The following is a 123,814-nucleotide window of genomic DNA, read 5'->3' as shown; positions in this document are numbered from 1 at the left end:
TCTTCTAAATGATGAATGATAAGCAGAATCTTCAGCACAAACTTATATACACAGTGTACGTTATCATTTTATGTACAAATGTATTTTATTTTATCTACATAACTGTATACCTGAAAGGCCAGAGTTGCATCTTTGCAACACTATTCAAAATATCGTTCTAACAAAAATGTTGTTTTGGTAAAATTAAAACAACTATAATGGATGATGTCTAGAGAGGTTGTTTTAGCTTGATATATTCACTTTTACTTGGTTTCTTACCTTGAAGTATGTTATTTGGGTGTCTCAAATGGCGAGAGAGGGTGAGCACATGCTTGACATAAAGGAAGCCATGTTGAAATCTGCAGTTACAACATCAGGTGACAGATAGAAACACTTCCTTTGCGTATTCGCAACTATGGGATATACAGGTAATGAGATGTACAAAAAAATTTGTGGAAGCCATTTTACTTTTTTGGCCCTGCCCCTCAAAAAAGCGTGTTGCATACCTGCGACTGTAATGTTTCATGTAATAAATTAATGCTTATGTGTGTGACTTAACCTTAACAAACAAATCATAATATTACATTGGAATGTGATCCACTTACATTGTATTTACAGAATTTTTACAAATTACAATTTGTGACCCAGTGTGTGAAAACCAGGCCAAATCTAATTCTGAGATAAAGTTTGATTTTAGCCATTCATTTCACTGTGATTTCAGTTGTTGACATGATTTTACTCAGTTAATATTAAATACATATATTTTTATTATTTTCACAGACTGTTATTTATTTCATGTAGAAAACAGTCAAATAATAATTAAAAAAAGACTCCAGCTAGGTTTTCACAGACTGGGTCACATTTTTAACATTATTTAGCAATTAATTAATTAATTAATTAATTAATTAATTTTGTTGATAATAATTATACTGTCATTATCATGTCTGCTTCGGGAGAGACTTGGGGTACGAAGAACTGTCTGACTGTGCTTTGATTTTTGTGAGCTCTGTCATTGCGGGAATGCTGCTCTCCGGAGGCATGTTGTCACGTCTGACAGACCACCATGAGCCACAGAGAATGCTCTCCGACAAATTGTGCAGTTGGCTTGATAACAATTTCCGCTAACACTCTGCAGCCAAGTATTTGTTTCCTCCCACTCTCTGCGGTATGTTTGCAGCCGCTTGCGTTTAAGCTCTGAAACTTTAAGACGCGGGGGGCTACCTGGAGAAGCATCTGCCATTTTTTTTTATATTACTCTCTGCCAACACTTTGCAGACTCTACTTAAAAGACCTGCCCTCCTCACTGGACAGTTTTACCCAATCAAAAGTAGGAAAGGAGGCATCTTCATAAAATGCGTGTGGGATGATTTGCATGAGACGCTGCTTTAAAAAAATGATAAAAAAAATACGGGACAAAACCCGTCCCGTATTGATTCAAAACGGGACGCGCAATTTCATTCTCAAATACGGGACGATTCCGTATTTTAAAGGACGGGTGGCAACCCTACCCTCACCTCACATGTAATGAAGACCCTTGAGTGGCAGCTGCTCCACCTCCTTCTAAGACCCCAGTTCACAATGCACTTGACCACCTACAGTTTGCTTACCAAGAGAATGTGGGAATGGAGGATGCCATTCTTTATCTGCTACACAGGGTGTACTCTCACTTGGACAATGGAGGCAGTGCTGTGAGAATCATGTTTTTTGATTTCTCCAGCGCTTTCAACACTTTCCAGCCCCTTCTGTTGAGAGACAAACTGCTACAGATGAGAGTGGACCCAAGCCTGGTGACCTGGATTACCGATTACCTCACTGAGCGGCCCCAGTTTGTTAGACTGGGGGACATCACATCTGGGGCTGTGGTCAGCAGCACTGGGGTGCCACAGGGAACTGTTCTTTCTCCTGTACTGTTCACCTTGTACACCACGGACTTCATGTACAACTCTGCCATATGCAGAAGTTCTCTGATGACACTGCAATTGTAGGCTGTATCAAGGATGGGCAGGAGGCTGAGTATAGGAGCCTTGTGGAGGACTTTGTGGGATGGTGTAGAACCAACCAGCTGCAGCTGAAAATCACCAAAACGAAGGAAATGGTAGTGGACTTCAGGAGGTCTGCCCCTCCATTGCTGTCTGTCACCATCGATGGCGTGAATGTGGAGACTATTAGTACATACAAGTACCTGGGGATCCACCTTGACAATAAACTGGACTGGTCTGCCAATGCTGAAGCACTTTACAAGAAAGGGCAGAGCAGGCTCTACTTCCTTAGGAGGCTGGGGTCCTTCAATGTCTGCAGCAAACTCCTGCTTATGTTCTACCAGTCTGTCATGGCCAGTGTCCTTTTGTATGCTGTGGTTGTTGGGGACGCAGCACTAGGAAGAGGGATGCTGGACGACTGGACAGGTTGGTGAGAAAAGCTATCTCTGTGGTGGGCATGGAGCTGGAGTCACTGACATCAGTTGCAGATAGGAGGACCCTGAGCAGACTGCTTTCAATATTGGACAATGACCGTCACCCTCTGCACACCACTTTCTCCAAACAGAAGAGCATGTTCAGTGATAGGCCCCTGTCTCTGTCATGCAGAACAGACAGGCTCAGAAGGTCCTTTGTCCCTAGGGCCATACAGCTGTTCAACGTCACATGGAAGGGGAGGAGTGTGATGGACTTAAGTGTTTAGGCCTGTATAGCACACTGCCCTCCTGTTATTTTCCTTTGTATTGTTGCAGTATGTATGTGTGCGTGAATGTCATAGGTCTGTGCCTATGTGTATATACACTATGTATAAACTACAGGACACCTAAATATCCTGCTGGATAAATAAAGTATATCTATCTATCTATCCATCCATCCATCCATCCATCCATCTATCTATGTTTGCAGTTGACCAGGGCACCTCAAGCAAGACAGAAATTTGGCAGACTGACCTGTTGGAAAGGTGGCATTCGGTGGTGGTCTGACCACCCATTCTGCTGCCAGTGTCTATTGCTCAGCACAGCAATACACACCTGCTTTGATTGGTTGTGCACAAGGATTGCTGGGATTGCTGCGAGAGAGTGGTGCGAGAGAGTGGTGTTGAGCTGCAGCGATTGTTTTGGGATTGTTTTTTTGGAGTGTTTTGAACGTATTTTGAACGTATATTTTGAGTGTTTGTGTGCTTTATCTGTTTACGTGGGTGGCTGTTTTATTTCTATTTATTGTTCTTATTTTGGTCGGCGTGAGTGCTTGTCTGTCCTGTCTGTTAATTAACAGCACAATTATTACCGACAGTGAGCTGCGGGTGTCGCGTGAGCGGCGTTTTCTGTCCGCGTTTAACTCCGTAACAAACACCCGTGGGGCGATAATAACTTATATCTAATAATATCTAACGTCAGTATCGTTACCCAGCGCCGGAAAAGGACAGTTGCTCCTGAGCTTTGCTCGGTCGCCAGTCGGGGCCGGGAGGACATTTTCCACTTTTTTCCCGCTCCGGCAGTAGCCTGCTGTAAGGGGGTTTTTGTGGTTTTTCGACCTCCCAAGAGCAACTTCGATTTCGCTTTGTTTTTAGTTCATACTTGGTTCAGGCAGAAGTTCTTCTGGTAAGTAGTAGTAAATTTATCAGGTTTAAAATTTTAAATAAAAATAATAATTAAGTTCCATTTTAACACAAGTAATAACTTGTTATTTTAGTGTACTCGGCACTTAACTGCATTTATCGTTACGCAAATTAATCTTTATAGTTAAATACACTATATAAATTTACTGGGCTGGAAGTACGAGGTCATAGTGACTTAGTTAATTATGGGGCCGGCTCATTGTTGCGTTTGCAAGATGTTTGCCCTTCTGGACGTTAGTGTCCAGTCGGACTTCATCTGCGAGCGATGTAGGCTAGTGGACTCACTCATGATCAAGGCAACTGGCTCTCATCCAATGCAACAGTGAGTTAGAGGAGCTAGCTAATACGCCGTTTAGGGAGATGGTGTGTGCGCCACTAGCGGGGAGGAGGGAGAATGAAGAGCAGAAAGGTTGAGAGAGCTGGGTGACCGTAGGTCGTAGACGCAGGAAAAGGCGTACACATGTTACAGAGGCGGCATCACCTGCGGTGACTGTGCTTCCAACTTTAGAGCCGGAAGGGACTGGGGAGGCAGGTGGGCCCTTGGGCACTGAGGAGCCCCCTCCCCACAGGAGGAGGGAGGTTGTGGTATGCCTGTGTGATATATCGAGTGGCACGATATGAACAATATTTTTTAATGCATCGTTTGAAAACAAACCTATCGCGATATATTAATGTTAAACAGTACAAGTGTGTAGTGCGTTATTTCTGCTAATTGGAGCACATCCTGAATGCAGTCATTGCGATTAAACCCCGCCTCCTGATTATCTTAAACAGTAACAACAATGGCTGAGATGGAGGCAGAAACGAGTACGGCTATCAGCGATGATTTAGTGCCAAAAAAAGGTACAAATGTGACCTCCGTTGTTTGGAAATGGTTTGGCTTTAGACAAAATGATACAGAACAAAAGACTATTATATGTACATTTTGTAAGAGAGAAGTAGGAATGAAGTTCCTAATAATCCTTTAGGTGAGTGTATTTTGGTTTATGCCTATGATGTAAAGTCGTAAGTTTCCAATTACATGTAAATAACAATATACACTCACCTAAAGGATTATTAGGAACACCTGTTCAATTTCTCATTAATGCAATTATCTAATCAACCAATCACATGGCAGTTGCTTCAATGTATTTAGGGGTGTGGTCCTGGTCAAGACAATCTCCTGAACTCCAAACTGAATGTCATAATGGGAAAGAAAGGTGATTTAAGCAATTTTGAGCGTGGCATGGTTGTTGGTGCCAGACGGGCCAGTCTGAGTATTTCACAATCTGCTCAGTTACTGGGATTTTCACGCACAACCATTTCTAGGGTTTACAAAGAATGGTGTGCAAAGGGAAAAACATCCAGTATGCGGCAGTCCTGTGGGCGAAAATGCCTTGTTGATGCTAGAGGTCAGAGGAGAATGGGCCGACTGATTCAAGCTGATAGAAGAGCAACTTTGACTGAAATAACCACTCGTTGCAACCGAGGTATGCAACAAAGCATTTGTGAAGCCACAACACGCACAACCTTGAGACGGATGGGCTACAACAGCAGAAGACCCCACCAGGTACCACTCATCTCCACTACAAATAGGAAAAAGAGGTTACAATTTGCATGAGCTCACCAAAATTGGACAGTTGAAGACTGGAAAAATGTTGCCTGGTCTGATGAGTCTCGATTTCTGTTGAGACATTCAAATGGTAGAGTCAGAATTTGGCGTAAACAGAATGAGAACATGGATCCATCATGCCTTGTTACCACTGTGCAGGCTGGTGGTGGTGGTGTAATGGTGTGGGGGATGTTTTCTTGGCACACTTTAGGCCCCTTAGTGCCAATTGGGCATCGTTTAAATGCCACGGCCTACCTGAGCATTGTTTCTGACCATGTCCATCCCTTTATGACCACCATGTACCCATCCTCTGATGGCTACTTCCAGCAGGATAATGCACCATGTCACAAAGCTCGAATCATTTCAAATTGGTTTCTTGAACATGACAATGAGTTCACTGTACTAAAATGGCCCCCATAATCACCAGATCTCAACCCAATAGAGCATCTTTGGGATGTGGTGGAACGGGAGCTTCGTGCCCTGGATGTGCATCCCACAAATCTCCATCAACTGCAAGATGCTATCCTATCAATATGGGCCAACATTTCTAAAGAATGCTTTCAGCACCTTGTTGAATCAATGCCACATAGAATTAAGGCAGTTCTGAAGGCGAAAGGGGGTCAAACACCGTATTAGTATGGTGTTCCTAATAATCCTTTAGGTGAGTGTAAATGTGTGGTTTCTTTTTTAAAGTAATAATAGATAGGAAAAAAATATCGTTGCATATCGTATATTGACTTTTGGTCCAAAAATATCGCAATTTGAATTTTGAGCCATATCGCCCAGCCCAAGGTTGTGGTAGTGGGGGATTCAATTATTAGTGGAGTAGACAGTTATGTGTGCACACGTTATAGAGGGTCCCGTATGGTGTTTTGCCTGCCTGGTGCCCAGGTAGGAGACCTTCCAGATCATGTGGACAAGCTTTTGGCCCCAGCTAGGGTGGATCCAGTTGTCGTGCTGCATGTTGGCACCAACGACATAGGCAAGGATAGGAGGGCTGTTCTGCAGGAAAAATTTATAGAAGTTCCCAATAAGCTTAGAAGCAGAACGTCCATGGTGGTATTCTCTGAAATACTCCCCGTGCCACGCGCAAGTCAGGCTAGGTTAGCTGAGATAAGGAGATTAAATGCGTGACTAAAAGGATGGTGTAGGAAAGAGGGGTTTAGGTTTATGGGGCACTGGAGGACCTTCAGGAACAGGTGGGACCTGTTCAAGCCGGATGGGTTACATCTGAACCGGAGGGGAACCAGTGTACTGGGAAGGCGTATGTGTAGAGTAGTTGAGGAATGTTTAAACTAGGGACTGGGGGGCTGGGAGGTTAGTTAAGTATGTAAATGGGGGGAAACAGAAAGCCCCAGAAAATCATATTATAAGTGGGCAATGTAATAGGCCTACCCTTTGTTGTCTATATTTAAACGTGGTTGAGAGAAAAGGATGGACAAGAATATAATATGGATGGTTACACGTTGTTCCGTAAAGACCGTATAGGTAAGAAGGGAGGTGGTGTTGCAGTATATGTAAAGGAAAACTTGCAGGCAAGGGGGCTTACTGATATAAGTAAAACTTCGGAAGCTATATGGGTAAAATTAGATGCTAAAAACTCAAATAGCCTAATTGTCGGTGTTTGTTACAGAGCACCTAATGTAGCTGCTGAGGAAAGCAGATTGTTATACAGTGATATTAGGATTATGAGCAATAAAAATGATGTGGTAGTTATGGGTGATTTTAATCTACCGGGGATGCAGTGGAACATTGTCACTGGCTCTTCTGAAAATGAACTGGAGATGGTGGAATTAGTACAGGATTGTTTTTTTACTCAGTTTGTTAACACCCCTACCAGGGGAGATGCCATTCTTGATCTTGTTTTCTCTAATAACCAGGACAGGATTGGTAAATTAGACGTTTTAGAACCACTTGACAGTAGCGATCATAACATGGTTAAATTTGAGGTTAAGTTTAGTGCCCGAAGAGCAAAGTCCAAATCAAAAATATATAATGTTAGGAAGGCTAACTTCAATTGTATGAGATTAAAACTAGAAAATGTGAACTGGATGTATTAAATAACAAAACTGTTGAAGAGGCATGGGAATTTTTTAAAAGCACATTATTGCAAGTGCAAGAGGACTTCATTTATTTTATTTTTTTTTCAACATTGTTTTTATTTATTTTGTTACAACGCCCACATGAACCTTACAGAATATCAAGTTATATATCATTACAGAGCATATTCCCCACCCCTACATTTATCAAAAAGGAAACTGCATTTGAACAATAATGAATTCTAAATAATATACACAAATATAAGAGATTAAATTGAGAAAAAAATAATAATAATAATAATAAATAATAATAATAATAATAATAAATAAATAAAATACATATATGTATAAGAGAAGTCAAATTACAGTCATTACATACCATTCCACCTTATCTGTTTACATATTGCTTAAAAGGGGACCACACCTTATTAAAAATCTCCGCTTTACCTCTGATTTTATATGTTAATTTTTCAAGAGCAAGGTTGTCAGACATTTCTTTAGTCCACTGTGAAAGAAGAGGCCTTTGGACGTTTTTCCATACTAAAGCAATCACGCGTTTAGATTGTATCAAGCTAAAATCTATCAGCTACTTTTTGCTTGCATTTACAGACACATTTTCAGGATATATATGCAATAAACACAGCTTTGGTTCTATTGGAATATTGTCACCGGTCATTTCACAAACCACACCAAGAACCTCCTTCCAGAACATTTGCAGCTCTCTACACTCCCACATACAATGAAACAATGTACCAACTTCATCCTTGCATTTTGTACACGTATCCGGAATGCTTGAATTAATCCTATGTAGTATGGCAGGGGTAATATATGTCCTCATCATCCATTTGTATTGTAGTATTCTACACCTAGTATTGATGGATTGAGTTTGAGTCAAAAGGCAGGCACGCTCCCATTCCTCAACAGTGATATTCACCTGTAAATCTCTCTTCCATGCTGAAAGACATGATTGGAAGCCTTCTACTAGTCCAGCCAGTAATGTCTTATAGAACAAGGACACCATTCCTCTATCGTTCATGTGATTTATAGTAATTTGTTCTAATATAGAGAGTTGGGGTTCCAAATAGGTTTTAATTCTTGAGTATATATAACTTCTAATTTGAAGGTATTTAAAAAAATGCTTTTGTGGAAGATCATATTTCACAACCAACTGCTGGAAGGTCATGAGTGTACCTCCTTCATATAAGTTTTTTTTACCATACATATTCCTTTCATCTGCCAGTTTTTAAACCCCATGTCATTTCTTCCAGGTATAAAATAGTCATTGCCCCATATTGGTGAGAAGGAAGAGATAGATATTGTCTCTTTCAAAAAAGAATGGGCCTCATGCCAAACTGATAGGGTATTCCTAAGAAAGGGATTAAGAGTGGACTTCCTAAGTATTTAAACTTCTGCAGAGTATATATATGATTGTAAGGGGAGTGGCAATTCTTCTTTCTCAATATCAACCCAGGATGGTTGGTCTGTGGAGAAGTAAAACATAGCTGTTCGGAGCTGTGCCGCCCAGTAGTATAGTTTTATGCTTGGCACTTGAAGTCCTCCTCGATCGTATGGTAAGTAGAGGAGAGAAAGATGTAGCCGAGGTCGTTTATTATTCCATATAAACCTGGTAAAGGCTTTTTTAAGGGTAGAAATTAAAGTATTGGGTAGTGGAAGAGGAATAGATTGAAAGAGGTATAGAAATTTAGGCAAAATTGACATTTTAATTATACTTATACGTCCCGCTATGGAAATGGGCATTGTGCTCCATTTATCTAAAGATTCTAAAACTCCCTTCAATAAAGGGTCATAATTAAAGGGGACTATATCATCTATATTAGGTGTTATTTTAATTCCTAAACATGTGAAACCACCCGAATCACTGATGAACTGTGTATAACTCAAGGGGGCTTTTCTCTCTTGATCATTTAGTAAAAGTAGAATTCTTTTACTATTATTGACTTTATAACCTGAAAATCTTCCAATTTTTTCCATAATATTTATAAGTGTGGGAATGGAGTTCTTCAGATTAGTTAGAAATAGAACAATGTCATCCGCAAACAGAGATATGCGATGATCCCTCTCTCCTATCTTCATACCCTTTATATCTGGGTTTCGTCTAATAGTCATGGCCAAGGGTTCAATTGCAAATAAAAACAATAAAGGTGATAATGGGCACCCCTGCTTTGTACCTCTAGCCAGATTAAATAGTTTGGAAACATTATTATTTGTTATGACTTGAGCTATTGGTTCATTGTATAAAAGTTTAAGCCAATTTAAATAATTTGTTCCTAATCCAAAACGTTTAAGCGTCTCAAACAAGTAATTCCACTCAGTCCTGTCAAACGCTTTCTCAGCATCTAAAGACAAAATTGCATGATCCTTAGCATTTTGCTTTTTATATAAAACGTTTAAAACTCTACGAGTATTATTAAAGGCCTGTCTGCCGAGAACAAATCCATTCTGATCGTCCCTTATTACTTTTGGTATATGAATGTCAATCCTTTTAGCTAAAGCTCGACATATTATTTTAGTATCACAGGACATGAGTGAGATAGGCCGATAAGATGATCTATCTGTTGGAGATTTGCCCGGTTTTAACACAAGAGTAATTAGTGCTGATCTTAATGAAGGGGGCAAGATTCCTGTTTCATATGATTCAGTAAACATTTCAAGAAGATGGGGCATAAATTTTTTAGAAAATGTTTTATAAATCTCTATTGGCAAGCCATCAGGCCCCAGCGCCCTTCCACTACTCATACTTTGTACCGCATCTGTCAGTTCTTCGATGCTCAAATTATTTTCCAGGTCTAGTTTTGTTTCTTTTGTCAATTGGGGAAATTCAAGCTCATCAAGAAAATTATTCTGATCTACCAATGTATCCAAACATTCAGAATTATACAACTTTAATATAATTTAAAAGACTCATTAATTTCCAATGGATCCATCGATAGACGTCCGTCATCTAGCAAAATAGAATTTATAGCCCTACTTGTTTGTATATTTTTTATTCTCCAAGCCAATAATTTTCCAGGTTTCTCACCTTGATCATAATAGGACTGTTTCAACCACATCAAGTTTGTAGCTATTTTATTACTAGTCAGCTCGTTGTACTGTGCCTTCAATGAAAGATATTTTTTTTTGTTCTCGGGATCATCATTATCAAAAAGTTGTAATTCCAATTCTTTAATTTGTTGATCAAGGTCTCCCAATTTTTTATAATATTCTTTAGATTTACTTCTTGTGTAGCTCAGTATTTCACCTCGTATATAGGCCTTAAAGGCTTCCCACTTCATTGAAGCACTTGTCTGATCTGTGTTAATACTAAAATATTCCTCTATTCTTTTGTCCATGAAATCCACAAATTTGGAACTTTGGAGCCAGCTCGTTTGGAATCGAAATCTAAATGGAGTAGGATTTAAACTACTAAACTGTATTGTAAGTGAAATTGGAGCATGGTCAGACAGTAAAATACTATCGTACCAGCATCTGTCTATTTTAGACAACAGAGTACTAGAGACCAGAAAATAATCAATCCTTGAGTAAGTTTTGTGGGTATTTGAAAAACATGAGTATTCCCTTTTACTAGGATTTAAATGTCTCCAGACCTCTGTTAAATTTAAATCCTTTATACAGTTTTTAATTATATTCCTTGATTTCTGATGGGAGCTGTCTATGCCTGTAGAACGATCAAGCTGCAGATCCAATACACAATTAAAATCCCCTGCAATTACATATTGTCCAGAGTACGTTGATATTGCATAGAAAAGGTTTTGATAGAAAGAGGGATCATCCTCTTTAGGAGCATATATACCTATTAGGGTTACTTGCGTGTTCATAATCAAACCATTAAGGATTATAAATCTACCCCGTGGATCGATATGTTATTTGTGCAACTGAAAGGGAACCGATTTGTGGATAAGTATCATAACCCCCCGAGCATGAGAAGTAAATGGAGCCGAGAAAACTTGTCCAGGCCATCTTTTCGAAACCCGACTTGTATCTTCTTTCAACAGATGGGTTTCTTGTAAAAATACTATGTTAATCTTCAGTTGCTTAATCCTTCCTAATATCTGTTTCAATTTGACCATGTTATTCAGTCCCCTTACATTCCAACTACTAAGTTTTACCTCTAACATACAAATTTAAGATTCAAGTATGTGGAATAAGGAATCTCTGTATCCAATAATATGACTGTTTGTTTGAAGAAGGAAGTATACACACACGCAAAAAAAAAAAAAAAACCCCAACATAATACCCATATAGACAACTGTGCATTTCCCCGAACAAACTGCACCAATAGAACCTCCATTCCAAACTTTGGTTATGGAAAACAGTAGATCCACGATTTGTGGAGCAACCCTATATGAACTTGTAACCAACTTGAACACGCTACAAATAATACGAATTAACCAAAAATCTATACCCTTATTAAGGCAAAACGAAGTAAAGAAATGTGAAATTTCCAGGTCTACATCAGTATGATGTTCCGACAATCCTAACAGCCAGGTTCAGTTTTCAGCGCTTTTGGCAGTGATTCATTTTCTTTTTGGAAATAAAGCAAAACACCCAGTATGTTAGTTCAAATCTTCATAAACTTAGCTTCATTTACGTGGTAGTTTTCAGTCCTTCAGCTTCTCAAGTCCTTTAAATCAGAGCTAGATAAGATTTTAACAACTCTGAGCTATTAGTTAAGTTCTCCCCAAGCGAGCTCGATGGGCCGAATGGCCTCCTCTCGTTTGTATAGTTCTTATGTTCTTACAGTTTTGTTTAAAATGAAAAGAACGTCAACGTCAACGTGCAATAATGTTTCTGTCCTGGGGGGTATTCCAGAAAGCAGGTTATGTGACATACCCGGGTAAGTTTAAGGGTAAGTTAGTGGATAACCTCATCTTTCGGTTCCAAAAACGGAGGTTAACTTTCTGGGTATGTGCGTAACCATAGCAGCTTACTCTCTGAAGATAACCTGCTACTAAGCAGGTTATGTTCCAGGGTCAGTTTGTTGCAGAAGGTTACTGAGCATGGCGTGCCCTTTTGATGACGATCCTGTGGACGTGGAGGCACAAATTATACAAGGTTGTAGGGGAACCGTCCACTGGCCCAATGGCGGAATCCAATAGGACAGCCGAAGGCTTGAAATGCGTGTGGATCCTTCCGAGCGCTTCTGTAAAGTTACTTACCTGTTGTAGGTAAAGACCAAATTACATCTGACTCCATTTTAAGTAAAGATCTTTATTGGCAAGTTTAGTCATGACATGTCTGTTATTTAGATTACTTCTGGGCTGTGCCTTCTATTGCTGAACTCCCACTAATCCCGGACGATGGGGTGCATCGGATTCGCCTCGGCCGATAAGGCGGTTAAGCCGATGTCTGCCGTAACTCAGCGTGTGCACGCCTCAGAGGCTGGGCCGGATTTGGTGCCGTAACTCAACGTGTGTACGCCTCAGAGGCTGGGCCGGTCTATTACCGTAACCCAGCGTGTGCGCACCTCAGAGGCTGAGCCGGACTTTGTGTCGGAACTCAGCGTGTGCACGCCTCAGAGGCTGGGACGATCTACCGTAACCCAGCGTGTGCGTACCTCAGAGGCTGAGCCGGACTTTGTGCTGTAACTCAGCTTGTGCGCGCCTCAGAGGCTGGGCCGGACCAGCCGTAACCCAGCTTGTGCGCGCCTCAGAGGCTGAGCCGGTCTTTTACCGTAACCCAGCGTGTGCGCACCTCAGAGGCTGAGCCGGCATACACCGTAACTCAACTTGGGCAGCCGCATCGGGTCTCGTAGAACGGGGTCGATTCAGAGGCTGCAAGAGAGTGTTAGAATATCCCCAGTCTCCGAGGAACATGCAGAGGTTCAGCAAAGTCAGACAGCCAAGAAGTAATCAAAACACAGGTTATTCACAATTAATATACATTACACCAATTTAACCAAATATAGTGTTGCAATCATTTTAACATGTGGCCACAATTCCTATATATATATATATAATATATAATATAAGGTAATATACAGTATATAATCCAATTAAAAGTATATAACAATTCCATATCTCAGCTGAGTGGACACATACAGTAGTAACTGCAGAAAATATCTGATTACAGATGAAGATTCATACAGCACTATGTGGGAGCTCTGATTACAGAGTGACTCCCCGTGCTGCTCTGGAGCTCTTCCTTAAGTATTCCAAACCAGGTGACAGGCTGTATCAAAGGTTGTGATTGATTATTTTAGGGCCTGCCCTGATCTTGTGTGTGTGTCTTGGAGAACTGTTGATCTTATCAATTCTCAGACCCTCAGCCAATCAAATTGCTTTAGGGGGAATGTGACAACTCCTTTGTTCTACCAGGTGATAAGATCCTCCACTTTGGTGGGTTTAGTCTTACTTTCTATATTTCTCTTATGTGAAAACATGCCGCTTTAAGGTTGAGAGTATTGTGCCCGTCGTACTGTGACCATTCAAACGAGACCCAACATGGGTGTATGTGTCTCTAATGTATACCTCCTGTGTTAGTGTGAGTTAGTGAATGTAGGATGCATCTGTGTCTTGACGCGGCCAGGCCTTATCACTGGAATTTGGCTGCGGGGTTCTGGCTGCCCAGTGGGGGTGAGGTGTCCCTTTTGATGTGGTGATCAGGTGATTTGGGTCCAGTCTGGGGGACACTGGGTGGAGCATTACAGGCTTGCCAGAGCTCAGACCGACGGGGCCTGCAAGGCCTCCAGCCTTACAAGGTTTTTTTCGCCGGGAGAGAGTTATAAGACCACGTATTGATATCTTTTCATTTCCTAATGATTATTTGAAAAAACGTTATCAGTTTTCAAAAGAATCGTTAATTTACTTAACATCTCTTGAAACCGCATATTGCAAATGTCACAAACCCAAACCGCGGGTCTGCGCTTAGCACAGAAAACATTCTGTACATAGCACTTCGGTTTTTTGCGTCAGGGCATTTTTTTACAATATGGGCAACGCAGAGCATGTGGGAAAGGCAACTGTGTGTAGAGCCGTTCGCACAGTATGTCTGGTACTTAACGCTTCTTACACACGTTTGTACAGTTCCCTGTCCATAAAGCTCTGCGTGTTATTAAAGAGGAATTCCACAGAGTGGTAGGTTTGTCCTTTGTAGTAAAATCTATGATGCATATTTAATATGTAGTCATACTATTTATATCTATACATGTATTCATCCTGCACACACACACACTTGATACTTCCATATATGACTTTCTATTTCAGGGTTTCCAAATGTAATTTGGAATACATGTAATACATGTATAGTGACAATAAAAGGCATTCATTCATTCATTCATAATTGGGTGCATTGATGGCACCTACATTCCTATTAAAGCTCCTTCAATAAATGAGGGAGACTATGTTAATAGGAAATCTATTCATAGTATCAATGTGCAGGTAACTTGATTTTGTATCCTTAATTTTTTGCCTTGTTAAAATCATCAAATTCATTACTTTTTTCCACTAACTATAGGTAATCATTACAGGACAGTACAATGCTGGTTACCACTGGTTGCCCTCAGATGGGGTGAGGGGAGGTGGTGGTGGGCCCCCGCCAGTTAGATGGGCTTCAGCCTTTTTTCTATTAGCTACATGACAGAAAGAATATACTAAATCGTGTTTAATAAATAGTTCAGTGATCGTGTAATCAAATATTACCTTTTTGTGGAATGTTTTTGTGTTTCATTTTGACTTGGCTCAAAGTTCTTCTGGCTCCAGAAGGATTACACCTTATTAAATAAGAAACCATATATTCCTAGTCGATACACATTGTTATTTTAACCTAAAGAAATGAATGGCAGGAAAAGTAAATGCTTTCATAGTGATTTAACAGTCAAAAGGATGCGGAAGGGGTACGTGTTTAATTATTTTGCATTATAATAAAAGGGGATCCGATGTCAAATTTGCAATTTAATACACACGCATTTACTCTGTCCGTTATTTTTTGCCAAGCCAACTCTCTTTCTTTAGCTGATGCAGCCGTATTGCTTTTATTCATTATTATTGGCTTGAATTCCTCATATGCGTGCATTAAAACGTCCAACTCCGCCTCTGTGATGTATGCCGCTCTCTTTTTTTCACTTTGATTTTCCATTTTGACTCGTGAAATCGGCGATCAATTGAAAACGTCTTTATGTATGCACGATGCACGCGCATTAACTCTGGGTAACCAATAGGAGGTTGATTGAACTTACTCTTCTCAGGTGTTTTGGAACCGGCATACTCATGGTATGCGGGTTTGGGGTTTTATCAACCCAGAGGTTAAGATTTACCAAATGGTAAGTTAACCAAGCTTTCTGGAATACCCCCCTGGGGTAAGAGGGGACTGCCTCATGACCCACACCTATGCATGTCACAGGGTTGGAGACTTCGACCATCCCCCAATAAGCTCAATTCCTCCTGCCTCCTCCCTTTTCTCTATTCCTTCCATCTGACAACTGCTCTCCTGCGCACAAAGGAGGAAATGCCCTGGACCTGGTCTTCAGCTGTCTTTCTCTAGCTTCTGACATTATCACTACCCCTCTTCACATCTCTAATCATCACTTTGTATCCTTTACCATCACCTACCTATCCTGTCTAAACTCAGCTATGAATATTTCTCCCCCACTCTTTAAAACCTCTATTCTGTCTCCCCTTCATATGTTGTATCCTGCACTCTATCATACCTTCCGGACCATGAATCCTTTATGTCCCACTGTAGTCAACAACCAGCACTCTTCTCTGCTCACTTCCTCATCCATGGACCGCCTCTACCCACTATCTTCCAAGTCCAGGAAGATAACTTGCTTTGCTTCTTGGCTATTGGATTTGTTGCGTATCAATCGAAGAGAATTAAGAGCAGTTGAGAGGCAGTAGAAGAAATCACTACTCGACATAGATCTGTGTTCACCGCCCGTAACCTTGGGGTTAACCATGGACAATCATCTGTCCTTTTCCTCTCACATTGCTAATCTTTCCCGCTCATGTTGATTTCTCCTCTTCAACATTACAAAGGTTCATCCATTTCTTTCCACACAGGCCACTCAATCTCTTGTCATCTCAAGACTAGACTACTGTAACTCACTCCTAGCTGATCTGCCTCTGGCACCATTCGACCACTGCAACTGATCCAGAACCTTCCCAAGTTCTCCTACACCACACCAGTGTTACACTCCCTCAACTGGCTTCCTGTAACTGTCTGCATCAGATTCAAAACACTGATGCTCGCCAAAAATAGACCAGCACCCTCCTATCTAAAAGTACTTATCTCACCCCGCAATGCGCCATGCTCTCTCTGATCCTCCAGCACTGCTCAATTAGTCCCACCATCTCTCAAGGCACAAGGAAGACATGCATCTAGACTCTTCTCTGTTTTGGCACCCATGTGGTGGAATGAAGTACCCTAAGATGTCTGAACAGCTGAGTCATTAGGTGCCTTCAAGCGATGACTAAAGACTTGCCTTTTTCGGAAGTACTTGAATTAACACTTCCAGGATTATACTCTTATTATTAAAAAAATCTATTACTTACCAACTGAGTTTTTTAGAGTTACAGTATACTTAACCAGATTCTGTTGAACCAGTATCAGAATGTATTCACTGTTGAGACTTCTAAGCACTTACACACATGGACAAAATTGTTGGTACCCTTTGGTCAATGAAAGAAAAACTCACAATGGTCACAGAAATAACTTTAATCTGACAAAAGTAATAATAAATAAAAATTCTATGAAATTTAACCAATGAAAGTCAGATATTGCTTTTCAACCATGCTTCAACAGAATTATTAAAAAAAATAAACTCATGAAACAGGCCTGGACAAAAATGATGGTACCCCTAGAAAAGATAATGTGACCAAAGGGACATGTTAATTCAAGGTGTGTCCACTAATTAGCATAACAATCTTGTAATCAGTCAGTGGGCTCCAGGTAGTCACTGTGTTATTTGGTGACATGGTGTGTACCACACTCAACATGGACCAGAAGAAGCGAAGGAAAGAATTGTCTCAGGAGATTAGAAAGAAAATTATAGACAAGCATGTTAAAGGTAAAGGCTATAAGGCAGTGTTTCTCAACCCAGTCCTCAGCGAACCCCAGCCAGTCCACGTTTTTGCTCCCTCCCAGCTCCCAGCCAATCAGGAACACCGAATAGCTGGTACAGGTGCGCTGGGAGCTGGGAGGGAGCAAAAACGTGGACTGGCTGGGGTTCGCTGAGGACTGGGTTGAGAAACACTGCTATAAGGCCATCTCGAAGCAGCTTGATGTTCCTGTGACTACAGTTGCACATATTATTCAGAAATTTAAGATCCATGGGACTGTAGCCAACCTCCCTGGACGTGGCCACAGGAGGAAAATTGATGACAAATCAAAGAGACGGATAATACGAATGGTAACAAAAGAGCCCAGATAAACTTCTAAAGAGATCCAAGGTGAACTTCAAGCTCAAGGAACATCAGTGTCAGATCGCACCATCCGTTGTTGTTTGAGCCAAAGTGGACTTCATGGGAGACAACCAAGGAGGACACCATTGTTGAAAACAAATCATAAAAAAGCCAATCTGGAATTTGCCAAACTATGTTGACAAGCCACAAAGCTTCTGGGAGAATGTCCTATGGACAGATGAGACAAAAATGGAACTTTTTGCCAAGGCACATCAGCTCTATGTTCACAGATGGAAAAATGAAGCATATCAAGAAAAGAACGCTGTCCCTAGTGTGAAACATAGAGGAGGCTCTGTTATGTTCTGGGGCTGCTTTGCTGCATCTGGCACAGGGTGTCTTGAATCTGTGCAGAGTACAATGAAATCTCAAGACTATCAAGGGATTCTAGAGAGAAATATGCTGGCCAGTGTCAGAAAGCTTGGTCTCAGTCGCAGGTCATGGGTCTTGCAACAGGACAGTGACCCAAAACACACAGCTAAAAACACCCAATGTCTAAGAGGAAAACATTGGACTATTCTAAAGTGGCCTTCTATGAGCCCTGACCTCAATCCTATTGAGCATCTTTGGAAGGAGCTGAAACATGCCGTCTGGAAAAGGCACCCTTCAAACCTGAGACAACTGGAGCAGTTTGCTCATGAGGAGTGGGCCAAAATACCTGCTGAGAGGTACAGAAGTCTCATTGACAGTTACAGGAATCATTTGATTGCAGTGATTGCCTCAAAAGGTTGTGCAACAAAATATTAAGTTAGGGGTACCATCATTTTTGTCCAGGCCTGTTCCATGAGTTTATTTTTTTAAATAATTCTTGAAGCATGGTTGAAAAGCTATGTCTGACTTTCATTGGTTAAAGTTCCTTGAATTTTTATTTATTGTTACTTTTGTCAGATTAAAGTTATTTCTGTGACCATTGTGAGTTTTTCTTTCATTGACCGAAGGGTACCAACAATTTTGTCCACGTGTGTATGTAAAATGCTCAGGCTAAGGCGGTCTACCAGATGCTGTAAATGTAAGATATATTTGTCAGGGTCTGCACCCATCTGTCCGAGTCTTTCATGTCTTCTCCTCATTTGTCCAGCAGGTGTCGCTGGCCATCCTGTCATCCCCTTTGTCAGTCTTTTTTGCTTCCCCTGCTCCCTAGACAGTCACATAGCTCAATAGCTCATTATCAGTTATCAATAACTCATTATCAATAGTGCATGCAGCAACTTGTAATCCCCTCTGTCATGTATTCAAATCCTACCTCCTCTGATTTTGTATCCCTAGTGTTTCATTTATCAGTTTCTAGTTCCCTTGAGTTTGTGGTTTGTTTTGGTTTTTGCTTTATGTTTTGGGTGTGAATCACCTGTCTTTGTTTTTCCCCATTAGATTCTGTTTCCTTGTGTTTCTGCCAGTTTCTTTGGTTCCCTGTATGATCTCCCAGTTCCTTGAGTTAATTGCTAGTTTTACTTGTTGCCTGTTCTTGTGCCGATCCTTGTGTGTTTCCTGATTGCTCGTTGTCCTGCACCTTCCCTGATTGGCTAATTGTCTCATGTCTCACTCCTGCTGCATCGTTACCCGGTTCAGTTTCTGTATTTAAGTTCCTGCCTTAGTTCAGTTCCATAATGGGTCATTGTTTGGCTGCAAAGCTTTCTCTTATAGAGCTCCTCAGCTGTGGAATTTGTCTTCCACCGGATGTGCGGGATTCAGGCTCACTCTTAATATTCAAGTCTAGACTAAAAACACACCTGTTTAGTTTAGCCTATAGGCACTCTAGCTCTAGCTAATTGCTCACGCCCCAGTTAGACCTATAGTGTGAGGTGTAGAACTGGGTGGGGATCGGTGCCATTGGCTTTGGATAAACTGAACTGCCAGTGCTGTTACTCTAGCTTCACAATCCCTTGTAGAATTGGAGTGCTGACATTTCAGGGACTCCTCATGCCTGTATTCTCACTTGCCTCTCCCTCCTATGCTGCCATAGCCATATCTGCCGGAGCTTACATACTGCATTCACCTAACTGTTAGCACTGTCTCTAGTCTCCCCTACTTTGGCTAATTGCACATTTTATTTCCCTTACTTCTCCTAGAGTGTGCTGCCTGGAGACCTCAATTTATCAAGATATCCTGCACACCCTGCTACATGTGACGTCACCACTACCCATGATGTCCTTGCATCCTGCTCGCCGTTCTGCCTGTGTCATCCTCCATGTATGCCCTTACTACTGCTGCCTTACTACTGGTTGCCTGGCGATCTGAAGGAGCACCAACACCGGCTTGACATCACCTCCCTGCTGGATAATATGGATAACAGACTCATTGATGGACTTTGTCTTCATTCTTAATCACAGCTTATACCTACCTTTTGCAAACATGTCCACTCTTTTCTGTTTTCAGTAATGTTAGTACCCCCACGGACTTCAGGTTTTTTTTTCTCCTTACTTGAGTGTTTTTGGTTCCTCTCTTCTGTTGTCTTCTGGGTTTCTTTAATTTCTTTCCTTCCTTTTTCCCAATTCTGTATCTCTCTATAGTGATGTTTTATGTATCACAACACATCCTTGTAAAGCGCTTTGGGACAACTTTGTTTGAAAGGTGCTATATAAAAAAATTATTGAATTGTGCTTCCTGTGATCAGTCCAGGCTCATTTTGCATTGAATAAACAGCATAGAAGATGGTCAGATGGATAGATGTTGATTTATCTTCTAAATCGATATGATAAACATTTTATTAATTCACTTTTTAAACTATAAAAAAATACAAAAAAGACATTAGGCAAATAATATTTATTTGTCGTCCAACAGGGGAAACATGATAGTTCACATGTAAAAAAGACATTTTATTGCTTTTTACTTGTCCTTGTTTGCATACATTTACTTACTGGAAATGTGGAATTGTGCAGATATCAGGTTATGGTATACGAAGCTGAACATTTATTAAGTCTATTGCATACAGGGAGTGAAGTTATATTTTAAACATATACAGTAATGCTACATCCACAATAATCTACCTAAGTCAAAAATTCCAGATGTTTAACATCTGGTTTGTATTTATGCATTTTTTTGGTATTTTACTACAGGATGCTATATTCTTTTTTTATTATTATTATTAAATGTCCAGCCTTACAAAGAAAACAGTAAAAAATGCCGAGTTGAATAATGGACAATGCTGAGAGCCAAGTCATGATAATGCAGTTTTAAAAATATTTATTTTTATAAAACGTAAAATAAAAGCATCAGAATAAAAAAGGGCAAATTGCAATATGACACATCTTAATACTGTCGTCTACATTGTAATACTGGCAAATAAAAACAATATGTTTATAACCATACAATATGATTCGATGAAAAAATATTGTATTAAATAATAATGTATTAAAAACATAAACAAGTAACAACTTCCAATTATATTTCTTGCATAAACATGTTCTGTAATTTACAATAAACTCAACAAGAATCTTAAATGTTTTACCAGCTTTATCTGTCTTGTTGATATATGCTTTTGGTTTTGTTCATTGCTCTGTTTTTGGCATCTGATTTAAAGTATCATGCAACATGTAAGAACATATAGTCCTCAAGGGACATACAAAACCTACTGAACTAGTTTGAAAAGCAGCTAATCGTGCAATTTTTTGGATATGAACCAAGGACAGATTCATAACATATTAAGTATAATAATATAATTATAAAATTGCCTGCCCTTTCATAGTCATTGCACTCATTGAAATAGTAGTAGTAATTAAATTATTGGAATAATTTCTGTTTCTTGCTTATTTTCAGTTAAATAGGTTGTGATTGTCAAGGCAAGTATGTTTTAAAAGGCACAAAATGCTTTTGAGTAAGTTCATTCTTACAGGATTTCTCTTCCTGCAAACAAAACCATACATTTCAGTAAAAGTAGGCCTATGCAAAGCTGTCAAATTACACTGCAATGATAGGGGAGAATATTAGTCAGTCAAATGACAGGTTACAAAAAAAAAGTGGAAACCATCCATCAAATCATCAAAATGTACACAAAACACATTCTCATTAGCCTGTGCAATTTGAAGAGTATGACATTGCGCTTGTGCATGCTGCATAGTTATGGAGGTTTCACAGGGATTTAGTATGCCTTCAAATTTTATAAGGTTTTAATTAAAATGTTCTGAAGTTTATTTTCACAAAGCAGATTCAGAAAAGTCTGTGTTTGGTTTTTAGCTCACCCAGGTCTTGGATAATAGATGACTCTCCTTTTTCATTGCATATGTGAAATTGGTTGTGGCATCCATTGTTGATCACATGATGACAAGCAAGAAGCTTCATGCTTGTGTTCCTACTGCTAAAAGTAGACAAGAGTGCTGTTTGTTTTTTAGCAGCCTTGCAGAGCTGCAAATGTATCACATTAGATGCTATCTAAGGCAGGAAATGCTTTTGGCCACTGTCACTGTTAATAGTTCTATCAGGAACCTAGCTATAAGACGGTATAACAGTGTTTATAGTAACATACTGTAAGCCATGAAGGAAATTTCCATATTTTTTTAAATGATGCTGGCAATATATCTACTGTATGCATTTCAACAGCAGCCGTGTCAAAAATATCATTCATGTTGTGTGCTCATCATGTACATGAACCACAAACCTGGCTTATGACTCATGGACACATGGTGGAAATTAGACATGACCCTAATCTTCTCTTGTTTGGTTTAATTTTTTAGGAAGAGTATGACCTGCTCTATCCCAGCCTCTATCACTCTGCATGCTCCACCTTCTTGCATCCCTTTCTGCATCTGGTGAGCCAGCTCAGTCATTATACTACAAACTCTGGCACTTCATCACAGGTGAGATCCAAGGAGAAGTACTTGCTGGTCCTTTTAATTGGAATGACGTGATCATCACGTGCACCAGGGCCCTGCTCTGCAAGCCCATGGTATCCACCATCACAAAGGTCCTGGTCACAACCAAATGTGTAACTCTGTGCCGTGTCCTGGCATGATTCTGCCCACTGCTGGCAGCCCTTGTGATACAGCCGCACATCATCCAGCGATTGACTGTGGCGGTCAGTTGATGACTGTGATTTTCTACCCACTGTCTAAAAACACAATAAGATGCAGATAAGAAAATCAGAACAGGTGCAATGAGAAGGCATACTACACACTTTTCTTATTATTCTCCCTAAGACAAAATGTGACACAGTATAAAAAACTACCATAAGGATATGGACTGCATGAATATCAGTTACAACTTATTATGTGAATAGATATATAGTTAATAAAAAAAAACTCACTTTCTCAATAGGATTATAAATTTGGCTCACCAGAGGAAGGGACTCAATGCTCTGCCCACGTAGCTTGACTACTGTCTCTGAGGAGCTGGATGTAGAAGAATTAATATCCTTCACAATGAGACCTGGTATAAAAAGGACAAAATTTTAGTTCTGTGGCTTAATTCAACAAACTTCAAAAACAAGTGTCCACTATAAATTAAGCAAAAGATTAAATAAATTATTGTACAAAATAATTCAATCTGGTGTGGTTACTATTTAGTATCCATTCTGTTCTCAAGAATTACTAAATAATAATACTAAATATGTCTAAACAGATCTACACACCTGAGTAACCAGGCAATAGCATTTCCTCTGTAATGTGTATGACCATGTCTTGGGTGAGCTTCAGAGATAATTCATGGAGTCCTTCATAATCCATGGGGTCATCAACCAGCATTTCAACTTCTTAATTTGGAATAAGAGAAAAATAAATAAATAGCAGTTTGGTATATCTAAAATCCACCTAATGACCAAATATCCAGTAAAGGGCTGCGATGAACCTGGTGCCTATCCAAGGGATCCACTGCACACACTCACACACATGACGGGCAATTTAGAGACCATATTCATCTTAACTGGAAGTTTTTGGGAGAAAGCTGTCACCCAGAGGAAACCCACATGGCCATGGAGACAACATGCAGTGTCCATACACAAAGGACCAGGGGCAGAAATCAATCCCGCACAACCATGGACAGAATATGCAGTGTCCATTCACAGAGGACCAGGAGCAAGAATCAAACCCACACGACCTTGGAGAGAACAAGCAGGGTCTATACAAAGAGGACCAGGGGCAGGAATTAAACCCACATCCTGAAGGTGTGAAGTAATGGTTCTACGACACCATCCCATACAAAGAGCACCACATTTTCAAATCTCTTTTGTGAAGATGCAGAAAAAATATATCAATAATATTAATAATACTAATACTAAAATAATAAAAAGGAAAATAAATCAGTAATACTTTACTTGAAGCTGTCATCTAAAACACATTTTAATTACCTACATAATGCATTGTAATAGTTGAAAAGAAGAATAAGATGTTCTGCATTATGAAGGTTTCTATAGTGCATTGTAAATGAGAGCTTCATAAAGCATTCAAAATACATTAAAGTTATGTTCATTATGTTATGCCTTTTTGTAAATATGTATAGCCATGTTCCTAATAGTGATATGAATGTGTTCATAGGTTCTTATAGACACAGCATTCATAAAAAGAGTTTCCAAAAACTCTTGAAATAAATCTAAAGCATCAGCAGATGTGGCTGCAGTGTATCTGTGAGTGTGTTTTGGATGTAATAGCTCACCATCATCATCGAGGGCCTGCTCTTTACCCCCACTGTCTATCCCGGAGGTGTGCGAGCTCTCATGGCTGTTGATGGAGCTGCCGCAGGTCTGCAGCGGGTGGCGCAGAGGCTGCCCAAGCTTGCGGAAACTGTCTGTGTCAATGCCTGACGTGTGAGAGCTGCCGTGGCTAACCATGGAGTGGCGGGAAAGGCACATGTGCCGTGAAATGCTTCCAGTGCTGCTGCCGCTGGCCCGGGAGCGCTTGTCTAGGTGGTCCATGTCCAGCTCTAGGGCATCGCTGATGTATGACTCACGGTACTGCTTCTTTTCTGCCAGAAGAGTCACACACTTATTCCTACATTAAATATACAGCTGAGGCAGCCATTAGTTTATACACATGTGATGAACACCAAGTTATTCAATAGACATCCTCTCATCATATATGGACTATTATCCAGTGGCAGATTATAATTCTGTACTTCAATACACAGTACATGTACTCTCCATAACTCCTACATAAGGGGGACACTCAACGGTACACTTTGGTCTACAGTGGGCTCTATTTTCTATCGGCATAAAGTGCAATGCTAAAGGCATAAAGTGGTTTGGCTAGATTTGTACCAGCACATTTCTAATTTTCACGCAATACACGCACGTCGTCAAAATTGTGCCTGCTTTCCGCTCGCAGAAGTGGCATTTTTTGAATGAGGTGTGGTCTGGAGGTGTGTTGCTCTTTTAAGGCAGCGAAGTGACATTGCGCGTTTGACCAACAAAAACTCCATACTCAAACTACACGCTGTGTAAAGAAGTGTTTTCTCAAATTCAGTTTAAAATGTTCTCCCGCTAATTTCCACCTATGGCCACGAGTTCTAGTATTTAAAGTAATATTAAAGCAGCCATTTGGCTGAACAGCACAGAGACCTGTTAGAATCTTATATACCTGGATCATGTCCCCCTTAATCTCCTTTGTGCGAGGCTGAACAGATTCAGCTCAGCTAACCTCCCCTCATAAGACATTCCTCTAAGACCAGGAATCATTCTTGTAGCCCTACGTTGAACCTTTTCCAAGGCAGCAAGGTCCTTTTTAAGGTATGGTGACCAAACCTGTACACAATATTCTAGGTGGGGTCTTACCAAGGAATTGTAATCATAGCATCACCTCCCTTGACTTAAACTCCACACACCTAGAGATGTAACCCAACATCCTATTGGCCTTTTTTATTGCTTCCCCGCACTGGCGAGAATGAGACATGGAAGCATCAACATACACACTGTCAAGTGATCACGATTCTTGCTGTGCTTTACCCCTCACTTGATAGGGATGTACCAAAGCTGAACATATAACTGGGTTTCACTCGGAATAACCAGGCCTTTTTTGGGCTCTTTATCCCTTTTTTATTTTGTCTTCACTTTTCTTAAGTCAGGCATTTACAGGTGAAAAACCTTAAAACAAAAAACACCAACTTTCACCAATCTATTCCAATCTTATGAGCAAGCACAAAGGTTTACTTTAAATGCATATATATATATATATATATATATATATATATATATATATATATATATATATATAAAACACAAAATATACAATAAATAACCAATCTCAGCTTTAAATTTCCACAAAATTTTACATAACTTGTTCTGAATGAAATTCATCCAAACATCAAAGTTTAAAATTAAACTACTGGAGAAATGCATGAATAAGTTACACAGCACAATGAATTACAATAAAAAAAGCTAATCAATTAAACAATAGATGTAACGCTTCTACCCATATGAATTATTAAAAGGAAAGTTCACCCTTAATACTTTTTTAGCAATTAAATGTTAAATTTTTTAGATAACTACATATAAAATAGAAAACCTCCCTTTTAAACCATATTAATGCAAACATCTGATAATCAATGAAACAGTATTCCACATATTGAAATTGGGACACTTAAAGCACACCATTAAGCAAATTGGATCACCACTTCAAAAAATACCAAACAAATCAATACTACGCTCCATGAATGAATCATCACAATGCTATTTCTAATGCAGTCAAACACTACAAATCATATAATGCTACGAGCCAGCACCAGCACCTCAATACCTCATTAGCGCATACCATTTAAGAAATGAAACCACTCGTAACAGGTAGCGCTCGCTACAAATAGCATTTGCAGCAAAGTCTGCAACAAGCGTGGTTCTCGGTCTTACCGGCTGTCTGTTCAGAGTCTGATTTTCAGTACACAATCATAGCACAGTTCCAGGAATACTTGATGTAGATCTGACCCTTTGCTTATCGCGCTACGATGGCGTTTTGCCGGCTTTATCCAAAATGAAGAACAGGTGCGTCCGTTACTGTCTTCCTCTCGGGTGCACACAGGTGAGTAATTATTGGTTCCACATGACCGCTTGCGTGAATGACGTGACCACTTGTGGGAATAACGTTCACCGCAACACACACCGAGGTCTTTCTCATAATCAGTTACCTTTATTTCAGTGGAACCCATACAATATCCCATACAATATCTGTACTTTATATTTCTGCTCCCTGCATGGATTACCTTACATTTATCTATGTTAAATTTCATGTGTGGGGCCCAGCCGGGCATAGCCCGAAAGAGGCACGCGGGACTGTCCCCAGGTTGGCCCACCATCCGCAGGGGGAATGTCAGGGGTTCGGTGCTTTGTGGATCGGGTGGCGGCCAAGGGAGGCCCTGGCGGTCCGATCCCCGGCTGACAAAACTGGCTTTTGGGACATGGAATGTCACCTCTCTGGTGGGGAAGGAGCCTGAGCTTGTGCGGGAGGTTGAGAGGTATCGACTAGATATAGTTGGGCTCACCTCAACACATGGCTTGGGTTCTGGAACCAATCTCCTGGAGAGGGGCTGGACGCTCTTTTACTCTGGAGTTGCGGCGGGTGAGCGACGCCGGGCTGGGGTGGGGCTATTGGTGGCCCCACAGCTCGGTGCATTAACAATGGAGTTTACCCCGGTGAACGAGAGGGCTGTCTCTCTGCGCCTTCGGGTCGGGGATAGGTCTCTGACTGTCATCTGCGCTTATGCGCCGAATGTCAGTTCGGAGTACCCGGCCTTCTTGGATTCCCTTAGCGGTATGCTATTTGGCGTGCCGCGGGGGGATTACATCGTTTTGCTGATGGGAGGAACGGTCTCCCTGATCTGAACCCGAGTGGTGTTCTGTTATTAGACTTCTGTGCAATGCATGGTTTGTCCATAACGAACACCATGTTCGAGCATAAGGGTGTCCATAAGTGGACATGGTACGAACATGCCCGGGGCTACAGGTCGATGATCGATTTTATAATCGTATCGTCTGATCTGCGGCCTTCCATCTTGGACACTCGGGTAAAGAGAGGGGCAGAGCTGTCAACTGATCACCACCTGGTGATGAGTTGGCTCAGGTGGCAGGGGAGGAAGCCGGTCAGACCTGGTAGACCCAAGCGCATAGTGAGGGTATGCTGGGAACGTCTGGCAGAGGCTCCTGTTCGCTGGAGCTTTAACTCATGCCTCCGGCAGAATTCCAACTGCATGCCGGGGGAGGTTGGGGACATTGAGTCTGAATGGACCCTGTTCCGGACCTCCATTGTGGAAGCGGCCGGTCGGAGCTGTGGCTGCAGGGTGGTCGGTGCCAGTCGTGGCGGTAACCCCCGTACCCGATGGTGGACATCAGAGGTGAGGGGGGCCGTGAAGCTGAAGAAGGAGGCTTACCGGGAATTATTAGCCCAGGGGTCTCCGGAGGCAGCTGACGGGTACCGACGGGCCAGGCGGAACGCGGATCGGGCGGTCGCAGATGGAAAAACCCGGGCGTGGGAGGAATTCGGTGAGGCCATGGAAAGTGACTTTCAGTCGGCCTCAAAAAGGTTCTGGCAAACCATCCGGAGTATCAGGAGGGGGAAGCAGCTCCTGGTTCCTACTATTTATAGTGGGGGGGCTGTTGACCTCACCTGGGGACATCACCCGGAGGTGGAAGGAGTACTTTGAGGACCTCCTCAACCCTGCCTCAAATACATCTACGCACACTGCCTTTGAGACATCTGAGGGCACAGAGCCCGAGCGTGCTGGGGGGGGCTTGCCTATCACTGAGGCTGAGGTGGCCAGGGTGGTTAAACAACTCCGTGGTGGCCGGGCCCCGGGGGTGGACGAGATCCGCCCGGAGTACCTGAAGGCTCTGGATGTTGTGGGGCTGTCGTGGCTGACACGCCTTCTCAACAGTGCGTGGAGGTCAGGGACAGTGCCGCTGGATTGGCAGACCGGGGTGGTGGTCCCCTTATTTAAAAAAGGGGATCGGAGGGTGTGTTCCAACTACAGGGGGATCACACTGCTCAGCCTCCCTGGGAAAGTCTATTCCGGGATACTGGAGAGGAGGGTGAGATCGATAGTCGAATCTCGGATTCAGGAGGAACAATGCGGTTTTCGTCCTGGTCGTGGAACACTGGACCAGCTTTATACCCTTGCAAGGGTACTGGAGGGGGCCTGGGAGTTTGCCTATCCAGTCTACATGTGTTTTGTGGATTTGGAAAAGGCTTACGACCGGGTTCCCCGAGGTGCTCTGTGGGGGGTGCTTCGAGAGTATGGGGTCCGGGGTCCGCTGTTGTGTGCGATCTGGTCCCTGTACGAACGGAGCAGAAGCTTGGTCCACATTGCCGGCAATAAGTCGGACGTGTTCCCGGTGCGTGTTGGGCTCCGCCAGGGCTGCCCTTTGTCATCGGTCCTGTTTATAATATTTATGGACAGGATTTCTAGGCGCAGCCAAGGTGTCGAGGGTGTCCAGTTTGGTGACTTCAGGATTGCCTCGCTGCTTTTTGCAGATGATGTCGTCCTGTTGGCTGCATCTGCTGGGGATCTCCAGCATGCACTGGGGCGGTTTGCAGCTGAGTGCGAAGCGGCAGGGATGAGGATTAGCACCTCCAAGTCCGAGACCATGGTTCTCAGCCGGAAACGGGTGGATTGCCCTCTTCGGGTTGGGGAAGACATACTGCCTCAAGTGGAGGAGTTTAAGTATCTCGGGGTCTTGTTCACGAGTGAGGGTGGGCGAGATCGGGAGCTGGATAGACGGATCTGCAGTTCTGCAGGCGCTTAACCGGTCCGTCGTGGCTAAGAAAGAACTGAGCCAAAAAGCCAAGCTCTCGATCTATTGGTCCATCTTTGTCCCTACCCTCACCTATGATCATGAGCTATGGGTAATGACCGAAAGACCGAGATCGCGAATACAAGCGGCCAAAATGAGGTTTCTCCACAGGGTGTCTGGGCTCTCCCTTAGGGATAGGGTGAGAAGTTCGGATATCCGGGAGGGCCTCAGAGTAGAACCGCTGCTTCTTCACGTCGAAAGGAGCCAGTTGAGGTGGTTTGGACATCTGGTGCGGATGCCTCCTGGGCGGCTACCCGGAGAGGTTTTCCGTGCATGTCCTACAGGGAGGAGGCCCCAGGGCAGGCCCAGGACTCGCTGGAGGGATTATATCTCTCGGCTGGCCTGGGAACGCCTCGGTGTCCCCCCCGAGGAGCTGGTGGGGTTAGCTGGGGAGAGGGAGGTCTGGGTGCCTCTACTGAAGCTGCTGCCCCCGCGACCCGAACCCCGGACAAGCGGCAGATGATGGATGGATGGATGGAAATTTCATTTGCCAGGTAACAGCCCAGTCGCTAATTAAATCAAGATCCTGTTGTAACCTCTGTGCTGCTAATTTAGTATCTGCTACACCACCCACCTTGGTGTCGCAAATTTAACCAGTTTAATGTACGTATTGGTGTCAATATTATTAATGTAAATTAGGACCAATAATGGGCAGTGGTGGCTTGATGGTTAGGGTAGTGCACTTGTAATTGAAAGATTGCAGGTTCAAATCCCCCACCAGCAAGTCACCACTGAGGTACGCTGAGCAAGGTACCGTCCCCAAGCACTGCTCCCCGGGCGCTGAATTAGCTGCCCCCTGCTATGTCATGAAAGTCACATATGGGTCAAATGCAGAGGACACATTTCGTTGTTGCGCACTGTGTGCTGTGGTGTGTTGACACTGATCACTTAATTCTAAATTCTAAAATTGAACCCTGTGGTACCCCACTATGAACGCAGGCCCACTGTGACATTGTACCTCTAATAACTACCCGCTGCTTCCTGTCTGTTAACCAGTTTTCGATCCAAGCTGCTACAATTCCTAAAATCCCTGCAGCTTTGAGCTTAAGCAAGAGCTGTTTGTGGGGGAGAACATCAAAGGCCTTCTGGAAATCTAAGTAGATCACATCATAGGCTTTTTTGTGATCAATTTCTCTTGTAGCTTCCTCAAAGAACTCAAGTAGATTAGTTAAACAAGACATACCTCTCCTAAATCCATGTTGGCTATCCCTCAGAATGTTATTTGAATCCAGGCAATCTACCATTTTCACTTGGATTATAGCTTCCATTCCCTTTCCAGTTATGCAAATGCCAGGACATGAGGGCACATTGCTGCTGCCTCATCCCACACTTGCTTCACCGTGAAAGGCTAGGGTGCAACAGTGGTGCTCCTGTAGATGATCGCATACGAACACTTACGCTTGCTCAGTTGAAAAGCTTGCGCTTTTGCCTTTTAAAGGTGAGGTGACATGCCATTCTGATTGGTTTATTGCTTGTTCAAAACACGATTTTGAATATTTAAGAGAGTTAGGACAATCTTTTTGCTCCTTACGCTGGTGCACCACCAAAATAGCTAAATGGATTTGGACATGTCCATGTTGGTTGTGGTTTTGCGCTTTACGATTTGCGTTAGATTGTGAAAATAGAGCCCAGTATGTTTACTGCCCATAACTCCCACATAAGAAGTTCACTCAGGAAGAGAAATAGTTTAAACATGATGATGTATTCCCAACAAAAGTGATATATTCTACACCCCTTTATCTCCATGAAAAATGAATTAATGTAAAACATGTTGGACCCTACAAGCTGTTAAGTAGCTTTTGTCTGCCTTTGATTTTTTTCCCCCACAGGTCACAACACATTCATGACCATAGAGTAACAAACACAGGGCTCTTTTACCTTCATTCTCCTCCAGTCGTCGAACCTGCTTTAGAATAGGCTGCAGGTTCATATACAAACGGTGACTGTTACTCAAGAGCTGCAGAAGGTGTCGCGACCTCATGGAGCAGCCAGTATAATAGATCAGTTTTCGAGCTGATGGTAGCCCATCTGGGAGTATCTCAAACTTCTTTCCCTATCATAGGGAATTGCACAATAAAGACAGATCTATACACAGTACATTCACAGATCCTCAAGTCACCAAGATCTCATAAATTGCTAATTAATGTGTATATTAACTTTAGTGGAAAAACAAAATGTAGTTATTTAAAAATGTTGGCCGCAAGATGATTCTTTAAATATTCTATAATAAAGTTTGTATAGATTTTTCATTACTAGCCTTCCTGTTCAGCTAGTTTTTTATTTTATTTATCCAGTACTTCTAGAAACTGTGTAGGTTGGTTAGGGACTGTTCAGGGAATTCAATGCTGCCATTCCAGCATCTTTTCTAGTTATATTACTTAAATTCAGACAATAATATTTCTGCATTTAATTGCAGTATCATTCCGCTTTTCCCTGAGAGTATATGTATTATGTGTGATACAAATGATTTTTGCAGCATATCCCATTCCTGTTCATCTCATTTTTTGCAAGGCATGGCATTATGAAAACTGATGCATTTATGCATTTTTTAATATATACGGCAGTTTCTCTTAACTTCAGGTACAATAAAAGATATGTGAATGAGATTTTAACTCACCACAAACACCAGTTTCCCCACATTTGTCCAAGGGAAATCATACAGAAGTTGTCTCACAGCTCCCACATTCTGAGATTAAAATAGATTTGAAATCACATTTATTTCAAACACATGACACAAACAAATCACACTAGAAAAAAAATGCAACATGCAACTTTTGCATAATCATAGAGAAAATTATAAGTTGTGTGTTAATGCAGCTGGCAAGGGACCTGGAAGATTTGAATTCCTCGCAAGGTCAATCCAAGAGTCATGGAGGCCTCAACTTCTTTTTTATCCTGTTTAAAGATAGAATAGAATTAAACTGACGTTCAAAAGAACCATTTTGCAGTTTTAAATCCTATTGGATTCAAATCACTACTCTTGGAAATAACTGTCACAAAACATAAGGCACTCAAGATTTGGCTTCTAAATCACTAAAACCACTGATGTGCAAATGTGATCTACATTCGAGCTGGCCACTGTGTGGCCACTAACATATTAACTCCATAATGAACCATAACACACAGACTAACGGTGGCAGGAATATTTAAACATCAGTATGTTCATGTAATATACTGTAGAGCAGGATAAGTGGGTAGAAGATGAACTGACAGATCGAAGTGCAGGCATCTTCAAACCCTGTCTCTCACTTTGTAGAGTCTGTAGTAGTGCACAGTGACATCATCCAGCTGAGCTGATTCTTTGATGTACTTCAGGTGGGCTTCAGAGGCAGTGAGGGCAAACTGATCCTTGTGCATGTTGGGGATGTGCCTCAGGATGTAATCACTTCCTCTCTTTGCAATCACCTGGAAAAAAAGTGTATCAAATGAGTCAAAGTTCACTTACTCATTCTTGCAGCAGTCAGGACACCAAGAGTACTCACTGAGAGTTGTAACCCACATAGAACGTCTAATTAATTTATCATACAAGAAAGGGGTTACAGTAATTTTGGTAACAATGCCGTATGAATCCAATTTTAATCCACAGAAATGCTACATCAAAACTTTTATTTTGTAAAATTAAAGCATGGTGAGGAAGCCTACAACATCTATATGATATTTAATAATGAATCAATATACTTAAGTTTTCTAAACCTGGGGTGCAAAGCAGCAGCAATTAGGATTGTGTTTGGAGAGTCATTCTCGATCATTCTTCAGAAAAATCAAGTTCAGGGTATGACGTGCACATTGCACCAATGTTCATCCATGCTATTCTACCAAAATCTTCTCTGCTGCTACGACATTTGCACCATTGTCACGGACAACAAATTTTTCTTTCAGTGGTGTAATGTCAAATTTGGCAATAACATCATCAAGCCACTCTGCAACATTTGCAGCCATGTGTCTCCCATCAAGGGGCATTGTTGTCAGGTTATGGGGCAGAGCGATGCTGTCAGTATCCTTAATGGTGTTCTTCAACTTGCATTTGATGTCTTCATACTTCATACATCATTTTCATGAAGTAGGTTCTTGAAGGAAGTGTGTACCCGGGATTTGAAAGTGGAAATCATCTTCTGAAAGCCTTCATCCTCCACCATTGACAGTCAGCACATAACTGTGACAATCATGTTGAAAATTATGTCTGTCAATTGTTTTTAATATTTTTCAATGTTAATGTACTTTAATGATTATGTAATTATTAAAATTTTCTTTCACTCCACCTGAGTTCACCATCTCGGTAATGGAACCGCCTCTTTGAATGTAAGTTTTTATTGTAATGAAGCTTCATCATTCAAATTGCACTGCCTTTGAAAACAGCACTTAATCCATTATTATTTCATTTGTTATGTCCTATATTTATTCATTAATCTGCGTTTGTGGGATGTTGCGCATACATCTTCACTAGCACATATTGGCCTCTCCCCAACCAATCCCCGTGGTTATTGCAGCCAAGCTTGAGCATGAGGACTAACATCAGCCATAGCAATGGAATCTTACTCTTACACGTAGGAGTTCTCGCTTTGCCTTAGTAAAAGTTGGTCTAAGCCACTTTGTGAACAGCATTTAGGAGAATACTTTTACCTAGAAACTTTTAGTCTGACATAGGAGGGCTCCTAGTGATAAGACAAAACGTTTTGTGAAAATGGGCCCAGGTTAATGTCAAAACGTCTGTTTGAAATCTAAGTACCATTTCATAAACCAATGATTACTCATACAATATTCTGAGGTTGAACGTATTTTACTGTACATTTTTTTTAAATAATGCGCTCTAAAATTGGTATTTTCCATTAGGACTTTTTGACAGCAATTTATCTTGTCAATGTCAAAATGTCTGTTAGAAAGCTCAATACCATGTGATAGACTAGTTATTACCTTTACTATACTTTGAGTTTGAAGACATTGTGCTGTATAGATTTTAATAGTGTGTCATCTGAATATCCTACTTTAACCATTAAATCCCACTGAAAAACAATGCATGTTCTGCCATGTTCTGTGGCACCTCATCAGGGACCGTAACACAGCATTCAGGTCAGGAGACAGGGCACTGTACAGTGCATCCAGAGCTAACCTGAAGAAAGGCATCAGGGCTGCTAAGGTCGCATACAAAAGGAAAATAGAGGGATACATCACAGACAAGAACCCACGTCAAGTGTGGCACGGATTACAAAACATCACCAACTACAAGGGCCACCAGATCACACCCCCTTCCGCCGATGCTACAATGGCAGAGGAGTTAAATAACTTCTTTGCCCGGTTCGAGGCAAATGGTCATTCAGCACCCCCCCCAGCCTTCACCAACACCCCGCTACTCCTCCAGGAACATCAGGTGAGGAGGGTCCTGAGGGAGGTTAATCCAAGGAAAACAGCTGGACCGGATGGAGTGCCTGGCAAGGTACTCAAGGCGTGCTCAGACCAACTGGCAGGAATTTTCACCAAGATTTTCAACATCTCCCTGTCCCGAGCCATCGTCCCATACTGCTGGAAATCCTCTACCATCATTCCAGTTCCAAAAACATCTGCCTGCAAAAACCTGAACAACTTTAGGCCTGTGGCATTAACATCTGTGGCAATGAAGTGCCTGGAAAAGCTGGTTGCCAAGCACATCAAAGACTACCTCCCTCCATCATTTGACCCCCACCAGTTAGCCTACAGGGCAAACCGTTCCACTGAGGACGCCATTGCCATCGCCCTCCATGCAACGCTGAAACACCTTGACCACCCGGGTAACTATGCAAGACTGCTCTTCATAGATTTCAGCTCAGCCTTCAATACAATAAACCCGGACATTCTGATTAAAAAACTCCTGGACTTACGCCTCCCTCCCTCCACCTGCGCTTGGATTAAAGACTTCCTCTCCAATAGGCCACAACAAGTGAGACTCGGTCGCCATCTTTCCCCTTCGCTCACACTCAGCACTGGCTCCCCCCAAGGCTGTGTGTTGAGCCCACTCCTGTACACACTCTATACATCAGATTGTTCCCCCATCCACCCCTCCAACCTCATCATAAAGTTCGCAGATGATACCACAGTGGTCGGTCTCATTTCAGGGGGCGATGAGACAGCATACAGAGATGAGGTGCAGTCACTTGCAACTTGGTGCACATCAAACAACTTACTTCTCAACACACTAAAAACCAAGGAAATCATCATAGACTTCAGACGCAAACGCACTGCCCATGCTCCACTGAATCTTAACGGGGAATGCATTGAGCAGGTGGCGTCAGTTAAATTCCTAGGGGTACACATCACCGAAGATCTCACTTGGTCCACCAACACTAAAGCAATAACTAAGAAGGCCCAGCAGCGTATGCACTTCCTGAGAATTCTCAGGAAAAACCATCTGGAACAGAAGCTGCTGGTGTCCTTCTACCGGACAGTCATCGAAAGCATACTCACCTTCAGCATCACAGTATGGTATGCGGGATGTACAGCAGCAGACAGGAAGGCCATGCAGAGGGTCATTTACACAGCCCAAAAGATCATAGGCCACCCTCTGCCCTCCCTGGAAAAGCTCGCCGAATCCCGCTGCCTCTCCAGGTCCAGGTCCATTCTCAAAGACTCTGCCCACCCAGCCCACCACCTGTTCAACCCGCTTCCCTCCGGCAGGCGGTTCAGGTCACTAAACGCCCGCACTACAAGACTTTCCAACAGTTTTTTTCCCTGGGCCATACGTTCACTTAACAAAAGCAATATCCCTCTGCAGACATTGGTCACCCACCACCCCAATCCCCCCCCCCCCCTCCCTCCACCGTCTGCAATGATTAACTATGTCTCTGGAAATTGTATTTGATCACTTTATCCTCATCACCTTCGCACTTTAACAACAGGCATTTGATAGTCTGATGCTGTTACGTTTACTATGATGTTATACCTTTGTGCAGGGGAGTGTCTTGTTTTGGTTGGAAGGTGGGGACTAATGTTTTGGGTGAGAGGAGTGAATAGGTTTGGGGGGAGTGTATGAATGAGTGTGGGTAGGCTGCCTTGGGGCAGATTTGTTAATTCTTAACTATATTGGTTTTAAAACACTGACTAAGAGTGGCAACTCTAAATTTCGTTGTGTTTAATACTACGTATTTTATGCAATGACAAATAAAGCTTCTAATTCTAATTCTAATATAAGAACATAAGAATTATACAAACGAGAGGAGGCCATTCGGCCCATCGAGCTCGCTTGGGGAGAACTTAACTAATAGCTCAGAGTTGTTAAAATCTTACCTAGCCCTGATTTAAAGGAACCCAAGGATTCAGCTTGCACTACGTTATCAGGAAGACTATTCCATACTCTGACTACACGCTGTGTAAAGAAGTGCTTCCTTAAATCCAGTTTGAAATGTTCTCCCGCTAATTTCCACCTATGGCCACGAGTTCTTGTATTTGAACTAATGCTGAAGTAACTATTTTGTTGAACAGCATCCAAACCTATTAGAATCTTATACACCTGGATCATGTCCCCCCTCAGTCTCCTTTGCTTGATTTAGATTTAGCTCAACTAACCTTTCCTCATATGACATTCCTCTAAGACCAGGAATCATTCTTGTGGCCCTACGCTGCACCTTTTCTAAGGCCGCAATGTCTTTTAAGATATGGTGACCAAACCTGCACACAATATTCTAGGTGAGGTCTCACCAAGGAATTGTATAATCTTAGCATTAACTCCCTTGACTTAAACTCCACACACCTGGAGATATACCCCAACATTCTATTGACCTTTTTTATTGCTTCCCCGCCCTGGCGAGAATGAGACATGGAAGCATCAACATACACACCAAGGTCTTTCTCATAATCAGCTACCTTTATTTCAGTAGGTCCCATAAAATACCTGTACTTTATATTTCTGCTCCCTACATGGAGTACCTTACATTTGTCTATGTTAAATTTCATCTGCCAGGTATCGGCCCAGTCACTAATTAAATCAAGATCCCGCTGTAGCTGCTGAGCCGCTAGTTCAGTATCTGCTACACCACCCACCTTGGTGTCATCTACAAATGTTACCAGTTTACTGTATATATTGGTGTCTATATCATTTATGTAAATTAGGGACAATAGTGGTCCTAAAATTGAACCCTGCGGTACCCCACTATCAACGCAGGCCCACTGTGACATTGTGCCTCTTATAACTACTCGCTGCTTCCTATCTGTTAACCAGTCATCAATCCAGGTTGCTACAGTTCCTAAAATACCTGTCGCTTTGAGTTTAAGTAAGAGCCTCTTGTGGGGGACAACATCAAAAGCCTTTTGGAAATCTAAGTAGATGACATCATAGGCCTTCTTATCATCAACTTCCTGAGTAGCTTCCTCAAAAAACTCCAACGGATTTGTTAAACAGGATGTACCTCTCCTAAATCCATGTTGGCTATCCCTCAAAATGTTATTTGAGTCCAGGTAATCTACCATTTTCTCTTTGATTATAGCCTCCATAACTTTACCAGTTATACAAGTTAGACTGATTGGCCTATAGTTTGACAAATTACTTCTATCCCCTTTTTTGAAAATGGGCGTTATGTTGGCATGCTTCCAATCAGAAGGTACCACACCTTCAGATAAGGATTTTTGAAACAGTAAAGTTAAGGGTCGCCAAATAATATCCCTCATCTCTTTTAACACTATAGGTAAGATGCCATCAGGACCCTGAGATTTATTTATTTTGAGCTTAGCTAGGCTTTCCAAAACATCAGCTTCAGTTATATATTAGTTATAGACGATGCTGGATTAGTAATAAGAACTGGTAAGTTACTAGTGTCCTCAACAGTGAATACCCATGCACAACTATCATCGATCTCATTTAGAGTTAAAATACTGGAAGAAACTTTTAACATCATCCTTAGCCTCCAATGCGATCTTCCTTTCGACATTCGTTTTAGCTCGTCTAATGTCATTTTTTAAGTCAGCCTGTAGATTTAGATACTCTTGCTTTATTCTGTCATCATCAGTTATTTTCCATTTCTGGAACAAAGCCCTTTTCCTCCTTACTTTATACTTTTTTTCCCTAGTAAACCACCTAGGTTGCAATTTCCGACATTTATTCTTGCTGGAAACAGGTATGAAGTCCTCTTGCACTTGCAATAATGTGCTTTTTAAAAATTCCCATGCCTCTTCAACAGTTTTGTTATTTAACTCCATCCAGTTCACAGTTTCTAGTTTTAATCTCATACAATTGAAGTTAGCCTTCCTAACATTATATATTTTTGATTTGGACTTTGCTCTTTGGACACTAAACTTAACCTCAAATTTAACCATGTTATGATCGCTACTGTCAAGTGGTTCTATATTACAATACATTTGTAATAACGGCACATAATGAAATAAAAAAAAACATGTGACAATCTGCCAATAATATAATAAGAATGGTGAGTGCATAACATATTATATGTAATGTTATTATCCATCTAATCCATACTCATCTCACGCTGACAAACTTTTACTATTTCTTGATGCACTGAATGGATGACCTGCCTAAGGTACAGACTGAACATGAAGCATTTGGTTATTACGCTGCTCTAAAATTGAACCCGTTGACTAAGAGCATTAGAAAACCCTATTTTCTCTTCTATTTTAATCAGTAGACTAGACAATTGTACAGTACTGTTTCGCTCTATTACCATTTAGGCCCGAATGTTAGACAACCCTGATTTCTAAGATTGCCATTTTTACTTTTTCAGCAACTCTTTTTGGAATACCAAATGTTATTTTTATAAAGAAAAAAAATGACAAAAAAATATAAGTTAACCATCTCACTGCTAAAAACTAACCACAGGCAATCGCTTTACAATAAGTGTATTAATCACCAAGCATTCAAGTAAACAAATGTATTATTTAGAGGTGAAAGGACAGATACTCAATATTATAATCTCTATCTCTTGATGAAGCAGACCCAGATAAATAGCACAAAAGAACGTACTGTGGTGAGTGGTTGAGTCATTTTAATAAAAGATACAGTTCTTTTAAAAGAACAGCTGCTCTCTTTATTAACAGATACTATTGGTGCAACACTAGCAGCAACACAAGCAGAAAAGCCAACAATTTACATGACATTCACAATTACAAGCTAACAAAATGCATGCATTGCATGGCAAAGCATTACACAGTTGCCACTGAATAATTAGTCCTACTGACCAACTCTGCATTGTCAAATTATGTCAGCCAGTTGCAGACAGTGAGTGGAATCACTTCTCATTAGGGATGAGCGAGTACAGCATTATCTGTATCTGTATCCGTATCTGTTAACCATATGAATTATCTGTATCTGTATCTGTACTCGGAATGGGCGGGGCCTAACCCGGAAGTTGGCGGGGTTTGACCTGGAAGTGGGTCGGGTTGTCTTTAAATGGGTGGGGCTTTAACCGGTATGTTATTTTAAGCATGCAATTGATATGGGTTGATCAGAAATTGTTATATTTATTGCTGATTAGAAAACTATTTACATGACAGCATCAGCATTGAGCTTCAGATCAGTGGTTTTGATCACGATAACAAACGAACTATATACAGAACAAGTTTTGCAACAATGAATACAACACATGCGGTTGCAATTATGAAGTAAAATGTAATGAACAAGAGTTTTCATCTCAACATAACTTTCTTTTTTTAACTTTTAATTTTTTTATGATCAGTGTGATTTCTTTTTTTTGGTTCTTTTTTATTTTTTTTATTTCCACACCAGGTATGTGTGAGTGAGTGAGTGAGTGAGTAAGAGAGAGACAGAGAGAGAGAGAAAGAGAGAGGGGGGGGGGAGTGTGTGTGTGTGTGTGTTTGTGTGTGTAGCTTAATTTGTAATATTAATTATACCATATTTTTTTTTATAAAATACAGCAAGAAAGTGTCAGACACTCAGTGCGTGAAGTAAAAAAAAAACTGGCTACAGCCAGCTGACGGTTTAAAAAAGAAAAAAAAAACTCCGACAGGCAGAGACGCGAGTCGCATTCTACAAACAAACCTGAAGCTGAAGAAACCCTAAACGTTAACGGAAAAAAAACCCGCGATCCTGAGTGACTGAGGGAGCGACAGAGAGAGAGAGAGCGCTGTTCTCTTCTCTTCTCAGTGTTCTGTGTGTGAGTGAGCAGAGCGGGACACAGCAACACAATAAATCTGTATGTGTGTAGGGGAGGGGCGCTGTGACTAGTCTATCACAGAACGCAGACACAGTCAGCTACCCAATGAGAATTTTTATTCAATCCGAGCACAGATATTGACTTGTATTACTCGTATGATACTCGTACTCGTCAAAAGTGCTTTATCCGTACCGGATACTCGTTTCAGCCGAGTATCCGGCTCAACTCTACTTCTCATACAACGTTGTATTACTAAAACAATGTTGATTATACGTTTGATGTGATCACCTTATAGCCCGAAGGCGGATCATTTCCGCCATCTACTGCTGTGTGTGTGTGTGTGTTATGACATTTAAATTCTAGTACTCAAACGTAAGATCACCTCTAATTTTTAGATGTGAAAAACAGCATTTTATATTTGGGCCAAAACGGTAACAACAGAATCTAAAATATCATAGTAAGGAGAAAGCACATCTATAGTTTCCTTTGCTGACAGAGTTTTCACCCTCATTGTGTTCTTATTTAGTTTAACATGTTTTCCTCTGGGTACTCCGGTTTCCAAAGACATGCTGAGGCTAATTGGAATTACTATATTGCCCACAGGTGTGAGTCAATGGTGTGTGAGTGTGCCCTGCGATGGGCTGACCCCCCCGTCCTGGGTTGTTCCCCACCTCGTGCCCGTAGCTTCCGGGATAGGCTCTGGACCTCCCGCGACCCAGAAGGATAAGTGGGTTGGAAAATGGATGGATGGATGGACAAGACATGTTCATTTAGAACAATAAAAAACTGAAAAGTTAACAGTTTTATTTAAAATATATTTAGGCGGAATTAGACACAATCAACAACAACAATATTTACAATTCAAGAGAAATCCTAATCCCAATCACAACACCCTTAACTCCCACCCAGCCCTAACTTAAGCTATAAGTAACTAAGCAAAATAGATTACTTTTCTCATTTTTACCAATTTTGATCGCATTCACAGATATAGAGGTTGTCCAAATGGCGACCTGAAAAATGTCCTCAAAAGTAAGGAAGTTTCAGGTTTTAGCACACTTTGGAGACATTTTAGTCCCCAAATGTGATCTATGCAAACCCACACAAAATTGTGTGTGTGTGTGTATGTATGTTTGTGCATATAAGTGCATGGTACAGCCATTTTTCCAGAGACCATGGAGAACTTTGTCAAACTAAAATATTATTACAAGCCTACCTTACACACTCTTTCCAACTCTCCAAAAACAACACAATTCAATTCTTCCACAATACATTTCGCCAATTGGTTACTGCCATGGATGAAATTTGCCAAACAGGGAGGCTAGTGACCAAGAATCAATACTAATTTTATTATAGAATATTCATAAAATCATTTTGAGATCAACAGTTTTAGAATCACAGACCTATACAATGTTCCTGAGAAGTCTGCAAAAGGATGCAAGAAATAAGTTTAGATGTCAGATGGCTGTGTTCACAAGACAGCGGCTACAGACTGCCCTCTGTCGTTGCTGTTCCTATTTTCTGGTGTAGACTTTCATCCATATAATGATTTTGTGAAGTGGTAATATGACCCACCAAAAATCAAATACAGTAAATAGAGTAAATAATAATCCATCCATCCATCCATTTTCCAAACCGCTTATCCTTCTGGGTCGCGGGGGATCCGGAGCTTATCGTGGAACCTACAGGCACAATAAATAATAATAGACTGAGTAAATAAAGGATAATAGATTAAATAATAGATTGATCTTGTTCAGAAGGATAAGCACTTAATCTTCTCAGCCTTCTCATCTATTTCCTGTCACACCCATACAAATGTACCTACAAAGTTTGAAAAAGATCTGTCAAATACTTTTTGAGTTATCGCACTAACAGGATCAAATTCAAGGGCAGTGTGTGACTCTGTGGCTGTGATCAGAAGGTTGTCGGTTCAAGCATGGGTTTGGCACTTATGTGGGTCTTTGAGTAAGGCCCTTAACCCATGCTCTCTGGGTACTACAAAAGGCAGCTGTTGGGGGAGGCATAAGGAGAATATATTGCAGGGCTTGTCCTTTAAGGTGCACAATTGCGCGTGCACGCCATCACGCGCCTAAAATGGTGAAGAGCTGCGCAAAGAAATGTGTGCCTATCAATAAAAAAGAATTAAATTGTACGCGCCTCATAATTTGTCACGTGACCACTCGACGCTCCACGGAATTATTCATGACAACAATGGCGTCGAAAAAAAGCATGGATAGCAAGGGTCATCCGTGTCAGAATGCAACGTTTTTGGGGAGGGGAGGGATGGTTGTTCTTAAATAATTAATTCATAACGAATTAATTAATTGTAGCCTACCGTTTCCACTACCTGACCCGCATGGTCTTTGTTTTACCCATAACCAAACCATAAATAAATAAAGATAAGTTACACACAAATTACCACCTGTCAATCACTTTTTCCGCGGGACTCTGGCATGAATAGGCACAGTGATCTGTGTCGTTATAATGGCGTTGACAAACTTGATTGGTAAAAAAGGTGCAAATTCACCTTTCTGGCAATACTTTGGCTTTAGACCGAATGAAACAGGACAGCCACGAGATATGTCTGAAGTGGTGTGTAGGATTTGCGGTCAAGTTATCCGCGCAAAAGATGCGCAGACGTTCTGTTCGTTATGGTAAAACCATGAAAAAGGCATATTTGGTGTAGTTTATTTAATCTAATTTAATTAAAATTATTTTGATTTTTTTTCTGCTGTTTCTGTATGCCTCATTTAATGTAAACGAACTAGTTAGTGTAATTAGTTTGGAGTTCACTGTAATTTATATTGTGATCGCTAACAACTTCCTTGTTATTATTTCCTCATAATAATAATAATAAAATAAGTAAAGATGCGGAAATTGAAAGCATGCATTTAATTTGGCTAAATAGTGTGATTAAGTGTGTGTTTTTCATGAGCTGGTTGCTGCTGCGGCGGGGTTGGGGCGGAGGATCGCGATGTCGGCTCAGCATCGTGATGTCTATCAACCATCGGCGATGGACGATGGCATCGTCTATCGACCCAACCCTATTGTCCAACTCTTAATATTGAGCTATCCCCACTCCTAGTCCTAGTCCAACAGCAATATCCTTGGCTACTGTCATTACTCACCCTGTGGTCTAGTTGCAGATTCTATCCTGGAAGGCAACCTACTCAAAACTACTCAAGCACTTAAGAGATGGCATCTTCATAACTAGTTAGTATTAGCTGTAAACATGTTAAGGATTGGCTGCTGCTGGGATTGACTGCTGATGTGTTCTTCATCCAAGAATAAAGTTTTCAGAGAAGACACTGGCTAACAAATGCAATTTCAGTGGAGAAACAGAATTTGGCTCATACAAAGTATTGGATGCCATCTCTAAGCTTTGGCCCATATAATCTTAATATTATGGTGCTCTTCCTCTCTGAGCCTTCTGCAGCTAGTGTTATGCAAATTGAGGACAATCTCCAAAGTATTGATGCAAAAAAGACTGAATTCTGAATTGCAAATTTTATTCACCAATAAAAAGTGATTCACTTTAAATGGGTTTCTACAAAATATGTTACAGCATTAAAACTAGGACAAAATTCTCAACTAACACTAGGACTACAAAAAACAGAAATATGTACAAATACAAGTACATTTTGACCCATTGCACCAAAGTCCAACCACATTTTAGGCGCACAAAAAAGGTAAAATTGTGCACCTAGCACTTTTAGGGTGCACAAAAAAAATTGTGCACCTAGCACTTTTTAGGTGCACAAATTTGTGTGCGACTGCATTTTTCAAAGGACAAGCCCTGATATTGATAAAGTGTTTATTATTAAATGTCAAAAACTACAACAAAATCTAATATGTTCCAATCCGGTACCCCATACAATGCCTCTGCAAAGTTTGAAAAAGGTCTGTCAAACAGTTTACATACAAAAGTGTCTGTGGCAGCGGCAGATGGGTGATAAAACTATATGTATTCCCTAAAGTCAGGAAATACAATAAGCTAAAATGCCAATACATATGGTGTACAATGTTAGTAATATATTAGTATCATGGACTGAAAGTTTATAACGCATCACTGATAAAAAAGAAAATAATAATGCAATCAACTGCATAGTCTAAAAAAGCTTTTATGCCTGTTATGTCCCTTGATGTATTGTGTATTTGTTTTCCATTTGTTTGTTCATTTTTTTTTGTTTGTGCTCAGGTATTCCTAATTACTACTGGCGTGGAGATTCAGCCGCTGATAGTAGATCAGAGAATTAAAGTCTGGTAGGGGGAGCGTCTTTTTTTCTGTCTGGCTTGTTGGGTGCTGGGAATCATTCTCGAGCTGCATTTGGTCATTGAGAAAAGATCTTCAGCACTGAGTTGACAATCACTGATCAGTGATCTAATCAGTTTCTGTGTACCATTTGAAACATTTAGCCTAAGTCATTTGTGTGTTTTCCCACTATAAATAAAATTCCCTTTTGTAAGGGTTAAAACTACTCTCAGTACCCCTTTTTTGTTATGAATCCTGAGCCAGTTCATGACATGAAGATAAAACATCTATACTGTACATCTATACACATCTATACGATTAAGCATAGAATGGTTACCAATTAGTCAAGTGTCCTGGTTACTCTTTTCACCAAGATGGAATTGTGCACAATTGATGAATAATCAGCTGAGCCTGGAAATTTGCCACAAACACTTAGGATTCGCCTGAATTACACACAACCTGAATGCTAATGCTGCACTGCAGTTTCCTGTTTCAGTATACCTGTTAATTTTCAGCAGGAACGTTTATCATAATGTGTACATTTTAAGGCCCTGAGGATATTTGGGAAGCCAGCCACTCATTAAAACCTTCCCTTTATTCCCCTCCTGTGGTCTTGTGTATCAGGAAATATAATAAAGGCGGTAATAGGGGCAACATTGCCTTAGCAAACTGTGTGAAGGACCTTCACACAGAAGACTGGGGAATGTGCACCACATCAGTAGCCACCCTATTTACTACTTTGAGCTCTTGGATTAAGTTGTACTCAAGTTTTGGTTACCTGTGTCCCTGCAAAGCCAAAGCTGATTTGAAGTGCACAAATACTATTTTATGCCAGTAAACGTATTCCTCATCCAGGGAATACAATAAACATGGAATCAAGGAGGACTACAATGACCTCTATTCAGGAAGTTGAATCATTCTGCATAGTTGTGTTTCCCTTTTTTTTTTTATTTAAGAAATATCCTCCTGAGACCCGACCTATTTATTTATGTCCATTGTAATGGACATTGTATTTTTGCATTTAGTTTCTCACTGATGTTAGGAAACATATTTATTCCTGTTGTGCACTAAAGAGGACATGCTGCGAAATTAAAAATAAAAATAAATTTGAAAAAATTTAATTGTAAGATGTCTTATTTCCTCCAAAGACAAATAACCTACAATTGAAGGACCCTTTTTTCCTTGGATCTCAGGAGGATAAAGGTCATGGAATGTAGGAGTATTTTATATCCTTTTAGACATATGCATATGCTTTTGGGACTGATCCACCGCCAAGGCAAACACATTCTTCATCCAAACAACTCAAAAAGTATTTGACAGATATTTTTCAAACCTTTTAGCCACACTGTGTGAAGAACTAGAACTGATGAAATTTTGAGACATATTGCACCAAAGCTGAAAGAACACTACGTTGTAACAGAACATAAAAGTGGAGTTTCAGACATTTGATCCCGAATAACTTTGTGAACATGACTCTATTCAATATTAAAACTCTATTTATTCTATTGGATCACTGATATTATCACCAAACCATTGTATGGATGAAAATCTACACACCTGACAGACTCAAGACAAATTCCCCCAAAATTAAAACAGCAGCCGTAAGTGGCAGCAGAGGGTGCTGGAAAACTTTCCAGGAACAATGTACAGGTCAGAATCTCACACTGTGGGGTGCGAGATTATTTTAGAATACTCCAAAAATTAAGTGTCAATTTTTTTTTGGTCACCAGTCACCCTACTCAGCAAATTTTATTACTAACAGTCCAGTAGCTGGTCTGTGAAATTCATTCTGAAGCAAAATTTATTGGCAGGAATTGAATTAAAGATGGGCCTTGAGGATTTCTTTTGAGATTTGTAGGGTAGGCTAGGGTGGTATTACGGTAATATTTTTATTACAATCAGTATTTTCGTTTAGCAAAACTTGTGGACAAATCCCCCTCCATATGGTTAGGAAGACAGACAGATTGGGGAGTGAGGTAACAGGGCCATCCAGGGAATACATCATGGTCTTTTTTGTCAGCCATTTGTATACATGCTTATTTCAACTAGTCTAGTATTATAATAATTATATTTCCAAAATAAAAAATATTTCCAAAACTAAAATGCTAATACAACAACTTTTTGTTTGTTTGCTAGTGTTTACTTTTCAAAAGCCTGCGATTTGGTACATTTTATAGTTCTTATACACAACCCACTTTGCCTGTGGATCTTGTGTGTGTACTGTTAAAAACAATCGAGCCTTGGAAGGGTCACATTTTTTGTACATATTATTAGATTCACAAAATATTCTCCACATAGTATTAAACTCATACTATGGAAATTTCTTTAAAAGTGAGTGAACGGAGTGACATAAATTTAATTTACTGTTGAGTGACAGATTTTAAAAGACTGAACAGGTTTAAGTCTATTACTAGTTTGGTTGATAAGGTCTTTCATGAGAAGGTCTTTCAAGAGGATGGGATAAGTAGTTGATGACACAAGATAGTTGTGCAACTAGGAATTGCAAATTATTTCCTGCCCTATGTTTCAAACATTGACTTAGAGCTAAATACAGGAAAAGTAGCAATTAGTAGGGTGTGGCAGAGGGGTCAGCTGCTTGAATGTCCAAAAACTGATGAAATATTTCCCAAAAAGGCACACAACCACTTCCAGTGACATTTATAAAATTTCAGGCCCTATTCCAACAGCTTCACCACTGTAGAGAGAACTCAAGAGGGATGGATGAGACCCTACCTGAGGCATCACATCCACACTGTGACAGAAGCTACACATGTACACCATCATCTGATATTTTATTTATTAATTAAAAATCGCCATTATAAATCATGGTGGGCAGAACAGTAGTTCAATGGGAGGCACTGCTGCACACTTTCATGGTTGGGGGGTCCAAATAAATCCTGATCCCACTTGAAAATAAACAAATAAGCATTCACAGGGAGGGTGTGTGATGGCTGTCTCCACAGCCACACAGCCATTTTGAAGGGAGGTATCATTGATAGATATTTTTATGTTTGAGTTTGTTTAGTTTAAGTTGGTAATTAACATTCAACAATTGAGTGCAAACCATTAGCCGCTATGGAATTTCATTTCACTGTTATGCTGATGGCACACAGCTTTACATGAAAACTGATAAATACTCCTCTGCAGCATCATCATCACCATCACCATCAATGCCATCGATACTCAGCCTCTATCTTGAGGAGATCAGATTGTGGATGAAACAAAATTTTCTCAAGTTAAACTGCTCTAAAACTGAAGTGATCTTGGTTCTCGACTACTGCAGTGCACTTTTCATTGGAATACCCAACAAAAATCTTCAAAGACTCCAATATATACAAAACAGTGCAGAAAGGATTCTGAGAGTTCGAAAATATGAACATATTACACCCATTCTTCAGTCACCTCACTGGCTTCCCATTTCTGCAAGGATCACTCATCAATGCATCTATGGAAATGCCCCCCTTTACCTAAAAGAACTACTTACCCCCCTAACCTCAACACTGTCTCTACGATCTACAAATACAAATCGTTTCCTACTTCCCAGGACCAAACTCAGCACCATTGGTGATCGGGCCTTCTGTTCTGCTGCCCCTCGACTATGGAACACCCTCCCAGACCATTTGAGGGCACCACAGACAATTGAAAATTTCAAAAACAGAACTTACGGATTTTCATTAATTTTGCAGGCTACAGGTTTCTTATTTATTGATCTACTTGCTTGTTTTAATTGTTGTTTTAATAGGTGTTTATACGCTTTTTTAGGATGACTTTTGTGGAACTTTGAGATTTATTTTAAATGTAAAGTGCATTACCAATAAAATCTATTATTATTATTAATTTGGTTATTAATATTTCTTCAATTGACACATTTAACCACTGTTTACTAGATGAGGTGTGCACATTTAGTTAACTGTGTAACAATATGTTAAGCGCCTATTTAAGTTTATTAATTGTTTTGTTTCTTTTTGAGTTACTGTGTGGGGACTGCTGGGGGATTCCTCGCTGCTCCAGGCAAAAGTTTGCATTTAGTTTCTTTTTTATTGTTTAGATATATTTTTGGATTTAACTTAATTTGATTTGATTTTGTTTTGTTTTGATTGAAATATTAGCAGACTGTCCTGTTTTGACCCTTTTGGGTCTTGTGGTCTGGCCAACCAGTATAAATACAGTAGCCCTCATGGTGTCTTGTTTAGAAGAAGGTCCGTTTGTTTGGTTTAAGTTGTACTGTTAGTTGTGTTTTTGATAAGTTGACCTTTTTTATGGGCCCATGGGGGTATTCCACGAAAGTAGCTAAAAAAAGGCAGACTTTCACGAAAAAGTCAGACTCAACCTACCTCCATCTCTAAACATAGCCTCACGTCGTTCCACGAATGCAATTCAGTTTTAATTAATCAAGGTTCATTCAAGACAGACTTGCATAGTCTCACTTAGTGCACACACCCACAATATGGGGGCAGCGTGTGGCTCAGTGGGCTAAGCCTGTGTACCTATAATCACAAGGTCGCCGGTTCAAACCAAGCCTCAGCACGTCTGTGGGTCCTTGAGCAAGGCCCTTAACCCCCAGCTCCCTGGGCGCCCCAACAGGTGGCTGCCCTTCATGGACAACTTACTCTTCAAAGAGCAAGCTGAGGGAGGTGTAAAAACAATTTCCCCACAGGGGTCAATAAAGTATCAGTTATTATTATTTAAGAAGCCCAAATAAATGGATGAATGATAAATCGACCAAATGAGTCAGAAACCCTGTAAAATGAGAGCAGTGTTTCTTTCCGCCGCAGAATAAACGCTGCTGATAGAGCTGTATGAAAAATACAAAGATTGCCGTTAAAAAAAAGGCAATACTGTGGCCATAAACACAGCCAGGGAGTTAGTTTGGCAATGAATTACAGACAGAATAAATATATAAGTTACGTAAATGTTACAAGGGCTTAGTATAGCAGCATGGTGGTACATTGGTTTATGATGTCACCTTGTAATGTGAAAGTCGCTGGTTTGATCCCCTTAGCCAACAAGGACCCTTCTGGGTTGATTTCTCACCTGTCATTATTACTGTATAATATTATTTGATTTTCGTAAAATACTTTAAATCACATTCGTGTGAAATGTTCTGCACAAATAACCGTATGTTGTCTTTGCTATTTTAGTAGTAAACTTCAAAGTAGACAGTGACTAAAATATTTATATATATATTCCTGTTCATATTATTTTAATGGATTTTTTTCCAATTACAGTCATTGCTTTTCATGTTTCACCTTTGTAATATGTGTACGCTTTTATTTTACAGTAAAAAAGCATTATAACGGACTTCCAGGAACCTGGCAAAACAGTCCGTTACATCCAGAGTTGCTGTATGCCCATAACATAACTACAGGACACCATTTACTCATGCCACACCTCAGCAGACACACTTGTGGTATAGATTATTATATTGTACATGTAGTAATCCAACTTTACCTGACTATTGCGTGACTATTAATAATCCCAATTACATATTTGCGCTGGATATCACCGGCACGCCACGTGCCTTGTAGGCGGAACTGCATGACCGTTATAGCCGAACAGAACTACAGCTAAAAGCGGCCCTGGGGACCAAATTGTTTGTCCATTATAAGCGAAATTCCGTTATATGTGAGTCCGCTATAACCAATGCTTTTTCTGCATGTTCTTAAAGGCGCACGGCCGGGACCAGCGGACCTCGTCCGTTATAGACGATATTCCGTTATAAGCGAGTCCACTTTAACGGGATTTTGCTGTAATTATTTTGGAATTAATTGGAATGCTAAGACGTGATTTTTATAGGCTTTATTATGTTGATTATGTAGCAATCTCAGCTCTGTTCTTCATATTATGGAAGTATCATGCAGAGCTTTACTTCAGAAAAGATGGTTTTTATTCTCTGCTTTCTCGTCTTGCTTTTACTCACAGCACTGACTACAGGGTTCCATTTTTTATATACGTATATACAAGACTCATTCTCCCACTAACTCAAACAAGATCATGTCATTCAATTAGATAATGTAAAATATAATGTCAGATGAGGACATATAATTCAACAGATTACATGACATGAATATTAAGATCGCGGAATTTCGTCCGACGTAACGATCTTTCGGGAATCTGTTCCCACACGTCGGCCATTCTTTGAGACAACGCTAAACTAAGCGAGACAATTAGCCTGGTCCGGACCAGGCTTGTTCGCAGGCCTAAATTACCATGGTAATTCAGCGGGGATTAATTTAAGACACGTCGATGGAATGGAACTCTCACTTAAGTAAGACTGACTTGTCGAAATAAGTCAGACTTTCCCTTAAGCCTGCTTCATGGAATACCCCCCATGTTTATTCTTTTGTTAAACTGCTTTCTTTTTGTAAATAAAAAAAAGGATTTTTTTTCCCCCAATCCATCTGTGTTCCTCGTGCCTTCCATCTTGGTCCCTCACAGTGCCTGTACTTTACTTTCTCAAGCGACAAAAATATATAATTTAATATTACGATATTAAACTGTTAAACTGAAGACATGCAGCATTTTACTTGACTTGACAGGAATTGACTGAAGTATCATTTTACCAAATACCAAGTTGTCAGTAAATGAATACCAGAAAAATATCAAAGTCAGCTTGCCTACACTATTGCATGCACACTTGATAATGGATGTGGACGGTACAACCATTTATACACCCTGAAGAGAAAAACCTATTTGTCTTGTGCAATGTGTCCATAACATGTTTTTCTTAGCTTTTAGATAAGCCATTAATCAACACTATCAAGACAAATATTCTGTAATTGGACATCAAAACCAGATTCAGGCCAAAATTGCAGTGCATTGTGCAAAGGAAAACTGTCTGACATCAAATCACTAAAAATGCAGGAAAAAATATCTAAGTTTGAAAGGAACATAAGTAGACCTGGAAAAGAAGTGGACACAAATGGAATAAAACAGAATATGCGGAATAAACAGAAGAAGAAAGTGATAATCAGCCTATACCAAAAAGTGATACGATACCTGTTTTTTCAGTTTGTCTGGTTTTATTTTTTTTACATAATGAAATCTAGGTGAAGTACACAAGGAAATGCTTCTCAACATTTGGTGTGTTCACTTAATATCAAGTATCAAGCATCACCCCTAGGATTGGATCCAGGGATGGGTACCAGTAACCTTGTTCTGGACAGGGCCGTTCTTGCCAAAAGTATTGGGACACCCCTCCAAATCATACAGGTGTTCCAATCGCTTCCATAGCCACAGGTGTATAAAATCAAACACCCAGGCATGCAGACTGCTTCTACAAACATTTGTGGAAGAATGGGTCGCTCTCCGGAGCTCAGTGAATTCAAGTGTAGTACTGTGATAGGATGCCACCTGTGCATTTGTAAAATTTCCCTGCTACTAAATATTCCACAGTCAACTGGTAGTAGTATTATAACAAAGTGGAAGCAATTTGAACAACAACAACTCAGCCATGTAGTGGTAGGCCAAGTAAAATCAGAGAGCAAGGACAATGCATGCTGAGACACAGAATGTACAGGAGTCGCCAACTGTCTGCAGAGTCAATGACTACAGACCTCCAAACTTCATGTGGATTTCAGATTAGCTCAAGAACAGTGCGTAGAGAACTTCACGGAATGGATTTCCATGGCCAAGCAGCTGCATCCAAGCTTTACATCACCGTAATCTGTCTTCTTTTCAAAACGTCCATTGTCGGAAGTATTAAAGTTTTTAAAATTAGGTTAAATCAACAAAAAAGGAAACCATGTCACCTTTCTGTGTTTTACCTGCATCGGGGGCGTGTAGTGCCGCCCTCACCTGAAGATCACTATTCGCATTGTAAATAGCCGCATTAGCGCGTATTCAAATCGCATTCGCATGGTAATTTGATGAACAACGCAGCGGTGGAACATGATCCAGATACATCCCCATCTGTGCCATAAAATGGGGTGGGGGACGTGGCCAGGTGTAAATGGCTCATTCATACACATGAAAGCTGCTACATATTCAATGAAAGGAGCCAGAAATAGTGACATGAGTTACCTTTTTCTTATTTATCCAACTAAATGTTGCAACTACACCATTTAGTGATCTTCATGTAGCCAAGACTTTGGTGATCAGATATCTGGGATCAAAACAAACTTCCACCATTGCTTACTGTCTACTTTTATAATGTTTCAATTTGTGTTGTTACTATGTGCAGTTTGGTTCCCGTATAGACATAACTGGCGCAGTGTCTGCCTCCTTGGCTCAAAATCTTACTTTGTGGGTGTTTGCCAACATAAGGATGTATCTCGTCTCCACCCTGTTCGTGATTTTCATGGGCAGGATATCAAGGTGCAGCTGTGGCTGAAAGGATGTTTGGCATGGGGGACTAGAGGTGACATTCCTATTATGTGCATGCAAATTCCAGCATGACTGTATGAGAACCAGGACCTTTAAATCTGAGGCCACTGTGCTCTCTCAAATAAGAGTGAATTGCTCTGTTTCATCGAGAGAGGAGAGAGGAGAGTCTGTCCTAAGTGAAGGAGTTCAGGTACCTTAGAATTTAGTTTACTGTTGGTGGTAGAAAAATGTGATTAACAAAATGATCCATTTAGTGGCTGCGTTTTTGGGGGGACTGAGCAGGTTCATGGTAATGAAAAAAAAGCTAAATCAACAGACAAAGCTCACAGTTCAGAAACTCTATGTTCACCCATGCTCATGGCTATGGCCAAAAGAACAAAGCCATGAGTGTTTGCAGCCAGAAAGAGGTTTCCTGGTTCAGTTTCATGTTCTGTGACAGAGTGACAAGTTTAGCGATCTGAAGGGACCTCAAAACAGATCCACTGCATCCTTCGGAAGAGGAGTCAGCTGAGGTGGTTCAGGTGTCTCATAATGATGCCACCTGGTCAGCTCCCAAGGGAGCATGTCCCACTAGGCAAAGACACACTGGACAGATCTCCTGGCTGTAGTGAGAACATCTGATGGATGCCCAAGAAGGAATGAGATCCTGTGGCCAAGGAAAAGCCAGGACTGGTATGAACTGCCCAGCTGGCTGCCACTACCATCATGGTAGAAAGATAAGACAACATTGTGTTTGCCTTTGACAAAGGGGTCTTTTTTAAAATTTTATGTTCATATTTGAACTTATAAAATTGTTTTAATAATTTTAACTCTGTTGTTCAACACTTTATAGCAGGCTTTTGCCCCATAACCTGTTACACAGTGTTAATACTATTAATGTCAAAATAATTTCAAGTAAGCATACTGTCAAATTATGAGAGTGATTAAATGGAATTCAGTGGGAGTCTATTTCAAGAGAGCACAAACTTAGAACAGACAAAGTATGCTTCATATGATTCTGTTTGGGTACTGTGGTTTGGCACTTACCCATGGTGGAAAATAGACTTCAGGTTCAAAGTATTTTCCAAAGTGCTTGTTACGCTTGAAGTTTCCCAGATCTGCTTGTAGTGCAAAAGCCGCCAAAAGGAAGTAGGCTTCTTCCCTCTGGACACATTGGGACAAAAGTACCTGCTTCCTAAGGTGCCAATAGTAATAGTACCTAGCTGACCGGTCACTGCAACAGAAAAAAAACCTCATTGTTGATATATAAATAACATGCAAAATTTATTCCAGATTAATAAAATAACTGTTAACTGTGAGTATGTATTATACGGAGCCCCTAAGGGGACAAAGGAGGAGAAAAAAAAATGGCAGAAGACAAAAAAAAAAGTCATGTTTTGCGTTATAACCCAAAACTTTTGCGATATAACCCAAAACCTTTGCGTTATAACCCAAGACTTTTGTGTTATAACCCAAAACTTTTGCGTTATAACCCAAAACCTTTGCGTTATAACCCAAAACTTTTGCGATATAACTCAAAACTTTTGCGACTTTGAACTGGAAATATGAATAATCAGTCAGTGTAAGGAACATAATTGATAGGAAAACATGGAGCGTTTCATTGAATTTTACTTTGGTCCTGGTCTGACAATATATGGACATTCAGTTTGTTCTCGGATTTAGGCATGATGTTCACATAAGTCTGAGGCAGATTAAGAGGATTTTATGTGAAAGGGGATTATTTCAACGGAAAAACTACTCCGACTTGGGTGATGTAATTAACTTTATTCGCGAGCAGCTTTTGTACTCTGGGCAGCTTCACGGTTATCGATGGATGTATGCAAAATGCAGAATAAATGGACTTCATGTGAGAAAAGAGGATGTGCGTTTGATTTATATTAATTATATTAATTTATTATAAACATGAAACAACAACAAAAAACTAACAATTCTTTAGGCTTAAATCAACCTCAACAGATTAGCATTAATTAGCAATGTTACTGAAACGTACTTTACCAAGGCTTGCTTTACAAATTACTAATTATGGATTAAACAATCAAATCTTACCACACTGAACTCAAAAATTTTTTTAACCGTTAAATTAGATTAATAAGCGAAGCGGGGATCAACCACATCATGCAAACAGCGGCTTTGGAAGTTGCACTTGAATGACCAAAAGTACGCTAGTCACCTGATTTTATTGTTGCATTACTACAGAAAAGTTTTGGGTTATATCGCAAAAGTTTTGGGTTATAACGCAAAGGTTTTGGGTTATAACGCAAAACATGACTTCTTTTTTTTTTTCCTTCTGCCATTTTTTTTCTCTTCCTTTGTCCCCTTAGGGGCTCCGTAGTATTACATTGTATTATAACCTGTTATTTTGACGTTGTGGGGACCAAAGATTTGTGAATTCAATCAAAAAACTAAAACTATCAAGTCTCATATTTTGTTTGGTTACTTGTGGTTAAGGTTAAGGTTAGGGTTGGGTAGGGCTTAAAGTCATCATGTTGGGATTAGAGTATTCCCCAGAGAAATGAGTCCCCACAAAGATATAATTACAAATCGGTGTGTATGTGTGTGTGTGTATATATATATATATAAAATTTCATTTACCTAATCAATCTTCCATTTTCAACATAATATTGAGCCCTGAAGTGTATGATCATTGGTGGTCCAAACTGGTCAATTCCCTGTGGAAAACAACATATTTTTATTACAACTGATGAAATATCCTAAGTATATAATCATTTGATCTTTTTTAATTCTCCTTACCTTACTGGCCTCCTTCTTCCATTCTTTTGGGCAGTACTTGGACAGCTTTTGGTTCAGTTCCATGTAAATGTGTTCATTATCTGAAAGGAGAAATAATAATAGTTTAACAAAATAAAATCTCACTCCACATGAAACAACAATTAAAAATAATTCATCAGAGAGAATGAACCTTCTCTAGCTGAGACTCTGCTATTTTATGTTTCAGTGGCATAATCTGCAGAGACAATTCCACCACCCGAATCCCAGCGGTACTTCTAATGTCAGTCTTTTCTTGTTCACCAAATTTTTAAAATAAATTAAAAAGAAATTTGATTGATTTATTTTGTTTGATAATTCACATATTTAATACATTGTATATCTTCATTTTTAGTAGTCGAGACCAATTACTCATGAAACATGCAAGCATGCATATGCCCGTAACACTTTCACTGTGACATGAGCAAGATAACAACACCCAATCTGGCTCTAAAAGAAGCTTGTCTGGAATCACACATTAATCTGATTCCCTGATCAGCAGCAGAGAGACAGATAAGCAGAAGTGTTTATCTACAGACCGTGCTGCCTATTATCAATCTTATGAGTTCACATCAGTCAGACAAAAAGAACAAGAATATCATTAAAAATGAAGCACGAGTTACTTACAAGCACATAATGGTTTCTTGAGTACTTCTGCAAATAGGTTATTTTATATCCAATTTTCATTATAAACCAAACTACAAAAGAATGTGCCTGCCCAAATCAATAATAGAAATTTAATATGGTTTTCATAGGTAATACACCAATACAGAACTTACTGTGTGCTTCATTAATTTAAGTTTATTATGAGAGTTCTAACCAAAGTGAAGTAAAACTAAGAAAGCAGGGTCAGCCAGTCTCTGGGCCCAACAGTGAAATCACTCTGCCTACCCAGGAACTTGAACCGGCGACCTTTTGAAAACCTGTACAGTGTCCTACCCAGCTGAGTCACACACCACACCCACATTGCAGCATGTTTCAGCTATGAAACCTTCATCAACTCATGCCCGTCTTACCTGTCATTCCATTTAGTATACATATCAACATACTAACATTACAGAAGAATTGATGTGTCATGATATGATCAAATTTCAAGGGCCAAAGACTAAATTTGGCTTAAAGCTTCTAAACAGATATTTTAATAATATTAATTGATACTTTATTTAGCCCCATGGGGAAATTGTCTTTATGTCTCCCTCAACTTGTTCTTTGTAGAGTAAGTTGTTTGTGAAGGGCAGCCACCTGTAGCAGTGCCCAGGGAACTGGGGGTTAAGGGCCTTGCTGAAGGACCTACAGATGTGCTGAGGCTGGGTTTGAACTGACAGCCTTCTGATTACAGGCACACAGGCTAAGCCCACTCAGCCACACGCTGCCCCCATTTTCCAAAAATTTCCACAAATCAGACAATTACATCTGTAGTTTCCAAATGGAATCCTTTCTTCATTTTAGGCATTCCATTTCAACAATCATAAATCACCAGAAAAAAAAACATATATTGGACATCAAGATAAAAATTTGCGCCTTACTCTGAATGACACTGAGTCCAAAGAGATGACAGTCCTTCAGTCGGAGTAGGTCACAGACCTGGACAAGTAGCTCTTGACATAATGTTTTTACCTGTAATGTGACAGGCAAAGGAGCAAAAGTAATAATCAGTTAAGTAGCAGTCTTTTACCAATTTCTGTAAACTGCCACCTTTTTGTTGAGTTAATAAAAAACTTTGGGGACTCACACTAACAATGATGTTGAGGGTGTCATCATTTGGAAGAAAAACACAGACACAGCGGCGGTCCTGCATAGCTTTGTTATTGTGGAAGTTCAGTTTGTTCATCTTTTTCTGAACAGAACAATCTCTGTGAGGGGCACAAGGCCCTGGGAGCCTCCTGAGCTGCTCCAATGGAGAGCGGCGTCAGTCCGTCAGGAAGGGGACACACAAACCAGCGTAAGCAGGTGACATCCAGAACATCTGGGTTCTGCAGCTGAGGAGAGGAGGGCATATGTGAATTGTGGGTGGGGAATCAATTCAGTTACAAATTAAAGAGTGATAAAAATCGATTTTAAATAATCAATTCAAACGCATTGTAATAGTCGCTACTGCCACTACTAATAGATTTGCCCAGTTACACACATATTTTTTAAATTTAATTTATGAGAAACCAAAATGTTCCCAAACTACTGATTTAAGAGACTTGACAGGGTATTTGACTCACAGTCATAACTAGCATAATGGTTTCCGTGTTGAACATTTACTTATGAATTTAGGTCTCATCCATGTCAAGAAATGTATTAATTTGTTTCAAATATTAAAATATGATGGAACTGGGAGTTCTCTGCCAATTCCCACCTCTAATGCAGCCGTTAGATTACTTACTTGAAATTCAACAGAAGTAGTAATTCTGTAAATCCATAAAGCTCCCACATCACATCTGCCAGTGTTACTTCATGCAAACCTTTTCCCCATTGTAGATTGCACTTGGGAAAGTAAGAGTTAAACCCTTGCAATAGCTTTTTAACATGGATTTTAGAAGCAATACTGTGCAATGGTACAAAAAGTACATGTTTTATAGGCACCTTATGATTACAGGGTACTACTGAGAACTTGATGAAAAATGAAAGTATTCAGGGGATCTATTACTGTGCAGAATTTTTACGCATATGAGAAAATAGGCCAAGAGGAACCAGTTTTGCAACCTCTAAATTATATTTCAGGCTAAAGACTGCTTTATGCATTAAAATGTCCCTTGATGTTATTGAGTTTTGTTCACTCTACATTTGCTTACGAAAACTACCTATATACATATTGTATGTTAATTGAAATTAAATTGACTGATCACCCATTTAAGACTAAAAGTTACAGATAGGTCTGTAAAGGTTCTTGCATTATTGGTTGGCCTTTGAAAATGGCAAGAAACGTGTTTTTTCCTCCCAGCTGTATGACCTGGCTTAAGTATGTGGCTGAGCAGCCTCAGCGAGCACAAAGAATTACAATCCTTTAAAAAATGACTTACTTGTACTTTACTTGAAACACTTTGTTACCTTTTACTTTGTTTACATAACTAGTTTGGTCCATACACTTCTGCAATACTTGCATAAGTAGTATGTTAACTTCATAATTGCATAAGACAGTTTGCTGGGCTACTTCACAAATTATTTCTGGCCACTTTTAAATGTTTTAATATGGACATGAAACTTTTTAACACTTATTAAAATAAATAATTTGAAATAAAACTTCAAGGAATACATATATTGTCCAGGTGACAGCTGTAAGACCATCAAATTACTCCAACAAGCCGTCTGCTCCAAGCTAACTACCGCAGCATAATCATAATCAGTGTAACATCAAAGAAGTTCATAAAACAGATTAGTTCAATAATGTCAGCTGTGCAACAAACAAAATTCATTTTAAATGCTTATTCTCCCAACTTATACAAGACAGCAGGCAGTCATTGGCATCATAAAAGTTTGTGAAAGGTCTATAAACACGGGGTTAAAGAAACAATTTAATTGGTAAAAAATGAGAGAGATGTATTTAATAACCCATATAGTCCTCCTGTATGTCATCTCAACACATAACTAAATGCTAGCTAAGCTACATGGATAGAGGCAGGGCCGCCGTAGTGGGGGGAAAAAGGGGACTGAGTTAACAGGGCCCCATGTGGGGGGAGGGCCCCTAAGGATTCTGGAATTTTATTTTCCTTTAAATATATTAATATTATTCAAATATCACAATAAATGTTGCTAACTAATGTAAATGTAATTTTTGTGGGAAAATAAATCGGTTGACGGACTGAATTGTGTCCTAGCTTGCAGTGCCTGAGGACAAGCACCCTCACCCCTTGCGATGGTTTAGTCTTTACCGGGCTTTTGAACTAGGCGCATTTAATTTAGCGGTCATTCTGCTGAATCAGCTGAAACTGTGCTGGAAGATTATGCCAAAGAAAGCTAAATCCGGTTTTCAAAACGCGTATCGTTCTCGTCTATTTCAGTTTATATCTCGCTGAAATGTTCGTGTATAATCATGGAAAAAACGCTGGCTAAATCTGTAATCTGTCTTCTTTCCAAAACGTCCATTGTCGGAGGTATTTAAAGTTTTTAAAATTGGGTTAAATCGGCAAAAAGTAAACCATGTCACCTTTCTTTGTTTTACCTGCATGGGGGGCGTGTAGTACCGCAGCCGCCTTCGCGTGAAGATCGCTAATTCGCTATTCACATTCTAAACAGCCGCACTTCCGCGTATTGAAATCGCATTCGCATGGTAATTTGATGAACAACGCAGCGGTGAAACCGTTTCACAGTTTCAAAAGTGTTCAATTTTCATGCAGGCCTATGATGTTAGGCTACCTTTGGTGACATTTCCTGTCATAGCTTTTAATCATTCTACAAATAAAACCAAATTCTGGTGAAGTCTTATGTGATTAGGCTGTTTTTTTTTAGGGGGGGGGGGGGCATGGGCACTGTTTGTGCATAGGGCCCAGAATTTGGTGCTACGCCCCTGGATAGGGTGCATCACTGTCTCTGTATAACACAAGGGCTTAGAAAAACAGCTAGCTTGTTCACCACCCCTCACCCCATTGTGATGCAACAGAGAACTGCCACAGTCATTTCCTCCTATTCAGTCAGAGCTGTAGCAGTTTATGCCATTACTCTGTCAATGTGGCAGTCCCTGAATTATATGCATGACTACACTTACTTTGGGTGCAGTTGTTTGTATAAGTATAAGGACTTCATAGAGTAATATCTGAGAAAAACTGAAAAAGAACAAAGGGAATCACAAAGAAAGAATAAGATAGAATGAAAAGACACTTTCTCTTTCACTGCAATAAAGATGCAGCAAATGAAGCATCTTCCAGTGGCAAAGGGAAAGAAACAGGGAAAAAAAGGGGAAAGGAGAGGGACAGAGAGAGTGGGAAAAATTAAAGCTTGGCCAGGAAAAAAGTACAGCAGTCAGGAGAATTCCAGACCAACATCTGCTTCTCATTGCAACAATGGAGGCTTTTGATTTGTAAGAAGGCCATATTGCCATCTAAATGTCTCCTGGACTTGCCAGGATGCATAGTGGAATTTCTGACCACTGACAAACACATGCTACCCCTAATTCTGATGCTGTAATCCTTGGAGTAATATAGTAAATGACTACAAGGTAATTTACTACTATATTACAATGAATAAAGCTTAACAAAACAAGATAAATGGTTTGAATCTGCAAAAAAGTATGTCTCGTACATCTCCAAAAACATTAGGTTTCAGACAAATATTTACGGCACAATGGTAACACGTAAAAGAATGTAAAAGCCAAATATATGTAATTAATTCCTTTTTTAAAAAAATAGAAAATATGCCTTTTTTGCCAAAAATGTTTCTAAAGCTAGCTTGTGCAATACTTCAAGAAGTACTGTTTCAAAATGAGTGCTCACACAGCTGGTACCCATGATTCACTACCGTCATCTAAATACACATTTTCAAATATTATTTCAGAATGTCATTAGTTTTATTTTGTAACTTTTTAACATTAGTTTTATGCAGAGTAGATAGTGCTCAGCTAAGGTTGCTTATTCTGTATTTTTACACATCATTTTACACATTACTATTTTTTGTAGAATAAGGGTGAGCAGTAAGATGCCACACACCTGATCAGACAGTACAGCATGAAAGTGTCATGTCCTTGTCTTGACTGTGAGCTGGCACGGAGCAGGGAAGTAGTACAGGAGCCGGGGAAATCAGGTGAACACTGGGTTTAATTTGGGAAAACACACTCGGAAACATAAAACAACGTCAATGATCGGACTGGGGAAACATACTCTGACGCGGACTGAAATACACAACAGCAATCAACATGACTCAAAACAGCTGGTAACATGGGGATTCCACACGGAGTAGATGAGGGGGCGTGGCACACAAGAGGACTGGCACAATCAGGGCATGACAGTCCTGCCCTGCCTGATCCCCATATTGCCTCCCTCTAACAACCATGCCTACTGCTGGTTTGTCTTACCTCTTGTTTCAGCCCTCATGTGATTCACTCCACCTGCCTCTTGATACGCTCCCTCATTACTCCTGTATTTAAGTGCCTCCCTGTCTTGTGAACCCCAGTCGTGTCGTCCTGCCTCCTATTCACTAGCAATTTTTTTTGATCTTCAGCAATCCCATTTGTTTCTAGTTCTGTTTGTTCCTTATTAATAAAACTTCCTTTGTTCCCCCAATGCCTGTTCCTGCATCTTAAGTTTCATCTACCCATGACAGAAAGGCATTAGCTGCAGTGTGGACTAAAAATGAGCACTGAAAATACAAATGTACTATAAATACAAATATAGTGCAGAAACCAGCAATCATGATAAAGGAAGCTAAATGCTAAACTGTACTTCTTAAGAAATGAAACAGTTTTAAAAATTTCTGCACATTCTTGCTGTGAGCAGCTCTCACACATCCAGGGCTGTATGCCTTTGCTTTGCTGTCTAGGCTGCCTCTGAAACCCAACTTGAATCTATGACACTCCAGATAAGTGGTAAGAAGATGGAACCATGAGCTTCTGCAAACTTGTGAAGTATCTGTGGCAAGTATCGTCTGTCTATTCCTCCTCCTGTCTATCCATCCATCTGTGCTCTGCTTATTTTGGTAAGGGTTGCGAGAAGGCCAGGCAGCACAGGACATAATGCTAGAGTATACCCTCAATGGGATTCCAGTTCATCATTGGACGGACACGCGCGCGCGCGCACACACACACACACACACACATACATAGACACACCATATACCCTTGTACTAGATACCAAGTTTTGTTTCCTATGGCAGAGTGAAAATGTTTTAGCAAAACCTAATCCCCCACATTATAATGTTCAAACATAATGCAGGACCAAGGTTGAAAAAGCCTGATCTCAACCTGGCTGGCTATCACGGTCCTTGTGTTGTAAGAACCGCATGTGCATAAAATGCAAAGTCAATTTTAATACTGCACATCGCCTTGCCCTATAATACCCATGATTACAGTACAAAACACCCCACCTCCTGTTGTGATGATGTCATTCTGCATGGAAAATGTGCACAAGAAGTACTGAGGTTGCACGATTCTGAAAAAAATCATGTTTTTTTTTTGCATAGAACTGAGATCACGATTCTCTGTAACGATTGTTTTTTTCAAATTTAAATGTCTATTGCACTCATTAAAGTGCAAAATGAAACAGAACAAAACAACACTGTGCTAAACATACGATTGATCCAGGACCGGCATATCAACTTCTGACAAGAGAAAGCAAACGCAAAAATCGGCATTCAAAACAGCCATACTGTCATGCCCCGCTCCGTCCGATCCTACTGTGTGCCACGCCCCCTCGTTAACCTCATGTGGAATCCCAGTGTTTTACAGCTGTTTTGGATTGTTGTCATTAGTTCAGTGTATTTAGTCCGCGTTTCCGTTTGTATCCCGAGTCCGGTCATTGACGTTGTGACGTTGTTTTTTCGTGCTCTGTGTTGTGGCATTAAATTCCGTATTTCCCGATCCCTGGCTTCCATTCGCCTGCTTCCCCGTGCCGTGCTACACATGCCGTAACACATACCTAAAGTTCTAGTACTAAAAGTGCCAGTGGGGTACTTTTTTGGTACTTTGGGGTGGGACTTGAAACACTTTCTTTGTCAATCGGTCATGCAAATAGCCTGCCTTTGAAATGCAATAAAACTGCTGTCTTGAAAACAGCTGCAAACTCAGAAAGCAACAATAAACGTAAAAAATAATAATAAATATTATAATAGATGCGTGGACAAATGAAGTGACCCAAGCTTTAACTGCGATCTGGTCAGAAGATAGCATAAAAAGAAATAAAGTATCTTGTATAATATACTACGACAGCACAGTATAGGCAAATTTCTAAGTATTGTAATGTGATGTTGTTGTAATAAATATTGGGGTATTTATAAAACAAAACAAGGATTTCAACATAAGTTTCTCACAACTTTAAATTTTTGAAACATATACTAGATAATCTTGAAAAGGAATAATAAGTACAATTTTTTTTCCTATGACAGAGTAAAAATGTTTTAGCGAAACCTAAAATCCTTGCGCTATAATGTCCAAGATACAAGATACTTTATTCGTCACATACATGGTTATACAAGCACATAATGTAGTGAAATGTACCCTGAACGACCCTTTGACTGTGCAAGACGAAAATAGAATTTGAGTGAGGCAAAACAGTTAAGTTACAATAACTAAGTAAAATATATACATAATATAGAGAAGTACAGAATAATACACAGTGCAGTACAGAATAATATACAGAAGTTGTTCTAATATAGAAAATAATCAAGGTTAAAAACTGTACATGTGCATGTGATGCTAGAGCTTTGAATTTAAAGTGCGGTGTGCCTTGTCGCAAGTGATATAAGAATAAATATAAATGTAAGCAGCAAGGTGTCACGATCCGCTCCGTTCGATCCCGATGTGTGCCACGCCCACCTCGTTACCTCGTGTGATTTCCTGATTGTTCCCACCTATGTCTAGTTAATTCCAACCTGTCCTTTGTATTTAGTCCTTGTCTCAGTCAGTCTACCCAGATCCGTCATTGTATTGTCATGTGCTGTTCATTATCCGTCAGTCTGCCTGCAATAAACCCCGTCTGTCCTTATTCACGGCTCTGCTTGCCTGCTTCCCGGCTCGCCGTCTCCGCAAGTGTGACACAAGGGTGGAAGGAAATGTAGTTTACAGATTATTAAAAACAGCAGGTTGATATACCAAATTGAAGGTAAGAAAAAGCCTGAGCATAATCTAGCTGACTGCCAAAGTAAGAATTGCATGTGCACAACATGCAATGTTGGTATTAATATTGCACATCATCCAGCCCTATAATATACTACAGCCATATTTTGAATTCAGTAAAAAATACCCCCCTCACTGTAATGTCATTCAGTGCCGGTACCAGTTTCTATGATTCCTGTGATTATCTTTGCATTGTTAGCACAATCTTCTATCGATTGAGCTACAGGAGCACTGTTAACTCTATGCTCAATTATTTAACGTGCCCACAATATACTAAATCAAGCTTATAATCATGCCACCTGAAACTGAGACAAATTACATCTCATACTGGTTTACAAATCAACGTATTTTTTACTCTTAATTTAATAAATGAATAAACACACACACACACCGGAGCTGTGTGTTATTAAAAATCATTGATTAAAATTTGCCTTCTCAATTAATCAGCAATATGGTAGAAGGAAGAGAATGCATCAGATGAGGGTCCAAATAAAGAACAAAATCCTCAAGTTAAAAGCAAATGAAAATATGGTCATCTGTCAGTATTTATAATAATAAATACATTTTATTTCAAGGCACTCAAGGACACCATACAAACACAATATACTGTACATTGTTGCAGTAGAAAAAAATAGCATCTAATAAAACAAAACAAAACAAAAAATTAATAAAAATAAAATAAAGTAAAAAATAATAATCTAAAAGCTGCCATAGCAGCAGAATCATAATGAGTGTACAAGTTTAAAAAGATGTGTTTTAAGATGAGATTTAAATACAGAAATCCTGTCAATATTACGGATATCAGGAGGTAGAGAATTCCATAGAATTCCATGGTAGCAACATGACTAAAAGCTCTAAATCCCATAGTGGTCAGGCGAGAATGGGGCACAACCAGAGAGACAGAGTGGGAAGATCTGAGAGTGCGGGAAGGAATGTGAATATGTAAGAGATCAATAAGATATGAAAGACCAAGATTATGAAGGGCTTTGAAAGTGAACAGTAGAATTTTGTCATCAATATGATATTTAACGGGAAGCCAATGAAGTTGCTGAAGAACAGGACTAATATGAGCCGTGATAGGAGTAGAGCCCGACCGATAAAGGATTTTGAAGGCCGATACCGATACAAATATTTGTTGGTTTTAAAACCGATATTCCGATATATCGGCCGATATATATATATATATTTTTTAATTTCAGAAACACGCAACAAAACATTAACAGATTTCCCTAACATTAGTTATTTGTAGTTATTTATGAGTTTTAACTAACAATATGATAATGCATATTAAAAAGAAACTTGTTTCTTTTATTGTCACAACAGAACAGAGGAACATCAAAATTTATTAAAGTTCTGATAAATAAAATGTATAAAAATACAAACTTAAGATATGAAACGTAAAGTCCTTTGAACAAAAACAACAACAACCAAATCAAAGTTACCAGTTTTAAAAGACTTGGTAAGATTCATAAATATAACTTTGAATAGCACAAGCAATAGAACTTTTATGCACAAGCTACGTTTGATACTTTTTCTCTATGTCTAAATGTTCACTCCTCGCAAATGTCTAACTTACATTTTACAATGCAGGGACTGTAACTAGAGATATGCTAGTTATAAATACAGTAATCATTACTTTATTTAGGCAGAATAAGTTCGTTGTGGTTTCCAAGCTCATTAATGTTAACGTTAGCGGTCTTCCACTGATAGTGGCATTAGCTAGCTTTGTGGTTAGCTAGTCTATGATGAGCCATAATTTAGCAATGGATAAAGTCATACTGCAAATTGTAAAACATACATTTTCAATATAACAGGCCAAGGAGAGATGTGGCAGTCTCACTGCTACAACTGCCACACTATTAAAGAAATACTTCAGTCTCATTGTCAAAAGTTAAAAGGACAGTCAGTCAACTACTGTACACTGTAACAACGTAACGTAATTACTAGCTAATTCCGCCTCACTCTCGGCTTATTTAACAGCAGCAAAACTGGACATGATAGTCACGAATTTTGTCATGCTTATTTGAGTTAAGAGAACTGATGGGGATGTTCTTTTAATTGTTATTCAAGCAATGTATGTCTCGTGACCAAATCACCATGAACACACTTCACCGATGATCTCTCTCGCGGATAACTGGTTCTCTCTGCCCGACTCTGGCTGGATCAGCAGGTTGCAGGATGTGTGACGCATTATACACGAGTATTGCCAACAGGGACGGTGTAGAATGCCCTCTGGTGGACAAACTATACAACGCCAACACTCATGACATGGTTGAAGGGTGTTTCGTCCGTTTTTATTTTATTTTTGAAATATTCATTTATCGGCCATTATAAACGCCGATACCGATAGTTTGGAAAATGCCTAATATCGGCCGATAATATCGGCCTGCCGATAAATCGGTCGGGCTCTAGATAGGAGTCCTGGTAATGATATGAGCGGCCACATTCTGTACTAACTGGAGCTTATGAAGGAGCTTGAGAGGTAAACCAGATAGAATGGAATTACAGTAATCAATATGTGATCTGTCCAGGGCATGTACAAGAATGGCGAAGCAAAGCAGAACTTAAAAATCACCACAGCATGTGTGCAATGCAAATATATCTTCAAAGACATTCAGCAGTTCATTCATGTTTGACGGACTCACCCAATAATGTGAGGTTAGCCACAGGTATATGCAATTTAGCCTCTTGGACTAGCCTAACCTGTTTGTCATCATTTTGCTTAATGTACTTTCTACCAACAAATTGCTACTAAATCGAAGGTTAGCCTCATCTCTTAGCTGCATCATCTTACATATGAACCATAGAGTCAAAACACCAATAAATTGGTGGTGTTCCTTGGGTTTGTGCCATCAGGCACAAAGCAGTGCTGACAAATCACTTGCTTTTCCTCAATATCATCTCTATGGAATACACAACATTTCCTTACAGCAGAAGACAACTTTGTTTTCAGGTCTTGTTCACTTTACTCCGCCTCTCATTGCACCAGTGATATTATTCAAAAAATGTATTGGTTATACATTGAATTTTCCAATGCAGATATAAGGTAAAATGAAATAGCTAAAATCCAGACCAATGTTTTGTTTCAACCAATCGGTTGAGTATAAAGAATCAACATTCACAGAGTACTCAACATGTTGGTTAAAACGAAATCTTGGCCTGGATTTGTACTTTATGAACCAGAACTTTCCACCTCTGCAAGTAAAGTACAAAACCTACTTATATTCAGTAACAAAGTATTTGCCCTGTTACTTTACACCACTAAATCCTGTCTTCTCTACTATGGTCGCAAATCTGTAGCAATAAGCACCTCTATAGTCATAATATTTTTTTCATTATGGTGTGAATTATCTGGCAAAAGTACTTTAGATGTTATGGGGAGATTAAGTTAAAAAGCTTGTTTCTGTTTTGTTCTGGTCAAACACACACTTGGATGATGTCGTCTCGAGTTAACACCACGCATGTGTTTCCTGAAACATATCAGAAATCCGACAGACTTCTTATCAACTACTCTCTCTCTGGTGTTGGTGTAATTTATTGGAGAGCCAAGAATGTTCTCAAACCACCGATTATGATGGACTGTAAGCAGTATTACTCAGAACTGACTCACAGCCAGTAGTAGTATAATGTTTTCTTTGTGGAGCATCTACTTCTGAATTTAGGTCCCCCTTGCCAAATATATTTATTAGTTTCATTTTTGTGTACCAAACAAAAAATAATGTATCAAACTGTACATAATGACTTATAGTGCTGCAGGCCTATTTCAACTCTATATGTTTTTTAATTATTGCAATGTGCAAAATGTGAAAAATCAAATATCACAATGTGAATTCCAACCCTTCCCAATATTGTGCAGCCCTATAATGAATTAAGTATATTTACTATGCTAAACAATATTCATTAATGTGATTTACATAGCTAAACTGATATATCATCTAGGCAGGTTCCAGCAGGACGATTAATCACTAGCATAGTTTTACCCACCCCTTCCCAATATTCTGCATTTCTGGTTGTCAATATATGACCAACAGTGAACAAATTATTCACATGGAATCTAAATATGTGTATGTTTGTATGTGAAGAACAACCACATCACAGACACTACATATACATTTAAAAATACAAAAACATACATTATGAAAATGGCTATATACACAGATTGTAAAAATATCACAACAAATTTATTAATTTGTCCAGAAAAGCTTTAGTTTAGAATACTGGCCCATGATGATTACAATGCTATCCTTGGTTTATGCTAAGCTGGGTGGACAAAGATGTCTATTCCAAATAACTTGTTCTATCTCATCCCACAGATGTTCACTTGGACTTTGATCTGGCGACTGGGCAGGGCACAGTCATGTTTGTGGAAAAATTCCTGGACAACTCCAGCCCTGTCACATGGGATATTACCCAACTGAGAAAAAATACATCTGCAGATGCATACAGCGCTTCCCTGAAGATATGCACCGCTGTTATACTTTTATCAAGGGACCCAAAGTGCACCATGAAACACACCAAACTATAACCACAACCCCACACCAGCACGTCAGCACCACCAGCCTGCCATTCTAAAACATGTGACAATATATGCCGGGGCTCATATGGTATTCTGCATACCCTTTTCCTCCCTTCAGCTGGGAACAGCAGGAGCCAGAAATATTTTTCCTATCTTCAGTGTCCAATGTTTTTTTTACCTTGTTTTTTGTACCTAACACTCGGGGGCAAATGTAGGTATATTAGAGAGTGCAGCGTAGATAGCACCTTGCCAAGTCAACAGTGCATCCTGTCATTTAATATCAGATGTAGCTTCCTCTTTGGAAATTGTTACTTGTTAAGCATTATTTTTATTTCACAACAAATGATTGGCACATTTTTGTCCACCAGCTCCATTTCAACCAATGTTCCAAGCATTTACAAAAAAACAGTATGTCATATTAAAGTCAATATATTACAATTATTTTATATGTTTTACCGATATTTAAGGTGATGGTGGGTATCCCCAACAGCCATGGCTAATGTCTTCGGTTAACAACCCAACAACTGCAGCTCAGCAAAACTACAACTGCTTGCACATAAAACAAAGTTGTTGTTTGTTCAGTCTGTTTCTTCTCATTCCAATAGTTGAAAATTATTAGTTAGCTCATTTAAACATAGCTTTCTTATTTATGTTTATGGTTAAACCTATTTTTTACAGGTTAAAATTAATAAATTATTTAACTTCAAATGTTTCATGTGATTGTTTACGTCAAACATTTTAAGTTGTTTTAACATTTCCAACATTTTTTATTTCAGTGTGTCATGGACAGAGCGGAGATATTTTGCACAACATTTGTGATCTGTAATTTGGTGTCACATATAACTTGCACATTAATGGAATATGAAAGTCTGTTTCTGTAAATGTGCTCAATCGTGGATTAAGGGGGGACCATTCCTTCCAGATATTTTCCTACCTGGATTATATCTGCTTTTCAGAGGTGGATAAATTTCAGCGCAAACCAGATGTTCACTTTCCTCCACAGTTTTCATTCATATAATGCAATATGTAATCTCTCTCTCTTTGCGCATCTCCTCCCATGTTTTTGTGTCAAACTCCCACTTTTCCCTTGACCCTCCCATGAATATATTTGAATTAGTAGGAAAAGTGTAACTTGTTGTTCTGCACTCCTCTGGCATGCAGATTGCAATTTTAGGCATGTGTGGTCTGTTCGTACATACCATATACTATGTTTTCAGGCACATGTTGTGACAAAATTATACACGAAATGGGCACAAACACGTTAGTGCATCTGCCCCTTGGTGCTCACATTGTGGCCATGTCTGTAGTGCATTCAAGAAGCATTCAGGTCTCATCACTGTTTTCACATTTTATGTTGCATTCTTATGGTAAAACATTTCCATTTAAATAATTTTTTCCCTCATCATACTATATTCAATACCCCATAATGACAAAGTGAAGACATGATTTTAGAAATTTTGGCAAATATATTAAATATAAATATTGAAACATCACATTGACATAAGTATTCAGACACTTTGCTATAACATTTGAAAATTAGCTCAGGCACATCCCATCTCTATTAATAATCTCTGAGATGTTTCTACATGTTGTTTGGAGTCCGCATTGACTGGGTATGACTTGGACATATGCTTAAATTATGGGGGGTTGTAACCCCCCCATATTCAAAACAACCCCCTGGATCCACCTAAATGGGTGGAGACCTCAACCTGCCCAATGTTCAACCCCAAAGTTGCGCCCTTGGACCTGGAAAGCCACGCACCTGCATGTATAAGGTTCCACAATTGACAATTCATCTCAGAGCAAAACACAAGCCTGCAGAGATCAGAGACAAAACTGTGACTTCAGAGGCACAGATCTTGAAAAGCGTACAAATAAATCTGCTACAGTGAAGGTTCCTAAGAGCACAGTGCCACCATAATTTTTGGAAATGGAAGAAGTTTGGAACAACAAGACCCCTGCAAAAGCTGACAAAAGCTCTGGGGTGGTTTTTAGTGGCAGGGGCTGGGAGACTAGTCAGGGTCGAGGAAAAACAGAACGGAGCAAAATACAAAGATATCCTTAACAAAAACCTGCTCCAGAGCACTCTGGACCTCAGACTGGGCTCAAGGTTTACCTTCCAACAGGGCAAAAACAAAGACCAAGTGGGACAACATAGGGAACTTAGTGGCTTAGGGACAACTTTGTGAAAGTTCTTGTTTGGCCCAGCCACAACCTGGACCTGAACCCAAGTGAACATCTCTGGATAGACCCGAAAATAGCTGTCCAGCAGTCCTCATCCAACCTGACAGAGCCAGAGAAGATCTGCAAAGAAGTATGGCAGAAAAATCCCAAACTCAGGTGTGCAATGCTGGTCACATCATACTGAAGAAGGCTCAAGGCCGTAATTGCTGCCAAATGTGCTTCAGCTCACTTTACCTTGACTTTAAGTACCTGAGTAAAGGGTCTGAATACTGGGAATGTGATGTTTCAGTTTTTTTTATTTAAAAAAAAAAAAAAAAGATAAAAATCTCTGAAATCTCTTAAAATTACTATTAAAAGTGCTATTAAATTTCAAATTCTCAAAAAAATGTACTGAAGACTTCAACACTTTTTATTGTCATTGTACAGTTGCCTGGACAACGAAATTAGCTAGCAAGACCACAAAGATGCAAGAAAGTGTCAGTACAAGATATAAGAATAAGAAACACAGTATTTACAATGTATAGGTACAAGAGACATTGGGGGGTATATGCAAGGGTGTCATAAATATAATAAATAAGGGGGAAGGGCTTTTGTCATAGATAAGTGACACTATTGGGTAGGTTGGTAATTGCACATTTGCCAAGATATTGCACAGAGCCATAGTCAGTAGCAGCAGTGAGTATGGAGTATGGACGAAAACTGCACAAACACATGCACACGCACACACCCACACCCATACACACATACATACTTATGGACACCATAAGCTTAAAAAGATAGCAGTGAGGGGAGGATTGAAGGAGTAATGTTAGTGATCTGGTGCATTAAGAGTTCTGATGCATTAAGAGTTCTGACTGCCCACGGGTAGAAGCTGTTTTTTACTCTGTTGGTTTTGCACCTGATGGATCTGAACCTTTTTCCAAAGGGCAGTATGTTGAATAGGTGGTGGTTAGGATGGACGTGGTCTTTTATGATCGCCCTTGCTCTGGAGAGACACCTAGAGCTAGCAATGGAGTCCAGGGAGGGGAGTGGACAGCCAATCACCTTCTCTGCTGTTCTAGTGACCCCCTGGAGTCTCTTCTTATCGGCAGCTGTACAGCCAGCGTACCACACGGAGATGGCATGTGCCAGCACACTCTCGATTGTGGCTCGATAGAAGGACACTAGCAGATTGGTCTGCAGCCTGTTCCATTTCAGAACCCTCAGGAAATAGAGGCGTTGCTGGGCTTTCTTCACTAGGGCGGTAGTGTTTGTAGTCCAAGACAGATCCTCAGAGATGTGGGTCCCGAGAAACTTGAAGGAGGACACCCTCTCCACATAGTCACCTTTTATAGAGAGGGGGGGGATCAGCTTTTGTCTTCCGGAAGTCCATGACCAACTCCTTGGTTTTCCTGGTGTTGAGGGTTAGGTTGTTGTAGTCACACCATTCTGTCAGGCGCTGGACCTCATCTCTGTAGGCGGTGTCGTCATCTATCCACAATTAGTCCCTGACATTAGAAAATACTAGGGGAGGTAGTTTCAGTTACTCTTGATATGGACAGAGTGGGCTGTGGGCAGTGGTGGCTTAATGGTTAGGGACGTGTACTTGTAATTGAAAAATTGCAAGTTCAAATCCCTGACCAGCAAGGCACCACTGAGGTACCTGGAGCAAAGTACTGCCCCCAAGCACTGCTCCCTAGGTGCTGAATTAGCTGCCCCTTGCTATGTCACATATGGGTTAAATGCAGAGAACACTTCTCGTTGTTGTGTGCTGTGGTGTGTCGACAGTTATTACTACACTTTAGTAAACAATATGGTTTGCAGTCCAAGACCCCCAGTGACATTGGACTAGATGAGCCATTTTATAGAGGATGGGTGGATGAATTGTCTCTGAACTGGACAAGTTATGGGAAAGAGGTGTCAAACTGCTTTAAAACTATCTGCAAGTGAACAGCAAAGAAAGCTTGGCCTGGTGAATAATTACACATAAATAATGTTGTCTTCCTTGAAATTTATGATCTTTGAGAATAAAAATTACCAAACTCCAACCAGTTCATCAATAATTTGATTTACCACAGCTTTCGGTAATAATTAAGAAAACATACATAGAAGTACAGAAACTAAAATAACTATTCATGTCAGACATCTATTAATCCATCTCAAACACATGCACTCCAGCCACAGATTACTATTAATAAAGCCCCGTCGTTGCACTTTATCCTGCTCCTGTCTTCTGTCCTGATTTGCATGTGACACAACTACTGGAGCAGTGTGGGATAGTATTGTATGGGAGACTGTGTCTTATGCTATTTCGATTAGGTTAAAGACAAGCATGATATTTTTTGTAATATTTTTAATTAAATTTTATATATTAAGTAACATAGACATACACATTATACACACATATTTTAAGGCTGTCACAATTTTAGATTTTAACTACATGGTTATCATGGACAAAAGGTTTCACAATAACAATATCGTGGTATCCATAGAAAATTTGAGAACTACAATAACACTGCCAGTCAAATTCATATTTATATTTATTGTGTATTTATTGTCTATTAGAGTGTAGTGAGAACTACACAGACAATGAAAAGACAACTAGGGCTAAGGCTCCCTTTTGCGCTTATTGTTGAATACTTCCTGCAGACTGGGATGTCAAATATCTCATCATTTTTACGAAATACTGTAGTGATACCATTAATATCTTTTAATGACATCAGGTTCATTTTATGGACTGCTTGTAATCAATCTCCACCAGCCCTCAATGTGATATTCAGCAAGATATTCACATTTTGCATTATTTGTGTTCTTTGTCTGTTTAATAAAAGTTCTACATAGCACCTTCTAAAAGGCATTTATGGGTCTCGTTAGGTGCCCCAGTCACAGTAGGATGACTGTATATGTCTCTGACCACTGCTACTATTATTCTGCAGCAAAGCCTTATGCTAAGGGGACAAACAACTAGAGAAAATATTATTATTATTATAAATATTATTTTTCCATTTTTTCTCCTGATCCCACTGATTTGAAATGATATAAATATGACTGGACATAAACTCAAACTATGCCAAACTTCATAATTTAGATAAGAGGGAACCAAAGCTATAAATACAGCAAAAATACCATGTTGCTAGATTGCCACAATTTAAAATATAAAGTAATATTTAACATATCGAAAATTTAGTTAAAAGTCCTGAATGAAAAACTGTAAATTGATGACCGGACTTAAATTGACAAGCTGTTAATTTAACAAACACCAGGTGCTCCATTTTCCACCGTCACAAAGCATGATGCAAAGTGGTTTTGCTAGTTTTGTACCAGCCCATTGCTCATTTTCACTTCATGTGCTCATGTTGTCAAAATAGGAAATGATTTTGTGCCCACTTTGCGCTCACAGGAGTGGTGTTTTTTAAATGAGGCATGGCGGGGCACACCGTCAGCGCATTGCTATTTTAAGGCAATGAAATTACATTGCGCTTTTGACCAACAAAACTATGTCTATAGTCAGTGGCAATTAAATGGTGTTAATTGCGGTTGACATACTGTATGTCAGCGGACGGCTCTATCGCGACCAGAATTCCACCCCCTGGCTGTTTTGAATCTGCAACAGGTGATCTGTATCCACACCAACATCCTCGGCTTAGTATTTCTTTTTACTCATACTTTCCTCAGCACACTGGATTTGCAAATAGGTCTAGATAGAAAAATAATTGCCAGTTTAATGAGCTATTGTTGTTGTCTCTCTTCTTTTATTGTTATTAGTATTATTATTTTTCATCTTTTGTTTTGTCACTTGTTTTTCCCCTGTTGATTGCTGTTGTCACTTTGGGATGTTGCTTTGGGACCTGCACTGTTTTAGTTCACTTAAGTCTCATTCTGCATTTTTTCACTTCTTTTTCTCTGCATCACATTTCTGTTACCTTTCTATTTTCTCCCACGTTGCCATTTGCTCAATGCACAGCGTAAATAATGACACAAAGTATACTCAGCGTCAACGCAAACACAAACATACAACACAGATATATACCGTATATACACTCACCTAAAGGATTATTAGGAACACCATACTAATACGGTGTTTGACCCCCTTTCGCCTTCAGAACTGCCTTAATTCTACGTGGCATTGATTCAACAAGGTGCTGAAAGCATTCTTTAGAAATGTTGGCCCATATTGATAGGATAGCATCTTGCAGTTGATGGAGATTTGTGGGATGCACATCCAGGGCACGAAGCTCCCGTTCCACCACATCCCAAAGATGCTCTATTGGGTCGAGATCTGGTGACTGTGGGGGCCATTGTAGTACAGTGAACTCATTGTCATGTTCAAGAAACCAATTTGAAATGATTCGAGCTTTGTGACATGGTGCATTATCCTGCTGGAAGTAGCCATCAGTGGATGGGTACATGGTGGTCATAAAGGGATGGACATGGTCAGAAACAATGCTCAGGTAGGCCGTGGCATTTAAACGATGCCCAATTGGCACTAAGGGGCCTAAAGTGTGCCAAGAAAACATCCCCCACACCATTACACCACCACCAACAGCCTGCACAGTGGTTTTCCAGTCTTCAACTGTCCAATTTTGGTGAGCTCGTGCAAATTGTAGCCTCTTTTTCCTATTTGTAGTGGAGATGAGTGGTACCCGGTGGGGTCTTCTGCTGTTGTAGCCCATCCGCCTCAAGGTTGTGCGTGTTGTGGCTTCACAAATGCTTTGCTGCATACCTCAGTTGTAACGAGTGGTTATTTCAGTCAAAGTTGCTCTTCTATCAGCTTGAATCAGTCGGCCCATTCTCCTCTGACCTCTAGCATCAACAAGGCATTTTCGCCCACAGGACTGCCGCATACTGGATGTTTTTCCCTTTGCACACCATTCTTTGTAAACCCTAGAAATGGTTGTGCGTGAAAATCCCAGTAACTGAGCAGCTTGTGAAATACTCAGACCGGCCCGTCTGGCACCAACAACCATGCCACGCTCAAAATTGCTTAAATCACCTTTCTTTCCAATTCTGATATTCAGTTTGGAGTTCAGGAGATTGTCTTGACCAGGACCACACCCCTAAATGCATTGAAGCAACTGCCATGTGATTGGTTGATTAGATAATTGCATTAATGAGAAATTGAACAGGTGTTCCTAATAATCCTTCAGGTGAGTGTATGTGTGTGTCCATTTCAGACACATACAAGAGATACAAACATGCAGGTTATACATGATGCAGACACACACACACACCTTTAGCAAACATCAAACATCTTAACGGTTAATATAAATATGTCCACACTGAGATTTGTCACATATGTACGTGGAATTGAGGAAAAAGAGGCTAAAAATTGCTAATCGATTAAATGATTTGAAGGCAGACATTGTCTTTTTACAAGAGACTCATATGGCCAAAACATCTGAATACATACATTCCTTCCCACAGTTCCCTCACACGTACTCAGCCTGCTACAACTCAAAACAAAGAGGCGCAACCATATTAATTAACAAAAGATAAACTTCACCATTACCAACACTATAATAGATACAGAAGGTAGATTTATAATATTTAATTTATCTATTCAAAATATGGATTTCTGCATTGCTAGTGTATATGGACTGAACGTTGATGACCCCTCCTTTTTTCATGCCTTCTTCACTTCACTTTCTGATCACTCGGACACCACACTCATTATAGGAGGAGACTTCAGCTTGGTATTGAACCCAGAAATTGACAGGCTCAGCATGGCAGTGAACCAAAGGAACTGGCTATCTACAGATATTCTTCAACAATACATGAATGATTTTGGTCTTTGCGATGACTGGTGTTCACATCACCCCACTTCCAGGGATTACACCTTTTCACCAGTACACCACTCACATTCTCGCTTAGATTATTTTTTAATTAGCAGCTCCGTGATGAGGAACATCACAGAAACTCAGATACACTCTATCCTTATCAGTGATCACTCACCGGTGTCTATCTCTTTGGTTAAGGACAGAGTCACACCACCAAACAGGAACTGGAGATTCAGTACATCTTTACTTAAAGAACAAGATTTTATGAATTATTTAAAAAATTAATGGGCAACGTATTTGGATAACAATGATCTACCAGAAGTCTCACAATGTGTTATCTGGGAAGCAGGAAAGGCAGTAATGAGAGGAAAATTAATATCTTATTGCTCACATAAAAAAATAAAGAAAAAACACATGTAGCAGAATTAGAACAGAAAATGAAATCATTAGAAACAGCTTACGTTTCCTCACCACAAGAGCATATAATTAGCAACTTGAGAAAACTAAAATTTAATGAACTAAATGATAAGAAGACACAATTTCTGGTAGAAAGATTACGACTGGAGAACTTTGAACAAGGCAATAAATCTGGAAAATTCCTGGCTAACCAGTTAAAACTAAATAATGAAAAATCAACAATTTGTTCTATTAAAGACTCGATGGGGAATATAACTCGTGATCCCCAACAAATTAATAAATCTTTTACAGAATTTTATAAAGCTTTATACTCATCACAGAATAATGTATCTGATGCGGACATCAACAAATTTCTTAGCAATATAAATCTGCCAAAGCTAAATGTTGAACAGATTATCAATATCTGAATTCAACGAAGCTCTACAGTATCTTCCAAATAAGAAAGCCCCAGGTCCTGATGGTTTCCCAGCAGAATTCTAAAAAGTATTCTGGCCAACGCTAGCACCCATTTTTATCAGAATGGTTACTCAAATTCAGAATGATCAGTCGCTATCTCCAGACATGAACTGTGCCAATATTAGCCTGCTTCTGAAACCTGATAAAGACCCAACACTGACATCCAGCTACCACCCAATCTCATTAACGTAGACCTTAAAATAATTTGCAAAGTCCTTGCCAAAAGATTAGAGAAAGTCACTCCATTTCTTATACATCCTGACCAAACAGGTTTTATCAAGGGAAGACACTCAGCCAATAATACACGTAGACTAATGAATGTTATAGACTATTGCTCCATTAACAAATTAGAAACCACGGTTATATCTCTAGATGCAGAGAAAGCATTTAACCAGAGCCGGACAGTAATGGAGTACATTTACTTGAGTACAGTACTGAGGGATCTGTACTTTACTCGAGTATCGTTTTTGGGGAGTACTCATGACTTTACTCAAGTACATTTGAGAGGCAAATATTGTACTCTTTACTCCGCTACATTTCCATCCATAAGCGTGAGTACCCATTACTTCTTTTAAAAAAAAAAGGAAAAAAGAAAAATCTCAGAAACCCTCAATTTGTTGTTTCCCTCTCAAACGCGATTGGGTTGTGCAGGCGCCACTGATTGGGACAGCCTATCAGCAATCACTTTCAGCTTTCCGCCAAAGTCAACTCCATGGTCAGATAATGATTTAGATAAGAGACGAAACCATGGACGAAATAATGGATGAAGACGCAGCAGGTCCATCCCGGGAATGTGCCAACCCGTGGCCCCACCTCGCCAAACTATTTCAATTTTCTGAACAAGTTAATGATAGTTTTCGCTTCAAGTGTTTGCTGTGTTTACCAAAACAGAATTTCATCACCGCCTACAAAAATTCATCCTCCAACTTGCGGAAGCATGTCAAGGTATGTACATTGAAATAAATTCCTTACATTTCTAAGCTAGATTCTAGCTACAGCAAAGTGCACTAAATGATTGGCTAGCTGCGATAATGCAGCTTTTTACATTCTCGGTTACGTTTGGGTAGTCGAAGCCACATACACCCGCCAATTTGCCAGCTGTAGCTAGCCACTCAGATGGCTAAGTTTGGCCTAACAATAATTAACATAAGCCAAGGCAAGCTAATCGTGTAACATAGATAATCAACTGAAGTCCTTTCAGATTCATGTTTTGACATGCCCCTGACAAATAGAGAGAGCATATAATGTATCTTTTCTAGTCTGAGCTTGAGTACGAAACGTCGTTTTTACCATAAAAAAAAATGTAAAAGCCTAATAAGTTCAGTCGTAGGCTATGCTAGTTACAAGCAGGGCATTTCAGCTCACTTATTTCACCAGAGCGAATAACTTGTCACGCCCGGCTCCGTACGATCCTTCTGTTTGCCACGCCCACCTCATTACCTAGTGTTTATTCCTGATTGTGATCACCTGTGTCCTGTTATGTTTGACTGGTCCTGTGCATATTAGTCCGCGTCTCCCTCGGTTTCCCAGATCCGTCATTGTATTGTTATGTCTAGTGGTCAGTGTTCCCCGTGTGCTCCTGGTTCCTACAAATAAACCCCGTTTCATTAGTCAGTCCGGCTCCTTTCGCCTGCCTGCCTGCTCGCCTAAACCGCGAACGTAACATAACTAGAGCTAGCCCTACAGGGGCTATTTGGCTTTTTAAAAAAAACAAAACAGTTCAGCTGGCCTAGACAGGATTACAATAGTGTTTGTTGAACTGTAAGGCTTAAATGCCTATTCAAGTGGGGGAACGCTCTTGAGTGTACTTATACCTGTCTTGTTATACCATAAAAAATTGCTGTAGTCTACAATTGTATTTAAATACATGAGAGATATGCTACCCAAAGTCTTGTATTTGCCTGACCTAATATTGCAGCACTTGTTAGAATGTCAGAAGCACCTAAATACTTTGCTGGTTCGCGTAAATTAAAGTTAGTTGCACCAGTAAATTTAAAAAGTTAGTCTGGAGCCATTGGAAAATTATGAACAACCAGCACTTCATAATTAATAATACTGCTATGTAGACTACATGATGAGTATCTTTTCTAATATTTATTAGTTTATTATAGTGTAAACTGAAATATTATACTGTGTTTTACAGAGAAAGCATGAGACACATCTAGAGGAATACTGTCAACTGACTTCAACAGCCTGCAAGAGGCCATCAGAAGGTGGAACAGGCTTCAAGGCGAAGCAACTGAAGCTGCTGGAGGCCAAGCAGGTGTCTCAGAAGACGGTTGATCGGGCTATCCTCCGCTTCATCGTTCAAGGTCTCCAGTCCTTCTCCCTGGTTGAGACACCATCCTTCCAAGACCTTATTGTAGAATTACAACCGAGTAGTGCTGTCATGTCCCGCACAACTGTATGGCGCAAGATTGATTCAGCTACATCTAAAATGAAAGAACGTCTCAAGAACGAAATGAAAAAGGTACCATACATTGCCACCACTACTGATTGTTGGACGGCCAGGAGAAGGAGCTTTATAGGTGTAACAGCCCACTGGCTTGATCCTTGCAGTTTTGAACGTCGTTCAGCTGCCCTTGCTTGCCGTCAACTAAGGGGCTCCCACACATTCGATGCCTTGGCAGCTGTTTTGACCGACATTCATGCAGAGTATGAAATAAGTCTAAAGGTTGTTAGAACTACAACAGACCACGGGTCGAATTTCGTCAAAGCGTTCCGTGTCTTTGGTCAGCAGGACGAAAATAACAATGAAGTGTTAGTTGCAGAAGGCACAATCAAAGAAGAAGAAGTAGGAGAAGATTGTGATGCATCTGATGGTGAAGAGGAGGTGGAATTCATGGATGTGGAAGCCATTCAGGAGGAAGATGATGGGCTTCAGTATCAGCTGCCGAAACATCATCGGTGTGCATGCCACTTACTAAATTTAGTTTCCACAGTCGATGTTGATCGGGCTAATAAGACAGAAGCTTACAAGAAATTGTCCAGATCAGCCTTTTCTAAGTGTCAGGCACTCTGGAATAAAGCATCAAGGTCTCCTCAAAATGCAGAGCTTATAGAGGAACATTGTAAGCTTCACTTGGTACAGCCTAATTCAACTCGATGGAACTCCTCTTTCATGGCCGTGGAACGTGTGGTCAGAATCATTAGAGACCAAGGAGAGGGGTCTATGAGAACGGTCTGTGCTGCACTCAATGTTCCAATGTAAGTAGCTTATGTTAATGTATAATTGTGTTCTTATTTTGTTAGAGTAATGCTTACCATATTATCTTCTGTAGGTACATAAACAAATAAATAAATGTCCAGCATTGCACAGTGGTTCTGTATACATTTTTTTGAAATATGTGTTTGTTTATTTTCTTCTGTTTTTATTAGGTACAGTCCGGCTGACATAGCCTTTTTAGGGGAATATGTCAACACCATGAGTCCAGTTGCGAAGTCCTTGAACATACTACAAGGAGAGGTCAACATTCAGATGGGCTGGCTGCTCCCGACAATCACCACCCTCACAACCAAGCTTGAAAAGTCCAGACCGTCACTCAGATTTTGCAAGCCACTTCTTGAAGGTTTGAGGAAGCGGTTTGTGAGCATGATGTCAGAGCCAGAGCTAATTGCAGCAGCAATTCTCGTTCCAAGGTTCAAAACCTCTTGGACCAGCAATGACACAGTCCTACAGCTTGGTAAGGAAAATGTTTTTGTTTTTTTCATAACTCCATGTAGGACGTTTCTATACATAAATGTAAGCACTGTGGCAGTAGTAATGCAATATTTAGAAAATGTACTCTTGTACTCTTGATACTCAAGTGCTTTTAAAAACAAGTACTTCAGTACTTTTACTTAAGTAGACATCTGACTGTAGTACTTTTACTTGTACTTGAGTAAAATTTAGCAAGGGGTATCTGTACTTTTACTCAAGTAATGAACCTGTGTACTCTGTCCGCCTCTGCATTTAACAAAGTAAATTGTAAATTTCTATTTGCAATTCTACATAAATTTGGATTTGATTCATCCTTCATAAGCTTGATCAAAACACTATACAGCTCTCCAAATGCACGTTAGGACAAATGAACTCATTTCTCAAAGCTTCCGTTTGCAGAGGGGCACCAGGCAGGGTTGCCCGCTCTCTCCCTCACTTTTTGTTATCTTCATTGAGCCACTAGCAGCAGCAATTAGACAAAATGTAGATATTAAAAGAATTCAAACAGAAAAAATAGACCATAAGATAAGCCTTTAGGCAGATGACGTATTACTCTTTCTTAGGAACTCACCAACCTCTCTTCTTAAGACAATATCACTTATACATAAGTTCTCATCTATATCAGACTACTCCATCAACTGGAGCAAATCAACAGTTTTGCCTTTGAATTGTAATTTCCAAAACACAACTACTAATCCTTTGCAGTCAGGTAACCTTAGATACTTAGGAATACATTTTTCCACAAGGCTCTCAGACTTGGTACAGATGAATCACATTCCAGTATTAAAAATGGTAGAAGATGATCTCATGCAATGGAAATCTCTACCTATATCACTCATGGGTAGAATTTCCACCATTAAAAAGGTCCTGCCTAAAAACAATTACTTGTTCTCACTGATGCCTAAAAACCCTTCATTGCTTGGTTTAAATCACTAGTCTCAAGCATCTCGTCATTTTTATCGAAGAACAAACCATCGCGAATAAGCTTAAAAACCCTACAAAAAGCTAAAGGTAATGGTGGTCTAGAACTACCAAATTTCTATCACTACTTCTTAGCCAACAGATTGCAGTATGTATCAAATTGGATTAAATCAAGCCCAGTAGACAGTCCATGGCTGGACTTAGAACAAGCAATCTGCGGAGAAGTAAAAATTCCTGATCTACCCTTTATAAGTCCTACCATAAAGCATTATAACTGTATTAAAAGCTTTAGTATTAACACCTCCTTGACAGCCTGGTGGGAATTTTTTGAAATAACTAGGTCTGCACTTATCCCCTGTAAACTAACACCCATTTGGAACAATCCAGATATTTGCCAGAAAAAGAAAGCATTGAACTTTCCCTTATGGCGCAATAAAGGGATTATAAATCTAGAACATGTAATTCAAAACAGGAAAGTTATCCCATTTCATGAAATTGTCTCAAAATATGGAATTAGCAACAGTAAATTTCTTGAGTATCAGCAAGTGAAGTCCATTATTCAGGCAAGGTTCAATCCTAATCAGTTTAATTTAGAAATACCTCCATGGGTACTTGAATTTTTAAATCTCTCTTGCCCCAAATTTAGGGCTGCCCCCAAATAGTCGACTAAACGTTAGTCGATATGAAGAGGGCTTGGTCGAATACATTTTCATTAGTCGGTTAGTTGCAAAAAAATTCACATGAAATTAGGCTATCAGGGGCTGCGCAGTCAGTGTATGACATCAAAGCAACGAGAGATCAACGCGATCTCGTGCCTCGCGGTATACCAAAGCGCACTTGTGGGAGAGGTGTCTGGCTGATGCTAATAATTATGTCAGGAAAAAAGTCCAAAGTGTGGGATTATTAATTTTGAAAATTTATATCATTTTTATATTGTTCAAAAGGAAAATTAACAAAAACGAACAATTTAATAAATGCACATGGCACATCACACAACGCCAAAACTTAGAATAAAAAAGAAGACAAACAAATTAACAGCCTAAGTATTTGATTAAATTGTTTAGAACAACTATATTTAAGACAAAATGTGGAACAAATAATTTAAAGAACACTAATACAAATCAAAAATATCAGAGCAAAGCCGCAAACTGCTATTAAGACGACGGATGAGTTTTGACCTGAAACAACAAATTGCAAACATCAGACTAATTTTTCTAACAGAATAAAAAACAACTTGTGGAGTACGCATCTTCTCGTTCGTGTTGGTCAAAGAATGACAAGCTCTTAAAACGTGGGTCTAAGACAGCAGCTTGTATATAAATGCTGGTCGCGATATTTTCCGTCAGTTGCCATCTCGTGTCAATTTCTTTTGCTAGTTCTGTCTTCTAAACTAACTAAATTTTAGTTTATTTTATTCAAAACTGTTTTTTTTTTGTCTGTTTGTTTGACATGTAACTGTTACAGTTTGTATTTTTGATAATAAATTATTAAAATGCACAGGCAGTCTGATTGCTGTTTTTATGTTTTATAATTAGCCTATAACATTCCGGCCACTGATTTTTGTGTCCGTAAGCGCTGTATACTTTAAACGGTTTACTATTCTGTTTTAAGCGCTTAATTTTCATTTTGAATGCGCTAATAACATGCTTTAGCATTTTCTGTCATATGGAAGTGTTAAACTTCAACTTGGAATGTACCTTTCCTTGTATATATTATATTAATATCATAAATTAACGATTATTCGACTAATCGCTAAAATGCAGGAGTGTTAGTCGACTAGGAATATCTTTAGTCGGGGGCAGCCCTACCCAAATTATTATCAAAATTGTATAAGTTATTGTCAAAAATAGATGACTCAATCTCCCTCCCAACCTCAAAATGGGAACAAGATCTATCCATCGATACAGAGCAAAATGTTTGGAAACAAATATGTTTAAACACTTTCCAAATGACTAAAAGTCCCAATTTACAACTTATACAATACAAAACTCTCCATAGAATACACTTCACAGGATAAAGGATGTTCCAAATTACAGAAAATACATTTTTGTTATCGAGTGAGTGGGTGTTTGATTGCGGACTGCCCTTTGGGGTGGGGGGCGGCTTTTGGCGCTAGCGGTGCTCTGGGGTGTTGTTGCCGGGGGCCCCGGGTCCACTCCTTCCTGCATGGCGGTGGGGGGCTGGGGTGCCTACTGAGCCAGCTGGTTAGCTGGCTCTCTTTTTCCAGGGGGTGAGTAATTTGCCCCTGGTCTTATGAATCTCAGCCCCTCTCCCCCCTCATTCAACAACATGCCACGCACACATGTAGGACTTCGGGGTGGGCATATGCCGTGCATGCTACAGTGGGGAGGGCAATTTACATGGCCTTATTCACTGTGCTGTGCTGCCTTCTGTCTCCCCCTGTTTTAATTGCACTTTAGTCATCACATATCAGTATACACACAGGGCCTTGGGGGGTGGGGGCACTACTCAGAGGCTGGTGGTCTCATTCGCCTCTGTGCTGCTGTCGCCCCTCAATTTTACTCACACCATATGCATTGAGCGTCTTGATTGGGGGGGGGGGTGATGTGGAGGTAAGCTGTTCACAAGCAGCGCTCCTCCACACTTCCCCCATCAATTTTATTTTTTTTTAAATGTGTCCTGTCCGGCAGCTTTCGCAAGAAGAATAATGGTCTGAATGCACTGCTGTGTCAGACATATTTGCTTTACCATGAGGGGCTCTATAAACTCTGTATAGGCCCTTCATGTTGGTCAATTTCTTTTTATTTGTATATTTATTGTATCTTATTTAGTACATGTAAAATATTCCAGTTGCCGTGCTGCCCGGAAGGGAGTGATAGATTAGGAAAATGAGTGAAGAAAAGGGGTAGGGAGAGAAATGAAAGAGAAAGAAGGGAAGAGAGAGGGAGAAAAAAAAACAAAAAAACACGAACAAAGGCGGAGACAACAGTGGGACAGAGAGGCTAAGAAATTAACAAATAAGGCAAAAAAAAAAAAAAAAAACGCATTTGAAATACAACCAAAAAAGGATAAATACAAAGACACAACCAGAAATAAAGAAAATAAAACAGATATACAGACATACAAAATTGCAGCATGTGCTTGGAAGAGAGCGTGGAGGTGTATTTGCATGTGTGTTCATCTGTTTGGGGGAGGGGTTTGAACATGTATGCGTGTGTTGGGTGCGTGTGAATTTTTCCATGGAATGCCCTTGATAGCGAGGGTGGAGGGCCACAACCACACCCCACAGGAACCAGAGGCCGGCGGAGACAGGCCCAGGAGACCCAAGGCGTCCGCAGCCCCCCATGAGCACGGAAGAGCCAAGGCCCCACGTCCCCACGACATCCGGGTCCCCACCCCAGCAGGAGGAGGAGGGAGGTCCCAGGCGCAGCCCCCGCAGCCAAAAGGGCATGAGCCCCAGAGAACCAGAGGCAACAGGCAGCCGACCCCGTGAGGGTGACGGCCGCTCCCGCACGGGCCAGGGCCCCAGGACCCCAGGCGGCCGGGAGCCGACCGGCCCCCTGGCAGAGAGCCCCACCCGCGCCGGAGAGACCCGAGCCCCCCCCAGGCCACCACCCGGGGAGGAGGGACAGCAACCATGCCAAGGAGGCAGCCGCGCCCAGGAAGGAGCAGCTAGCCCCGGACCCAGGCCCACACCGCCCACGCAGACACCTCGCAGACACACCTCTCAGCCATACACATAGACCATACACCCACGCACACAACATACACAGACACATACACAGAGACCAAAAGACATAAGCCCATCCACTCCGGACCGCCCTCCGCCATGCGGGGGAACGGACGCCACCCCCCAGCGCCAGCCGCAACCCCAGGGCGCCGCCAGCCAGACGACTACACGAGTGCCCCCCCACCATCGCGGGCAGGGAGCAGGGGTGTAGGAAGACCCGCCCACTCTCCTCCCCCACGCACCTGTGTGAGAGGTGAAGTGTTGGATGCATGTGTTGGTGATTGTGAGTGTATGTGGTGTACAGGATGAGTATGACTGTTGAGAAACTTAAGATGGATTTAAAATTGACAGGGGAAGCGAGGAGGAGCACTGCTTGCAAACAGCTCTCCTCCCCATCACCCCCCCCGCCAGGACCCTCAATGTATATGGTGTAAGTAAAATTGAGGGGCGGGCAGCAGTGAAGAAGTGAGTGAGACCACCTCAGTGGCCCCACCCACCAACCTCTGAGTAGTGCCCCCACCCCCCAAGGCCCTGTGTGTATACTGATATGTGATGACTAAAGTGCAATTAAAACAAGGGGAGGCAGAGGGCCGCGCTGCACAGCGAGTAAGGCCATGTGGATGGCCCCCTCACTGCGTGCGCGGCACATTCCCCCCCCCGAGATCCTACATGTGTGCGTGGCATGTTATGTGAGTGAGGGGGGAGAGGGGCTGGGATTCATGATACCAGGGGGGAGCTCATTAGGCACCCCAGCCCCCCACCGCGGCACGGGATGGAGCGGACCCGGGGCCCCCGGTGACAACGCCCCGGAGCAGTGCCGACGCCAAGAGCTAGCCCCCCTCCCCCCCCACCCCGAAGGGCAGCCCGCACTCAGTCACCCACTCATTCGACGACAAAAAAGTGGCAGACCAGCCCGGGCTCGAGACATGCCACCCCCCAAATAGCGCAGGCTGGCCCCCCAGACATGGACCGACTCACCCCCCCCGGCAGCGCCCCGGAGGGAGCACAGGCCACCCCCGCGCAGGAAGGCACCCACCGAGGAAACGGCCAGGCCCCGGGCACCAGAGCCCCAGACCCCCCCACCCAAGCCCGCACCGAAGAGGCCAACCACCCATCCCAGGGCCAGCCCCCGCCACCACCGGCGCCCCAGACCCCACGCCCCATGATTGTCAAGCAGCACCCACCCAAGCCCCCCCCACCACCACCAGCCAGGGAAGACACCCAGACATCACAGGACGGCAGCCACAGCCCCCCCCAGCCCCAAGAAGCCACTAGCCACCCACAGCCCGGGGGCCCAACCCCACCACCCGCCAGAACCCCGAGGAGACAAGACCACAGCCAACCACCCCCCCTACGTAATGGAATTGGCCAGAATGGACCAGAGAGAATCCAATTTGCCCAATTGATTTTTTTGGAGGGAATCAGACTTTCTCTCCAGACTTATGTGGTCTAGAATTAAATTTCTATACTGAGTAACACATAAATTATTTTTTGATTTCCAGTTCATGAAGATAGTTTTCTTTGCAATGCCTAAGGCAGTAAGGATCATGTGCACTTTATTTTCTTCCATATCTAATACACTTGCATCACCTAAAATACACAATGTAGGTGAGGTTGGGATATAGCAATTAAACCAAATTGATTCCCCCATCAATTTTAAATCCATCTTACTTTCTCAACAGTCATACTCAACCCCTACACTACATACAGTCACATACACCACCACACGCATCCAATATTTTACCTCTCACACAGGTACATGGGGGAGGAGAGTGGGCGGGTCTTCCTACACCCCTGCTCCCTGCCAGAGATGTTGGTGGTGGGGGGGGGGGGGGGACGTTTGGGTGGCCGCTTGGCTGGCGGCGCCCTGGGGTTGCGGCTGGCGCCGGGAGTCGCATCCGTTCTACCACACGTCGGAGGGCAGTCCGGAGTGGATGGGCTTATGTCTTTTTGCCTCTGTGTGTGAGTGTCTGTGTATGTTGTGGGGATGTGTGTGTGTATGTGCATAGCTGAGAGGTGTGTCTGCGGGGTGTCTGTGTGGCTGGTGGGGGCCTGGGTCCGGGGCTTGCTGCTCCGTCCTGGGCGCGGTTGGCCTCCTGGGCATGGTTGCAGCATTTTTTGTGGCATGTTGTATGTTGCACAACATTGCCATGCATGATGAAAGTCTGTTGGGCATAAATGAGGATGCATCAGAGGACTCTAGAAGGCGTGATGCTGAACTGCATGTGCCAATGCCAACTAAGGAGTGTACACCGGCAATGAGGAATCACCTGGCAGAAGAGCCAAGTCATCTGTAGCCTGGTAAGGAATCTAAATTGTGAGATGTAAAAAAACAACAGTGCTATTGCCTTTTATTTGAACATTTTAAAACACCTTAAAAACTGTAGGTTGTGTTTTATTTGAACAAATATTGGACATTTATTTACATTTTGCAAACTGCAGACCCAAAATAAAAAAAAAAAAGCAAGCAGGCCTGGTTGATAAAACAATAACAATGATTATCACGATATAAATTTTCCTCAATGTTCAAATCCCCAATTAAATTTCGATATGATTTACAGCCCAACATGATGCCAGTGACATGTTTTGCAACACAATGAAATGATATCACTTTCTCTGTGACTAATTGTCTGGACTGGCAGTGCTGCACAAGAGCAAACAGTGAATAAATAACAGAATGCAATAGGGTAGGTAGGCAGACAACACACATAACTGTCAAAGCAACCAGGCAACTCACCGAGTGAGCAGGTAAGTCAAAAGCAACCACTTCAATAAGGATAATCCAGCAAAATCCAAAAGGAAAGTCCACAGCAAAATGAAGTCCATGTGAAATTCTGATAGTAAAAATCCACAATAATCATGAATTGCAAAATGCTGTTTGGGGCGATGGACAAAACAACACTTCATGGACCCTGTGCGATATGTTTTGAGCTTTAGGTTTCCTTTTTGACATGCTTCGAGCTATTTTTTGAACAGAGAGCTCCATCTAGTAGGGGCAGAAAATAGAGCAAATTGTTCTAGAAGCACCATTTTGTCCATCACGACTGTTTGGTGTGTGTTTGTGACATTCTGATGATAAAGTAGTTTATGACTACTACGACTAACCATATGGTTTCTTCAATTTTAACTGATTAAAAATCAGCCTTTAAACTGGAAAGAAATGATCATTTGACATTTATCGTGATAATTATCGGTTACAACTGATACAAAATTTTTTATCACAATGACATTTTTGGACAATATCGCCCAGCTCTACACACAAGCATAATTAAGTTCTTATTCTTAGCCACTGTGCTCATTAAGTAGCAAGCTCCTGCTTCCCCCATCTTGTGACATCATTATGCCACTTTCAGTATTACGTGAATGATCTGGTGATTCCAGTAAAAGAGGACACACTCGTTGCTACCACATCCCACACCAGCTTCACCTACAAAAACTTAGGTGGAACAATGGTGTTCCTGTAGACAATGTGAACCTTTTCACTTCACACATAAGCATGTCCATTTTCCTCAGGCGAAAAAGCGATCTGGCTTGCCGGGCAAACATGCCATTGTCACAGCAATCCGCCATAGATCGAGTGCCACTGCTTATTAAAGGTGACATGACGTGACTCTACGATTGGTTCATGGCATGTTATGCCCAAAACACGCCTTGCACAGGCACAAAGTCTGATTTATCTGCTGTCAAAATAGCAAAATTGATTTGGACACCCCCATAAATGTTAGCCGAGCCCCCAAAATAGACCCCCAGTTCTTGATAAACAATAAAACACCCACTGGAGTTTGCTGTAAATGTAAACAATATGGCTTACTGTAAAATGGCAGGATATTTTTATATTATGATTTACTTACATGACTTCTGATTTGAAAGAGAAAATCTGCACCACATCCTCACAAAAAATCCACTTTTTGGGCAGTAAAATAGAAGTTACTTTTTGGACCATTAAACTCATCTAATAGGGTGAGTCTGTCTTTCAGGTTGATTTGGCTTAACAGGAGGGTGTTCCATGAAGCAGGATTAAAAAATAGTCTCACTTATTTCGACAAGTCTAGGTAATTTAAGTGGGAGTTCCGTTCCATCAACGTGTCTTAAACGAATCCCCACTGAGTTACCATGGTAACTTAGGCAAGTGGACAAGTCTGCTCCGGACCAGGTTAGCTATCTGACTTAGTTAAGCGTTGTCTCAAAGAACGTCTGACGTGTGGAAACAGATTCCCAAAAAATCGTTGTCGGACAAAATTCCACGCTCTCACTACTCATGTCATGTAATCAATATAATGAATAGGGATGAGCGAGTACAGCATTATCTGTATCTGTATCCGTATCTGTTACCCATATGAATTATCTGTATCTGTATCTGTACTCGGAATGGGCGGGGCCTAACCCGGAAGTGGGCGGGGTTTGACCTGGAAGTGGGTCGGGTTGTCTTTAAATGGGTGGGGCTTTAACCAGTATGTTATTTTAAGCATGCAATTGATATGGGTTGATCAGAAATTGTTATATTTATTGCTGATTAGAAAACTATTTACATGACAGCATCAGCATTGAGCTTCAGATCAGTGGTTTTGATCACGATAACAAACGAACTATATACAGAACAAGTTTTGCAACAATGAATACAACACATGCGGTTGCAATTATGAAGTAAAATGTAATGAACAAGAGTTTTCATCTCAACATAACTTTCTTTTTTTAACTTTTAATTTTTTTATGATCAGTGTGATTTCTTTTTTTTTGGTTCTTTTTTATTTTTTTTATTTCCACACCAGGTATGTGTGAGTGTGTGTGAGTGAGTGAGTGAGTGAGTGAGTGAGTGAGTAAGAGAGAGACAGAGAGAGAGAGAAAGAGAGAGGGGGGGGGAGTGTGTGTGTGTGTGTGTGTTTGTGTGTGTAGCTTAATTTGTAATATTAATTATACCACAACTACCTTTATTTTTTTTTATAAAATACAGCAAGAAAGTGTCAGACACTCAGTGCGTGAAGTAAAAAAAAACTGGCTAGAGCCAGCTGACGGTTTAAAAAAGAAAAAAAAAACTCCGACAGGCAGAGACGCGAGTCGCATTCTACAAACAAACCTGAAGCTGAAGAAACCCTAAACGTTAACGGAAAAAAACCCGCGATCCTGAGTGACTGAGGGAGCGACAGAGAGAGAGAGAGCGCTGTTCTCTTCTCTTCTCAGTGTTCTGTGTGTGAGTGAGCAGAGCGGGACACAGCAACACAATAAATCTGTATGTGTGTAGGGGAGGGGCGCTGTGACTAGTCTATCACAGAACGCAGACACAGTCAGCTACCCAATGAGAATTTTTATTCAATCCGAGCACAGATATTGACTTGTATTACTCGTATGATACTCGTACTCGTCAAAAGTGCGTTATCCGTACCGGATACTCGTTTCAGCCGAGTATCCGGCTCAACTCTAATAATGAAGCCTATAAAAATCACGTCTCAGCATTCCAATTAATTCCAAAATAATTAAAATAAAAGTGCACCCATATTACAAAGGTCAAACATAAAATGTAATGACTGAATTTTTTTTTTTTTAAATCCAGGAAGATATTTTTATGTTTTGTTTAGTCACTGTCTACTTTGAAAGTTTATTAGTAAAAAGCAAAGACAAGATATGGTTATTTGTGCAGAACATTTCACATGGATGCGATAGAAAGTATTTTATGGAGATCAAATAATACAGAATAACATTATACAGTAACAAAGACACATGAACTCAACCCAGAAGGTTCCCCGTCAGCTATGGGGATCGAACCAAGAACTTTTGTTGAACTCAACAGCATAAACCACTGTACCACTATACTAGGCACTTGTAACATTCACATAACTTACGCATTTAGTCTGTCTGCAATTCTTTGCCAAGCCAACTCCCTGGCTTTATTTATGGCCACAGTATTGCCCTTTTTAGCGATTACATCATTGTATTTTTCATACAACTCCACCAGCAGCGTTTGTTCTGTGGTGGAAAAAAACACCGCTCTTGTTTTATATGCTTTCCGACTCATTTGATTGATCTATCTTTCATCCATTCATTTGGGCTTCTTAAATATCTCTGGTGTGTGCACTAAGTGAGACTATGCAAGTCTGTCTTGTATGAGCCTTGATTACTTAAAGCTGAACTACGTTAGTGGAACGACATGAGGCTAAGTTTAGAGATGGTGCTAGTTTGAGTCTGACTTTTTCGGGGAAGTCTAGCTTTCTTTAGATACTTTCATGGAATACCTCCCAGGTGTCTATAGAAAATATTGCATTGTTTAAGTAACTAATAGTACATTATTGTTGTGTGAGACATCATCCGTGCACTCATCAGTAGACTCCACCTCCTTAGTAATGATAATCACAGTTAGGGCGTTTTTCCACCGCACCAGGTACCGTACTTTCGGTTATTTCGGTACTTCCATAAAGTGCCTAAAGTATGGTAATTCTTTCGTGTCGGTTTTCCACTGGCGTAAAAAATGGTACCGGCACCAAATGACATCATCAGTGACCGCCCCTGACTGATGTCACACCCCGCTCCGTCCGATCCTAATGTGTGCCACGCCCCCTCGTTAACCTCATGTGGAATCCCAGTGTTTTACAGCTGTTATGGATTGTTGTCATTAGTTCAGTGTATTTAGTCCGCGTTTCCGTTTGTATCCCCAGTCCGGTCATTGATGTTGCTGTTAACTGTCGTGTTTCCCGGGTCCTGCTTCCCGAATAAATCCCCGTTTCCACCTACTTCCTGGCTCCTCTCCCCTGCTTCCCTGCTTGCCGTCAACCAGATCGTGACAACTGACATCGTCAAAAAGCGCAGCTTAAATCATAATATATAAAAAAAAAAAAACAGCCCAAAATTAAATCGCAGGAAGATGCGGTTTATTGTTATGTCATGTTATGTCAGCTTCTATCACAGTATAAGATTCAGTAATATCCAAATTGCATGAATACTGCCATCATTTACGTTTACGTAGGTACACTTACTTTGGCTAAGCCGATCAAAGCAATAAGAATTAGCTTACTGCTAATTGAGTCTTTTGAAAGCAAACAAATTAGTTAATTATGTTTTTTGGTTTTCAAGCGGCATTGTTCGGTGTTTCGTGTGTGCCCCATTTCTTCCAAGCGGCTTGGTATTACGGTGTTCCGGGCAATTCAGTTTCCCTATGTTTCTCCTGTCTATCAGTAAATAATGTTTCCCCTAATATTAAAGCGAAGAGGTATGTGGAATGTCTGAAAATCACTCAGTCTTATAAGCAATACTATACCATTTGCATCAAGAAATATCTATCATCATCATGATTAATCTGATAAAAAAAAAATATGCAATTAACCTATCTGAGAATGACTCAAAATCCCTGAAATGTCTCTGTCAACCCATTTCGGGCAGTTTGGTGCATTTCATTTGCCCTGGTACTTCGCATTCCGAGTAGGCCAGAAGTGACAGCATGCGCGCTCCCGTTTCTCGGATCTCCGAGAAATATCTTGGAGCAGCACAGAGGATCCTGAGTTCAGAATCCAAGATGGCTGCGCCTTTTATCAACAAAAGGGAAAGTAGTAGTTTTATACTGTTTAAGCACTACTTCTCATTTGTGGCTCATTAAATCGGTCGCACACACTATACCGTCCAACTTATCTGTGGACGTGTTGCTACGGAGTTTCATACGTAAAGCACCGTGCATAATGTGTTATCAATTGATATTGCTAACAATGGCAATTAACCGGGCAAGAATTAGATTTCATGATTAGTCGGATTATTTGTCGGATTTACGGTAGTTCAGGCTAAGTGAACAAAGATAAAGACCATTTAAACTGAGGTACCTTAAATCCGACAAGTTGTCCGGCTAAGCAAAAAATCTTGCTTTTTGATATGGGTCCATGGTATTGCACTTCTGTGGCAGATGGAATGCATCCAACTCGTGTTCAAGATGTTCAATAAACATGTTAAGTGCATATACACTCACCTAAAGGATTATTAGGAACACCATACTAATACGGTGTTTGACCCCCTTTCGCCTTCAGAACTGCCTTAATTCTACGTGGCATTGATTCAACAAGGTGCTGAAAGCATTCTTTAGAAATGTTGGCCCATATTGATAGGATAGCATCTTGCAGTTGATGGAGATTTGTGGGATGCACATCCAGGGCACGAAGCTCCCGTTCCACCACATCCCAAAGATGCTCTATTGGGTTGAGATCTGGTGACTGTGGGGGCCATTGTAGTACAGTGAACTCATTGTCATGTTCAAGAAACCAATTTGAAATGATTCAAGCTTTGTGACATGGTGCATTATCCTGCTGGAAGTAGCCATCAGAGGATGGGTACATGGTGGTCATAAAGGGATGGACATGGTCAGAAACAATGCTCAGGTAGGCCGTGGCATTTAAACGATGCCCAATTGGCACTAAGGGGCCTAAAGTGTGCCAAGAAAACATCCCCCACACCATTACACCACCACCACCAGCCTGCACAGTGGTAACAAGGCATGATGGATCCATGTTCTCATTCTGTTTACACCAAATTCTGACTCTACCATTTGAATATCTCAACAGAAGACTCATCAGACCAGGCAACATTTTTCCAGTCTTCAACTGTCCAATTTTGGTGAGCTCGTGCAAATTGTAGCCTCTTTTTCCTATTTGTAGTGGAGATGAGTGGTACCCGGTGGGGTCTTCTGCTGTTGTAGCCCATCCGCCTCAAGGTTGTGCGTGTTGTGGCTTCACAAATGCTTTGCTGCATACCTCAGTTGTAACGAGTGGTTATTTCAGTCAAAGTTGCTCTTCTATCAGCTTGAATCAGTCGGCCCATTCTCCTCTGACCTCTAGCATCAACAAGGCATTTTCGCCCACAGGACTGCCGCATACTGGATGTTTTTCCCTTTGCACACCATTCTTTGTAAACCCTAGAAATGGTTGTGCGTGAAAATCCCAGTAACTGAGCAGATTGTGAAATACTCAGATCGGCCCGTCTGGCACCAACAACCATGCCACACTCAAAATTGCTTAAATCACCTTTCTTTCCCATTCTGACATTCAGTTTGGAGTTCAGGAGATTGTCTTGACCAGGACCACACCCCTAAATGCATTGAAGCAACTGCCATGTGATTGGTTGATTAGATAATTGCATTAATGAGGAATTGAACAGTGTTCCTAATAATCCTTTAGGTGAGTGTGTGGCATGGTTGTTGGTGCCAGACGGGCCGGTCTGAGTATTTCACAATCTGCTCAGTTACTGGGATTTTGCAGATGTCATGATCATCTACCAGTAATGAAGATGTGGACAGTGAAAGAGGACAGGACGACTGGTTGCTGGATTGGCCTACCGGTAGTGGGGATGACAGAAACATTACACCGATTTCAACTGTTGCACTTGAAGCAGATCGGTATGGTGTATCCAACAGGGCAGCTGCTGCAATCAGCACGGCAGCATTGGTCGACTATGGAGTAGTGAGCACAGAAGAGAGGAGCAATGTTATTGATGATCATAAGGTTTGGAGAGCACGGCAACAGCTGAGGAAAGACATGAAGAAAGCAAGTGAACACAGTGATGCTGAAATAACTGCATTGTTCTTTGATGGAAGAAAAGACAGCACCCTCGTTAAAGAACAAAAGGGAGGCAAGTGGTACAGTTCCAAAAAAGTCGAAGATCATTATGTGCTGGTTGGGGAGCCTGGAACTGTGTATCTGCGTCACATAACTCTGGAGACAGGAACTGGTTCAGCCATTGCAGATGGGCTACATGCAGGCGTCAAGGAAATGCGTCTTGAGGACAAGATCTTGGCAGTGGGAGCCGACAGCACTGCAGTTAACACTGGCCCACGAGGTGGAGCAATCCATTTGCTGGAATGCCGACTCGAAAATCCGGTGCAGTGGATTGTGTGCTGCATGCACTTGAATGAGCTTCCACTGCAACACTTGTGCAAGAAATTGATTGGTCCCACCGAAGGACCAACTCAGTGGAAAGGACTGATAGGCAAAGCCTTGACAACATGCGAGACATTGCCAGAAGCAGACTTCAAGAGTATCTCTGATGGCGAGCCGCTTCCAGATATTGATCACAATGATCTCAGTCGAGACCAAGCTTATCTGTATAACATCATAACAGCAATCAGAACAGGCATCATCAGTGATGATCTGCTTTGTGAGAAACCCAGAGCTATGTCAATGGCAAGATGGCTAACGACTGCAAGTAGAATTTGTCGGCTATATGTAGGAACGGTTCAACCTACCAGTGAGCTCCTTTTTTTGACACAGTTTATTGTCAACAACTACAGACCTATGTGGTTCCAAATCAAGTGGCACCCAAAATGCACAGATGGTCCGAATCACCTGTTGAAACAAATTCAGATGCAAAAACATCTCACACCAGACAACCGGAAAACAACATGGCCCGTCATTCAACGTAATTCCTATTGGGCTCACCAAGAAAATGTGCTTTTGGCTATGTTGGCAGATGAAGATAAGTCAAACAGAAAAATAGCTGTTGATATCATAATGACGATTCGCGCAGCTCCTATGTCATCTCGACGCCATCGCGCAGCTCCTATGTCATCTCGACGCCATATCAGGGAATTTCGACCACCACAAATTAAAGACAGTGCTGAAACGCTGCGGGACTTACTTCCTCCTTTGGATCAATGCACACTTGAACCGCCACTTACAAAAGTACTCTCTGATTAAGAGCTGAAGAAAATTGTCCAGCAGCCATATTGTGTGTACATACCATACCATTCTCAGGGTGTAGAACGTTGCGTAAGAATGGTGACTGAAGCAGCGAGTGCTGTTTATGGAATTGATGCGAGAGATGGCTACATAAGAGCAGTGGTCAAATCAAGAGATTTCATGCCGTCTTTTGACACAAAGAAAGACTTTTGTGCACCTTTTAATTATTGAAATATAGCAAAACATACAGGAACAGACTTTCTCTGCTGTGACATTCTTTTGTTTGTCCTGGACATTCAGTTTTGCATGCTTGTCTGCAAGTTTTGTGCGTTTTAATAAAAGTTGTCAAAAAATTTTAGGTTCCCAAAGTTTGGATTCAAAAAAGGGGGTGTTCCCTAACTCGTAGAATTTTTTGGTTTACATTCCTGAATTCAGCGTGTTTTAATGTACAAAACCTGAAATGTGACTCATGATATGTGCGATTTTGTTTCCTGACACTACGGGCTACTCTGCATGGCTCTGCAGGGTCTGGGCACATGGCGTGACTAAAACCCTCCGGCGTGTGCGTCAGGGCTTTTACTGGGGGGCGGCTGAGGAGGGATGTGGAGGACTTTTGCAGGTGCTGTGACCTCTGTGTGGTACGTAAGGGAACACAGGGGCAGTCCAGGGCCCAGCTCCAGCAGTTCATGGTCGGGGAACCCATGCAGAGGGTGGGGGTTGATGTAATGGGGCCGCTCCCATGCACAACACAGGGGAACCGCTTTATATTGACAGCCATGGACTACTTCACCAATGGCCGGAGGCTTATGCCTTGCCAGACCAGGAGGCTGCGACTGTGGCCAATGCCCTGGTTGAGGGGATGTTCAGCAGGTTTAGGGTCCCCGTGTCCATCCATAGCGATCAAGGGCGGAATTTTGAGTCCTGGGTATTTTCCTTCATGTGCACATGGCTGGGAATCACAAAGACCCGCACCACCCCACTCCACCCCCAAAGTGATGGGTTGGTGGAATGGTTTAACCGAACCTTAGCAGAGCAGTTGTCTATCTTAACATCCTGGGATGCATTTTTACCCCTGGTCCTGATGGCTTGCTGCTCTGCTGTCCAGAGCTCAACCTCCTGTACGCCAGCCCTCCTAATGCTAGGCCGACAGATCAGGACCCCTGCAGAGCTGGCTTTCAGACGGCCCCCAGACACCGCATCTGCCCCTGCTGGGCCTGAGTATGCCAGACAGCTCCATGATCGCTTGGATACAGCTCACGAGTATGCCAGGGGACAGCTGATGAGTGCTGAGCTGCAGCAAAAACGGAATTACGACCTCCATGCCCGGGGGCGTCACTTCACAGCTGGGGAGTTGGTCTAGGTCTACAGCCCGACCAGAAAGAAGGGCAGGTGTCCTAAGTTGGACTCCCACTGGGTGGGGCCGTGTCTGGTCCTGGAGAGGGTGGGGGAAGTTGTGTATAGGGTGCAACTGCCTTCCCGGGGACGCAAAGTTGTGCTCCATCGTGACCGGCTGGCACCTTACTGGGAAACTGCGACACCTCTGGGGTACGGGGCAGAAGGGGGAGGCCCCCTGTCCCCTGCTACACCATCTCCAGCTAGGCTGAGTATGCCAGTCAGTTTGGACCAAGCAGCCGGAGGTGACCAGTCTGCCCCTGCGACACCTAGGGTTCCTCAAGGGGCCACGCCTTCTACAGGACGTCCAAGGAGAGGGAGGAGACCCCCCACCAGGTTCAGGGACTTTGTCCTCGGGTCGAGGACCTGAGTAAGAGGGGGGTAATGTAGTGTGTTTAAGGATTGTGTTACAGAGGTTACTGGGAGGGATATTTTCTGTGGGCATGCACCCATCCAGGGGAGAGTGTGTGGGAGGAGCCAGAGGAGGCGGGAGAGCTGAGAGGCTGGCGGGAGAAAAAGGAGAACTTTCTTTTAATAAGGGAGAGGGTGTAGTGCATCCAGTGCTTCTACGACTGTTCCGTAGGAATATATAAAAAAGTGTGTGTACGGCATGGCTGTGGCTCACAACAGTCAAATAAAGTTAAATAAGTTTCCGGCCACTTGCCTCCTTATTCCCATAACGGGAACTTTACAATATATAAACAGTGCCAGATGATAAAACAGCCTCGCCATCTACGTCGTCAGAGTTAAATGCTAGACGTGGCTCATTCTCACTCGCATGGCAGTGGTTTGGTTTTGAAAAGACTGATGTTGCTCAAAACTATGTGGTAAATCAGTTGCCATTAAAGACAGCACGACAACTAAATTGTTTCACCATTTGCGAACTAACCACCGCACAGAATACGAAGAATACGAAAAGCTTAAGGAGTCAACTGTCCAGCACAAGTCTAAAGTAACAAAGGTACAAGCACAAAAACACACTTTAGCAAACTTTAAAACTACTACAGCAAACTTTAGCAGACTCATTCTGCAAAAAAGTGCCTCACGACAAGAAATGCAACAGATGGCATGATATAACAAACGCCGTCACCAATTACATCGTAAAAGATATGGTGTCAATTCAAGTGGTTGAGAGAGATGGTTTTAAACAACTTTTGAATACTTTAGACCCAAGGTACACATTGCCTGGCCGAAAATATTTCAGTCAAACAGCCTAAGTTGTATGATTCATGTCGCCAAACTCTGATGCATAAACTTCAAAAGGTTTCACATTTTGCCACAACAACGGATTTATGGTCAAGCCGAACATCTGAGCCATACCTCTCCCTGACGGTGCATTTCATTGATGAAAACTGGCAACTGCAAAGCTTCTGTTTGCAAACATCCTACTTCCCAGAAGATCACATTGGCAACATCATTGACCAAGGTCTGAAAGATGCGCTGGCATCATGGTCACTGCGAGAAGACCGCATGGTTTGCATGACAACAGACAGCTATAGGAGTTTGCAAAAAGGTGGTTGGAGCTTTTTCCAGTAGCTGGAAAAAGAAGAAAGCACTTGCTGATGCACAAGAGAAGCTCAACCTTCCAGTGCATAAACTTATCACCGAGTCACCAACAAGATGGGGCGCATGATAGAGAGATTTATTGAACAAGAAAAAGCCATTTGTCATGTTTTGACTGCAGACAAAAAGCACAGGCATCTTGTCCAAACATGACAAGATGTTGAAGTGTTGGAGGCAGTAAGTAAAGCACTGGGCCTTTTCTGGAATTCACAGATGCTCTTTCAGGTGAGCAACTTTTAACAGTTTCTTACTTAAAACCTGTGCTGTCCTTGTTCAACTCTGATGTCCTGGAGGTGAAGTCTGATGACACAGACCTAACCAAATAGATCAAATAAGCCATTCTAGAGTATCTGAACTCCAAATACACAGAGGACTGTGTAGATGAGCTGTTGGGTTTGGCATCCGCACTTGACCCACGGTTCAAAAATTGCTTTAATAATGACAGCAGGATTGAAGCCATTTACTGATTCTTGAGGTAAGGGACAAAACATGTCTCACATAAAAAAGTCTACTTTATGTTAAAATTGAAAATATTAATAATAAAAACACTGCAAAAGTAAAATCTGTCACACTTGTGCATACTTATGAAACTGATATAATATATTGAAAAAGGAATTTATCACAATATGTTAAAATACAGGCTCTGTACTAAGAAAGTACATGCAATTTGACCTGTCATCAGCAGGACATTACAATATTTAACTTCCCCAAAAAATGTTAAAAAGTGCTGCAAATGGATAAATATTAATGTCAAATGAACTGAAGTATTAAATAGAATATGAAATGTCATATATGAGAACTTTAAATTATATTATCCATTAAAAAAATGTTTATAATAGTGTGTCCTCATATTCAGTCAGCTCCGTCTGATTTTTTGCTGACCATGACTTTGCCTAATTTGTTCAGGAAAAGTCATGGTCAGCTATAACCTCTAGGACCCCATTAGCTTTTCCTGCTATTGGTAGGTTCAATAGTAGGACAGATAGTCTGGTAAGTTTTACAATTTTTGATATTTTAATAAAACAATGTTGATATCACTGCAGTCACAGCTTTGATGTGTCAACTCCATCTTCCCACTGTAATACTCTTATTATAGAATTTTGAAATAAATGTTGTCTTTTTAGTTCAGGTTAGCAGGCTAGCTAACATCTTGGGGAAAAACAAAATGGCCTCAGTGTATGAGACACTGATAAAATGGGAAAACATGTCATGTTGGCAACTCCGTAAGATGTCAACTCCGTAGGCTCTCTCTCTGACGGAGGTGACACTTAAATTGACAGAGTTGACAACTGCTTAAAGAAAGTCATTAGGATAACAGAAACATATGCTAATTAGCTATCTAACATTTATAGTTCATCTCCCAATTAAGGTCCAACTTGTATTTATTGCTTTAATCTGCACTGTAGGCAGGCATGGCTAGAAAGAAGCAGTCACTGTCAATGGAGGAGCAAAGAAATAGAAACAGGGAGTATCAAAGAAAGAGAAGAGAGAGATTAAACAGTGATCCAGACAGCAGAAGGGAAACCCTTGAGAAGGAAAGACAGAGATGGAAGAAGAGGGTTCAAGAGAAGAAAGTGAGGCAAATGGGAGACCAGGGAGAGAGGGAGCAGAGGCATCAGAGAAGGTATTGGAGGGATGCTCAGAGAAAGTCTAGAAAATGCAGGGCTATGCAGAATGCAGTGCAGCAAAAAGACACACCCCCAGATAGGCCACTAGATGAGAGTATTGAGGAGCCATCCAAGAGCAGATGAGCTCTTGCAAGTGAGAGGGAGAGAAGAAAAACTAGAAAGAGGCATTCAAGGGAAATAAGGGCTTTAAAAGAAAAAATTAAGAAGCTAACAAAACAGAGAAACAGGTTGAGAAAGCCTAATAAAGCCTAATAAATCAAATGACAAACAAAAAGGAAATAGAAATAAAGCACAAATAGACTCCACAGACAGAAACTGAGAAAATGTTGTCAGGAAGCCATCTTAAAAATCCCAACCTCAAGCGAACTCTTCTCTTCCACAACGTTCTCTGCCAGGAACTTCAGATGAAAAAACAAGCTTCACACAAACAAGGAAAATCAATGAGCCAACAACTGTCATTATCCGGAAGGATCCTAAAAAAATATAGACTGCTTCATAAGATTCGCCAGTTTGGTTTGACATATAAAAAGTGAAAAGAAACAGACCACTAAGAAAAAGGCAACATTTCTTCAAGGTATCAGCAAGACAGTTCAAGAGTTCTTCATAAACTCCTCTCGCATCACTACAGATAAAAATGACACCATCACAAGAAACAAGATAAAACATCAACGAATGATTCTAACAGACTCCATACAAAACCTCCACCTTGAGTTTATCAGTAGCAACCCAGAAATAAAGCTCAGTTACTCCTCCTTTTGTGCTATGCGGCCCTTCTATGTTACAGCACCAAAGGCATCTGATAGGAAGATATGTCTGTGCCAATATCACGAAAATGCATCCTTAATGCTGAAGGTTCTCAAGTCAGCAGGTGTCGTAAAGTCAAACAAACTAGAGGACAGCATTGAGTTGGTTTGTTGCTCTCCAGCCAGTGAGGCCTGCCTTCTTCGCACTTGTTTACGGTGTTTCAACAAGAACACAGTTCAGACTCCAGATCAAGGTGGGATTAATGTTGAGTGGAGACAGTGGGAGAGAGTCCAAGAAGAAACGGCCGCTGGGATCCACTTCAACATGAAACTAAACATCCACAGTGGGCCTCTCTCTGAGCTGCTGCACTCATATCAGGAGAAGCTTCGACATGACACCACAACACATGTGTGCTTGGTTCACAATCAAACAAAAGCACACAGAAATGTCATTGAGACCTGCAATGAGAACACAGTTATTGTGCATTTTGACTTCTCTGAATCCTGGAAGTGCAAGTATGCCTCTGAAATTCAAGCCTATCATTTCGGCCAGAATTTGCCACAGCTGAATCTGCATACTGGAATGTACTACACTAAAGGTGTACATAGTCCAAGAGGCAAGATGCATCAACAATCTGGACATACATGGATCCAGTACTGAATGCTATTTGGATAAAATATCCATCAGCTACCATTGTGCACTTTTGGTCTGATTAAAATAATCAAGAACAAAAGAACAAAAAGAACTCCTTTCTCCTTTCTGAGGTACCATCCAAACTTGGCTTCACCAGGACCACATGGAATTATTTCCCCACTTCCCATGGCAAGGGTGCCCCCGATGGAATTGGAGCAACAGTAAAACGAACAGCAGACAAACTGGTTCTGCATGGAAATGACATGACAAATGGAAAAGAGTTCTTTGAAAAGATCTCAAACTGTTTGAGTGGTGTGCAGCTGTATCACATTGAGGAAAAAGACATGGAAAAATATGACACACTTATCATACAACATCTCAAACAGGTTCCATCCACAAGAAAGATACATCCCATATCAAAACAGTGTCTCACACAGACAGCTGTCATGTTTTTGCAGTGAGCCAATGAATTGCCAGTGTTTTACCCCAGCAACTTTCATTTTAAATGATTGTGCAGATGAACAACAGACTGAAACAAGGGCCAAGAAGAAAGGTCCTTTGGCCATATTGATGGCCAAAAGGATACAGGGGAAGATGAAAACTTGATGGAGTGGGAAATAGAGGAGCAGCAAGTGAAAGGTCCTGAAGGCACCATAGTTGAAATATCGACACTTTGACAGCATTGAGGAGGGAGACTGGCTAGCTGTAGTATATAATGGCCACTGGTGGCTAGCAAAAGCCATGCATGTTGACAGTGAGCACCAAGATGTGAGAGTAGAGTTCATGCACCCTTGTGGCCCAACAGCTAATGTTCACCTCAAATGTGGGAGTAGGGATGTGTGTTTCTGTCCAATTACTGACATTCTTCTGAAACTAACAGGGAAGGCATCTCCACTGCAGATAAATGTTGCTTTAAAAGAAAACGCGAATTACGCTATTGGGAACTGGGGTAATGATAATGAGCCTTCAACCAACTGTAGCTTACAGGTAACATTAAGGATAGGGATGCTCCTTTTGACCGTTTAACCGTTAACCGAAATAATTAATTTTGACCGAATATTACTATCAGTTAAACGGTTTAAAATGTTTTTATATATATTTTAATTATTAGTAGTAGTATGAAGTTTTGTGGCATCTCAGCTGAAGATCGCTTTTCACGTTCTAAATACACTGGGTTTGAATCGGCGACTGTGATTACAGGCACACAGGCTTAGCCCACTGAGCCATGAACACAGGTACGAGCTTTGCTGCTGAAAATGGAAACATTGGCGCAAAGCTTCAGCAGCAGAGACGTATCCGTGTGCTATATTGTAGCCGATCGGTGTAAACACTACCCAGACATGTGCTCTTGTTTTATTTCGGTTACAATGGGCGTATTCACATATTTCTTTATCCAATACTAACTGTCGGATTATCATGTTGTTATCATGCGAATAGCGCAATTTGCAAGTGGGAAGGCGATCAGAGCTGCTTCGAGACGCAGACGCTTAAGTCAGTCACTCTTGTTCTTTCTATTCGTATCACGAAGCTATAAAAATATATTTAGTTTCTACCTATATATATATTTGAAAAGTAGACCGTCCAAGGTTTCTGAGGGTGTTTTTTAAATGTGTATATGATAAAACCTCGCAGAGTTATTTAAATGGTTTGGCGAAATTTCTGTCAGATCCCGCCGGCGGGACCGCCGACCCCAGAGGAATTTAATATTCTAATCTAATCAGTTAACGGTTAATGTTCGGTTAACGAACGGCGGTTGTCGGTTGGGAAAATTAATCGAAATGAGCATCCCTAATTAAGGATAATTGATTCTAATGGAGTTCGTTTTGTGCGCTTATTGGTGGGCTCACAGACGTTTTTTAATCGTTAAAAATCATTTTAATTGTTAACATTTTAATTATTACCATATCAGCCCGATGTTATCAGTTATGTTTTTTTTCTTGTGTCGGAGAGTTTCACTCTGTGAGTGTGTGGGGCGGAGCAGGCAGCTCTCAAATACTGCAGCGTGTGTGAGAGTTGCATTACTCTGCCCTGATCACAGACAGCGCTGTCCTCGGAGACACAGAGCTGCTAAGAACAATGCATGGCGGAGAAAAGTGTTTGTTCGAAAGCGTGGTTACCATTTACTTGAGCTGATGCTGACAATGGTCCTTCTGTGCAACTTTTTTTCATTTGAGACCGGAGATTCAAACAATTTGTCCGATGTCTAGATAAAAAGTGCATGACTTTGTGCAGTTCGTTTCCTTATTAAACATGTCTATCCTTTATACGGGCTTATACGTAGACAACGTCACAATCACTAGGGGCTTATGTTGTCCTTGCATACAAGGCTGTGCAATACGACAGTTATTTTATTTTATTTTCCGGGATCACTAGATTCTGATTGTGAATTTGGCTTTAAGCTATCTGTCTGCTAACAACAGAAACAACATGTTAGTGTACACTACTCATCATACCATGATGCACTTAGTGGTTTTTTTTCCTTCAAAATGTATTAGAGTGTAATTGTTTTAATGTGCATGGAATACTGGAATTGTAGAATGAATTGAAGATGAAGGTACTATAATAAAAATTCTAACCTTGCATTTATTCTTCTGTTTTAGTAATTGCTGTCTGATGGCTGAACAAAAATCTAATCCTGTATGGCAGCATTTCACAAAGCAAACACCAGGAAAAGCCAGGTGCAATATCTGCAGCAGACTGGTGAGCTTGGGAGCTGAAGAATGAGTTTGCTGCTAAAGAGATTCTGATGCTGCTATCTTTATTGTTTATAAGTTTAAGTTATTTATAAGTTGTATTGTGTTTTTGTTATTTAAGTTTATATTTAAATTTACACAAGTCAATATTCAATAAATGCTAAGTTGAGAAATTTTGTGTATCGTTTGTTATTATTAATGTGATATTTTATCATGCAAATAGAGGGGAAAACGTCCAATTTTCGGCCAAAAAATATCGGCAGCATATATCGGCCATCGGCTGACCCTGACTCCTAAATATCTTCATCGGCATCGGCTATTGAAAAACCCATATCGGTCGACCTCTACCCCTGATGTAATGGATTTCAGCAGCATGTCCAACGCATGCTGCTGAAATCTTAATGCAGGTCACATGAAAATGAAAAATGTTAACTGACATAAAGATCTTTAGTGCATTTTGAAACACGCTACAGTGATGAGTAGAGATCCGTTGTGATTTCAGTTCGTTCTGTTATACGTGACCCTCTAGGACAGGGTCATTAGTTGTTTTTTATACGAGGTAAATCCTAGTTTTCTCGTTTAAACCTTGAGGTCCTGTTTCCAGATGTTCTTTGACTATCCACTCTTTTCCATTACTTGATGGTTCCATGTCAAAGTTTAGTAACGTGCGTGTAAAATCAACACTTCATGAATTTCATTCTACGTCATCAGCTGTTTGTCAACACCGTCAGCTGTTTGTCAACGCCGTCAGGTGAAGGTTATCGTGCTTTTATGACAAAATGTATTGCCCTTTGTTCAATTTACTGTGTTTGGATATTAAAACACCACATGAACTACACACAATGAGGTCTTCTTTATTTAATAACATTGATTATATATGCTTATTACTAAAAATTAACATACAAATTTAAGGAACTTTGAAATTTCCATTTTTCCAGATATCAGAACAAATTTCAAAATAATTCATTTTATAACTTAACTCTGTTACAAAACATCAGAAATATATACTTAAGGACCCTAATCAGTGTTTTAACTGATAAAGTCAAAATAGAATGATTTTTTGTGTGTCTGACAGAGCTGACATAAATTTATTGAGTAATTAAAGGTCAGTTTTCATAAAAAGTGTTTTTATAAAAAACTTGTTCCCTTACATGATTTGGTGGCTGAGACCTTTGCCTATAAATATATCTAGTTGAGATTAATGTGGTATGTGGTAAAAAAAAAAGTGTAGGTCTAAAACAGGTTTTGTCCCTTACCTCAAAAATCAGTGCATTACGATGGCAGCTGTGAGAGAACTTATGGCTGTGACGACAGAGGAAGACAGCCCTACCTCAGGACACTCAACTGCTTCAGCTCACCCGATGGCTGTAGAAACTGGATCAGGTGATGACGCAAGGGACGGAGCAAAAAAAAAAAAAAAGTCTTTTGGCAGCTACTTTAAAAAAGCACAGGAATTCAGAGAAGTCGAGTCTCTGCCCACTGCCATTGAAAAAGAGATCAAGAGCTATTTAATGATACCCTAGGTGGACAGTGAGGTAAATCCACTTGAGTAGTGGAAAACACAAGAAGTAAATTTCCCCAGATTGGGGGAACCAGCAAAAAAGTACCTGTGCATTCCTGCCTCAAGCAGTGCTTCTGAGAGGGCTTTCAGCACCGGAGGAAATGTTGTAACATGTAACCGTGCCATTTTGAAGCCAGATGCCTTGAACAGGCTGGTGTTCTTGTCACACAAATTGAAGTTTCTCCAGTAGAATTTTACAGTTCTCATAACTTTCTCAAAACTCATAACTTTGTGCAATATTGGATAAAGGAAGTTAGTAATTTCTTTAATAGTGTTAGATTGTGTAAAACTTGTTTACACATGCTACTTCTGCAGTATTCGATGGATGTTTAGATGTTTACAGTATAGTACAGTATGTTAGATTTGTGTTCTTGCTTGCATGCCACACAGTTCAGTTCATGGCCTGTGGCCTGTAATTGTGATGTTCAGGTATTTTATTCCCTGTACATTTATAACCCCAACTGGGGTCATGGGGGTAGGGGGGGTGGGGGCAGAGCCTACCCCGGAAACAACAGGCGCAGGCAGGAACCAACCCTGGGCGTGCGCCAACACACCGCAGGGCACATACACTCACACAGCCACACTCACACAATTACAGGACCAATTTAGACTCGCCAATCGACCTACCCTGCACACTTTTGGACTGTGGGAGGAAACCGGAGCCCCCGGTAAAAACCCACGCGAACACGGGGAGAGCGAGTGAACTCCACACAGAAAGGACCCAGGTGTTTTACTTCATTTTTAATTAAATGAATAAGACCTGTTTTCCTTAACTGTTTCATTAAGCTACAATTAATTTCCTATTACCAAGACCAAGCTAGATCTCAATAAGACTTACAAACACATGTTTAAAGGATGAAGAATATCTTGGAATTATCGTTATCGTCAAAGTCCCAGAAAATATCGAGATATTTTTTTAATCCAATATCGCACACCCCTACATGCCACAATTGGGAAACAACACAAGTATTTACAACAACAATACACAGATCTCACCAGCTGCAACTACATTCAATAGTAAAGTTTATCCTTTTCTAGTTTGTCTAGTTTCTCTTTATACTCAAATTCAAGGGCATATTTGGCTGTAATTGCTGAAGTGCCCCATGTACCACGCTATGTCAGAGGTAAAACCAGCTTTTCAAAGTGGTGCTATAGTTAGCGCTGTTGACTCACAGAGACCGGACATGGCTTTATGTGTGTGAATCTTTTGGCTCCAGTATCGCTCGTTAAAGAGACCGAGTCAAGTTCGGCAAGATTTATTGTTCGTCTGAAATATGACTCCAGTCCACTGGCTCATCTATCTCTACTTTATTTCTCCTAGCGAATTTTATGAGAAACATATCAGACAAAATAGAGGCTAAAATGCAAATCACAATTTCGACTCAGCCAACACATAGAAAAGAAAGCTATGAGCAGTAAAATTTTCTTCTGGGTAGGGAAAAAAATACGATAGTGAAAATGTTATTAGTAGCATGGTCTGAAGATTTAGAATGCATTGCTGATATGATAATGCAAAAAACTGAATAATCTAAAACAAACTTATATGCCACATTGCAGGCTGCAATGTATTATTCCAAACCAGTTCCTGGTCACCACCACTAAACATTTACAACATTACGCATCAAATGGTCACCAGTAAGGCGAGTGTTATGGTCAGATAGCTTTATTGGGGATCCCTAACGTAAATGCAGTTAACGTGAAAATGCAGTTAATTAAAGCATTTACCAGATGATCTACAATCAATAAAAATGGTATTCTTAACGCTTGGCTCTTTCACTTAGAGTATACCAATTCCTTGTCCACAAACCAACCAGGAATATTGGTGAATAGGTTACTTTATATTACCTGACGGCTGAAATCATGTTCTGGATGGATTAAATGTGGTTAATCATTCATACACATAAACATCATGACTACTCCCAAGTTAATCATAACAATAGCTTTAACTATCTTGTATAAACAGTGAGTGTAAAGATCTGGGATGTATTAGACAGTCAGCTAACATTCAGTACTTATAGTCAACATGCTGAATGCAGTAGAAATGAGAATCAAGATCTCTGACAACGGCCAAATCATTATGGCCAGACACCATAATCAGGGCATCTGAAATGGCAATGCTTGTTGGGTTGCTCATGGTCAGTCATAATTCATAACTATTGAGAGAAGTATGAATAGTGAAACCATGAACCACTGACTGGGAATTGGGCAGCCAGGTTAGTGTCAAGCATCTCTGGGATATGGTGGACTAACAAGTACTAAATAGCACCATATGCAGCAGGGCGTGATGCATTGTGTGTTGTGTCACATTATTCCCGTGAGCTACTACCAAATGTTAGCTTACCATCTAATATATCCCAGACATTGACATGTGCCATTTTTACAAAAGACCCTACATTATAGTTGTCACATAATGTTTTGGCTCATCAGTGTAAATACACAATTCAGATCGAAGCTTGGGGTCCATTTATCCGGTGCCCCTGAAGCATGTCATGTGACTTGCATTAATGTAATCAGGTTCGCCAGATTTGTGCCTGTTCTTTCATGCGCCACCACTGACTTAGACTAGGGCTACCTTTTAAAGATACCTTACCTTTTTAAATTATTCTATAATATTCAGAAATTCTTCTTGCACCCCAGAGTCTCAGAATCACTGACCTGTACATTGTTCCTGAGAAGTTTGCTAAAACACCCACAGAATAAATTTAAACGTCAAATAAGAAGTGGCTGCAGCCTCCTCTTTTGTACTTTGCTGCCTTCTGTTGATACAGTCTTAATTTTGGGGTTATTTCTCTTAGGTCTATCAAGGATAGATTTTCAACCATATAGTGTTTTTTTGTGAAGTAGTAATAATATCCATCAAAGATCAAACTGAATGATAGCAACAAAAAGTTATACTATACTGCAATGTCAAGATCTCGGCACAGATTCATGCAGTAGCTAGAAGGCTCACCAAACTAAGCTATGTTTTATTAGTTTTTATTGTTCTAACCGTTGCAACTAAGGACTGTGGATGGCATACACTTTTAGACATCAACAGAAACTGAGCATATTACACTACTACTATTGCCAGCCTATAACCTACTAATCAAAAGGATAAAGCCAGCTCTGTGTGAGTATGAAAAAATGGAAAGATGCAGCAGTTGAGGCACAGAATAGATTGGAGCATACTGTATGTAGGAGCATGTCACCACAGGGGTCCAAACAGACAGTGAGTAGCACACAACAGCATTAACTGCTTATAAAATGCTGAACATGTTCTATGCTTGTTTCAATCACCTCAAAGTCTCAGCATCCAGCTCCACAGTTGCTCCAGAAAACCTAAGGCTGTCACTGTTAACATCTGAGGTGAAGAATATGCTGCAGAAGGTCAACACACACAAAGCCCCTGGACTTGACAACGTCCCTGGCTAAATTTTGTGATCCTATGCAGACCAACTAATCGAGGTCATCCCAGATATCTTCAATACATCACTTGCCTAGGATAAAGTCCCCACCTGCTTCAAAGTAACTATGTTCCCAGTTCCCAAGAAATCCACAGCAACATGCCTAACCTCAATAATAATGAAGTGTTTTGAGCAACTGGTCCTTCAGCACATCAGAAACTGTATTCCTGCCACCCTAGATCCACATCAGTTTGAATCAGCTCCACAGACCCACAGAGGATGCAGGTCAACACTGCTCTCCACCTTCTGCTCACCTACCTGGACAGAATAGACATGCATGCAAGAGTATGGCTTATGGACTTCAGCTCTGCATTTAATACTATCACACCATAAATACTCCTATTACGGAGTATTACGGTTCCATGGATGGAACCGTTTGCGAGGCTGTGAACTCCCGTACTGCTGCATATAACACAGGACTCACCACCGGCGATATTAACGCTTATAAAGCGGCTTCATATGGAGTACGGTGCGCTGTCAAACTAGCAAAAGAAAGTTACAGCAAGCGTGTTCAGTGTTACTTTCACCAGAGTGATGCGCGACAACTGTGGCACAGACTACGCAGTATCACAGACTTTAAAAGCAAATCCATCACGGCTTTTGTTGCAACGTGCGGAGAGCTCTGCAGCAGCTCAACACCAGGAAAGAGATGGGGCCGGACAGCATCTCCGGGCACCTGCTACGCTGCGCCGACCAGCTGACCGTAGTCTTAACCTCCATCTTCAACGAGTCTCTGGCTCAGTCTGTGGTCCCCACCTGCTTTAAAAGATCCACAATTGTACCAGTACCTAAGAACAGTGAGCCCTCGTGCCTGATTAACTACAGGCCAGTTGCACTAGTCATGAAGTAGTCATGAAGGTTTTCGAGAGACTCATTAAAGACTTCATGATATCCTCCATCCCGAGCTCTATAGACCCACCCCAGTTCGCCTACCGCCTCAATAGATCTACAGAGGACGCTATCTCCCACGTTCTGCACACCACCATCAGCCATGTGGACAAGAAGCAAGGGAACTATGTGAGACTGTTGTTCATCGACTACAGTTCTGCGTTTAACACAATATTCCCCCACAGACTGTACACCAAGCTGTGGGAGCTAGGACTGAACAACCGCCTGTGTGCATGGGTCTTCAACTTCCTCACAGGCAGACCACAGGTGGAAAGCAGGTGGCTGTGTCTCCAACACCATCACACTCAACACAGGGGCTCCTCAAGGATGTGTGCTCAGCCCTCTCCTCTACACACTCTACACTAGAGACTGTGTGGCCACACACAGCTCCAACTCCATCATCAAGTACGCAGATGACACAGTAGTGCTGGGTCTCATCTCTAACAATGATGAGACAGCCTGCAAGGAGGTGGTGGATAACCTGACATCGTGGTGCCAGGAGAACTGCCTCCAACTTAATGTCAGCAAGACCAAGGAGCTGGTGGTGGACTTCAAGAGGAGTAAGGAGCGCTCCTACTCCCCCCTCTACATCAACGGGACTGCAGTGGAGAGAGTGAGCAGCTTCAAATATCTAGGCATATGCATCACTGAGGACCTGACATGGACAGAACACATCCAAGCCCAGTCCAGCAAGGCGAGGCAGCATCTTTACCACCTAAGACAGCTGAAGAAGTTTTGGGTTTCTTCTGCGATTATTAGGACTTTTTACACTGTGTTCTTTAAACGATTAATCTAGCAATTATTTTTTCGATTATTCGACTAATCTAACAACTAATTTTTCTATTTATCTGATGATAAATTTATTGATAAGCAATTATTTTCAAGTCATTTAATACAATTCACCCCCTCCACCACACACACAAATCTGAAATTCTCATTATCATTTTAATTTATTAAAACATTTCTTAAACATTAGAGCATTATAAACAAAAAAGGCAAATCTTAAAAGATTCAACAGGATTTCTGTTAGACTGAAGTTAATAATCACTGCAATAGTTTTTACTTAATTATTTCAGTACACAAATTTGACTTTAATGTTGAAATAGATGCTAAAACATGGAATGATTTCATAACTAGAGAAACAGGTTTTTAACAAACACTAGCAAAGGTAGCTTATAGTTAAGCTTACTTCAGTGAGCAAGGAACGATTTAGGCTACAGTGTGTAAGAATACTTGTAAACGATAGTTTGTCTCACTCTTACATGACAGAATAAGTAAACAAAAAATATAAAATGGCTGAAACAGAGTCATTAATGTCAAATTGTAGAGGTGCAGAAAAGGTGTCATGACTGAAGTATTCCCAAACTTTGGAAGACCACGTGCGAGCCTTTCTTGCCGTGTGTTTCTCCAGAGGCTCTGCTGGTAGACAGCCATGTTGCCTCGTGCGTGTGGGGGCGGGGCGGATGGTGAATTTCCTCTTTACAGGGTGGTTGGTGATGTCTCATTAATATTTATGAGAGAAGTGGTACATGATTGGCCAGTGCATGCCTTGCAAAATAGTGCAGCACTGCTGGCACTGGCGATATTAGACAAAACTATATCGGAATTCAGTCTATAACTGATATAGTTTTAATGGTGCCAGCAAGTGAAACAACTAGCCAGCTTATTAGCGGCTAGTTGTTGAAAAACATGCAGCAGGTCCAATAAATAAAATATTGTAGCTTTCGAGTGGTGAAGAGATCATCAGGTGGACAGTGAAGTTCAGTTATTAGCAGACTGTTTTATTGCACGATTCTTAAAAGGACAGCGTTAACATGCGCTCTTACAATACATTTAGCTTATCACTTAGTGCATTGCAGTTACAAAACATTTACGTAGTTCTCACAATAAAATTCCACGGCGACGCATTTTTATAATCGAGATCGTCAATTACGTCGAATAATCGTCACAGCCCAAATCTGAATACATCATCCTCACGACGCTCCTAGACATCAGTGAGAAGAGGTCTGAAGAGAGCGCAGCAGATTGCCATGGACATCATGCACCCCAGTTACAATGTCTTTGCCCTACTGCTACCTGGGACATACTATAGAAGTATGCACCGCCAGACCACCAGACTGGCAAACACCTTCTTCCCCCAAGCTGTGTGTATGCTGAACTCTCACAAGACTCACGTAATATGAACACTTCCAACTGAACCCTTCTGTACATCTTGCATGAAACATGTATGCATTTATATTAGTGCTGTCAAATTATAAAAATTTTTAATCAGATTAATCACAGGGTTGCTGTGGATTAATTTCGATTAAAAATGAATGATATTTAACCATGATTAATCTAAATTAATCATATTTCATTTTGCATGAGCAATGAGACTCAAGAAAAAAGGGAATATATCAGGGATGCACCAAATATTCGGCCACCGAAAATTTTCGGCCGAAAATGATTTTTATCACCGAAAAACACGGCCGAAACAATATGTTGTGATGACACAAACAGAAACCGGGGCCTGCACGTGCTTGTCTGAAGCAGCATGTCTGCGGTGTGGACGTATTTCAATATATCTGAAAAAGACCCACTGATAGCGATTTGCAAAACATGTAATGCCAAAATTTCAAGAGGGGGTGCGTCTGCAAAGACTTTCTCCATGTTGGGTTTAATTTATCACCTGAAATCCAAACATCCCGATCGCCATGCTGGATATGAGAGTAAAGCAGCACAGAAAAGGAAAACTCCTCTGAGCACGTCCACTCCGTCTGTGGCGGACATTTTTGAAAAGGCAAGGAAGTTTCCCAGTGATAGTGTCAAGGCAATTACACAAAAGATTATGGAATTCATTGCCTTAGATGATCAACCATTCTCTGTCGTAGAAGATGTAGGATTTCGTAGGCTGATCGAGCACATTGAGCCCCGTTATGTCATGCCGAGCAGATGACATTTCTCAGACGTGCGTTTACCTGAGCTGTTTAATGTTGTTGCAACTCACGTCCATGAGCATATAGCTGCAGATATTTCAGCAATCAGTTTCACGACAGACATATGGAGCTCAGACGTCAGCCTTACCAGTATGCTCAGTCTAACCGCACAATGGATCAACGCTGATTTCCAGCTGCAAAAGATTCTGCTCCATTCACAAGAGTTTCGAGGGTCACATACAGCAGCAGCCATTTCTGATGCATTCGCCAATATGTTCGACACCTGGCATATCGACCGATCTAAAGTGCATGTTATTGTCAGTGACAATGCAAGAAATATGGCAAAAGCGATAGAAGACAGTCAGCTGAAGGGAATACGGTGCATGGCCCATACACTACATCTGGTTGTGAGTGATGGAGTGTTGTCTCAACGCAGCGTAAAAGACGTACTGGCTATAGGCAGAAGAATTGTTGGCCACTTTAAACATTCACAGTTGGCCTATTCCCGCTTGCAGTCTATGCATGATCAGTTTGGAACACAAATAAAACGGTTCCAGCAAGACGTGAGTACGCGGTGGAACAGCACGTATTACATGTTGCAAAGCCTCTTTGCGCAAAAGCGAGTCTTGGCTGCATATAGCGCAGATCACGAGCTCTCGGCGACATTCACTTCATACCAGTGGGTCCTAATAGAGAACATTCTCTCTCTTCTTGCCCCCTTTGAGCAGCTAACTAAAGAGATCAGCTCCTCTGATGCATCTGTAGCGGACGTTATTCCTTTAATCGCAGCACTAAAGCGTCTCTTAACCAAAGTGATTGAGACGGACCACAGAGTGAAAACAATGAAAAGTACACTCTTAGAGTCTGTCAGCACACGTTTCACTGAGATCTATTCGGATCCTCTGCACTTCATCGCGACTGTACTTGATCCGCGTTATAAAGATCATTACTTGGATGCGGAAATAAAGCAGCATGCACGAGAAATGATCCAGACCACGATGAATGCCGAGAACCCGCGGGGAGATGGAGAGGGAGCAGCGCACAGCGCAGGAGAAGGAGATCAGAGCGCAGAAAAAAAGACTCGTCTCTTTGCACCAGATGAGTGCCATGCACCCTCGTTGTCTGATATGTTCAGTGAAATCCTGCAAGAAAGTGCCTCAAATAATAATAGGTAGGCTGTTCTGTTCTATTCTGACTTAGGCTACTATATATGTGACTATCAGATTGTAGCCATATTTCTGTTAGATATTTTTTAAATTTGACAAAAATTTAAATTTATGCACTGGCCCTATTTAAATACACTTTCTCAAATGTCAGGCAGATCACAAGCTCAACCACTCAACAGCTAGATGCTTATCTGTCTGAAGTCCCCATCCCCTCTTGTCTACTGGAAAAATAATCACGGCCGCTTTCCTGACCTGGCAAAGATGGCACGCAAGTACTTGTCTGCTCCGTGCACAAGCACTGACAGCCCATGTTCTCGATGAGAAGAGGAACAGATTTCACTGTGATAAAGCAGAGAAGCTACTCTTCATCAAGAAAAACCTGCCACTTTACCTCAAGAAGTAGAATGGGCTTGTCTAGTGTTTAAATATTTATTATCCACTTTGCACATCTGCAATTCTTGGTGCATTTGTTGTTGTTAATGTTCTACAGTTAACATATGGGCTATGGCAGTCTTTGTTTTGATACAATATTATGTTGTAGGCCTACAGAGAAAATATTGTATCTTTAAGCAGTTGGACTTGTTCTGAATGCACTTTCTTGTAGTAGTCCTACAGAGCAAATTTAAAATGCACTAGACTTAAATGCACTTTATTTAATTTTACAACCTTTCAGCAGGCCAGAAGGCCTGTACATTGTTATTTAATGTACACATGAGTGCGGTTAAGTTAAACATTTAAGTTTGAATTTTATTTCATTTTATACTGTGCATTGTTGCAATGTGCTAAATAAATATTTTCATAATTTGTAACTGATTTATTCTTTGAAACTTTAATATTAATTTATGCAATCGCAATGCCTTGATTTTAGTAAGGTTAGTACACAGCCATATCCATAAATGCAATGGTACTAATTATTGGCATAATTTCTTTCGGTGTTTCGGTTTTCGGCCTTCGTTTCCTCTTTTTTGGTTTTCGGTTTCGGCCAAGAATTTTCATTTCGATGCATCCCTAGAATATATATGCACTTAACATGTTTATTGAACATCTTGAACACGAGTCGTATGCATTCTATCTGCCACAGAAGTGCAATACCATGGACCCATATCAAAAAGCAAGATTTTTTGCTTAGCTGGACAACTTGTCGGATTTAAGGTACCTTAGTTTAAATGGTCTTTATCTTCGTTCACTTACAATTAGCCCGAACTACCGTAAATCCGACAAATAATCCGACTAATCATAAAATCCAATTCTAGCCCGGTTAATTGCCATTGTTAGCAATATCACTTGATAATACATTACGCGTGGTGTTTTACATATAAAACTCCGTAGCAACACGTCCACAGATAAGTTGGATGGTATAGACCGATTTAATGAGCCACAAATGAGAAGTAGTGCTTAAACAGTATAAAACTACAACTTTCCCTTCTGTTGATAAAATGCGCAGCCATCTTGGACTCTGAACTCGGGATCCTCTGTGCTGCTCCAAGATCTCAGAAAAACTGGAGTGCGCATGCCGTCACTTCCGGCTTCAAAACTCTGGAATCCGCCTAGGAATACGAGTTCCCAAGGCAAATGGACCAAAATGCACCAAAACTGCCCAGAGACATTTCAGGGATTTTGAGTCATTTTGCGCTGCAGATGGGTTAATTGCGTTAAATTAAAATTTTAATCAGATTAATCGTGATGATGAATTAATCTGCGTTAACCCGTTAATTTTGACAGCCCTAATTTATATATCTGTATTACTGCTTCTGTCCGTATGTACGCTACTAGTCAAAAGTTTTTGCACATCGCAGGTTTTTAACCACTTTTCTTTTTACTTCATAAACTGCAGATTTTTCATTCTTGTTAAGCATTGGAAAGTTGAGTGAACATATAGACATGAAAATATGTCAAATAAAACAAATTTCCTTTATAACATGGGAAGAGTATGCAACAGTGTATGTCTGACATCCTATTGACTGGTTGTGTGGTGATGGAATAGTCAAATTCGAGGCTGTCTTAAGTTTAAATGCACTAGTTAACCATAGCATCCCATGAAACAGAGCAGTATTTAATATCCCTTGTAGAAAGAATGCCTCAAAATTTCTCTGCTGTTATAATTGCTAGAGGAGGTTATTTTGATGAATCAAAGATATGACATTTTCTTGCTAATAAAGGTACTCAAATGGTGAACATAGTGTAAATTTGTTACTAAAGAATTTTGAGTGTATTTTTAGTAAATGGTAAGTGAGTAACATGCAAATGTAGAAAATCTCAGCCTGTGCAAAAACTTTTGACTGGTAATGTACAGTCTTATGCAAAAGTTTGGCCACCCCTCGATAAATAACATATTTTGGTCATTTTTTAATTTAAAAGATGTAAACACAGTCTCTCTAGGAAATGGAAAAAATGCACAATATTTCCAGCAAACATTTATGCATAGTTACTTTTTATGTGATAATTTGAACAAAGACAAAAAATAAAATCATTATTGTGGCACTCTGCAAAAGTTTGGACACCATACATAATCAGTACTTAGTAACACCTCCTCTGGCAGATATCACAGCTTGCAAATGCTTTTTATAGCCAGCTAAAAGTCTTTTAATTCTTGTACTGGGGAATTTTCTCCCATTCTTCCTTGCAAAAGGCTTCTAGTTCTGTAATATTCTTTGGTGGTCTTGCATGCACTGCTCTTTTAAAATCTACCCACAAATTTTCAATGATGTTTAAATCAGGGGACTGTGATGGGCATTCCAAAACCTTCAGCTTGTGTCTCTTGAGGTAGTCCATGGTGGATTTCGAGGTATGTTTAGGATCATTGTCCTGTTGTAGAAGCCATCCTCTTTTCAGCTTCAGCTTTTTTATAGATGGTGTGATGTTTGCGTCCTGAATTTGCTGGTATTTAGTGGAATCCATTCTGCCCTCCACCCGTGCAATGTTTTCTGTGCCACTGGCTGCAACACAACTCCAAAGCATGCTACATCCACCCCCATGCTTAATAGTTGGCAAGGTGTTCTTTTCATGAAATGCTGCTCCTTTTTTTCTCCAAACATGCCTTTGCTGATTGTGGCCAAAGAGTTCTATTTTAACTGCATCAGGCCACAGCACTTGTTTCCAAAATGCATCAGCCTTCTGTAGATGTTCTGTTGTATACTTCTGACATTGGATTTTATGATGGGGAAGCAGATAAGGTGTTCTTCTGCTGAATCTTCCTTGAAGGTCTTGTCTGTGCAAGCATCGCTGTACAGTGGAACGGTGCACCACCACTCCTGAGTCTGCTAAATGTTCCTGCAGGTTTTTTGCAGTCAAATGGGGGTATGGTTTGTCTTTCTGACCAGCATACGAGCAGTTCTCTCAAAGAGTTTAATTGGTCTTCCAGATTTCATCTTGACCCCCACAGTTCCCTTGAACTGCTATCTCTTAATTACATTTCTCACTGTAGAAACTGCAAGCTGACAACGCTTTGCTATCTTCTTGTAGCATTCATTTTCAGAGTCTTACACAGCTGCTTAGAGGAACCCATGGTTGTTGAGTGTCCACAAGTGTGTGAACAAGGTTTGAAGAGTCAGAGTATGAAAGGTATGAAATTGGCACCAACTGACATTTACTAATGGTGCCCTGCATCAGATCTAACAAGCCAATTAAGGTCTGAATCCTTGTAAAAAGAATCTGAGACTTTGGAACTCTTAGGGTGCCCAAACTTTTGCAGAGTGCCACAATAATGTTTTTATTTTTTATCTTTGTTCAATTTATGACTAAAGTAACTATGCATCAATGTTTGCTGAAAATATTGTGCATTTTTTCCATTTCCTAGAGAGACTGTGTTTACATCTTTTCAATTAAAAAATGACCAATATATGTTATTTATCGAGGGGTGGCCAAACTTTTGTATAAGACTGTATATCATGTATATAATGTAAATGTATTATTTTTAATATATGTGCATGCAATGCTTGCATGAGGAAGTGCCTACTACCTCATTTCGTTGACATGTGCACAATGACAATAAAAGTTGACTTTGACTATACAATTCACATGCTGTAATTAAGTGTCTTATCTACGTTACCCTTCCCTTTACTGTCACCAGGCACCGTTGCTTCAATTTTGGTGTAGTTTATCTCACAAATTTGATCAGGTCCAGATCTTCACCCTTTGCAACTTGTCTGCAAAATTTGGAAAGGATCTTGGCAAATAATTTTTGAGTTATCATGGTGACAAGATCATGTTTCTGAATCTCTGTACAGCGCTGCTTCAAATTTGTGGTGATCTGTCACAAGATATGAGCAGTTCCAATTAATCACCCAGACAATGTGCCTGCAAAGGTGAAGTAAGGTCTGTCAAAGATTTTTTAAGTTATTGCATTAATTAGAAAGCATCTGTGGTGGACTGGTCCCAAAACCATATATATATGTTGTGGGTTTGGTCTGTAGCTCTGTCGCCTTAGATATCCAGGGATGGAGGTTGGAATACCACCCTTGTTGCAGATTTTGAATGTTCTTCCTGCACTGTTTTCCTCTCTATATTCTCATTTACTCCCATAGTCCAAAGAAATGCAGTTAGGTTAACTCATGACACTAAATTGCCTATAATGCCTGTGGGTACCCTCTGTCAGACCAGCATCCTATCCAGGGAGTGTCACTATGTTATGCCCTTGTAGACCCCAGGCAGCATAAGACCTTGACTGTGACTATAGAAATAGAGGTTGTGAAATCTCAAAAACAATGTAGCAATTAGTAACTGTTCCTTTACAATCACAGTGGACCTAATTTTGTTCCAAAATATTTGCATCGGACTGTTTCTGCACACAATTATATAAACAAAACATAAACATTTGTATTTTTTTATCGAAACCTAACCTGAAAAAACACCATATAACAAATTCTAGAAACTAAAAAACCCAGTGTAACAAGGTTGGAAGGAAAGAAAGGCTTGCTACAGAGATCTGCGTAATCAATATAACATATCTTCTGAGAAATAAAGGGTTCAAGGGACCTATGTCACCACTAACTAGGGTGACAAAAAACATTGTCTTTGAACACAGGCAATGTAAGAGTAAAGGTCTTGTTTTATGATGCTCACAACGCACATTTTTTAGTAAAATAAAAATAACAACGTGAGCTACAACAGAGAACCATGTGCAAAGTAAGCAGTTACTGCTTTTGAAATATGACTATAAAACATTATGCAGTATGTAAAAAGGTAGGATAACTATTTACACTACTGTAAAGTTGTAAAAAATAATTACAGACACAACTATAGGTGAAAATGCACATATTGTATAGAAATTCAAAATGTATATGAGCCTTACTCAACTAATAGACACCACAAAGAGGAATTAATTCCCAGTGTTGACTTCTGAAACCATTTGTATTGTGTCCATATTCATGGACTGAAAGGAGCTGTGACAAAAAGGGAAGGAAAAGACCAAAGATACAGTCCAAGATTGTATACAGGCAGCAGTTATAAAATGGGTGGATGGAAAATGGGTGGATGGATATAGCTCTGTACAAAATTAATTTCACATGTTCATACACAGCAGGAAAATTACGCAAAGGACTCTTAAATCATAGTTCTCTACTGTAAAAGTAGTCTTCTAGGATTTTACAAGTTCATGGGAAAGAAGTCAAAGAAATAAGGTCTATCCTATTCCAAGATCATAAGTGCTAAATAAATCCGTAGCTAAATGCCGGCGAGTGTAACAGGTTTCTAGTGCAGGAGAGGTATCCAACTTGGATAAAATACTGGAGGCCGCTCAAATTAGAGCCAGCACAGTTTCTGATTACCGTCCCGAGTATCCCTTGCTATGTGCACACAGCCTTGTTTTTTTCCACTAAAACTGTTTACGAAGATTACGCCTATAGCAATAATTTTGGAGATATCGTTGGTATGCTGAAACGTGATAAATAATGACTCCACAAGCTATTTGTCAAGAAAATACATCATTCAACCCGAGTTTAAAGAGTAATGTATTTATATCCGACAACTAATTCCCATCGATTTTTTGGGGGGTGGAAAATACGTTTTCTACTTGCGGCCACTGAAAAAGTAATACCAACATCTGAAATTTACTTAACTTCTTAGGTACATGATCATACACACACAGTATGCACAGTACAGCAAAACACAGATTTTACAATAACATCGACAAAAGTAAATCATTCGACTAACACGAAAATACTAAATGCCGCTAAAAGTTCACGGTATCCAAGACTTGTTTTGTAACTACTTACAAAACGTTAAATTAAAATGTATATGTAATTTTTAATATACTACTCTTATGACTAGAGAAAACAGCACGGATACTATGGCTACACGTAACAAAAAAATCCATCCATGCGAAAAAGTGAGACATTATGGCAGGAATGTACATTTTTCTACGTATATAAATATAAAACTTACCTCGAATAGTCGAAGACTCCTTGATGCTAATTCTATTTCATTCCACAAATAAAAATCTTAGCTTTCACTTCAAAATGCAAAGCATTAATACTTTAAAAATAAGTGGCAGAAAACATTCCAGCGCACCCCACTTCCTATGCAGCCAGCGTGAGCTGAGCCATAAAAGGAGCGCTACATGTGGGATCAGGCAGAGGAAGACTTCATGGAATGAGGAAGGGGGTGGAGGAACCGTTTCAAAACATTTCTCCAGAGCATGTTTGACCATTATCATTTGCTCAGAACCAAACAGTTAGTAATAAAAATGCTTCTGGTGTTTCAGGTTTCTGCCACAGGATAAATACTTTACGAAACCCTCAGATAGGACCAGAATGGTCGCATTTACCACCCCTTCATGAAAGTAATGTAACACCGTCCATTTGTGCCTGTCAGTGTTCCCCTTTACAATAGCCGTGCCAGAGCATATTTTGTAATTTATAAGCTTACTGGGAAAGAGATTTCCAGTGTGGTATTGATTTTTATTATTGATACAATATTAAAATTCTATTTTTACCATTATTAATTTATAGGGAGAATAATGCATAATTTATAAAGCAGAATAATGACAAAAATTTGGCCTAACATATAGAACATATGCCAAAATATGAAGCATTTTTTGACGCGCAATGTACTACGAACCAATCTTCAGTTTTTCACATTAGACCCTTCTTGAATATTTTTGTGGCGCCCAAGGTAAATTATTGGATGTAGGGTAAAATTTCTTAAAATGAAAATAACTATATGCAGAGTGTAACACCCAGCTGCCAGAGGTGCCCCAGAATCCGCCACAAGCAGCAGAGAGGAAAAAAAGAGGAAAAGCCGAAGATTGGAGGACTTACCAGAGGTCCTCTTGGGGTCCATTTTTGTGTCCGCTGCCTCTCCTGGTTCGATCCTCAACCCGGCGGTATTCTCCTCCCCGGGATTCCCCGCCAATCCACAGCAGATGTCCAAAGATCGTCAGCCCGTCACTTCGCTACCAGCACCAGCAGCTCGCCCCTTTCTGGGGATGCGCCTGGCCTTTAAAGGGGCCAGGGCTATTAGGGATACCATCCCGTGGGTCCCAAAGTTCCTTAAACGGGTGATGCCTGATGCTGAGGCGCAAACCCCGGCTGCGCCCCCCGAGGTTACTGTGCTGGCAAATCCTGTGCTGGCACTTCCTGCTGCACCCCCCGAGGTTCCTGCGTCGGCAGTTCATACTGTGCCCCCCCCCCCGAGGTTCCTGCGCCGGTGGTTCCTGCTGCGCCCCCGAGGTTCCTGACCCGGCGGCTCCTGCTTCACCCTCCGAGGTTCCTGACTCTCCGGCTCCAGTCCCCCTGGTTCCTGACCTTCTGGCTCCAGTCCCCCTAATTCCTGACCCTGCTCCCGTGCTCCCGGCTCACATGGCCCCAGTCACGGTCCCCGAGGAGGTCCCAGACTGTCAGACCACCGCTCTTTCCCACTTGGAGGAGGAGGAGCTCGAGGGGGACCCCTTGGGGATTTACCTAATAGCCCCAGTGTACCCCTTCGGAGGGTCACCCCCGTCACCACCCCAGCATGGCCAATCTCTGTCAGGACCTTGGCTCTCTGTGTCCCGAAGAGGACATCTGCGCAGGGGTTGGGTGGGGTTGGGTCCCACCCGCCGGGCCCCCTGGTGTTGGCTCGGTGGTCGCCTGCAGGTCCTCCAGCTCTAGCTCGGCGGTCGCCTGAGGTTCCCCTGGCTCCGGCTCAATGGTCGCCTGTGGTTCCCCCTACGGTGTCTCGTCGGGCACCTTCAGTCCCACCTCTAGCGACTCGACGGTCGTCTGTGGGTCCCCCTGCTCCGACTTGTTGGTCACCTGCGGGTCCCCCTGCTCCGACTCATCGCCGCTTTGCCGGCTGTGGCTATGCCTTCGCCTGCTGCAGCTTTGGCTCCCTCCTCCCCTTCTCCGGTCATTGAAGTTTTGTGAAGTGTTGTGACCTGTTTTACCTCGAATGCCTCTCCGTTTTCTAATTAAATCCTCATTCCTCGATCATTCGTTTTCTTCT

The 123,814-nt window shown here is 40.9% G+C and overlaps 1 protein-coding gene across 4 annotated transcripts; it reads right to left on the bottom strand.

The window, feature by feature from the left end:
- Positions 1–20,363: 20,363 nt before the first annotated feature.
- frmd6 (FERM domain containing 6) lies at positions 20,364–122,670 on the bottom strand. 4 transcript variants are annotated; one of them, XM_023839893.2, is made up of 15 exons: positions 121,775–121,949; positions 58,112–58,212; positions 57,473–57,719; positions 57,267–57,357; positions 55,726–55,805; positions 55,567–55,643; positions 54,001–54,187; positions 32,563–32,718; positions 32,143–32,208; positions 31,931–31,999; positions 31,192–31,366; positions 24,198–24,506; positions 23,179–23,298; positions 22,855–22,976; positions 20,364–22,659 (listed from the first exon to the last, which is right to left on the bottom strand). In XM_023839893.2, exons 3-15 carry the CDS (start codon positions 57,569–57,571, stop codon positions 22,378–22,380), a joined length of 1,833 nt encoding a protein of 610 aa, XP_023695661.2. In that variant the 5' UTR covers positions 57,572–57,719; positions 58,112–58,212; positions 121,775–121,949; the 3' UTR covers positions 20,364–22,377. The 4 variants fall into 4 exon arrangements, with proteins under 4 accessions (XP_023695661.2, XP_072554966.1, XP_023695660.2 ...); XM_072698865.1 differs by lacking the exons at positions 58,112–58,212; positions 121,775–121,949 and adding an exon at positions 122,650–122,670; XM_023839892.2 differs by lacking the exon at positions 58,112–58,212.
- Positions 122,671–123,814: the final 1,144 nt, after the last annotated feature.

This window comes from Paramormyrops kingsleyae, chromosome 14 (genome assembly GCF_048594095.1).
Source record: "Paramormyrops kingsleyae isolate MSU_618 chromosome 14, PKINGS_0.4, whole genome shotgun sequence".
In the NCBI taxonomy this organism is placed as follows: Eukaryota; Metazoa; Chordata; class Actinopteri; order Osteoglossiformes; family Mormyridae; genus Paramormyrops; species Paramormyrops kingsleyae.
This window is presented reverse-complemented; position numbering and strand designations above follow the sequence as displayed.

Excerpts from the sequence above, each read along its gene's own strand:
- frmd6 (XM_072698865.1), bottom strand. The coding sequence starts at position 57,571 with ATGAACAAACTGAACTTCCACAATAACAAAGCTATGCAGGACCGCCGC. Across the intron at positions 55,806-57,266 it reads TGGACTCAGTGTCATTCAGA|ATAATGAACACATTTACATG; the intron begins GTAAGGCGCAAA and ends TTCTCCTTTCAG. Across the intron at positions 23,299-24,197 it reads GCAGGCCCTCGATGATGATG|AAGTTGAAATGCTGGTTGAT; the intron begins GTGAGCTATTAC and ends TTCCAAATTAAG.